Source organism: Mytilus californianus, unplaced genomic scaffold (genome assembly GCF_021869535.1).
Source record: "Mytilus californianus isolate M0D057914Y unplaced genomic scaffold, xbMytCali1.0.p SCAF_8, whole genome shotgun sequence".
In the NCBI taxonomy this organism is placed as follows: domain Eukaryota; kingdom Metazoa; phylum Mollusca; class Bivalvia; order Mytilida; family Mytilidae; genus Mytilus; species Mytilus californianus.
The window spans coordinates 49,380,687-49,524,865 of NW_026262734.1; the positions used below are offsets into that span (position 1 = coordinate 49,380,687).

At 32.8% G+C, this 144,179-nt stretch overlaps 3 protein-coding genes across 6 annotated transcripts; 2 read left to right on the forward strand and 1 right to left on the reverse strand.

The window, feature by feature from the left end:
• Positions 1 to 17,148: 17,148 nt before the first annotated feature.
• Positions 17,149 to 45,316, forward strand: LOC127711307 (collagen alpha-3(VI) chain-like). 2 transcript variants are annotated; one of them, XM_052217304.1, is made up of 2 exons: positions 17,149 to 17,862; positions 45,105 to 45,316. In XM_052217304.1, the coding sequence occupies exons 1-2, from the start codon at positions 17,211 to 17,213 to the stop codon at positions 45,152 to 45,154; spliced, it is 702 nt and encodes a 233-aa protein (XP_052073264.1). In that variant the 5' UTR covers positions 17,149 to 17,210; the 3' UTR covers positions 45,155 to 45,316. The 2 variants fall into 2 exon arrangements, with proteins under 2 accessions (XP_052073264.1, XP_052073263.1); XM_052217303.1 differs by lacking the exon at positions 45,105 to 45,316 and adding an exon at positions 20,464 to 21,738.
• LOC127711303 (anaphase-promoting complex subunit 7-like) lies at positions 33,672 to 106,377 on the reverse strand. 3 transcript variants are annotated; one of them, XM_052217298.1, is made up of 16 exons: positions 106,270 to 106,377; positions 104,150 to 104,278; positions 103,114 to 103,203; positions 102,183 to 102,266; positions 98,097 to 98,212; positions 96,917 to 97,030; positions 94,627 to 94,810; positions 93,051 to 93,139; positions 88,284 to 88,404; positions 87,009 to 87,150; positions 86,366 to 86,466; positions 85,650 to 85,694; positions 84,762 to 84,874; positions 83,384 to 83,500; positions 82,478 to 82,592; positions 33,672 to 33,848 (listed from the first exon to the last, which is right to left on the reverse strand). In XM_052217298.1, the coding sequence occupies exons 1-16, from the start codon at positions 106,333 to 106,335 to the stop codon at positions 33,792 to 33,794; spliced, it is 1,683 nt and encodes a 560-aa protein (XP_052073258.1). In that variant the 5' UTR covers positions 106,336 to 106,377; the 3' UTR covers positions 33,672 to 33,791. The 3 variants fall into 3 exon arrangements, 2 of the variants coding, with proteins under 2 accessions (XP_052073258.1, XP_052073257.1); XM_052217297.1 differs by lacking the exon at positions 33,672 to 33,848 and adding an exon at positions 79,149 to 79,656; XR_007986639.1 differs by lacking the exons at positions 33,672 to 33,848; positions 82,478 to 82,592; positions 83,384 to 83,500 and adding exons at positions 35,693 to 35,781; positions 36,572 to 36,688.
• Positions 106,378 to 114,242: 7,865 nt separating this feature from the next.
• On the forward strand, positions 114,243 to 126,163 carry LOC127711046 (peptidyl-tRNA hydrolase 2, mitochondrial-like). Its single transcript, XM_052217000.1, has 5 exons — positions 114,243 to 114,459; positions 123,113 to 123,202; positions 124,300 to 124,421; positions 125,685 to 125,797; positions 126,069 to 126,163. Exons 1-5 carry the CDS (start codon positions 114,322 to 114,324, stop codon positions 126,116 to 126,118), a joined length of 513 nt encoding a protein of 170 aa, XP_052072960.1. The 5' UTR covers positions 114,243 to 114,321; the 3' UTR covers positions 126,119 to 126,163.
• The last annotated feature ends 18,016 nt before the right edge of the window (positions 126,164 to 144,179 follow it).

Below are 144,179 nucleotides of genomic sequence, written 5' to 3' on the forward strand. Positions count from 1 at the left end.
TCTATCATGATGTAACTCGTTTGTTATACCTACAACATAAAGGTCTGCGTTTATGTGCATAATCCACTCGGCTCAAGCATGTTGTTTGTTGTGACATGCATCGACTACATTTTCATTGCAGACCAAATAAAATTCAACTGTGGAGGCAATTCGAAAGAAAATAATACGAAAACATTAAGAACACTTTAAACAAAAGTTTCACACCATAGCTTATAGATTAGTAAAATCAAAATTAGTAATGACCAATATTCAAAATTTTAATGCCCTGGCTATTTTACAAATCATAGATGAACATACCACTTGTAGCATTGTCAATACACGAGTACAATACTTTGAAATTATAAATTATTGATGGAATATAACTGGGTGGATGAAATGATGATCAAGGACTGATTTATTATTTTTCTATTCTTAATTCGGGATCGATGATGCCTGACTTATTTAACCGATCTGAAGGATGCATTTGTTTTTACATATAATAATGTTTCTCTATCGACATTTAACTTTTAAGAGGGTAATAGAGATATTTACTCGTTTTCAGCACGTCAGTAACATAATAACCCTTCTTTCGTATTAGGTAAAAAGAGTACACTGTTGCCTGTTACAAATTAAGGCAACAGTAGTTTGCCATATTCAAATTTCATAAATCGTTTAAAAAGATACAAATCAAGCTAACAAACAAAATTCTAAAGAGAAATGGAAGAACTCAAAAATGAGCAAGACTGGTTGCGTCGACACAAAACACATATCTTGTTTTGCTTGCATTATCCGCCCTGGCATGTCATGCTCAGTTAAAATGCTACAATCAGTAAAATTAATGATCGAAACGAGTGTACTTCAACAGTTTACAAACTTTGTTCTGAATGGTCTATTACAATAGATTTTTACTTTCTCATTTCGGGATATTTCGCAAAAATGATCTCTTACACTATAAATGAATGTGATTTATCATTTTCCCCTTGAACATAGAATTGCTATTTGACTGGATTAGTATAACCTTCAATTTCATCAAATCAAATCAACATTTCTTAAAAAAAAATCCATCATACTAATTACGTATACCAACACGATTTGTCTCTCAAGACCAATTTTGAATTCATTTGTGAATATAGTAATATAGATTATTGTATTGACATATAGAATGTGTAAAATGGAAATAAATCTAAATTTAAACACAAAATATGGTATAACACAATAAAAAGTAATAAAATACATCATTTTTGATGAACATGAGCGTGTGAAAGGTTATCCAAATAACGACCACAAAATAATATGGACATATGGAATGATTATACGTTATAGGAAATAATTCATAATACGACAGTTACTTTTCAACCCAAAGATCTGACGTAACATATCGTGGCAAGACTAGTTTATAGAGCAGGTACAGTTAATGAAATAATGGGTCCAGTACATTCCCGTATTCTATATTTGATTGACAGTAACAAATATTTACTAGACATGTTCACTGCTGGCTCTGTTATTGCTTATGTCTCTATGTTGTTAAACATTCTCGTATTTCTTTTACTGTGTCGCAAAGCTTTGCGTTCGCCCGCTACAGTACTCATGCAAGGACTAGCTGTAGCCGACTTTCTTACAGCATTTTCGTCTTATGGACTCCATCCATTGTTCCTGTTACAATATGATTGTGAATACAGCACGACACGTACACTTCACGAGTGTTTTTTACAATACCCATATTGTTCTTTGGCTACACATATGTCGATATCACTCTTCACATTCCATAATATATCCTTCATGATCACAACATGTCTTGGATTGCAGAAAGTTATAGCTATTCGGTTTCCGATCTGGACGAAAAATCAACTGACAATGAATAAAGCTGCCATATTATGCGTTTTTTTCTTTGTATTGTCAGTTGCTCTAGGTATGCCGCGACATTTTGCGATTAGGTTTGAAGCAGATATCTCAAAATCTAGAAAAACATGTATCGCTTCTGTAAACGACAAAGAAGTAATACAATATTCAACTGTTCATTATCTGATGTTTCAAACAACTCTTATGACCTGTTGTTGCTTCGTAATGGTAATATCTACATTTTTCATCATCTTCAAATTAATTACCAACAAGTTCAAAGGTCGGATGACAGAACAAAGAAGACAAGAAAGAAGGTCCGTTATAATGATAGTAATAGTTATGGTCGTATTCCTCATAACAGAAATTCCAAAAGTTATTTTGAACTTATGGTGGTGTTTCAAGCATACAGCTGGCGATTTTTTGGCTAACAATACATTCAGATCTCTTGTTCTTCTTCAAAACTATGAAGATCAGATGTCAAAAGTACTGATAGATCATACAGATATGATAAGTGGGTATTATTGGTACAGATATTCCGTCTTTAGATTCCTTCTTGAAATTATTAAAATGTTTACATTGCTTGGATGTCTGTCCAACTTCATCATATACATCATCATGTCCACGAAAATAAGAAATGAGATTATATCTCTCTTTAAGAAAACTCCAAATGGTCGTGCACTTGAGATGGAAATGAATAGGATGTGAAAACCGGACAAAAGTTTGCATATGAGAATGAGATGAAATCAAGAAAGCTCTTAACAAACAAGAAGAGAATTGATCAATTACAAGAAGCACAGATAAACTGAAAATTCAGAAAAGTCGAACTTATAAAAAAGCTCAAAAACTAACAAGTGTGTTGATAGTATACTTGAAATTGACTGTGGAGTTAAATTGGCTGCTTTATTATCAAAATTTACTGTGGATTGAAATTTACTGCTTTATATTAAAACTGACTGTGGAGTGAAATACACTGCTTTATATTGAAACTGACTGTAGAGTGAAATACACTGCTTTATATTTAAACTGTCTGTGGAGTGAAATACACTGCTTTATATTGAAACTGACTGTAGAGTGAAATACACTGCTTTATATTGAAACTGTCTGTGGAGTGAAATACACTGCTTTATATTGAAACTGACTGTGGAGTGAAATACACTGCTTTATATTTAAACTGTCTGTGGAGTGAAATACACTGCTTTATATTGAAACTGACTGTGGAGTGAAATACACTGCTTTTATTTTAAAAATTTCTGTGGAGTGAAATTGACTGCTTTTATTTTAAAATTTTCTGTGGAGTGAAATTGACTGCTTTTATATTAAAATTGTCTGTGGAGTGAAATAGACTGCTTTTATATTAAAATTGTTCGTGGAGTAAACTTGACTGCGTTTATATTGAAACTGACTGTGGAGTGAAATACACTGCTTTTATTTTAAAATTTTCTGTGGAGTGAAATTGACTGCTTTTATATTAAAATTGTCTGTGGAGTGAAATTGACTGCTTTTATATTGAAACTGACTGTGGAGTGAAATACACTGCTTTTATTTTAAAATTTTCTGTGGAGTGAAATTGACTGCTTTTATATTAAAATTGTCTGTGGAGTGAAATTGACTGCTTTTATATTAAAATTGTCTGTGGAGTGAAATTGACTGCTTTTATATTAAAATTGTTCGTGGAGTGAAATACACTGCTTTTATTTTAAAATTTTCTGTGGAGTGAAATACACTGCTTTTATTTTGAAATTTTTTGTGGAGTGAAATTGACTGCTTTTATATTAAAATTGATCGTGGAGTGAACTTGACTGCTTTTATATTGAAAATGACTATGTCTTATCTAAATCTTCCAAAAAATTAAATTATTTCATTACTTTTTTGTGTTAAATAAGTAGTTGTTACTCACCTGGCCCTTTGTACCTGATGGACAATAATTGCCGTCATATTTCGTCCTTCGTTGTCGACCGTCGGCTTACACTTAAACAAAATCTTCTTCTCTGAAACCACTGGCCCACTTACAACCAAACTTGTATCTTTTACAAAGTTTGTGTTTTATTCCTATAATTTTACCAACATGACCGCCATGGCTTCAAACAGAACATAGGGGTAAAATACATTAATGTTTTATATCTTAAAAACCATAACAGATATAGAAAATCTGACAGGGGCACAAAAACATTTCAAGATCTACCTTCTTCCATCAAAATTATCAGATATTTTTATACATGAATTATTGTCCCTAAAGACAACTTTTAACTAATTTTTAGTTTTTGCATTTTTTCTCGAAAAGTATATTGGATTGGCAGAAATTGTAAAACAGCAAAAACGACCAGTGTTACAAGATCAACAAAAATTCTAATATGACCATTATATGACTTCGTACAGGCAATATGAGCCTTAAAGAAGATTTTTGACTAATTTTTGTTCTTGACCTATTATCTCAAAACCTATATAAGAAACCACAAACAACAAAATTAATTGATTGATTGATTGTATGCTGCTTAACGTCCAAATATTTCATGCATTTTCAGGACGACATCAACATTGATAAGCAATACATGATTTAGAAAATAAAATTATGATTGAAACCTTTGGACGATAATATGAATGATTGCTCTTATATGAAAATTGTTTAATCCTTTTGAAGTATTTGCCTTTTATCTCGAAAACTAAATTAGATAGGAAGAAACTGTTATCAGCATCCAAATCAGTTAAAATACTGATTGACCGCAAACATTGAATGACTCCTTACGTGAGGTACACGTCTTAAATCACATTTTTTTTTACACTTTTTCAAGTGTTTTGCCTATCATCTGGAAAACAATAAAAGATAAGTAAAACATTTTTAAAACAGTCAGCAAAAACGATCAGTAATTCAAGATCTACAAAATTTCTAAATGACAGAAACTATCAGATGACTCCTCAAAGAAGCTATTGCTCTAAAATGACTATTTTTGTGCTTTTATCCAACATTGTTAAACCATGATATATTGGTAGAGACTGTAAACCACAACAATAATCATGACCAACATATTTACAAAGGCGACTTTACAATTTGATGGTTCCTTATAGGAGTTGTCACCCTCAGATGACAATTTTTGAAATATTTCCTGTTTTGCAAATTATCTTTAAAACTCATGTATAGGAAAAAACTGTAAATGGCCAAAAAAATCAGCAATAAAAAAAGATACGTTTATGACAGGTGAGAGCATCAGGGTCTTTAACATTTTTAATTTGCAGCAACTACTATTGAATGAAGAATGGTCTGCGATTTTGTTTTCTGATCCAAAAGATTGGAACAAAACTATTTTTTTGCCATTAGAAGGAACCATATGTAAAACACATTGCTTGAGATACTTATGTAAAATGATATTTTACGAAATAATATGAGACGTTATATACAAATATTTTGTTTATTTCTTTTTTCATTCAAACCTTAAACGTTCCTTTTATTCGCTCCTAATAAGATTTTCTGTAATTAAAATACAGTATTCTATAATTTGTTGTTTAAGTTAGAAAGAAGACGGTGATAAATATGAACAAACATAAACAAGAGGTACATTGTGTAAATTTAAGGTGCTGCTTATCAATTTAAATATCTATGGAAATCATTTTTTACTAAGCCTAATGCGCTTTCTCTTTGATCAGGAACGCTTATATATAGAGGTTAAAATATCAGACGCATATAGCGATTCACTAAATTTGTTTTTGAATTTCGCATTTATCTGTAAAATTCTGTAATTTGCATTCGTTTTTGCTTGATATCTAGTCGAAAATCAAGGGTGACAAAAAGAGTTAGAAGGCAAGAATATGTCCAAGCTAGTAAGAAATTTTAATAAGGGATATTTTTGTGTATTTTTATCCTATTAACTTTCTCATTATCTTCCTTAATGTCGGTCATTTTTCTAGAGTCAAGTTTTTTGGGAACTGATTTTTACATTTAATATGTACCTTTTTATTATTCCTTTAAGCGTAATATAATGAGGTTGGGTACTCCAAAAACTAGTTTAAATCATCAAATACTGTTCGCAATTACAAACCAATTAAGTAATTTTCTGTGTTTTCATCTAATAGTGTTAGTTCTACAATCAATGTGATGATAGCAGATGTTTCCTAATTTCATATATGTCTGGTGATATTCTAATATTGGTAAAATTTTGTAATTTGATAATTGATCGAAAAGTATTCAATGAATCATATTAATGCAACAACAGTTCACAGCGATGGTTGACTCCTTATCAATTTGCATTGGCGCGATGAAGCTTGCAGTATTGTCTATAGGGCAAAATATTGGTCAAAAGCCATTGTGTCAGCTTTGAGTTACTATGATTCTTGGTCAATAGTCATATGAAGTTGATAAAAATAGATATTTAACCCCTCCTCTTCTCCTCGATTGTGACATCACTAAACTTATTATCTAACTTGTACTTACCATGAGCAAGACGACGGGTGCTACATGTGGAGCACGATCTCTTCCAGAAAATGTCCCTAAATTGTTTTTGGTGGGGTTTGTTTTTCCACAGTTTTTATTTAGTTTTCTGTCATGCGGTGTTTTGTAGGTAGATTGTACTTTGTCTTGTTTTGTTGATTTCTGTTCAACCTTTGAAATTTGACTGCCCCATTGGTATCTTCCGCCGTATTTTATCGGATACAAATGCCAATAGCATCTAAGGGTGACTTTGTTTTAAAAGTTGTTACTAAAAGAAGTAGTTTAAAATGTCTAAATATATAAACAGAGGGATATAATGAATTTCTTATAAATATTTGGAATTCTATAATACAATGTAAAATGTCCTTGCAGCACTGCAGTTTTACCATCGGATTCGGCAATACAAATCCACAAGAAAATGAACATATCAATGATATTTCAATTAAACACAAAAGTGTTGACTTCTGTGCTGGTCTAGTTCGTGGACAAAACGTCTTCCAGCAGTGGCATAAACAAGTGGTTATTCAAACTCATTAAAGAAACCAGGTTTGTAATCTGGTACGACAGACGCGCGTTTTGTCTATATAAGACTCCAAAGTTGCAGGACCATATCAAATCCATAATTGAAGAGCAATTCAAACCAAAAATTCAAAACTTTATGCCGAATACGGCTAAGGCAATCTACATATACAGGTAGAAAAACTTTAGTGGTTTGAATAATCAATATGTTATAAACAGTACATTTACAGAAATTGAACATATCAATGATATTTCATGTCAACACAAAAGTGCTGACTACAGGGCTGGTTATACTTTCGACTCAGTGGTTACTTAAATTCATTAAAAAGTACCGGACTATAATTTGTACGCCAAAAGCGCGTTTCGTCTACATAAGACTCATTGTCAAAACAGGGCTCGTATTGACATCACATGTACGTGTTCTTATCCTAAAAATGAATACAATATTGGATCGCTAGACATTAAACAATTTAATAAGCTTACTGCTTTGTTTCATTTCATTGTATTAGTTGGGGCTTTACTCTCATTTAAAGTAGTAATCACTGCACAGGGAACAATGTAATTGTACGAAAGACGACTTGATAGTAAGACAACTAATTTCTGTATATTAATGTATCCTTTCTTAATTAATAACATGAGATGCTAAAGATACAAAAGCCTGTTATGGCCACATTGAAAAAAGTATTTATGTCATTATTACGACTTTCTATTAGAAAAAAAAATATGATGTCGTTATGACGACATAGTCTATTTTTCTACTTGCTATTAAAACTGTATTAGCAAGGTCATTGTTAATAGCTTTAGTGCAAAGAGGAAGGGTAGTTTATCGATGGTCAAATCTCATAAATCCATAGGAATATACAAATCAAAGTAAAATATAAATCTGAACAAATCGCATATACCTCAAAATGAATGACCCGTCCACGTTCACGCTGTGTTTCTGTTAGATGTATTTCTATTTATATCCATCTGATGAGTTAAGCCTTTTTCAACTGATTTTTGATAGTTTGATCTTATTTTGTACTGTTACAACACTGTCCCAGGTTAGGGGAGGGTTGGCGCCTTCAAACTAGTTTAACCTCGCCACATTCTGTAAGAGCCTGTCCCAAGTAAGGAGCCTGTAAATCAGTGGTTGTCGTTTGTTGCTGTGTTACATATTTGTTTTTCGTTCATTATTTTGTACATAAAATAGGCCGTTAGTTTTCTCGTTTGAATTGTATTGCATTTGTCATAACATTTTATAGCTGACTATGCGGTATGGGCTTTGCTCATTATTGAAGGCCGTACGGTGACCTATAGTTGTTAATTTCTTTGTCATTTGGTCTCTTGTGGAGAGTTGCTCATTGGCAATCATATCACATCTTCTTTTTATAGATACTGGGTATGTCGGAAGCGTTAGCGTTAACACTTAACCAAAAAGTCATAATCGGTAATTGGACAAAATTAGTGAATTACAGATCAGACGACTTTTCTGATATATAAAGATCTAAGACTGTAAGAACATGTCGCAAGTGAGTTGAGACACAGACGCATCGTATCGGTAACCAATTTTTGATGGTGACCGTTAAACTTGTTTAGTGTCGATTTTAGTCGTTTTAGCAGCTTTTGTGTCAGGAGTGCATTCCTGTTACTGAAATTGGTATAACGCAAACATGAACAAGCGTAACGTTTTAATGAAAATATCAAAACATCAATTCAACATAGCTTGTTGTTAATCAAAAGCCCGAAACAAGTATTTACTAGCCAATCGACAAGAGGAGAACATCAAATTTCTGGTGGATGCAATTGAGGACTATGCAAGAAAATCAGTCGGTACCAGAGGAATATAATTTGGACACTCTGTCTGAATATATCAAAGCTGTTAAGTCAGTCATTCAGAATTCCATTCAAAACAGTACGATGTACTACGAACACAACGTGTTTAACCATTTGAAGAAGACAACAGATGTAGATGCGTGATACTCTTTTCAAGACAAATATGTTCATACTACAGCCATTGAAACATAGCAAAACTGTTTTTATATCCCAAATCAATATTTGGATTGCGTTACAAATGACCTTGGAATTCAAACCAAGCTAGGATTCTCGCTTTTACTCCTACATCATTCATGAAGGAGGAGATTTAAGAAGATAGCAAATCTGAACTTCCATCTTTTCGTATGATAACAAAAAAAGATAATTAAAAAGTAAATGGAAAGTCCCTTATCAAATGGCAAAATTAAAAGCTCAAACGCATCAAACGAATGGAAAGCAACTCTCATATTCCTGACTTGGTACAGGCATTTCCTTATGTAGAAAATGGTGGATTAAACCTTTTTTTATAGCTAGCTAAACCTCTCACTTGTATAACAGTCGCATAAAATTCCATTATATTGACAACAAAGTGTGAACAAAACAAACAGACACAATAGGTAAAAATGTCAAAAATAGGGGTACAGCAGTCAACATTGTGTTATAATCTTAATCACTATAAAAACAAACAAATATGTCAACACAGAAAAACAAAATGGCATGTAGACAAAGCACATTGGCAAAAATGAAAGACAAGCACAACAACACATTGGCGGGATGCATGAGTACCGAGCCACGCCAAAAGGATATTACCAAAAATGGACTAAACAGCAAAGGTTAATAATTTACAAAGACAAATAAAAGAATACTATAACATGTAATTAAGAAGATAAACAGCATCAGTACCTAGAATCTATACGTCAAGACCATCATGCATTATTTGTGAAGTTAATACGAAATATTTATCAGCAAGGTCTTTGTATCTTCCGATGAACTTTTTTAGAAAAAGGACGAGACGTTCTTTGACATATCCCTGGTTCATCAAATTTCTGCTCAGACACTGGTGACGTTTTATAAAGTCTGGGTAGCAGCTGCAAACTCTTGAATACCGAATGAGTTGGGAAATGTATATCCCATATGCAGGTGAAGTTGGTATATTGCTACTAAGTTGGAGGAAATTGATAATTTCAAAATTAAAATCGTCTCGTTTGTAATAGATTCTGGTATAGTAAAAATGACCCATCATGTTTGATAACTAATCTCCTTATAATTAATATGGAGTCTTAAAATCTATAAAGATATACACCGCATTTTTGCGCCTGCCCCAAGTCAGGAACCTCTAGCCTTTGTTTGTTTTGTGTATTCTTTAAATTGTGATTCATTTATATGTTTTGGAGTTAAATGTGGCGTTCATTCGCTGAACTAGTATACATTATTCATGTTATTGTTTAGTGGCTAGCTGAAGCCCACTTCCGGGTACGGGATTTTCTTGCTGCGTTGAAGACCTATAGTTGGCATTGGGCTAATTTCTGCTTTTTAGTCGGGTTGTTGTCTCTTTGAAACATTCCCCGTTTCCATTCTCAAATCTATCCAAAATATCAAATCATAAGTCTTTACAATTTTGCCGAAATATCAAAACTTAAGATTTTTCCATACTTGAGTATCAATCCTCTAGAAAAGATCCGTTTGACGTTGATGCCAATTATGTAACTTCATTTTCTTGTTCAAAGGGTCAAACTGTATAGTGTTTTGTACATACTCGTTTAAAAACATTCTCATCCAAAGTGAACTTATTCCTGGTAGTGGATAGTGTTAATATATTTTAATATATTTGACTCCTTATCAAAATCAATACATTTTATAATCAAAAGGTACATAAATGTATCTTACCATATAAAGCAAAAAAGAAATGATCTGGTCTCCATTTCAATTCAATGAATAATTTTAAAAACTTCTTCGAATTCAATTTTATTTAACTTAACATTCGACAAATGTAACGTTATTTTAATTTTGTTATACACACACACACTTTGCCAATAATTTTTAGGGAAAATATAGTTTTAACGTATATGGTTATTTGCATGCTTTGGCCACAATAAAGTACAACAAAAGATAGAGTAGTATTGGATTTTATCTGGTTAATTAATACAAAACTTTCTGACTATTTTCAAATCTTTGTTACAACTAAAAGAATAAATGTTGTTTGTTTTGCAACAATCACCATCATTGGAGAGACTTGGTTCCCACAGTCCACATTTGGATTGTCCAGGTTTTGGTTACAGGACACATACACGGTATGTTGTATCCAATTTCTTCATTTTCTATATGAATGAATGGTTTATCATTGTGCAACCTGTACATATACAACAGATACATGCTACTACAATATTACAATATTACATTACATACAGCCAAATAGGCTTAATGTAAAAAAGAGGCGAAAGATACCGACAGGCCATTCACACTCATAAGCCGAAAACACAACATAGAAAACTAAAAACTGAGCAACACGAGCCCAACCAAAAACCGGGGGGTGATATCAGATTTTCCGGAAGGGTAGGCAGATTCTGTTCCACATGTTGCATCCGTCGTGTTGCTCATGTAAGTACAAACCCGGTGATAAGTTTAATTCGGTAGGTTACATTCGGGGGAAAGAGGACGGGATTGTAGTAACGACAATTGAAACATATCCGTCGTCATCTGTGAAACAGATATTCCATAACGGTCATCCAACTCGTGTAACATAAGAAATGATTGGAAAACATAAATGACTATTTATATTAATTAAGTATGTTAACCAAACCATCAATCCAGCAGATTTCTTTTTGTCTTTTTGATATAATTTTTACATGTGCAAACCAACCACGAGCTTGAACAAATATTATTTCATCATTATGAACTTTTTAGCATCATTAATTTATTAACTTTTCGGCCTTTTGGAACAACAGCAATTATGTGATTATATGTTTGTTATATATATTTGTTACCAACATAATGGATAATTTGATTTTTTATCACTAAATATCAAAATTTTTAACTGATTTTATGTTAATGCGAGGCAATCTTTTTTGCGGTAGAAGATATGATATGACACAAAAGAGGTGTTAAAGCGTAGAAGAAACCTTTCAAAGAATTCTGTTACGTATGGATGTTCGTTCGTTTGTTTTGCTGTCCTTTGTAAGTACATGTATATGATTTTTTTACAAGTCCCTGCACAAAGCAATTTTAAGTAATATATTTGTTTGACTAAAGAAATAGTTAATTTGGTTTTAATGGATGAATTACAAAATTAAACAATACGTAAATCGGAGAATACCGAAAAGTGGATAAATTCGAAATGCTTTCACTACAAACCAGTAAAAGTCTGAAATGGCCTATATCTGTACTCGACTGTACTGATTTTTACTCGACCAGTCTGAATTGGTCTGAATTTTAATTGACATTACTCGACCCCAGTCTTAACCATACTCGACCGTTCTGATTTGTACTTGACCCTTATCTTTGCCATTGAAAACAGTCTGAACTATTACTCGACCAGTCTGAAACAGTCTTAACCAATTCTCGACCTGTACTCGACCGATTTTTTCAGTCTAAACCATACTCGACCGAAGGTCTGAACAATACTCGACCAGTCTGAACCATACTTGACCAAATAACCTCTACTTTTTTTTAATTTTAGCTGTTAAAATTAATTTCTTTTTTTCTGACATGATAACAGCCGCAATAAAATAAAGATATATATAAAAACATATTTTTACATCCTTACATGATTCTCAGATTTATCAAATAGAGATAGTTAAACATGTTAAATTAAATTATCTTGTATAATAATTTAATTATATTAATTTTAAGTTTTAGAGTTTTGTTAAAAAAAAGATTCTTTTACCTAAAAACCACACCTTTTAACTGAGGGTAATAAAACCTTATTAAGGTGCTTCTTGGTTGGCAAGTGTTTTTTTTAAACTTAATTTTCCCAAATTCCTAAAGAAAAACTACATAGGTTTTATGGTTACATACAATAGTTATATAATTATCTTTTTAATGAGTTAACAACAGCCAAAAAATCACTGAAAGTGTTTAACCTTATATTAGAACTATATCTTTTCTTATTATAATTTGGGATATATTATAATATATATCAAAAAGGGATAAAAAAGTTAAATAAATAAATAAAAAAAAATTCCGAATAGTGGTAAAGTATAAAGTAATACCTCCTGCTTGGGGCAAACTCATTAAAAAGATCACACCTGGTCTGATAGAATTAATTTCTAATTAACATTCAGTAAAAATTGCAACATCCTGTAAAACCTAAATCGCAATGCCTTTTGAATTCACTAGATAAGTAATACACGAGTTTAAGAAAAATAGAGCTTTCTTTTTACCTGTAAAACACACATGTACTGAGGTAATTAAACCTTATTAAAGTTCTTCTTGTATGCCATGTCTTTAATTTTGACAAAAGTTATCTAAATTTAATTGAAATAAATTTTTTCTGCTACTTTGGAACACATTTCCTTTTTTAAATGGTTATCAAGGATTGTTACAGAAGTTCTCTTATCATGATTATATTAAATTCTTGGTTTTACAAAACAAAGATGTGATCTTTTAAATTTATTAAGTTGCTTTATATACTATTCTAAATATATTTTAATAAAAAAAATGTTCACTGCATTATTAACTAAACTCAACTGACACCATAAATCTATACAAGGCTTAAGTAAATGGTAAAAATTGTCCAGTAACCATAAAATATATCTGAAACATTCAAAAAATTTTGAATAACATTGAATATATTAGTCACAATTCAGTTTTGAGATTATTGGATCAGCTTGTTTTATTTTTATTTTAAAGGTGATATATATATATATATGTAAGTGTTGATGAATATGGTGTTGAATTTATATCATGTTTATTGTGAAATTTTGGTTTCAATGCCATATTGAATACATTTTAAATTTCAAATTGTTGTTCAAATTTCTAGCCAGGGGAAATAGCTGTTAAAAACAGTTCCTAAATTGATGAAATACAATAGATAGATACAAAAAATATGTCTAGGTTGGTTGAGACTTGGTCAAGTATGGTTCAGACTAGGTCGAGTATGGATCAGACTAGGTCGAGTATGGTTCAGACTAGGTCGAGTATGGTTCAGACTAGGTCAAGTATGGTTCAGACTAGGTCGAGTATGGTTCAGACTAGGTCGAGTATGGTTCAGACTAGGTCGAGCATGGCTCAGACGCAAATAAAATGGTTAAGTACTGGTCGAGTGTGGTCGAGTACAAGTTCAGACTGTTAAGTATGGTTCAGACTACAGTCAAGTATAATCAAGTAAATTTCAGACCAATTCAGACTGGTCGATTAAAAATCAGTACAGTCGAGTACAAATATAGGCCATTTCAGTCTTTCAATGGTTTGTAGTGTTTATTACTTCAAGAACCCAGTGAACTTTGTTTTATTATTTATTTTTTACTTAGTTTATTTTAACATTCTTTTATGCCCCGTGTACTTAAATGCCTGTTACTTAATTTTTCATCTATTTTTAACGTGTGGAGTATATTTCTTTTTTTTTAACTATTCCATTTACAACCAGTGTTGAGTTTTTTTTATCAAGGTTGATAACACTTTCTTCAGGTATGGTTTTGATATTGTCAATTACATCAATGCCTTTTTTAATCATTCATGTGAAACAGAATTTTGAAAATAATCTGTTTTACTTAGAAGCTTACAATACAGTTTTGAAAATGATGAGCACAAACATACAAGTATTTTAGTTAGTATTTTTCTTAACCTTGATCTACTTTCTTAATACACTCAAACCCCGAAAATACGGTGACGTTGCTTTGCAAAAATGTCAACGTAGCGTAACAAGGACGACTTTATCACTGTTTCGGAGTTTCTAATAAACCATTCCTTTTTTCTATTATGCCACTGTATTAAAATGACTTTATAAGTAAACATACAAAAATCTTTTTAATAGTCCTGTTTTTGAAATAAGAGAAATATTGAGAAATTGGTCCTATCGTTTTATTTTAACCACAATAATATATAGGCAGGTCTTTCATGTGAAGGAGGACGAAGCCTGTATTATTTCCATGAACATGTTTGATAATAGACAATTGTTTGGAATATCATATACTTATCTATTTGGCACAACTTTTTGGAACTTTTGTTTTATAATTTCTCTTCGGTTTCGTACTTGATTATGTTTTCCAACTTGTTTTATTTGAGTGCGACTAATGAGTTTTATGTACACGAAACATGCGTCTGACGTACAAAGTAATACGTCTAGTGAGTTTCTCTGATTTAAATTTCGGATATGAGTTTGTAAATGTATATATTTTTATTTAATTGATTTGTCTAATATAATGAGGACGAATTATATACCTATGTCATTATATATCAGATCTATAAAAAGACATATAAAGCAAGAAGTCCAACTAATGTTTTTTTTAAACTTAATTTGTTTTGTTTCTATCTAATGCAAAGTCATATTTTTTTCGTTTCATTTAAGATGGATCATTGGTATATATTTCCTCAGATAGAATTTTCTTATATTTTGCCGAAATGTAGAATTTTACATGTTTTTTTTCAAAAATATAATAAAAAGTATGAGTCACCGTGCTTTTTTCAAGCTACAAGATGTGCAAAATTGCCCAAATTTGCATAGATTGTTCATGAAAAAACAGTTTTTTTGTGAATAAAAGAAATCTATGAGATAGAATTTTGAAATAAAATATGATAAGATAAATATAAAAAAATGGTTTCACCGAACTTGTTTTCTTGCTACAAGTAAAAATTGAAAATTTCTCAATCATTCCTTTATAAAAATTTTATTGTCTTTTAGGTTTTCCTTGTTAGCGGTGAGTACAAACGTACAGTCATTGTAAATTTGTTTTTCTCTAATCCTTAGCCGATTAAGACTCTTTTTATTATCAACATGGGTTCACTTGCGTTCAGTTCATCGTAAGTAAAAATTATCGCTACCTCCTAGTATAGTGTTCTTGTCGTCATGGGAAAAGGCGACCATGCCTGATGACATCACATAAAACACATAAAAAGAAATAAATCTGAGCAATGAAAAAGAAATAGAGAGTTTGTCTACATATTGTCAAAAAAAAAATAGATAATTATATCCCACCATCGTAGTTCGTGCAGATGATATTTTCTCATCCTTGGCAGTTAAGTTTCAAAGTCTGACGTTTTACGTGTTTCAAAATAAAAAATTAACTCTCTAGAGTAGAGACGTATGATACCACACTCGGTGTAGTTGTAGAATCCGTTGTATTTATATATTTTTGTTATCGCTGTAATACTGATATGTTAAATAAAATAACATTTTAGAGAAAAATTCAGAATTCATTTATTGTCAGCTGTTATTGAAAATGTCAGATAAATTAGGTACTTGCGACACAGAAAGCTGGGTGCAAAAACAATCAATTGCTGGGTATTTAATTCTTTTAAACTTCTTTTATTTGGTCATTCAACTATTTTGATTTGAGCATCACTGATGAGTCTGAGACGAAACCTGCATCTGGCGTACACAATTATTAGTCTGGTATCTTTAACGAGTTTTGATAACATGCATTTAGTATTACAGCCGATTTCATTGAGTGTGTAGGAAAAGGTAATATCTTTGACTTTGGTTAGCATGCTTGCTAGCTGAACCGTGAAGTCATTATTAGGTTAGGTAAACTACCCTCCTTTATGAGTAGACTAGTCCCACAGACAGATAGAATTGGATATTTGTGGGACTAGTCTACTCATAAAGGAGGGTAGTTTACCTAACATAATAATGACTTCACGGTTCAGCTAGCAAGCAAGCTAACCAAATATATTACCTTTAACTACACACTCAATGAAATCGGCTGTAATTTTCCCAATAATAAATACTTTGTACTGGTTCTTTCTTTTTCCACACACAAACGATTAATTTCCTAATGACAATAGGAATGTGGCAAGTACATGTAAAAGAAAATACTCAAAATAAGTTGAGAGTATAACGATTTTTGCTTAAAAGAATGGTTTGAATAAAACGCATATTTAGAAATGGCTAGCTAAGTTGTCTTTACTTATGCTTTATGTCATCAGTTTGAAGTGTGACCTAATGTTATATATTACAGTTAAAAATATTTATTTTGTTTACTTCTCTCATTCTTAAATAGCATAATTGCTATATTTTGCTTTCAACCCGATCAAAAGCTAGTGCTTCTGTAAAAGCATAATTCAAATGATAAGTTCTCCTCGTAAATGAAAATATTACTTCATAAATTTGGAGAGGTCGGATGCGCTTTTCTGGATATACCTTCTCCAGGAACGCTCAAGCTCAAAACTCTGAAAGGCATAGATGTATACATATTATAATACTCGGAAAGCAAATGGAATAAAAGTACATTAAAAGAATAGCATCATCTACCATAGCCTTATTTTGATTTAGGGAGTTGGTTTATCGTGGCGTCATTATTAGTTCATAATCTCAGGCAAAATTGAACTAAGGTTTTTGCTGTTCTGTTAATGTCCTTGTATTTCGTATGACCTCATACGTTATATATATTTGGTCACGAGCGTATCTGATACAGGTTGTTTAAAAAAACACGTATTGTGCGCACGTTAATCATTTCATTTGTACGATGTTTATGTTTATATCTGTTAAATCTTTATTCTTTTCATGATTTTTAATGGAATGGCATCAGGCAGTTATAAACGAACACCATTGTGTAAGACCATGATCGATCTTGCTTTTGTAATTGACTCCTCCAACAGTTTATCGGCTCTCGACTTCAGAAACCAAATACAATTTGTAAAAGACTTCGTCGACTTTCTTGTTATTGGTTCAGACGCGACCCGAGTTGCTGCGTTATCTTTCAGTACTCATCTGGTCCCTCAATTTGGATTCAATGATTACACAACCAAGATAGATGTGCTTTCCGCTATTAATGATATTGAGCATCATAATGGCGACGCTACCAGGACATACCTTGCTTTAAAACACACGCATGAACACATTTTCGCTCTTGGTAATGGGGAAAGATCTGACGTGGTAGATGTTGTTATTGTCTTGACAGACGGAGGTACAAATCCTGGCATGTATGATATATTTACTGCAAGTCAGGGAAAACAACAGACCCAAAAGGAAGCAGCTTTAATTAAAGACAGAGGAGCTTATATATTTGCCATTGGGGTTGGAGGAGAGGTCGATGTCAAAGAGCTCAATGAAATATCCAGTGATCCAGATCAAAGGTTCACCATCCAAGTGTCAAATTTCTCACAGTTAAATTCAGATGAAGTTAAGGAAATGCTATTTAAACGTGCATGTGTCGGTAAGTAAATAAAACAAATCGGTAAAAGGAATTTGAAATTAACATGTATATTTTTATTGAAGTTTGAATTATTATCAATAAAATTGTTCAGAAAAAGTGTCAATACATCCTGTAGTTGGGCGAATATATGTTTTCCGACATGAAAAGCTAATGAAAAGACAATTCAATATTTAAAATGAAGTGATGGCATAGGTACGTAGTGTGCCAAATACAAATAATTTAAACTTGTCAATGAATCGATCTGCTGAGCGAAGTCAGTTTTTGGTTTACATTGTCAAAAATTTATTTATTCAGATTCTCTTTGTATATGGGCATCTTTAACTTATTCATAAGCAATGTTAAAACTTTAAAATTAAATGCCTTAATCTGCGAGGTCCACACAAGAACATTGGTTTTGAGGATATGGGGTGACAACATCCTCAATTCGTTTGCAGTTATGTCATCTAGATCAGGGTACTCAGACAAAAAATAGTCTCACAAACATTTTAAACCCCACCACATTCTTTATGTGCCTGCCCCAAGTCTGGAGCATGTAGTTCAGTGGTTGTCGTTGGTTCATGTCTGTCGTATTTGTTTTTCGTTAATTTTCTTGTTATAAGTTATGCCGTAAGTTTTCTCAATTGAATTGTTTTATAATTTACATGTCGTGGCCTTTTATAGCCGACTATACGGTATGGGTTTTTCTCATTGTTGAAGGCCGTACGGTTGCCTATACTTGCTTACATCCATTTTATTTGAACTTTGGTGTATAGTTGTCTCATTGGCAATCATACCTCATCTCCTTATTTTTAAATTGTGCTGAAAAGTATTTTTTTTACAACATTCGTCTGTAATTAAACAAAAGACCGCATATCATTTTATCTGTGTTCGATTAACCGTTTTTCTTAAGCTTTTTGGTGTTATTACCTTTCGTATATGCATGATCAAATGAATAAATATGTTTCATTTGACAGTTTACTTAAATAGTAAACCATCTTAATTGTGATCAAAAAGGTGCTCAAGCACGTAGCATTTAGATGAAAACGCAAAGTCGGATCGGATCAGCGACATGAATATCCGTCCAGACAGGGTGACATGAGTTTATGCGGACTGTTACCTTGTGAACTAGCATTTAAAAAACCCAGTAAACCTTGTTCAGTAAAACAGGTTTCATTTTCATCCATATTAACATGTTGTCGTCCTGATGTGCAAAAGAATGTTAAAAAAAATTGAATGTTCAAAACCTTTCAGACTATATTACTTTGTTAAAGGAGTTTTTGCGCACTTCAAAGTTTAATGAACACCAAAGCCTTAGTATTTACGAATACGTCAAGCGCTGAATTTTTTTCATATCGCGTTGGTTCATGTTATTTTTAAAAGTAAGAATCTCCTATTACAATTTCACGTATAACACTGTTTAATATCTGTGATGCAATAACATACTTGCAAGCCCTACATATGCACCAAAAAGAATTGAAAATGGAAACGGGGAATGTGTTAAAAAGACAACAACCCGACCAAAGAGCAGAAAACAGCACAAGGCCACCAAAGGGTCTTAAACGCAGCGAGAAAACCCCGCACCAACTATATACAAAATTTCAAACAGGGGTTATCTTCATATTTTCAAGCACACGTGATCATGTAACACCTGATATATATTAACCATAAACATCCCATGCGTGCATGGTTAGAGGCCCTGCTAGGACATATATTTCCATTTGCCAGGAAAAAATACGAACTGTAAAAATTTTACATTTTGAGATATTTAGAAATTACAATAAGTATAATTTTGTAATGTCTTTACGCTCACCAACGTAATTTTAAATTGGATTTAGATAAAAATAGATAAGAAAATTCAAAACTACTATTTGTTTTTCTCAAGAAAATGTTCGCAGATATGAATTGTGCCGTGCCAAATGGTCAATTAAAGAGTCAATGGGCTAGAGATGATGATAGCCATTTATAGTTATTTAAATTCATCGTATCGGTTGAATAACCAGCATTTTATGCCACACGTGCTTTATCAACTTGTGTAATGTTTATATTAAGTTGAAAATGTATAGGAGACTAATGGTGGTTAGTAAAATATCATTATTTCCTACTCAACTATGTATAGAACTATTCTGTTCATGTTTACAAATAACACAGTACATAATGTATTACCTAGCAGAATAAGTTTGTAATGTTTGTATAGACGACATCACTTTATTTACATTTTGCTACATGTAAGCAAAATCTTTATTTCTCGTTTTACCATAAAAACTTAATTCGATCTTCAAAATATCTTTCGTTAATATTTGACAACATTACTGGGTACGGACTTCTGTTGTATCGCATCATGTCATATGTTTTGACCTTGCTGACTTTAACAAAGTAACACTGTACACGATAATTTAATGTGGTCATTTCTCCAAGTATTACTTAATCATTTATTAAGTTAACTGATTATAATTTAAAATATAAGAGCAACAACAGATTTGGTTAGACCAGACATAGGATGCTAACAACTGTTACTGTACAATACATTAATGTGAAAACCTTATTAAATGGGGTAAATGTGACGTGTTCACTAACAATAAATGCTTAGTTTGTTTTGCTTATTATTTTCTTTCTATATTTCAGAAACAATGGAATGTCAGGGATCAAACTGTCTTTCCGGAAATGGAGCACAACACGTTCACATTTCGGTTTTAACATTCACCCTTACAGTCATCGTCAGTTCCGTGTTATTTTCTTTCTAAATAAACCTTCTGAATGCTTTGCTGTCAAACAGAATAGTACAAATGCATTTGACTTTTCATGTTTGATGTATATATAACAGGGGCTTTCGTCGTTCCTGTTATATTTAGAGTTCGGGGGGAAAGTCACTGTCTAAAGTCAACAAAACTAAGTTAAGCTTTACGATGGTTTTATATATAACTTCTTCAATAGTGCAATACATTAATTACAATAAAAGTTCAACGGTAATATTCCGAAAAGATAAAACAAATGGTAATTCCAATAAATGTTCTATACTAAACACAATGAATGTTACTGTAAATGCACGGCGTCCGTACAGCTTGACCGCTGGTATCCAACTGACCATTTACATAGAAACGATCTAATATGAATTACGTAATCTTACTTAATCATAACTACATGTAATAATGAAATTTGTCACTTAATGATTCAAACAAATAATACAATTAAAAAACATATATATGATAACAAGAAATGGACAATGTTAGGATTTAATGGATTAACTTCTCAACATGTAAGCTAACAATTTCGAGAACAATAGTCGCTTGCTTTTAGATAAAGTTTGAATTTCCACGAAATAAATCAAAGAGGAAAATATCGCTGTCACAAATAACATAAATCTTATATAAACACTAAGGATCACTTCTCCGATGTCTTGTTTTTGTTTACTAACAAAAATAAAACGAAAAAAAAAAACGAAATTGAAAATGTCCATCTTAATGTTAAAGGACAAGAATTCTCACACTGAATCACAATAGATTTCTGTAAATTACGAACTTTTAGATATCTTTTTTATGATAAGATTTCTATATATACTCAAATGACTAAGACACATCCTGTTTTATCTAGGGGTTGAACTTTGTATGCATAATATTATATGAAACTTAGAAACACGCTTTATTAGTTAAAATTTTAAAATTCTTCATTTCTGGTGTGAAATTTGTTTCTTTATTGTACATGTTATAAATATAGATACTGGCAGTATATCAACATTATACTTTTAATAATTTTAAGTGGTTTGTTTTTGTTGACATTTTAACATAATTGATTTTTATGAAATGTAGTTTTAAATATGTCATGATATTATCCATACGCTTAATGGAGGCGAATTGAATATTGTGGATAACGCTAACAATACAAATTCTAGATTCGCATTTCGACAATAGCAGTTGTGATTATTCACCTTTCTTATATAAAAAATGTTTCTCATCTGTCTGATTGTTTTTTTCTGATTTTTACTATAGTTGATTAAAAATAAATGTATGGCATGGAGTAGATTTTGAAAATGTTCTTGTGCTATATAAGGGAGGCGGAAGACGCCAAGTGGACGTTCATAGAGCATAAGTCGATAGAAGCTGACAACGCCATATATATAGCAAACAACGAAACACAAAAGTTCTCAAAACGCTACATAAAAGAACTTAAGTCTGAGCAACACGAACCTCACAAGAAAGTGGGACAATCTCAGGTGCTCCGAAAGGGTAAGCAGATCCTGTACCACTAGTGGCATCCGTCGTGTAATTCATCGGAAGTACAACTGTGGTGAAGAGTCTAATTCGGTGATGTCACAAACAAGTAAAGAATGACGGGGTTGTGGTTATGACAATTGGAACATATCCTTAGTAATCATTGACACTGATATTCCATAGCGGGCAACCAACTGATGGCTTCAACTTTAACACTTGAAATTCTAGGTCAAATAGATCCCTGTAAGCAACAACCCTCTATCAAGGAAATCATGATAGGAAACGCAAGCTCTGGAATCTCCCATCGACTGGGAGGTATATAATACTCCATATGCAGGCGCTTCTGGAATGTTGCTACATAGAAATGGAAAAAGTTCACATTTAGAAAGCTAAAAACATCCCCATTTGAACGTTTGCAGTTTTAAAATACTTAGGGGAGGTTTGAATCTTTGATGATGAAGTGATGCCATAGTAAACAGCTATGCAAAATCACCAAAATTAATCACTGCATCATTTTTGTGAATAGATTTGTATGTGAAAATATGATTTTTTTATTGTTGTTATATGCTACATGTATTATTCTTTTCATTTTCTTAATCATTGTATTAAGCAACGGCAACATAACAAACTTATTTCTTCAAAAATTGTTTATTATTTATTTGTCACGACTTCATTTACATTATATATACTGGAGAATTTTTTGGATGCATTCAGATTGATATCCATGTCCTGAGAACTATTTGTATGCAATTCAGGACTAAGTTTAAGCCACTGGTTAATTTTTATTGCTTAAAACCTATCCTTTAGTTAAATCCCATAATTCCCTAAAGATCAAGATAAATTTAATCAGCCGAAATTAACCGACTTACTTTTTATCCATTGGATAAATACAATGATTGCTGCAAGATTGATCTATAATGTTGGCTGACGACACGACAAGCAAAGAGTCTATCGCCATTTAGAATAAGAGTATGATGACAGGAAATTAAGGGATAGATCTAGGTTTACAAAATATATGTAAAAATTGACGAAGATTTGGCATAAAACCCAGATATACGATGCTGGAATTAAAGCTTATGTGCTTGTAACGTCCAAGGTAGCGCTATTTAACGCTGACTACTGAGACATATGAGGTGAAGCAAGCCCTATGTTGTGTAGAACAAGACTTTGTTCAAACGTATATATAATGAAAATAGCACATATTATATATTTGTTGAGTCCTAAGAGCTTTTGTGGATTAACCTTCATCAGGAACACTCATACCTCAAAATTTGAAAGCTAAGGAAGTATAAGATATTAAACAATTGAAGAGTTAAATGACGATATTGAACCTAAACAAAAGAGCCAAATCCATCTGAGGTCATCTTTGTCTAATCTCATTGAATCATTAGCTTCTTAAAATCTTTATATATCTATCAACGGAAATGTGATAGATCATAAGAGTACCGAATAACTGACGATGATGATACCCTCGTGGTTAACAGTCTACTAGCAGCGGTATCAACCCACTGTTAGAAATGATTTGATTTGATTTGATTTTTGGTGTTTTAACTCCACTTTTAAGCAACGCTTTTATGCTATTTCGTGGCGGCCAGTTTTTATTGGTGGAGGAAGCCGGAGTGCCCGGAGAAAACCACCGACCTTCGATAGGAAAACTGACAATCCTAGTCAATTAAGATTGGAGTCGAGTGCACCCGCACGAGCGGGGTTCGAACTCACAACCTCAGTGTTGATTGGCTAGTGATAACAGTAGTAACTCTTTAGACCACTCGGCCACCGAGGCCCCTGTTAGAAATGGAAATAACACTTTATAGATTTGTGTGTAAGGGTGGGATGAAATAATTGATTTAGCCTTTCAACTTTTTTGTTTCGAACGTCATTGATAAGTATCTTGTAGACGAAACGCGCGTCTGACGCACAATTATAACCCTGGCATCTTTTATGAGGTTTTTTATAAGAAAGATTAAACATGATATTCGACTCTTGTAAGACATTGGTTAACATTTATTAATAACTGTTATCCTTAAATATAGATATAAACCACTCTTCATTCTCCCAACACAGCACCTACGTCTCTTCCTGAAAACTTAGTTTTCCTATGCTTCTGCTCCCATGTAAGCTCAAATTATACTTTTTATGAAATAAACTTTGCCAATACATTATAAGGTTTTATAAATATTTTCGCCTCGAGCATCACTAAATAGGTATTTATTGTCGAAATGCGCATCTATTGCAGAAAAAAAATCCTTAGCTGTGATCTTTAGATTTATGTTTAAATCATCATACTTTAAAAACTAATTTGTCATCAAACTTTTAACTTAGACATGATTGATGAAACAGTTCGTAAATATATAAAATGTAAAAGAATACAAAGTAGTGACCTTAATACTGACTTTGAAAATATTATTACCAGCTCAGTAGTCATTGTCGGTTGTGACATGAATTATCATTGATACGGTCGTAATCATAAATTAACTGTTTACAAAACATTAAACTTTTAGAAATAATAAGGATTTTCTGACCATGATACATTAGCTGCATTTGGCACCCATCGAAATTATGCATTGTCAATGCTCTTCAACTTCTTACTTTTTTGGCACTTTTAACTTTCTCATTCCGTCGTCACTGATGAGCCTTTTGTAGACGAAACGCGAGTCTAGCGTACAAAGTTGATGCCTGGTATATCTATGATGAGTTTATTTTATCGATAGTCGTAACAATGGATCCCTTGTTTTATAAAACAGAGACGTTATCTATCATAACAAACTGTGCTTCTTTATTTGCTGACTTGTTCCTTATTTTATGTGAGACAGACTTTCAATAGGTGTTTCCCAAGAAGAAAAATACGAAGTAATATTTTTCGTTGACTTCAAATTCCTCTATATAGATTTTTTTCCCTGAATCACTACTAGCTTTGGTTTCTATATTGAACGCATTAACTCCATCGTACTTGAAATTAAAGAAAAATAACCACTGATACAGTTAAGTGATCATAATATCTTGGATTTCTTGTAGACGAAATGCGCGTCTGGTATACAAAATTATAAGCCTGGTATTTTTATGAGATTTGAAGCATTTATGACAGTGTTTATTTTTTCGCATCTGTGAAAAAAATCGACGTCTACTGGATTTCAGATACTTTTGATTTATTTAGTAACTTGTCCTTGTTTCTTATCGACCTTATCATATATATCATGAAGCTAGAAATAGTATTCTAATGACCTATTCCAGCGGCTCATACCTACCGCTCGTCATAGTAAGTTACCCCCTCCCCTACCCCCGAAGGCAGTATTCGTGATAATCCCAAAGTAATATAATTGTATATGCTCAAAATGTAGGTTGAAATTTAGCCTGAATGCCTATACTCTTTATATATAGAAATATTTCTTTTTCTTTCATTTTCGTATATCCCAATCTTACTAAAAACTAAGTGAATGATTTTCATACCTGTCAACCTATGACAATGAAAATGCAGGTGATGACCTGCATAGAAGAATGAAATCTCAGGTCATAACGCGTACGAACTTTTTCGAGCTGAATTTCAGTATTATGGGGACATTTTTCGTATAATTTATATCAAAGTTTCCAAAACATGTCCACATGGTTAAGTAATTTAAAATTGTACATTTTATTATTTCATTGCACTCGGAGCCCATTGATAGATTTGTGTTACATTGCCTTTATTCCTGTTCATATTCAGTCCATGGCATACAATGTGCCAATTTGTGTTTTCTTTGCATACATTTGTGCAACTTTTAAGCAGTGAAACATTTCAAAGATTGATATTAGAGTATAATAAAATAAAATTAAACAATTAAAGGAGGTATAGATGAAAAAAGTAATTTTCAAAATTTTTATTTTTTAATTGTTCTAAGGTAAAACAATAAGTAAAAGTATTATTCTGATATGTTTTTGCATTCAATTCATTTTAGATTTAATCTTTTTACAAAAAAAAACATAAGTCTAAGGAGTATATTGTGAATTGACAAAAAAGGGGAAGTAACTCAAGTTGTTTTTAAAACAACTTTGAAATACACAAATTATTTACGACCTAAAGCTAAGGTAATTGGTGTTAATGAACAGTGTGTTTGACACCAAAACTGTCAAGTGAAGCCATTAATTGAAATGGGTCACTTGAGCTGAGCTTACACAGCTAGTTGAACTTTTTGTCCAGGACGATTTACGAATTTGCCGGTATTTAAAAGAAATCAGTTTATATCTAATCAGTCTGAAGGCTTAGGAATCCGGGTGAAAACGGGTTATTTTCCGAATTTCCGGGTTATTTGGTCACCCGGCGGGTGTTCCGGGTGACCCCTCAGAATTGTGAAAATCTCGGGTCACACCCGCAAGATCCGGGTCAGTTGACAGGTATGGATTTTTGTCCTTATTTCAGAAACTATGAAATGTCAAGGACCAAATTGTCCCTCAACTGGAGAAACAGTCTAATTAAAATATAGAACTCTGATTTCGTTATACTCCATGAGTATAACGAAATCAGAGTTCTATATTTTAAGTAGACTGTTGGAGAAACTGGAACTCATGTAGTCGGATAACATGCTTTGGAAGAGTTAAAGTACATGAGCCTTTGAGCGATTGATAAAACATGCTTGCAATGAATTATTTGTGATTTTTATTTTAATGGAAACTTCGATTTTGACCATACCATGACCTTGTTTCAATTCTTTCAAGTTTTTTGTAACCTTGATCTGTCTTCTTACTATGTTAGTGAGATTTAAAATTACTGTTGTATTAATTTACATATGTTCAGAAAATTGTCTGCAAAAACATATTAATTTGAATTACAAATCTTTGGTAGAACAAAATATAATAAACTGCTTCGCTGAGCGCAGAGGTCCAACCCTGAACAGTTTGGGCAAAAATTGACACAATATTCAAGCTTGATACAGGTCTGAATTTGGATTGTATTAAATATTTGACATATTATAGGTTTCTGAATAAATGTAGTCAAAGAACTTGAAATTGGTTATATAAATTGAATTTAAAGATTTCTTGCTGTTGTGCAATACACTGTGCTGCTGCGCACTACTTAGTAAATCTGTTGTCAGACTATAAACAAATACAGTTCAATTAATTCTCAATGTCATATTAGAAATTTATGAAAATGTAAAGAGAGCTTACATCAATAGATATAAACAATTCACCAAAGTTTCATGAGAATTGCTGACAGCATTTTTGAGTTATTGTCTGAAAACTGGAAAATCCCCCCTTTTTTAATGAATAAAACCCCATAACTCAGAAATGTAAAATGCAAAATTTATAAAATTCTAAACGGAGCTTACATCAATAGATATAAACAATTCACCAAAGTTTCATACGAACTGCTGAAAGCATTTTTGAATTTTTGTTCGAAAACTGGAAAATCCCCCTTTTTTATGAATAAAACCCTGTAACTCGGAAACGTAAAATCTTAAATATATAAAAATCAAAAGGGAGCTCATGTCAATAGATATAATCAATTCACAACAACTTCTTGAAAGTTAGTGAAAGCATTCTTGAGTTATTGTCCGAAAACCGGAAAATCCCCCTTTTTTTAATGAATAAAACCCCACAACTCAGAAACGTAAAATCTAAAATTTATAAAAAACGAAAGGGAGCTCACGTCAATAAATATAAACAATTCACCAAAGTTTTATGCAAATTGGTTAATGTGTTTTTGAGTTAATGTCCGACATGTTGACGACGGACGGACGGACAGACGGACGGACAGACGGACAAAGGGAAAACGATATACCATAATACGTCCCGTAAACGGGCATATAAAAATGTGTCATAAAGTTGGAAAACACCAAGAATTATTCAGGTCAAGTTTGTTTTAAATTGGTTCAGTTTTTAAACAGTGAAGATCTATTAAAAATATATTCAAATAAAATGCTTCGCTGAGCGCAGCCTGATACGACCGCATAGGTAGAACCCTGAACAGTTGGGGCAAATTTGGATATAATATTCAAGCTTGATACTGTCTGAATTTTGATTGTGATCAAATTTTGACATAATATAGGTTTCTTACACAAAATAAATGTGGTAAAAGATCTTACAAATCTATTGCGCAATAGTGTGCAATTGAAGATTACTTCTTGAAACTTTTACAAAATTTGAAAAAAAAAATTTGGAACCCCCCCCCCCCCCCCCCCCCGCGACTTTTGGAATCCCCCCTTGGAGCAATTACCCCAAGACTCGATCAAATTCTTTCCTTTGTAGTATGGAACCTTGTAGTACAATTTCAGAGAGATCCATACACATCTAACACAAGTTTTTGTTTGGAAACTAGAATAATGCATGTTTTTGGCCTTTTTTTGGCCCCTCATTCCTACGTTCCAATTACCCCCAAACTCAATCCCAGCCTTCCCTTTGTGATATGGAACCATATGGTACAATATCAGAGAGATCCATACACTTACACACAAGTTATTGTCCGGAAACTACAAACATTGTTGTTTTTGGCTCCCTTTAGGCCCTAAATTCCTAAACTGTTTGCCCCATAACCCCTAATATGAATCCCAACCTTCTACTTGTGGTATTAAACATTGTTGTATAATTTCAGAGCAATCGAAATACTTATACACAAGTTATTATCCTGAAACTAGAAAAATGGGCCCCTAATTTCTAAACGGTTGGGACCACCATCCCCAAAATCAATCCCAACTTTCCTTTTTGTGGTATTGAACCTTCTTAAAAAAATGTCATAGAGATCCATTAACTTAAACTAAAGTTATTGTCCGGAAACCAATGTGTCTTCGGACGACGACGCAGACGCCGACGACATCATACCATTATACGATCCCAAAAAATTTTTTGCGGTCTTATAAAAATGTGTGATCATTTAGCTGCCAAAAACAATTGCCACTGAATTGATTTTCAAACTCTAATATCATAATATATTCTTATATCTTATATGACATGCTTCTTTCGCTTTGTAAACAACAGCGTGCAAAAATATTCTCGATAGATTTATACTTAGCGCAGACTCAGAGATGTACATATTAATGGCTGTTACTTTTACCTCCCTATTAAACCACATGTATCATAACCTATGTGCAAACACTATGTGGATTTCGTTGTGTTCAAGTTGAAATTGAAAAAGAAACTACAGAACCGTCATTCCTATTCTAATGCACAACAAAAAGAAATTAATGCACAAGATCTTAAATAAAATGCTTCGCCGAGCCAAGGATTTGTATAGTAAGACTATACAAATCCTTGGCCGAGCGCAGCCTGATACAACCGCAGAAGTTAAACCCTGAACAGTTGGGGCAAGTTTGGACACAACATTAAAGCTTGATACTGTCTGAATTTGGATTGTGATCAAATTTTTGACATAATATAGGTTTCTGACACAAAATAAATGAGGTCAAAGATCTTACAAATTTGAAATGGGATATTTAATTTACCTAGTAAAGACTATACAAATCCTTGGCCTAGCGCAGCCTGATACGACCGCAGAGGTCAAACCCTGAACAGTTGGGGAAGTTTGGACACAATATTCAAGCTTGATACTGTCTGAATTTTGATTGTGAATAAATTTTAATATAGGTTTCTGACACAAAATAAATGAGGTTAAAGATCTTAAAAATTTGAAATGGGATATCTAATTTACCTAGCATGGTCTGATATCTAACATAGTTAGATTCAGCATATAAAAAAAACACCAAACATTTAATTTTAGTTGAAATCAAACAAAGTTTTATTTTGGACCCTTCAAACCTTAATATGGACTTATTTGAAAACAGGGCCCAAAATAAAAAATCTAAATGCACAATAATATTCAGCACATCATAGACCCGCATTAATTCAGTTTTTGATGAAATCAAAAAAAGTTTAATTTTGGACCTTTTGGACCTCAATATAGACCAATTTAAAAAAGGGGCCCAATATCCAAAATAGTAATACAAGGCTAGAACCCCCCAAAAATTAAAGACTTTAAATTAAATCTTAATCCTAACCCATTGAAATTGGTAAAAAGATTTGTATTTATTTTCAATTGAAGATTTCTTGCTATTGCGCAATACTGTGCTGTTGCACAATACTTAGTCAATCTGTTATATATAATAATTTACACGCCCTGTTCGGGGTGTATCTCCTGCCATATCAGTATTTGTTGCTTTTTTTTTTATTCAAATCAGAAATAATCAATGCAAAATTGGAAAATTTTTAGGAAAAAAAAAAAAAAAAATTATGAGAAAAAAAATCCCCCCTCCAAATTTTTAAAAATCTTAAAGAAAAAAATATGGGGCAAAAAAGGGGCCAAAAACAAGCATTTTTCTAGGGGGAGTTCATATTTTTGCCCCAAACTCAATCCCAGCCTTCCTTTAGCAATATGGAACCTTGTGGCACAATTTCAGAGAGATCCATACACTTACACACAAGTTATTGTCCCGGAAACTACAAAAATGCATGTTTTTGGGCCCTTTTTGGCCCCTAATTCCTAAACTGTTTGTACCATAACCCCCAAAATCAATCCCAACCTTCCTTTTGTGGTATAGAACTTTCTGGTAAAATTTCATAGAGATCCATAAACTTAAAATAAAGTTATTGTCTGGAAACAAAATGTGTCTTTCGACGACAACGCCGACATAATAGCATTATACGAACGCAAATTTTTGCAGTCGTATAAAATGTTTTAATCAAAATAAAATAAAATTCCGGGTAATTTAATGAATGATCTTGGTGCATTAACGTCATGACACGAAGTCATACAAATAAAAACTCTCAAGCTGAAGACTATTCTGTTACATGGACGCTCTAAATTCGGATAATATCGAACTAAAATGGAGTTTTGAGGTAGGTGTTATTTCATTTTCTATTCTATTGCATCATTCGCCCATTAATGGATTTCAGCAAGTCAACATGGCGGCTCACTCCTTAGTTACGACATGTCAACTATGGATTTGACAGTAAATAGTAGCCAATGGGTTAAGAATTATAATTAGGATTGAACACATTTTTTCATTTTTTTTTAGCATTTTTTTCTAGTGCTTATTTGAGAAATAATTCATTTATTTGACATTTGTAGCTTTTATCTTACAAGGGTAAAATAGAACAGCCATACACACGACAATCTTACCGTCGCTTCAGTTTTTCAAAATACAGTATTTGTCCTATAAGAATCGAAATAAGTCATGCAAGCCATAGATTTGTTATCGTTTTCACATGGCCTGGGATGTTATATTCGTTAATTTTATCCTTCGCTAACTCTATATGATTGCATTTCGTGTGCCAGAAGATACGATAGCAGGACATCTGTGACGTCACATGCCAATATTGACGTCATTCCATATATAATATCACGCCCTTATAGTAGCCAATGGGTTAAGAATTATAATTAGGATTGAACACATTTTTTCATTTTTTTTTAGCATTTTTTTCTAGTGCTTATTTGAGAAATAATTCATTTATTTGAAATTTGTAGCTTTTATCTTACAAGCCGTTAGGGTAAAATAGAACAGCCATACACACGACAATCTTACCGTCGCTTCAGTTTTTCAAAATACCGTATTTGTCCTATAAGAATCGAAATAAGTCATGCAAGCCATAGATTTGTTATCGTTTTCACATGGCCTGGGGTGATATATTCGTTAATTTTATCCTTCGCTAACTCTATATGGTTGCATTTCGTGTGCCAGAAGATACGATAGCAGGACATCTGTGACGTCACATGCCAATAATGAGGTCATTCCATATATAATATCACACCCTTATGACATTACATTGGGGACCCATTGAAGAAAGATATTACACTGTTTAATCTTCGGTTTTTTATTTAAAAGAGATACAATCTGTCCTCTTTTCCTTGAACGTGACCTACTGAATTAGACTTATCACCAAATTTGTACTTACATAAGCAACACTACAAGTGCCACATGTGGAGCAGGATCTGTTTACCTTTCTGCAGCACCTGAGATCACCCAGTTTTTTTTCTAATTTGTGGCCCTTATTCATATTTGACCCATTGTTTTTTAAAGTTAAGGCAAACATAAGAGTTGATAACTTTTTTTCTAATTTGTGGCCCTTATTTATATTTGACACGTTTTTTTTAAAAGTTAAAGCAAAAATAAAAGAGAAATAAATACATTTTATAATTGCAATGATTACAATTTTTTTATTCATGTAGCTATTCAGACGACAACTTTAAAGGGCAATAACTCCTTAAGGGGTCAATTGACAATTTTGGTCATATTAACTTTTTTGTAGATCTTACTTTGCTGAACATTATTGCTGCTTACAGTTTATATATATCTATAATAATATTCAAAATAATAACAAAAAACTGCAAAATTTTGTTAAAACTACCAATTCGGTGGCAGCAACCCAACAATAGGTTGTTCGATTCGTCTGAAAATTTCAGGGCCAATAGATCTGGACCAATTAAACAATTTTACTCCGTAACATTTGCTCTAAAAGATTTAGTTTTTGAGATATAAGCCAAAAACTGCATTTGACCCTTATGTTCTATTTTTAGCCATGGCGGCCATGTTTGTCAATGGATACAAACTTTGGATACAATTTATAAACAAGATACCCTAAGGAACATTTAGTTAAAGTTTGAAGGTAATTGGCCCAGTAGTTTCAGAGGAGAAGATTATTCAATGTTAGCAAACTTGATGAACAAATTGTGTATAATTGTCTTTAAAGGGCAATAACTCCTTAAGGGGTCAATTGACAATTATGGTCATATTAACTTTTTTGTAGATCTTACTTTGCTGAACATTATTGATGCTTACAGTTTATATATATCTATGATAATATTCAAAATAATAACAAAAAACTGCAAAATTTTGTTTAAACTACCAGTTTGGTGGGAGCAGCCCAACAAAGGGTTGTTCGATTCGTCTGATAATTTCAGGGCCGATAGATCTTGACCAATTAAACAATTTTACCCCATGTCACATTTGCTCTAAAAGATTTAGTTTTTGAGATATAAGCCAAAAACTGCATTTGACCCTTATGTTCTATTTTTAGCCATGGCGGCCATGTTTGTCGATGGCTACAAACTTCGGATACAGTTTATAAACAAGATACCCTAAGAAAAATTTAGTTAAAGTTTGAAGGTAATTGGCCCAGTAGTTTCAGAGGAGAAGATTTTTAAATGTTAGCAAACTTGATGAACAAATTGTGTATAATTGTCTTTAAAGGGCAATAACTCCTTAAGGGGTCAATTGACAATTATGGTCATTTAACTTTTTTGTAGATCTTACTTTGCTGAACAATATTGCTGCTTACAGTTTATATATATCTATAATAATATTCAAAATAATAACAAAAAACTGCAAAAATTTGTTAAAACTACCAATTCGGTGGCAGCAACCCAACAATGGGTTGTTCGATTCGTCTGAAAATTTCAAGGCCAATAGATCTTCACCAATTAAACAATTTTTGAAATAGTTTACGACGACAGACGACGACGACAGACGACGATAGATGACGGACGCCAAGTGATGGCATAAGCTCACATGGGGCCCTTCGGGCCCTGGTGAGCTAAAAAGATAAAATAACATTCCAATAGAACTCCTTTCTGTACAATTCTTAATAATTTTTTTATAATTAATCATTTGGTAACTTTAGTCCAGTTCAAAATTGGACAAATCAACTAGTAATCTTATTTCTGTTGAATATTGCACATGACATCAATGTCAGTTTTCTTTCGGACACACAGAATTTGAAAGTTGTTCAACAAATCTGTTTCCATTTGGAGACAAATGTCCTTTTATCTATGATAATCATGAGTCATCAGCTGAACTCTGTTTCTGACCAGTTACTTTCCACATCACTACCATCAAAATCTCCCTGAAAAATTAAGTTAAGAAAACAATCTTTACATGGATAACTGAAATCAATTACGGTTTTAGTTTGTGGAAACCGTCATTTTAATTGGAAAAAGATCTGATAAAAAAACAGGGGCTAGCATGACGACAAGAAATAATATAAGTTATTTTAACAAGTACCCTTCATGAGACAAATGGTCCATATTTCAGATTTTTCTGATTATCTAACTCATCCATAGTTCTGATAAATGGAAACAATCATCTAAATTTGTAGAGGATCTGTCAAAAAAAGAGGCTGTACCATTACAACAACTAAGTGATAACACAAAGAATGACTGACAGGTCAAAAAAATTATACCCACAACAACTTCCTTAACTGTGGTACAAGTTTTTGCTTTTGATTAAATGTTGTCTATCTGCTTAGATCAATAAACTCATATCATATTTATCAGGCTTAAAATTTTGTACTCGTCTTCAAAAGACTCATCAGTGACGCTCAAATCAAAAAAGTTAAAAAGACCAAATAAATTACAAAGCTGAAGAGCATTAAGGACCTAAAATTCTGAAATGTTTATTCACCATGAAACACCAGACAGACTCATTTCTATACTTTAATATTCAAAGGGTGTAGATCTTTGATAAAAGAGCCAAGTCTTATAAACCAATAGTCAGTTTCATCATTTAAACATTTGTCTGAAACAGATCTAAAAATAATCTCTGTTCCTTAGAAGCTTGTAATATTTTTATAAAAAATAGTTGACACAAACATACAAGTGATTTGTAAGTTATTTCCCCTTACATGGATCTACCTCCCTAATGGAAAAAGTAAAATCACAAAAATGCTGAACTCAGAGGAAAATTCAAAAAGGAAAGTCCCTTATCAAATGGCAAAATCAAAAGCTCAAACACATCAAATGAATGGATAACAACTGTCATATTCCTGACTTGGTACAGGCATTTTCTTATGTAGAAAATGGTGGATTAAACCTGGTTTTAAAGCTAGCTAAACCTCTCACTTGTATGAGAATGTGTTCCAGTTTTTTCAAACTATGATTACCGTAATTTTCAAACAGTCATAGCTGTTGTTTCATACAGAAATAAAATATGATGTTGGAGTACATCACAGTCGTTGTCAACTAATCAAAATTATGGAATCCAATGAAACATACATGAAATGTAATTATACTAATAATATGATTGATTGTTGCTTGCTTAGTGTCTAGTGGCAAATATTTCATGCATAATCTGGACTAGAACAAATAAACAATAGGTATGTCCTGCAATAAGGGGTGGACAGGGATGATGGGCATGAAATTTGGAATGTAATTGGAAAATGAGGGTATTTTAGATAGTGACAGGAATTAAGCCTTGCAACAGGCCACCTACTGATCACTCAAAGAGTTGTTGCGAGGGTTTTTGACATGTAAACAGTGTGGCACTTCCTCTACATGTGGAATCAGGTTTAACATCCTGATTCTGACTAAACGTGGCTGCAAATTTTATACTTCCGGAACAGACAAACTGAGGATGAATTTTGTCAAGCATTTTACTGCTCGTCTGAAAAAGACAAAGAGATGACCATTCTTATATACCACATTCAACCGTTGGGGTTTCTTGATATGGATATAATGTGATCTCAAATATGTTGTTATGTAGTGACCTAATTTCAACCCTTCTTGCAATTAACTAAAATACATAACCCCTCTATTTCGCTTTGTTATTTAATTGAGATTTAGTCCAAGGAAAACTGTTAGATTTTCTATGGACAAACTTTCTATCTAATAAACAGATAAACACTGACTATTAGTTTCTCTTAGCTTAACCAATGAGAGTTACTCACATAATTATCACTGCCTTCCATATCCTCTAAATCATAGGTACTCTCTAAACCAACATCATTATGTTTTTCCACTCTTTCCTTGCCTTCCCTTGCTCTTGTATTTGTAGGGTCAAGGCTGAAAAGGATAACAAATATTGTTGATTCGAAGTGTGTTCCCTTTTATAATTGTACTAAAAAGAATGTGTATAAACTTTGCCTATTTCTCTTTTAATAATTTCTTAATTCAGACATGAAAGTGGAAATCTTTTAGAACAGTTTTCTATAACTTGTCATATATTCAAATTTGTTCTACATCATTCTGTATATTAAACGATTCATCTGTCAATGTCAAGACCACAATAAGAATGACCTATTTAATGTCTTTTTAATGCTCTGCATTTTTAGGCTGAAAAGTATAAACAAATTAAATTTGTTTAGAAGTGGCAGAAGTGCACATTTTTAAGAAAAATTTTTAGAAAAACATTGAGCATCTGGAAGAGCACTGTAAAATATTTAGAAAAGAAGTGTAATACATATGAGTGAATTTTCCTATTGACTGATCCATGATTTTTTTGTAATGTTTAGAAATTTTCAGTATATTTAAGGTGAGCTTTTCATCGTAAACAAATTTCAACCATTACTGTATATTTAAAATGCATTGCCATAACCATATAAATGTCAATTATTAACTCGGCTAACATTTCCCTATCTATTTTTCCTGTAATCAAAAATAAAAGCTGATGCCAAAATATCTCTATATGCAGTGTGTAGTGTTGTTTTAGAACAATTATAGACAAAGAATAGAAATTTTTTAATAAAATAAAGAAACTTTTTAAAAAGTAAATGTGTTATCCAGGGTCTCGCAATTTGAATAACAAAATGTGTCATCCAGGGTCCAGCAATAATAAATATTTTGTATGACTGACCTCAAAGCTATATTATATTCATCCAAAGCTTCAATAGGTTCACTGATCTGTGCCAGGAAATCCCCCAATTGTTAGTGCAGTCGACATGTGTTGTGTGTATGCAGCTGTTTTCTTAACCTGAAAAAATATAGTCAGGAAATATCAGCATTATGAAATGTTTTCTATTTTTACTACAGTTAAGTTACTTTTTAAAGATGATTTTAAAAATAGGAATTTCTATAGGAAATTTACTCCTGAAAACCTTGCATATATCGTGCATGACTTAAAAGCAAAAGTGGATAATGTTTAAACAAGTAATAGATTATAAAACCTCACAGCTTATCAATATATTATTTTTATCTTTAATAGACTTTAATTAAGACTAAATACATGGCTTATAAGTTCCCTTTGATAGGCTTTTTACAGTGACCAGGCTTTTTCTTCACAAATTTGGGGGATTAAAAGGTGCATGTTATACACATAAAGAGAATGGAAATGGGGAATGTATCAAAGAGACAACAACCCCACCAAAGATCAGATTATTGCCAAAGGCCACCAATGGGTCCAACACAGCGAGAAAATCCCACACCTTGAGGCACGCTTCAGCCAGTCCATAAACAATAATGTATACTACTTCAGCAAAATGGACACAACACTCTACTTCAAAACATACAAATGAACCAAAATTTAAAAAAACACAAGACTAAAAAAGGCTAGGGGTTCTTGATCTCATGACTTGGGACAGGTGCAAATATGGCAGGGATAAATATGTTTTGTGGGATCTCAACCCTCACCGATACATTTGACCAATGTGGAATAAACAGCAATATGCACAGTAAAACTCAGTTTAAAGAAGTCTTAGTCCACTTTTAACACATACACTGCTGACTTGCAGCTGTCTGCATGTAACAGTTGGTATTACACAAGTTGATCAGTTTAATTGAATGATATAAGATACAATTTGATAAATTCTTTATCTAACTCACTGCAACACTTATAGTAAGGTTACAGTTAATTGAGATATTGTCATCTACATCTACACCAAAATTTGCCATTTCAGAATATAATGCATTCTGGGTAATATTTCCTAAAGTGTACAACAAAATGTTGTGATTGGTTAATAATTTCCAGAACAATGACATTCAACCAATGTTGTGACTTTATTCTCATATTTGTGAACAAGCAAAGGAATCCTTTAGATTCTGAAACGGATACAATTTTTTTTTATGAATACTTAGACCTACATCTCAGCTGAAAGGGCAAATTTGCCGTTTCAGAATCAAATGAATTCTGGGTAATTGGCTTACAACGTCCTAAACAATGGGAATTCAACCAATGACATGACATCATTTTCATTTACCCACAATCCTCTAGATTCTGATATAGGGAATTGTATTTCTTTTTTTTTTTATGAATAATACTAACATCTCAGTGCCTTTATCATACTGGTGATCTCTAAGTAATATGTTTGCCATTACATAAACTGGTTCTAGGTAAGATGGATCTAACTTCATTGCTTTCTCTAAATAGGGTTTGGCCTGAAATCAGAAATTATTCAAAGACAGGTATATAATAATACTCGTTTTAGGTTGTAGCAATAGTTTTTTTAATTCACTTTTGCAGCAAATTCAAATATCATTTCATAGCAAATCTTTGTATTCAATGTTGTACAAACATATATAAAATAGAGTACGGTAACAAGAAATATTTTGTTTCAGTGGTTGGGTCTTTTCATGTCAACATTTTTATACGAGTTATCACACCCTACAATTTGGCCAGAAAATCAAAAGATAAACAGTTTCACTAAAATTTATTTACAAACACTAAAATGTCCAAAAGAGATGCTGGAAAGTAAGCCAGAAAAAAACATCATTAATTCATCAATCAAGCTATTAAAATGTGAACTAAAATGTGAGCCTTTCATTAAGATATGTGTCACTTCAAAATCATTTATTCTACCAATTTGAGATTATTTTACACTTAGGAAAAGATAAATCAACTTCTTATTTATGTTCTTTACTGCAACATTTTTACTAAATACCCCAAAAGAAAAATATTTTAGAAAAAGTTATTACTATAATATTGAATACACAAAAGAAGAAAAGAATGTTTCAGAGACAATTTAAATCAAATTAAATACCCCATTTATCCCAAGTCACTGCACGAGAATTGAATGTTTGTTTACATTTCTTACTACCATGTCAGAATTGCAAAATATTCAGCATGGGAAATTAACTATTGAATCATCTTTGGAATAAATTATCTGTACAGCTGAATACAAGAATAAACCTCACTTCATTCACAATTATGAGAAAATACAATGTAAATAGCTTTCCAGTTTTGCCCCAAAAAACAATATACAAAGGAGAAGGTCCGGTAAGGGCTTATTTTGGCCTAAAATTTGAAGTACATCTGATGAAAGATTTTTGACAAGTTTTAAACACTTAAGGTGGATCCCTACAGATATAGCAATTTATCTTAAAATTTGCATATATATACTATGCAATGGCCTCTATCAAAATTTGAGTTAAAAATAACATGTCACCAGGTTCGTTTCCATGGTAACGGTCACCAAAGTTGGCACATCACATGTAAGAATAAATACATACCTGAAGTAAGAATCCTGGATTTTTTTCAAGCCTTTGAAAGTATTTTTGAAAGGTTTGTTCTTCATTTATTACAGAAATAATGTTGAAAATGTAAATAAAACACAAATAATAGCAGTTTTATACATATTTATTAAATCCCGCCCCAATTTCGTCAACAATGATGCAAATGAAAAACAAAGATTTTGTTAAAATTTTCTATTTTTCTTAAATTTCCAAAAAATTGGTCCAATGAATTTTTTTTTAAGTTTGACATAACATGGTCCAAACAATGAGCTTTGAAAAAAAAATATAGGTCACCAGACTATTTTTTTTATCTAAAAACATTTTTGTTACCCATGCCGACACAGTTATCAACAGCAATTCTTTGTATTCTTTCAAAATTTGTGTAAACAAAGTGTGGCACATGTTTCAATATCTTTTGTTAAACCTACACATATCAATAAAGTTTCAAAATAGAATCAAAAGAAAGACATTTTTTGTTTCTATGAACAATGGTTACCATGGCAACCGGGCAAGAAGTAGTAAAATTCTTATTTTATGTGTACAAAGTGTGGCACATGTTGTCATATCTTTTGTAAAACCTAAACACATTAATATAGTTTCACATGAGAATCAAATTAAAGCTTTTGTTTTGTTTCTATGAACAATGGTTACCATGGCAACCAGGCAAGAAGAGGGAAAATTCAGATCATGTACAAAAAAATCACCATATATTTTTTTTTCAAATATTGATTCATAAGTACGAGTCGAGCAAGTAAACGGATTAAAAAATTTCAAGACTTTTTTCCTCCTTTCATAAATTATCAATTTGTGTTTGATGAAGCATACATATTACTTGCCACGGTAACATTTATACCAAAACTGTATATCGTCTGACGACTTCAGAAACCAAATACTATTTGTAAACGACTTCGTCGACTTCCTTGATGTTGGTTCAGACGCGACACGCGTTGCTGTGGTATCTTTTAGTAATCATCTGTTCCCTGAATTTGGATTCAATGATTACACAACCAAGATAGATGTGCTTTCCGCTATTAATGATATTGAGCATCATCATGGTATCACCAGAACAGACCTTGCTTTAAAACACACGCATGAACACATTTTCGCTCCTGGTAATGGGGAAAGATCTGACGTGGTAGATGTTGTTATTGTCTTGACAGACGGGATTTCCAGTTTCATAAGGCAAACCCAAATGGAAGTAGCTACAATCAAAGACAGAGGAGCTTATATATTTGCCATTTGGGTTGGAGGAAGGGTCGATGTCGACGAGCTCAATGGAATATCCAGTGATCCAGATCAAAGGTTCACCATCCAAGTGTCAGCTTTCTCACAGTTAAGTTCAGATGAAGTTACGGAAATGCTAGTCAAACGTGCATGTGTCGGTAAGTAAATATAAGAAATCGGTAAAAAGACTTTGAAATTAACATGTATAATTTTATTGCAGTTTGAATTATTATGAATAAAAATATTCAGAAAAATTGTCAATACATCCTGTGGTTGGGCGAATATATGTTTTACGACATGAAAAGGAAATGAAAAGACAATTCAATAGTGGTTGTCGTTGGTTCATGTCTGTCGTATTTGTTTTTCGTTAATTGTTTTGTTATAAATTAGGCCGTTAGTTTTCTCAATTGAATTGTTTCACATTTTTCATGTCGGGGACTTTTATAGCCGACTATACGTTATGGATTTTTCTCATTGTTGAAGGCCGTACGTTTGCCTATAATTGCTTTCATCCATTCTATTTGAACTTTAGTGGATAGTTGTTTCATTGGCAATCATACCTCATCTCCTTATTTTTATATTGTACTGAAAAGTACTTTCTTACAACATTCGTCTGTAATTAAACAAGAGACCGCATATCATTTTATCTGTGTTCGATTCACCGTTTTTCTTAAGCTTTTTGATTTTATTACCTTTCGTATATACATGATCAAATGAATAAATATGTTTCATTTGACAGTTTACTTAAATAGTAAACCATCTTAATTGTGATCAAAAGGGTGCTCAAGCAGGTGGAATTTAGATGAAAACGCGAAGTCTGATCGGATCAGCGACATGAATATATGTCCAGACAGGGTGACAAGAGTTTATGCGGACTGTTACCTTGTGAACTAGCATTAAAAAACCCCAGTAAACCTTGTTCAGTAAAAGCAGGTTTTATTTTCATATCACATTAACTTGTTCTCGTCCTGATGTGCATGCTATACGTGTCCACTGGTCGTTGAACATCAATCCTTTGACATCCTCCCCAAAAAGATATATAAAGACTAGAATTACAAGGTAAACTCTATTTAACTTAAGTTATATATTCAAATCAATTCATTTTGATTGAAAATCGCCTTCATTACAAAATTGTTCAAAGGCGTCATATCATCTGCAATAATGTCAGTCTAGAGCATGTAGAGTGGGTTGAGTCATTATTTGTCTCGGAATCTTTCGGCAATTTTTTTTGACATTATTTCATGACATATTCTATTTCGATTCTACAAAACCCTTCATCTTATGTATTGTAAGTCATACTATATGCATGTACATGTAGAATAAATATGCATGTCTTCAAAATCAAACCCGATAATCAGCCGTTAATTTATTTATTTGTAGTATTTAAGACACCATTATTACTTCTAACCTTAACAAGCTTGGCAATGAAATATGTGTCATATACTATGTTAAAGGCTGCATGGGCGCATCACTTTTTAAACGATTCAAACTAATAATTGATATTGTTGAACACTATTCTTGAAATGTGAAAAGAGAATGTTTAAAACCTTTCAGACTATATGACTTCGTTAAAGGAGTTTTTGCGCACTTGAAAGTTCAATGAACACCAAAGCCTTAGTACTTACGAAGACGTCAAGTGCTTATATTTTGTCATATCCCGTTGGTCCACGTTATTTTTCAAAATAAGAATCTCCTATAACAATATCACGTATAACAATGTTTAATATCTGTGATGCAATAACATACTTGAAAGTCCTACATATGCACCAAATAGAATTGAAAATGGAAACGGGGAATGTGTTAAAGAGACAACAAGCCGAGCATAGAACAGAAAACAGCCCAAGACCACCAACGGGTCTTTAACGCAGCGAAAAAACCTCGCAAAGACTATATTCAAAATCTCAAACAGAGTTTATCTTTATTTTTTCAAGCACACGTGATTGTGTAACACCTGATATATATTAACCCCGAAACATTCCATGCGTGCATGGTTAGAGGACCCTGCTAGGACATTAATTTTCATTTGCCATGAAAAATATGAACGGTAAAAATTTTACATTTTGAGATATTTGAAATTACAATAAGTATAATTTTTTAAATGTCTTTATGCTCAACAATGTAATTTAAAATTGAATTTAGATAAAGATAGATAGGAAAATTCAAAAACTATTTGTTTTTCTCAAGAATATTTTCGCAGATATTAATTGTGCCGTGCCAAATGGTCAATTAAAGAGCCAATGGGCTAAAGATGATTATAGCCATTTATAGTTATTTAAATTCATCGTACCGGTTGAATAACCAGCATTGTATGCCACACGTGATTTATCAACTTGTGTATTGTTTATATTAAGTTGAAAATGTATAGGAGACGAATTATAGTTATTTCGTACCCTAACCATTTCGTACCCCCATTTCGTACCCTGGCAAAAACCATTTCGTACCCTGACCATTTCGTACCTTGACCATTTCGTACCTCATGGAATATTAGCATGTATACCATTTCGTACCTCATGGAAGATTTTTTCGTACCTAATAGAGGATTTGTATGTATACCATTTCGTACCTCATGGAAGATTTACATGTATGCCATTTCGTACCTCACGGAAGATTTACATGTATTTCATTTCGTACCTCATTGAAGATTTATATGTGTTTCATTGATGTGCGATTTCGTACCTCATGGAAGATTTATATGTATGCCATTTCGTACCTCATGGAAGGTTTGTATGTTTACCATTTCGTACCTCATGGAAGATTTATAAGTATACAATTTCGTACCTCATGGAAGGTTTGTATGTTTACCATTTCGTACCTCATGGAAGGTGTGTATGTATATTATTTCGTAACGATAATACAATTGAAGATGAGAAACATGTAATTTTGAAATGTGTGCTATATATGCAGAATCATGCTATATTGTTTAGTCATGATCTTAATAGTATCAGAGACATATAATACTTTTGTCTGATAGTATGTCATAGATGGTATAAACTTGTAACCAAAGACACGCGCCGTGCTGGGGTATTGTTTTATAAAGGTACCATTCTATTTAATTTGATTAGAATTGTTGATTGAACACACGTGTAATTTGAAAAAGGTAGCATTCTATTTAAATGGATTAGAAATGTTGATTGAACACACGTGTAATTTGAAAAAGGTAGCATTCTATTTAAATGGATTAGAAATGTTGATTGAACACACGTGTCATTTGAAATTGAGACGTGTGCCTAAATATTGAGATATTTTAAATTGATTATCGCAAGGTGTATTTGAACCTATAAATCATTAAATAATAACTATAGAAAAATTGCTATTCACACTTTTTTATTTATTCCTTTTTTTTTTTTTTTTCTCAACACTCAGATTGGTGTGAACTGGCCAATACCTTATCTTTTTGAAAAATCAATTTTATCTTAATACAATATACAACCGTAGTGGTTGAGAATGTAAGTGCTGAAAGTGTGCTTACATAAAAAGAAAGAATAATTGCTATACACACTAAAAAAGATATTTACCACACGTTTTTGCCGATTTCGCTTGTAATTTTTATGGAAGACCATCTTCAGACAGAGTATTCTATTGGCTATCTGTAATTTCTCAAATTGAAAAGCCATAGCAAGTTCTTTGATTGGTCACATAAGGTACAAATAATTATGCAAACACTTTGACTCATGGCTTCCTTTTTGAGTAAAAATCAGCTTGTGTCCCTTTTCATTGCATTTCCTGACAAAAACAACTGTTAATAACTATAAAAACAGTTGCAGATAATTATTTCTTTGTTGGTTAATTAACCTCATATTTTTAGAGTTTAACAATTAATCTGCAATCAAACAAAGTGTAATCATAACTATTAAAGTTTCCAAGTGCTGCTTAATCAAACCAATCATCGGTCTTTATAAAAATTGTTACGTCTAGATGCATAATTTTATTTATGTTATATTTTAAAAAAACATTAAAATCATAAAAAAATATGATACGAAATAGTTAACATGTATTAAGCTTAAGTCCATGAGGTACGAAATGGTAGATGCATTTTGCCCATAGGGTACGAAATGGATATTATCGTGGGTACGAAATGGTAAATGTTGGGTACGAAATGGCAAATTTGGGTACGAAATGGCATAGGTAAGAAATGGTCAAGGTACGAAATGACTTGCTTCCTAGGAGACTAATGGTGATTAGTAAAATATCATTATTTCCTATGCAACTATGTATAGAACTAGTCCATGTTTACCAATAACACAATACATAATGTATTACCTAGCAGAATAAATTTGTAATGTTTGTATAGACGACATCACTTTATTTACAATTTACTACATGTAAGCAAAATCTTTATTTCTCGTTTTACCATACAAACTTAATTCGATCTTCAAAGTATCTTTCGTTAATATTTGACAACATTACTGTACGGAGTTTTGTTGTATCGCATCATGTCATATGTTTTGACCTTGACCACTTTAACAAAGTAACACTGTACTCGATAATTTGATGTGGTCAATTCTCCAATTATAACTAAATCATTTATTAAGTTAACTGATTATAATTCAAAATATAAGAGCAACAGCAGATTTGGTTAGACCAGACATAGGATGCTAACAACTGTTACTGTACAATACATTAATGTGAAAACCTTATTAAGTGGGGTAAATGTGACGTTTTCATCATCAATAAATGCTTAGTTTGTTTTTGCTTATTATTTTCTTTCTATATTTCAGAAACAATGGAATGTCAGGGATCAAACTGTCTGTCCGGAAATGGAGTATAAAACGTTCACATTTCGGTTTTAACATTCACCCTTACAATCATCGTCAGTTCCGTGTTATTTTATTTCTAAATACACCATCTGAATGCTTTGTTGTCAAACAGAATAGTACAATTGCATGTAACTTTTCATGTTTGATGTATAACATAAATCTTATATAAACACTAAGGATCACTTCTCCGATGTCTTGTTTTTCTTTTACTAACAAAAATAAAACGAAAAAAAAAACGAAATTGAAAATGTCCATCTTAATGTTAAAGGACAAGAAAGTCAATAACAATTCTCACACTGAATCACAATAGATCTCTGTAGATTACGAACTTTAAGATATCTTTTTTATGATAAGATTTCTATATATACTCAAATGACTAAGACACATCCTTTTTTATCTAGGGGGTCGAACTTTGTATGCATAATATTATATGATACTTAGAAACACGCTTTATTAATGAAATTTTAAAATTCTTCATTTCTGGTGTGAAATTTGTTTCTTTATTGTACATGTTATAAATATAGCTAGTGGCAGTATATCAAACATTACACTTTTAATAATTTTAAGTGGTTTGTGTTTGTTGACATTTTAACATAATTGATTTTTATGAAATATAGTTTTAATATATCAACATGATATTATCCATACACTAAATGGAGGCTAATTGAATATTGTGGATAACGCTAACGATACATATTTTAAATGCGCATTTCGACAATTAATGTATCTTCAGTGATGCTCGAAGCCAGAAAATTTGAAAGTCCAAAACCTAAATACAAACGTTGAAAGAAATTACCAAACCAGGACATTATATTAAATCGTTAAAAATATTCAAATTGATCTTTATCATTATGAATTTAAACAAGATGTAGATAATATGACAGGACATAAAATAAAGAATTGAAACATACCTAAATATTTACAACTGTATTTGAATTTGATAATACTAATTCACATTCAATGTAGAATGTATTAATTTTTTAGGTACTAGTATTTCTTTGGTACGTGTGAGCAAGATCATACCTTTTACAGGAATGAGTACCAAATTTGTTACACGCTTAAAATCGTTCGAAGAAAAAATCTCAATAAGGAACAAAAATAAGCATGTAAATTGTGTGAAAGCACTATGAGTTTGAGATAAAATAATGTTCTTTGAATATGATCACACCCTGCCGTAATCGTACGGCGAGAGAGCAACATTGTATTCAAGAAAAGATAACCGATGAGTCATTATAAATTACCAAAAAAAGAGAAATATTCGGTTTATAAATATGTTATAAAAATAGCAGTTGTGATAATTCATCTTTCTTATATATAAAATTTTTCTGTCTGATTGTTTTCTGATTTTTGTCGAGCCTTCAACTTTTGTCGAAAAAGCGAGACATAGCGATCCTACATTCCGTCGGCGTCGTCATCGGCGTCGTCATCGGCGGCGGCGTCCACAAATATTCACTCTGTGGTTAAAGTTTTTGAAATTTTAATAACTTTCTTAAACTATCCTGGATTTCTACCAAACTTGGAAAGAAGCTTGTTTATGATCATAAGATAGTATCCAGAAGTAAATTTTGTAAAAAAAAAATTCCATTTTTTCCGTATTTTACATATAAATGGACTTAGTTTTTCTGCCAGTTAACATTACATTCACTCTGTGGTTAAAGTTTTTAAAATTTTAACAACTTTCTTAAACTATCCTGGATTTGTACCAAACTTGGACAGAAGCTTGTTTATGATTAAAAGCTAGTATCTAGAAGGAAATTTTGTTAAAATTTTGTTCCATTTTTTCCGTATTTTACTTATAAATGGACTTAGTTTTTCTTCCAGTTAACATTACATACAGTCTGCAGTTTAAGTTTTTAAAACTTTTATTAGATTCATAAACTATCCTGGATTTTTACCAAACTTGGACAGAAGCTACTTACAATCAAAAGATAGTATAGAGAGGAATATTTTTATTAATTTTTTTCCTCATTTTTGTTGAGCTTGCCATTAACGGCAAAAGTAGGCGAGACTCTGGGTTCCGCGGAACCCTTACGAATTTTTACTATAGTTGATTAAAAATAAATGTTTGGCATGGACTAGATTTTCAAAATGTTCTTGTGCTATAAAAGGGAGGCGGAAGATTCCAAGTGGACATTCATAGAGCATAAGTCGATAGAAGCTGACAAAGCCCTATATAGCAATCAACGAAACACAAAAGTTCTCAAAACGCTACATAAAAGAACTTAAGTCTGAGCAACACGAACCTCACAATGAAGTGGGACAATCTCAGGTGCTCCGAAAGGGTGAGCAGATCCTGTACCACTAGTGGCACCCGTCGTGTTATTCATCAGATGTACAATTGTGGTGAAGAGTCTAATTCGGTGATGTCACAACCAAGTAAAGAATGACGGGGTTGTGGTTATGACAATTGGAACATATCCGTAGTAATCTTTGACACTGATATTCCATAGCGGGCAATCAACTGATGGCTTCAACTTTAACACTTGAAATTTTAGGTCAAATAACTTCCCTGTAAGCAACAACCCTCTATCAAGGAAATCATGATAGGAAACGCAAGCTCTGGAATATCCCATCAACTTGGGGGTACATTATACTCTATATGCAGGCGCTTCTGGAATGTTGCTACATAGAAATGGAAAGTTCACATTTAGAAAGCTATAAATAGAACATCCCCATTTGGACGTTTGGAGTTTTAAAATACTTAGGGGAGATTTGAATCTTTGATGATGAAGTGATGCCATAGAAGTCAGTTATGCAAAATTATCAAAATTAATCACTGCATCATTTTTGTGAATAGATTTGTATGTGAAAATATGAATTTGAAATTGTTGTTTTATATTAGAAGTTATACGCTACATGTATTATTCTTATCATTTTCTTAATCATTGTATTAAGCAACAGCAACATAACAAACTTACATCTTCAAAAATTGTTTATTATTCATTTGTCACAACTTCATTTACATAAGATATCCTGGAGAATTTTTTGTATGCATTCAGACGGATATCCATGTCCGGAGAACAATTTGTATGCATTCAGGACTGAGGTGCTCAAAACATTGGATAAAGTTGTCCGATGGATAAACAGGTTATCCAGTGGTTAAGTTTAAGCCACTGGTTAATTCTTATTGCTCAAAGCTTATCCGTTTGTCGAATCCCATTATTCCCTTAGATATATTTCACCGATCAAAATCAACAGACTTACTTTTTATCCATTGGATAAATACAATGATTACTGCAAGATTGATCTATAATGTTGGCTGACGACACAACAAGCAAAGAGTCTATCGCAATTTAGAATAAGAGTATAATGACAGGGAATTTAGGGATAGATTTAGGTTTTCAAAATAAAGTATGGAATGTTAAACAAATATCATTGAACTAGACGTGTGCAGACCAACGCTAAGGTCGTATGCTATACCTGCAGAAATCAAAGTTCAATTGGCTTTGATGTATTTTGCAACTGATAGCCCTATGAAAGGTGATACAATGGATTTCCATATATCTAATGTGTCTAGGGCAGTCAGAAATGCCTTCAGTTCCCTTTGCAAAATTGCTTTCAATTCCATAAAATGGCCTTCTACTGGTCAAGGGGAAAAAACAGTACTAAAGAGATTTTTTTAGAGGTTTCCCATTTTCCTGGTGTTTTTAGAGCAACTGATGGCACACATTTCAAGTTTCAAGTACCACACGTCGGAAATGAATATGCTAATATCAATAGAAAAGGGGTACATTCCATTAACAGTTTTTAATTGTTTTCACTAGGAATGGCTTTTGCGATATATACCTGTCGACTGATATATAAATAAGCTCAAAGTGTTATCTGACAGAAAATACATTTCCAGTAAAAACAATTTGAAAATATTTTTTTAAAGTTACTATTTTAGGAGGGTTATATCATATACCTTTTATTTTTTTAAACCAAAAACATGTAAAAGGATTGTAAAATGCTTCTTTTGTCATCATATTCATTGAAACAATGAAATAGATAAAATATTTGCAGCTTTTATCTCAGTTTTAACAATGTCTTGCTTCAAATAAAATGTGTAAACTTTTAATGTTTATAAATAGTCTACATATCCAACTAAGATATTGCCGGGACAGATTCAGATAAAATTCTTGTTTTTAAATATTCACTGCGCGTCGCTCACCGACATTATTCCAGTAGTTCCCCTTTTTGCCTCAATTCTTGGATCCAAAACATTTTGCTTCTGAAATACAGACTTTCTCGAAATCCGGTTATTTACCACATTTTTGTATAGATAAACATCTTATTGCAAAAAAGTAATCTCACCTGAATAATTCCTACATTTCTATGGACACAAACAAGTTAAGATAACAACTCAAATTGATAATAAGTTGTTTGTGTATATTTCTATTCAGTTGTAATATTTCTATATGGGTAGAAATGAATAACATGAAACTGTTTATATATTTCGCTTTCTTTTCATCGATTTTTTCATCAGGTAAGATTGTTAGGTTTACTTACTAAATTGAACATTAGATGATGAACTAAGAAATTATTAAGAAACTTTAGTTACAACTCCCTCTTGCCATAAATGGTTTTGGCTTTTTATGTCCATTTTGATCACAAAGCTCCTCAAGAATTCATATATCAGATTCTATTTTTTTGGTTTTGACCGTTCCTGGTGAAGGTAAACCAAGAAACGCAATAACCTAAGTTTTTCATCATTACGATGTCAAGCTATAAGTTTCATACGCTATACACGCCAACTTGAAATTATCATTTAAAGAAGACATGACACCGTTTTTTTTATTATTCTTTTTTGATAAATAAATAGATATTAGTCTTAAAACATGTTTTACATCCACTTTATTTGAACTTCGGTGGATAGTTGTCTCATTGGCGATCATACCACATCTCCTATTTTTATATTTATTTTGTATAATTTTACCGGTCAAACCTGACCAATCGGCATTATTTAGATCCAAGAATCCAGAGCTTGTCATAATCAATGATTTTTAATTAGATAACCGTCACGTGATCGTGCTCACGTCATTGGTGAGAAGCTTGGAAAATGTCTCAAACTGGACGATGTTGATCACTTTTCTGCATAATTAAACGATGGACAGTGTTGACAGCAGTTTTCCAGATAACTCCCAAATTTAAAACATTTGACTTTATCAATTTGATCCATTGAGTGTGGAAAATAACCATGAAAAAGACATTAATTCTTCATTAGAAGATTCGACCATTGACGATTTTTAAGCGAGTACCGATCGGCTTGTAACCACACAGATATGTTCGTCTGATAAATAAGTTTTATAAAGCTCTTTCTGCAGGTTTTGTTTTCAAATAAAACTACTAATAGTATAGAAAGTATAAATTTCGAATTATTGATGATCAAATATTCCATAGAAAAACAGTCGTTTACCGTAATGTTGTAGTTGTGCAACAGAAAACAGAAAAAAAACTCAAGTAAAAGCAAAACTTAAACAAGGCGTTCGATAGTGATACGTTTTGAAATTTTACTTAGTTTTTGTTTGTAAAGGAGGTCCGTTTTACAGGTATCAATTATCATCCAAATTAATGCCTCAATATATATTTTTTTGCTGGAAACTATACATCACACTGAGACATATCAGACTACCTGTTTTCTGCATTTGGAAGATCACACCTTTTTACCGAATGTGACCAACCGAATTAGACTTATCACTGGGTTTGAACTTACATGAGCAACACGACGGGTGCCACATGTGGAACAGGATCTGCTTACCCTTCTATCTTTTATTTTCTGTTGTTTGTCTGTTTGTCTTTTTCCTATTTAACTATGGCGTTATCAGTTTATTTTCGACTTGTGAGTTTGAATGTTTATTGCGGACTATTGGTTTTGTTAATGTAATTTTCACACCTTGCATACTTGTCCATGTCAAAGGTAATAAGGCACCTGTAAAGTATTTTAGTCTCATGTAATGTCATTTCCCTGTGAAAATCATACATTATAAGGAAAAAATATCTTATGTTAAAATAATGAATATAGTCATTCTACATATCTTTAAAGAATACAATACCATCTAGACCCTTAAAATCTGACTCGTGATTATAGACAAAGTAAAATTAAATTTTCATACTCCCCACCTATCACTAAATATTTTTTAGTATTTTATTTGTGTATTGATACCAGCAAAATGCTGTCCAGGAAAATATATGCAACGCTTGCAATGCTTCTCTTTCATTATAAATTATAACGAAGAACGAAATTAAAACCAAAATAAAAGTATCCAAAAATATTTTTTAAAAAATAGGATAAACACTGTGTAAGCTTTTCTAAAAATCACAAAACACAAAAACAAAAGCTGCCGTAAATGTATGATATTACGAAGAAGTCCATACCGTTTTGGAAAGGTTAAATAAAGGCAACAGTAGTATACCGCTGTTCGAAAACTCATAAATCGATAGCGATAAAAACAAATCCGGGTTACAAACTAAAACTGAGGGAAACGCATCAAATATAAGAGGAGAACAACGACACAACAAAAACACAACATTAAAATGTAACACACACAGAAACGAACTATAATATAACAATGGCCATTTTCCTGACTTGGTACAGGACATTTTAAGAAAAAAATGGTGGGTTGAACTTATAAAGTATTATTTTCATTTTCAACCATTTCCGCCGTGTCTCCATTAAGGAATGAACCATGTCCCAAAAATGTAACAGGTAAAAGAAATAGTATATATACTGGAAACTATTCACTACCAATTCAACCAATTGGCATCGAAAATAAGTAATCCTAATCTTTCAAAAATAGTGGCGAACAAATAAATGTGCATAAATGTAATGTTTGCTGAATGAGAAATGTATTGTGATAATTTTGAGCACAAATAGGTACGTTCCCTTGTATGTTGAAAAAGCACACATATCAAGGTGAGCGACACAGGCTCTTTAGACCCTCTGGTTTAGTATGCATATATATGTGAATTCTGGAATGTCATATGTCACTTCAAGATTTTATACGTTGGGTGAAAATTGAGAAAAAAGAAAGGTGGTTTATGTAACCTTTAGGATATATGTAGTTCTCATGAACTTTAAATTAAAGCTATACGTATTTAGCGGTATTTCAGATTTCTATAAAATTTTGTATGCATTTAGAACTCGTTAAACTGCGTCTGATAAGCATTTAAAATTCAAAGATACAATGAATTGAAAATTTATGAGAAATACCTAAAAATGAATGTAAAAAGTGGTGAAAGAATGAATTTTAGTAACTAAACATTATGAATTTCTCGAAATTCTGTCTCCAGTTTAAAAAAATCATATGTTATTATGTGGACCGAGTTTCGAGGAATCGCAATTTAAAGTTAATAAATTGCAATGTTCGGTCCTTTTTACGTATATTCTTTACATTTTTAAATCTTTTTAAACTTAAATTAATTATATCTCTGGAAGTCTTGATGCTCGATATTCAGATGCAGTTCACCGAGTTCTAAAAGTATACAAAAAATACGAAAATCCGCCAAATTACGTATACTTTGCATTAAGGTAAAACATGAAGACAGATTTAAAAGTTGAAATAAAAATGATTTTGAATTGGTGGTTGGACACTTTAAAACAACGGTACTATCAGAAATACATTTGTCTTTTAAAATAAGTCGTATCACGTTGTGAAGCTTTGAAAATAACCATGTTTACAATATAAATACAACACTAAAAGAAGACCCTTAACACACCATGATTAATGAATTGATTCGATTAAAAGTAAAAAAAGATGATAACGTAATATGACAACACCTCAAAAAAACAAGGTTACCAAAATATACGAATATTTAAAGGTCAAAATAGGACATTCCACAACGAACCGTTCCGTTGATAACGCACTTTACAAATGCATAAACCTCTAAATTTCACAGAGCTTTGATATTCAACAAACAATAATAGAAATTCAACATCACTAGACCAATATTTCTCTGACCCTGATGGACTGTTTTCTTGACTTGCTGTGGTCAGCAGGTTATCACAATAGGCCGTCAGACGCCAGAACAATCTCGAACGATTAAGCATAAGTAAAACAAAATAAATTATGAGTTCGAACAAATACTCATTTTCACAGAGAACTCAAGTTCTATTTGTAGAACATAAAATAAAATATTTATAATCTATTGACCGCTCCCTTTATGTATTTTGTTGCACCGCTCCCAGACCAGCAATTGTTGATGACATTTTACCAGAGGTGAAGCAACAAGGTCAGGTTGGGTATCTCAACTGCTCGGTAATAAACTTGAATCCACCATCAGCGGTAGTAAGTATATTTTTATTTATTTATTTATTTATTTATTTATTTATTTATTTATTTATTTATTTATTTATTTATTTATTTATTTATTTATTTATTTATTCTATTATTTTTTTTTATTGATAAAGGTCTATTAAGACTTGTATTACTTATTGAGTAAATCGATTAACTGTTGTGCAGACTCACAAAATATGGCAAACATGTTATAATTGTATATAAACTTCTCAATAAAATTATCTTATTATAATTATCGTACAAAACAGTTGGTGAAAATGCAACTACAAAATATGTCTCTCTGTATTGCAGCTACAATGGGTTAAACAAACAACACCGTCAGGAACACCATTACTTATATCATCGAATGAAAATATCCATGTTAATGATGTAGTTGAAGGTCATCCGAAATATTAAATTACTTACTCTGGACAGTTAGAAGACCAAGCTTTTTCGGCCATTGTAAAAAGTTCTGATTGGATAGTCTGATCATACACGAATAGTGTAACGATAACGCACTTTACAAATGCATAAACCTCTAAATTTCACAGAGCTTTGATATTCAACAAACAATAATAGAAATTCAACATCACTAGACCAATATTTCTCTGACGCCTGATGGACTGTTTTCTCGACTTGCTGTGGTCAGCAGGTTATCACAATAGGCCGTCAGACGCCAGAACAAGCTTTTTCGGCCATTGTATTATATCAGAAAATCTGCTTATAATAATAGGGAACTGTACCAACTTATCATACGGGCATTAACTGAAACTGATGCCGGCTACTATTCGTGTATGATCAGACTATCCAATCAGAACTTTTTACAATGGCCGAAAACGCTTGGTCTTCTAACTGTCCAGAGTAAGTAAATACAACAATACTTGCACATACTGCTATTTCTGAGCAATTCTTTCTTGTAAAACTAATCAAATTTTCCGCACGTTTTTTGTTTGGTTGTTTGTTTGGCCTTATAGTTGTTGTAGTTGTTCATTTTTGGGGGAATTGAGGTATCCATAATGTCTTTTAAAAATATCGTATAGTTTGACCGGTCTTTATAAATGCTAATATTCCAATTCTAGAGTATGTTATATTTAGTGATTGTTATCCTACATGTATCAGCTGTATGCCTGCATACCTACCTGTTGTATCCTCAACTCAACTAATGCATTCGTTATTGCAATTGTCAGGTTTTTAAGCCTGCATACTAATCTGGTGTATGCTGAAAGCTTAATTTTCAACGAAGTACATGCATTTTCCAAGTAAACAAACACGATGAATGTCATTATGTTTTAACATATTCCAGGTATGAAGAGGTGAAAAAAAATCAAGATTATTGATAGATAACTCTTCAAATTAGGAAAAAAATGACGAATTCCATTTGCTAAAATATTGTAGTCCTAAATTTGTAACAACGATAGACAGGACAAATTAATTTTAGATAATGTCCTAAAAACATAAGTTGTAGACCAAGACTTTTGCAGACGAGTACTTGCAAAAAAAAGAACTACTAAAGGTGCAGAAATTCGAACAAGAATGAACAAAGAAATTTATAATTTTAAACTTTAACTTAGTTGTAACAGTTGTACATAATGAATAAAAATAAACAGCAACACGGGAAAAGCAGTGATCAAAATAAAATAAATAAACAAAAAGGTATAACGTACCCAAATTGCACCTATTTTGACAGTTTTTTAACCTACGCATTTTTATGAACCAGACAAAAGTTTCCATCTTAGGTTTGTTTTGTAGATGTATCCTTATTTACTTTATAGTCCCACCAACTTAATTTTGAATCCATATTGAAGCATAGAAAAATGGGTTTGAACCGACCTCCAAACGATCCATGATTCTGTAATGAGGAGTACCCAAATTGCATCCATGCTTTAATTCACGTCCGTAAAAATCGTATAACTGATGTTTTGTTTTATTTATTCAAACATTAAGAACAATTTGACAATAGTCGATGCTTACTATTATTTTTTTAAGAAATGGATGCCTGCAACATATTGTATTTGCTCATTTTTAAAAGATGACTTTTTGTGTACGTCGCATGGCGACGTTTTCGTACATTTTACTTTTTCTAGTAAACACTTTATCTGTTGATATATACTGTGAACTTTTTGTGAATATTTAAATATATCTACCTATTTGAAAGACGTGCATAATGTCAAATGATAACAAAATACAAATTGTTTAGTCCCTAAGAAAACTTGTAAGATTTTCGCTGCTATTTTTGCTAAATAGGTGCAATTTGGGTACTCGGTGCAATTTGGGTACTATGACGTTATGCATAAATAAATATGTTCAAATATGTTTCAGTACCACCAACATTAAAATCTAATAGTGCTCCACATATAGTTGTTTATGAAGGATCTAACATAACACTGAAATGTGAAGCAAACGGTATTCCTACTCCAAATATAACATGGAAACGAGGCGACGGTCTACCATTACCAGGCGGAGAATTTCAACATTGGGTAAGGCGTGGCTTAATACTTTTTTATAACATAACAGATGCTCAAATACAGCTTATATTTTTTGGACAATATGACGGGTGTCACTATTGAAGCAGATACTGCTTGCACTTCCAGAACTCACAAGTTCACATTTAAAAAGAATAAGGAGATGTGGTATAATTGCCAATGAGACAATTATCCAACACAGCCCAAAATGACGTGGATTTAAGCATTTATAGGTCACCATACGGCATTCTACCATGAGCAAGACCCATACTGTAAAGTCTGCTATAAAAGGCCTATACATGACAAAATGTGGAATAAAGAAAAAACCAACGGCCTATTTTATGACAAAATGGTAAACGAAAAACAAATATAACAGACAGCAATCAACAATTACCACATCCTCCTGACTTAGTACAGGCACATATAGTATGTGGTGGGGTTAAACATGTTTGTGAGCACTCATCCCTCCACCTAACTGAGACAGTGGTATAACAGGATAACAAAGAAAGAACAAACTATAAAAAGATAAATAAAAGCACAGTAACTGAAAGTTAGTTCAAATCCAATAATAACTTATAAATGTTTCGTGTTCTTCGAGACTAAATTATCAATCAGTACAAATCCAACAAATTTAGTGTACAGACGTAATAAAAAGTCTAAGAAAAACCTCGCGGCCTTGTGCAAGTCACAATATAAGTACAGTACAGTAGTATTTAAAAGGTGTTTATCTTTAGTTTTCTGCATGTGTTGCAGGAGAGAGAGAGAGAGAGAGAGAGATATTCTTAAGAACTTGATTATTAAAAGACCTGTCATGTTAAGAGTCTACTTTTCTCCTAACAAAGGGCAACGTTTATCAAATCTACAATATAAATGCAGTAAACCGTGGACAGTTTTTATGCATTGCTGACAATAATGTGAAGCCACCAGCAGATTACGCTGTTAAAATAGAGGTCATGTTTTCACCACATTATGTTGCTCGGTTGGATTCTGTAGGCCAAATTCAGAATAGGAGATTTAGTGCCAAATTAGACTGCATTGTAGCAGGTAAGGATATGATTTTAAATTGGTTTGCTATTATATGAAGGTATGGATAGTGGTTTACAGAATGGTGAATATCGGGCAAAAAAATATAAGCAATAAAGAAAAATGGACCAAAAAAATAACGAATAGAGAATAATATGAAGAATAGAGAATAATGGGCAAAAAATATAAAAAATAGAGAAAAATGGACCAAAAAAACAAAGAATAGAGAATAGTGAGGTGCTAAAATATAAAGAATAGAGAATAATGGGCAAAAATATAAAGAATAGAAAAATATGGCCTAAAAATTAAAGACTATAGAAATGAAGGACCCCCAATCCAGAATCTCTTAGATAAGCACAGATCCCATTCCCCAGGTTTGTTTATTTTACGTTGAAAAGTTATTATTATGTACAAGTATTTGAGGAAAAAAGCCAATCCTTATTTTTTATTTAAAAATATTACAGTATTTGGAGAAATTTAAGATTTTCATTGGTATTAGATGACCAAATGTACCAGGCAGTTGTCAAACATTGACCTTACCGATTATTTAATTTTACCTTGTAACGGCAGTGATAGAGAGGTGTGGTTGGGATTCGAGACTTTTTTATAACTAGCATTAGTAAGACGCGCATGTGTTTCATTTATGTGATTCGGTTCGTTATTGAGGCAATACTCGGTCGTTTGGAATGGGGTTGACTTCGATATTTGATGGCTTAAGACCGGTGGTGTAACTCAGAAACTCCATTTATCGTACTGACAATCTGGCCTTTATTTAAAGTTCAAAGTACTGTTTACCCTAACAAACCAAAACAAAAATAACCAGATTCCTTTCTTATAAGGATACCTGCTATGGCAACGCTGTGTAAGTGTTAGTACATTTTGTTCAAAACACCTCCAGAAATACATTTGCTTGAATGAGCTTTAATAAAAGGAAGGCAAACAATAAACGACGCTTGTCGAGCTTTTCTATTTTGTTTCGATACTAAGACAAAGCATTTCAATTTTTCCGACATTGAAATAAATTGTTTTAACCAGTAGTTAGCTTAGATATATTTTTGATGTCTTCTCTGTTTCTTTTATGTTATTGGATTGTTGTCTTAATGACGTATTTCCTATCTCTCTTCTTATTTATATCACTCTGTCATATAACCGCTATTTTTCAACTGACATTACTAGCTTTGCCATGTTCCTATCCCATGATGCATCAACATATGATTTTTGAATCACATACGATAGTGCTTATAAAATAAGATGTGGTTTGATTGCCAATTAGACAACTATCTACCAGAGTCCTTATGCCGTTGATTTAGGTAAAGCTGCGTTTGAGAGGTATTAGCACCCGATCTCATAACATGCGATTATGATAATTAAACATTCCTGTGTTTATCTGTTTAAACGGACATTTGTATAATTCCCTTGTATTGTGCATTCTAAAATTGATATACTGATTTTATTTTGAAAGAAAACTCTCCGACTCTGACGCAAAATTGTGAAAAAGCATACGGACATTTTGTAGCTCTTTAACTTTATTCAATTATATAATATTAAATATAAATTGCATGTGATTATTTGTAAATGTTTTATATGGAACAGTTCGATGTAATTAAAGAGTAGTTTTAAAAGATTGTACCACCGTGTAGGACGTCACATGCGGGTGTTGGTTATGTTTGACACGGGGTGGCGGTTTTGAAGCAGAGACAAAGCGATCAAGGTAAGTAAAAGTATCAAAATTTCTTTTCTGAGCATTATTAGCTCCAAATAATGCATTGCTAGGAAAGAACCGAACCATAATCTTTTTCTAGCAAACAGAAGCAGACGTTTTCAATGGTACTCTCCCCAGTTTTCCGTGTTGCAGATTATGAGACTTCATATGCATAGCAAGTTTCAGGATAAAAAACTAATTTTGGTGATCTTTTCCCGTATGATTTATATAGAAATGAATTCCTATCATAGATTTTAGATAAAATGCCAGCTTCTTATTAAAAATTTATTGGTTTTAAAGTTAATTTTTCATCGAAATGTAATGTGTCCCTCGGGATGTCTAATTTTGCGTTTTAAGGGGGTGAGGCATTTTCTAAAATAAGGATAGATTTGTCTATTATTCGGTCTTTATCTGGTAGTTTGTAATTCAAACAAACCTACTCTTTTATGATGACTCATTACAAATTTGAGATATTTCATTTGGCCCATATTTTAGTTTATTAAGTAATGTGCGTTTTTAATATTAGAAAATGAGAAAAAGCCTCATAGTATTTTGTTTTATACCTGAACATGATTTATTGTCCTTTTTAGTTACTATAATGGTCAGGAAGAAGTCACGTTCATAGCTTAATGTACCAAAACATGGAGCAAAACCACAGAGCAGACCTCCGTATAAGATTTGCCCGAAGCCACCAACACCTAAACTTCATCAAATTTCTTCACCAGTTTCTTCTACAAAGCACACGTGCACGCCGCAAAAAAGGACTTACTCCGAAATGAACTTGCTTACTTACTCCACAGAAATACTCTTCGGCATCTATATAAACAAATGACAGTAAAGCTTCGAGAAGACCTGAATAAGATAAAACATCTATTTCAAATGATCGATTTAAGCTCTGTGATTTTGTTCCATGTTTTGATGCATTAAGCAATAAACGTTACTTTTTCCTGACCGCGATAGTAACGGAAAAGGACAATAAATCATGTTCGTTTATTAAACAATATATTTTGAGGCTATTTCTCTATTTCTAACAATAAAAATGCACATTTTTGAAAAGAATAAAATATGGGCTAAATGAAATATCTTTAGTTTGTTACGAGTTATCATAACAAAGTAGGTGTATTTGAATTACAAGCTATCAAATACAGACCGAATAATAGACAAATCTATCCTTGTTTTAACAAATACCTCACCCCCATGAGACGCAAAATCAGACACTTCGAGCGACATATTACATTTCGATGAAATTTTAACTTTAAAAACAAAAACTGTGAACTAAGAAGTTGGCATTTGGGTAAATTCTATGATAGGAATTCATTGCTATGCTAATCATACGAATAAAAAAATCGCACAAACTAGTTTTGTATCCTGAAACTTGCATATGAAGTCTCATAATCTGCAACACCGAAAAATGGGGAGAGGTGTTTGAGAAAACGGAGCACTGGAAACGTCTGCTTCTGTTTGCTGGAAATGGATTATGGTTTCGATTTCTTCCGTACAATGCATTTTTTGGTGCTAACAATTCTAAAAAAAAAAATTAAAAAATTTGATACTTGAACATACCTTGATAGCTTCTCCTCTTCAAACCCGCTACCCCATGTCAAACATAGCCAACACCTCGCATGTGGCGTTCTTCACGGTGTATAAGCTCCGGAAAATTATACTTTCCCTAAAGATATCGTTGTTCATTTTATCTAATAAAATACTTTACGAATTTGCTTCAATTTGTACATTTTAGTAAACGAAATAATTTCATTTCATATTAAAGTGGCATTTGATTTTTACTTTACTCTATACCATCCGATGATCCAGGTTAATTAAGCTCGAATTACGTTTATATACACAATTCTTAAATGGTAATTATCCCAGATGCTTGTTGAAACCCAACAACAAATTGGCAGTATTTGGCCACAGCCTTTCATATTATTTAAATTTATACATATTGTATATAAGTAATCTCAATATATATGTATGTATGTGCCGCAGATCGCTGGCAATTTAACTGTCACTTGTATATCTGAAAATATGAGGTTACCGGCATATCGCTGAATAATGGCAACCGTACTGTCAAATATATATATAAATGACTACCACAGATTGTGGTAACTGAATATAAGATTAGAACAATTTGGATCACCGTGGGAACACAGGTGAGGGATCAAGACCCTTACATTGTTCATCTGTAGTGAATGATACTATTTATAAAACGAAGTGTTTTTTGATGCAGCGAATTATGCAATCCGAGTACATTTGTAAGTCATTCTTTGACGACAGTTCTTTTTACATCAAGCGGAATTCTTCATTTGTCCATTTCGCAAAATACACGTAGGCTTCCAGAAATGTCAACTCATGCATCACCTGAAAAGATAACATAAACCAAAGCAGTTTCTAATTCTTAATATATTTACAAGAATTGCATGTTCAATATCAGTAACAAATATGTTTACTGAAATTCTCAAGTGTTTCTTCTGAGAGATGTCCTTCATTGTTATTGTATTTTAACTTCTCCAAGTATCTGTTTCTATTTCGATGTAAAACAGTGTCCACATTTGCAAACCAAACACAACATAACGTTTAATTTAAATGTCATGTGCACATATCGGACATTCTGCATAATTAACCGCTGCACAAGTCATTACAAAAATTGGCCGATCAAATAACACAAATCTTGTTTATATTTACAAAATAATCAATTACCTGGGAGGGATGGCGGGTTTTTGGTTTTATATTGGAGTTCAATTGTCCCCTGCCTATCTCCTTGGATCCAAATTGAAAAGGGCTCGTTACGTCAGATTTAAAGGTTCAGTAACCACCAATGGGATTATGGTATAAATGTATACGTGAACTCACTAATAACCAAACAAAACAAATAGGGTAAAGCGCACCGTGATAACTTAATTTAAGTGCCAGTCTTTGAAAGAATCAGGCAATTTAGAAAATTTTCAAAACATGACCGAAAAAAACCCACCGACCTAACCATTCCATTCTGAAGTTACCCTCATCCTGAGTTAGAAATGGCAGGTCTTTCGTTTCTGCTTGTCTGGTAATTCAAGAAATCTCTTGATAACTTTTGGTTAGAATGATAGCAAATTGCGGAAATAGCTCCCCTTAATTGTTAATTTCTAGAGCATTTCAACCAAAGTATATCTTGAATTACCAGAAGAGGAAAAGGAAACGAATGTTATATTCATGCACCATTATACAATTTGAACATAAATTAATGTCAACTTGACTGGGTTTTTGTTTGTCCTGTTTTCACCACTGCCTGATTCTCAGGCAGATTGGCACTTAAGTACAAGACTTAAATTATAATTTTGAAATGAAACAATAGTTATTTTGTTGTCATTAAAATCATTTGAAGATGAAACAATTCAGTTGGAAAACAAATTAAATGAAATTTCAGAGTTTTAATCCAAATTTTTGTCAAAAACAGGCACGGTAAATATTTTGTGATTTTCACAGATCTCATCTCTCCTTAGGTCATATATTTGTATAACAAAACATGCTTGCACATAATTAAAATGTTTGTAATATGAAAAGTTCTTATTCAATTAACCGCCTCAGTGATCCAGCGGAAGCGAGCTCGCCCTTGAGTTCGGGTGGCAGTATGTATAATTCCTGGCCGGACCAAACCAAAGTCCTTACAATTAGTATGTGTTGATTCTCAAATAATCTTGATGCATTTAGAAGACAGAACGTCGGTGGTTTTCCAACGTACTGTGACCTTGTTAGCGAGTACCTGCAAGTCCCTACCAATTCTCTTTTGTGTTTGGATTTAACTTAAATTGATTATTAAAAACAATCTCAATTATATGAATGTCCCAACAAAACACATGGCCACAATTACATGAATTGTGCAAAAATACATGAGGTTATAAGAGACCAGCTCAAAAGAAATATATTCTGTGTGTTACAGAAGATAAAAATGAATGAAACTGTTTAACGTTTGTTACAGCCAACCCTAGAGCAAAAGTAATTTGGTACAAGGTAAATCCAGCTACAGGTTCTCTCGACCAAATTGAAGATAATGATAGATATGATCTGAATCAACAAGATGACCAGAGATTAATAGCAGACGAGATGTGGTACTCACTTACTATAAATACTGTCCAGAGTAGTGACTATGGAAAGTTTTATTGTCATGCTGAGAACCGGTTTGGTATAGGGAACGCTTCATTTGTATTATTCAGTAAGTAGATAATATACTGATGAGCACAATTGTCTAAATTTGATTATATATTTTATAAATAACCAAGGGGTTTAATATTTTTCCGCTCAAATCAGATTCTTGAAACGCAACTATTCTGTAAAACGTGACTTTCTTTCGTAACATGGTAATTAGATAGACCTCGTAGCTTGTGTCGTATGTGTAAAAATTGACGAAGATTTGGCATAAAACCCAGATATACGATGCTGGCAAGCTTATGTGCTTAAATATAACGTCCAAGGTGTCGCTATTTAACGCTGACTACTAAGACATATGAGGTGAAGCGAGCCCTATGTTGTGTAGAACAAGACTTTGTTTAATCGTATAAATAAAGAAAAAAGCACATTATATATTTATTGAGTTCTTAGAGCTGTTGTGGATTAACCTTCATCAGGAACGCTCATACTCCAAAAGTTAAAAGCTAAGGAAGTATAATATATCAAACAATTGGAGAGTTATATGACGATATTGAACCTAAACAAAAGAGCCAAATCCATGTGAGCCTTTTTTTTTGCCTAATTTTATTGCAACATTAGCTTCAGAAAATTTTTCAACGGAAAATTCAAGAAAGGTATGTGATAGATCATGAGAGTACCGAATCACTGACGATGATGATAGCCTCGTGGTTAACAGTCCACTAGCAGCAGTATCAACCCACTGTTGAAAATGAAAATAACACTTTACAGATTTGTTGCGTAAGGGTTGGATGAAATAATTATGTCACCCGATCGACAATGTCGGGTTACATATTGCTTTTTCTCTGCTTCTTTTTCTGTATTATTATGTCACCCGATCGACAATATCGGGTGACATATTTCTTTTCCTCTGTTTCTTTTTCCCTATTAATATTATTTTTCTTCCACCTAATTTTGTCCGGCAGTTTTCTCGGAGGTAATGGAACCAATCTTCATGATTGTTGAGCATAAGGACCAACATCAGTGGAGTTGCACTGAAACTTTGGAACTTTAAAATGGCCGCCGTTTCCATGGAAACAGCAAAAATGTGAAAAATATATTTTTTTATGGCTTATTTGAGAATGCCTGAACTAAAAATCATCAAATTTTTATACAACATAGGTATCCACTATATACAGGTTTTGGGTGATTTTGAGAATCATCGGAACTACTGTATTGCCATGGAAACTAAGGAAATGTTTCCCATTATAACCCTATGGGAAAAACCTTAAAGTTGCATTTTCTCTCTTAAAATGGTAGGTCAAATCCATTGAAACTTTGATGGTATGTTCCCTCCCATGCACCAATGTGGCATCTGTCATTACAATTTTGGGAATGGTCTTTATTACCATGGAAACCAGCAAAAATTTCAAAATGCACCAAACTTAATATAACTTTATATTAATGCTAACTGGCATGTATAGATAAGACTTTTGACTTTGGAATTTCCAAAATGGTCGCCGTTGCCATGGAAACAGCAAAAATGTGAAAATTTCAAAATGCTCCAAATGTTCTGAAAATTTACAGAAAGATGTATTGCCATGCATATATGTGCATTCACTGTTTAATTTTTTTTAAATGGCTTCCACTTAGTGGCAATTGGGGCAAGGGTGACATTCGCTATTTCTTGCAATGGCAAATCTAGTTACTATGTCACCCGATCGACAATGTCGGGTGACATATTGCTTTTCCTCCGTTTCTTTATTATGTCACCCCGAACGATTGTCGGGTGACATATTGCTTTTCCTCCGTTTCTTTATTATGTCACCCATACGACAATGTCGGGTGACATATTGCTCTTCCTCCGTTTCTTTATTATGTCACCCGATCGACAATGTCGGGTGACATATTGCTTTTCCTCTGTTTCTTTTTCCCTATTATTATTATTATGGCACCCTCAACGGAGTTGGGTTGACATATTGTTATTCTACGTTTCTTTTTTTCTTATTATTTTTCTTCCACTTTTTTGTCCAGCTTATATCTTGGAATTGTATGAACCAATTGCTATGGAACTATACCATAATTTTAACCAGCATGTGCAGATTTGCGATCGGGGTATGGAATTTTCAAGATGGCCACCGTTACCATGGAAACTGAACAAATATGAAAAATAAAAATTTTTGTTTTTAGTGATTTATTTGAGTATGCCTGAACTTAAAATCATCAAATTTTTATACATTGTTGGTGTCCACTGTATACAGGTTTTAGATGATTTTGAGAATCTTTGGAAGTACTATATTGCCATAGAAACTGGATATGTTTAGCATTAAACCCTATGGGAAAATCTTAAAGTAGCATTTACTCCCTTAACATGGTAGGTCAAACCTAATTAAACTTGAATAGTAATGTCCCTGTCTTGTGCCAATGTTGCAGGTGTCATAGGAATTTTGAAAATGGTCACCGTTACCATGGAAACAGCAGAAATGTCCAAAAATTTCAAAATGCTCCAAACTTTATGAAACTTCACAGAAATGTTACCTGGCATGTGCAGAATTGTTATTTGACATTGGAATTTTCAAAATGGCCGCTATAACCATGGAAACAGCAAAAAATTCTAAATTTTCAAAATGCTCCAAACTTAATGAAACTTCACAAAAATGTTATTGGCCATGTGCAGATGCACTGTTTGACTTTGGAATGTTCAAAATGGCTGCCGTTACCCTGGCAATGGGGGGGGGGGGGGGGGGGACGAGGGTGCCATCCGTTACAAATCTAGTTTTTCTTCCACCTAAATTTGTCCGGCAGTTTTCTCGGAGGCAATGGAACCAATCTTCATAATTGTTGAGCATAATGAGGACCACCATCAGTGGAGTTGCAGTGAAACTTTGGATCTTTAAAATGGCCGCCGTTTCCATGGAAACAGCAATGTTGTATAAACATTTGATGATTTTTAGTTCAGGCATTAGCTCAAATTAGTCATCAAATATTTTTTTTGTTTTTGATGACTAATTTGAGAATGCCTGAACTAAAAATCATCAAATTTTTATACAACATAGATATCCACTATATACAGGTTTTGGATGATTTTGAGAATCATCGGAACTACTGTATTGCCATGGAAACTGGGGAAAGGTTTCCCATTATAACCCTATGGGAAAAACCTTAAAGTAGCATTTTCTCTCTTAAAATGGTAGGTCAAATCCATTGATCTTTGATGGTATGTTCCCTCCCATGTACCAATGTGGCATCTGTCATTACAATTTTGGGAATGGTCTTTGTTACCATGGAAACCAGCAAAAATGTCAAAAATTTCAAAATGCACCAAACTTAATAAAACTTTATATTAATGCTAACTGGCATGTATAGATAAGACTTTTCACTTTGGAATTTCCAAAATGGTAAAATGTGAAAATTTCAAAATGCTCCAAATAATCTGAAGATATACAGAAAGATGTATTACCATGCATATATGTGCACTCACTGTTTAAAATTTTTGAAATGGCTGCCACTAAGTGGCAATGGGGGGAGGGTGACATCCGCTATTGCTTGCAATGGCAAATCTAGTTATTATTATTCTTCCACCTAATTTTGTCCGGGAGTTTTCTCAGAGCCAAAGGAATCAATCTTAATGGTTGTTTACTATAACGAGGAACCTGACTTTCGGGTTGCAGTGCAACTTTGGAACTAAAAAAATGGCTGCCATCAGCATGGAAACCGAAATAAGGTGAAAAAATTAAATTTTAGGGTTTGGTGAATTATTTGGGTATGCTTAAACTTAAAATCATTCAATTTTGATACAATGTAGTTGTCCACTATACACAGGTTTTGGATGATTTTGACAATGATTGATACTACTATGTACATGATGTAGTCATGGAAACTGCAGCAAAAATTTCAAAAATTTCAAAATGCTTCAAACTTTATGAAACCTCACAGTAATGATGAGCAACATTTGTAGACGTTGCGTTTGGCGTTGAAATTTCCAAAATGGCTGCCGTTACCATGGAAACAATGCAAAAAAGGTCAGAAAGTGAAATTTTTGAAAATGCTTTAAATTTTCTGAAAATTTACAGAAAGATGTATTGCCATGCATATGTGTGCATTCTCTGTTTAAAATTTTTGAAATAGGTGCCACTTAGTGACAATGGGGTGAAGGGTGACATCCGCTATTGCTTGCAATGGCAAATCTAGTTATTATTATTCTTCCAATGATTTTTGTCCGGCAGTTTTTTTGGAGCCAATGGAACCAATCTTAATGATTGTTTACTATAATGAGGAACACAAAATTTCGAGATGCAGTAGGTCTTTGGAACATAAAAAATGGCTGCCGTTACCATGGAAAGGGAACAAATGTGAAAAAATCAAGTTTTTGGTTTTGGTGAATTATTTGGATATGCTTAAACTTAACATCATTAGATTTTAATACAATGTAGGTGTCCACTATATACTGGTTTTGGATGATTTTGATGAAACTTCACAGTAACGATGAGCAACATTGGTTGGTGTGGAATTTGGCGTTGGAATTTCTAAAATGGCTACAGTTACCATGGAAACATGCAGACAAGATCAAAATGCTCCAAAAACCTTAAAGTAGCATTTCCTCTCTTAAAATGGTATGTCAAATCCATTAAAACTTTGATGGTATGTTCCCTCCATTGTACCAATGTGGCATCTGTCATTACATTTTTGGAATGGTCTCTGTTACCATGGAAACCAGCAAAGATGTCAAAAATTTCAAAATGCTCCAAACTTTATGAAACTTAATGTGATTGTTACTTGGCAGGTAAAGATGAGACGTTTGACTTTGAAATTTCCAAAACGGCCACCGTTGCCATGGAAACTGCAAAAATGAAAAAAAATTAAAATGCTCCAAACTTAATGAAACTTGATAATAATGTTATCTGGCAAGTGTTGAGGAAACTTTTGACTTTCAAATTTCCAAAATGGCCGCCGTTGTCATGGAAACAGCAAATATGTGAAAATTTCATATGGCTCCAAATGTTCTGAAAATTTACAGAAATATGTATTGCCATGCATATCATTTTTAATTTTAGTTTCTTGTGTATAATTTGGAGTTTAGTATGACGTCCATTATCACTGAACTAGTATACATATTTGTTTAGGGGCCAGCTGAAGGACGCCTCCGGGTGCGGGAGTTTCTCGCTGCATTGAAGACCCATTGGTGGCCTTCGGCTGTTGTCTGCTCTATGGTTGGGTTGTTGTCTCTTTGACACATTCCCCATTTCCATTCTCAATTTTATTCACTGTTTAAAATTTTCGAGATGGCTGCCGCTTAGTGTCAATTGGGGAAGGGTGACATCCGCTATTGCTTGCAATGGCAAATCTAGTTATTATTATTATACTTCCACCTATTTTGTCTGCCAGTTATCTCGGAGCCAATGGAACCAATCTAAATGATTGTTCACTATAATGAGGAACACCAACTTTTGTGTTGCAGTGGAACTTTGGAACTAAAAAATGGCTGCCGTTACCATGGCATGCCATTTTAAACAGCAGAAATGTCCAAAAATTTCAAAATGCTCCAAACTTTATGAAACTTCACAGAAATGTTACCTGGCATGTGCAGAATTGTTATTTGACATTGGAATTTTCAAAATGGCCGCTATAACCATGGAAACAGCAAAAAATTCTAAATTTTCAAAATGCTCCAAACTTAATGAAACTTCACAAAAATGTTATTGGCCATGTGCAGATGCACTGTTTGACTTTGGAATGTTCAAAATGGCTGCCGTTACCCTGGCAATGGGGGGGGGACGAGGGTGCCATCCGTTATTGCTCGCAATTACAAATCTAGTTTTTCTTCCACCTAAATTTGTCCGGCAGTTTTCTCGGAGGCAATGGAACCAATCTTCATAATTGTTGAGCATAATGAGGACCACCATCAGTGGAGTTGCAGTGAAACTTTGGAACTTTAAAATGGCCGCCGTTTCCATGGAAACAGCAAAAATGTGAAAAATATTTTTTTTGTTTTTGATGACTAATTTGAGAATGCCTGAACTAAAAATCATCAAATTTTTATACAACATAGATATCCACTATATACAGGTTTTGGATGATTTTGAGAATCATCGGAACTACTGTATTGCCATGGAAACTGGGGAAAGGTTTCCCATTATAACCCTATGGGAAAAACCTTAAAGTAGCATTTTCTCTCTTAAAATGGTAGGTCAAATCCATTGATCTTTGATGGTATGTTCCCTCCCATGTACCAATGTGGCATCTGTCATTACAATTTTGGGAATGGTCTTTGTTACCATGGAAACCAGCAAAAATGTCAAAAATTTCAAAATGCACCAAACTTAATAAAACTTTATATTAATGCTAACTGGCATGTATAGATAAGACTTTTCACTTTGGAATTTCCAAAATGGTAAAATGTGAAAATTTCAAAATGCTCCAAATAATCTGAAGATACACAGAAAGATGTATTACCATGCATATATGTGCACTCACTGTTTAAAATTTTTGAAATGGCTGCCACTAAGTGGCAATGGGGGGAGGGTGACATCCGCTATTGCTTGCAATGGCAAATCTAGTTATTATTATTCTTCCACCTAATTTTGTCCGGGAGTTTTCTCAGAGCCAAAGGAATCAATCTTAATGGTTGTTTACTATAACGAGGAACCTGACTTTCGGGTTGCAGTGCAACTTTGGAACTAAAAAAATGGCTGCCATCAGCATGGAAACCGAAATAAGGTGAAAAAATTAAATTTTAGGGTTTGGTGAATTATTTGGGTATGCTTAAACTTAAAATCATTCAATTTTGATACAATGTAGTTGTCCACTATACACAGGTTTTGGATGATTTTGACAATGATTGATACTACTATGTAGTCATGGAAACTGCAGCAAAAATTTCAAAAATTTCAAAATGCTTCAAACTTTATGAAACCTCACAGTAATGATGAGCAACATTTGTAGACGTGGCGTTTGGCGTTGAAATTTCCAAAATGGCTGCCGTTACCATGGAAACAATGCAAAAAAGGTCAGAAAGTGAAATTTTTGAAAATGCTTTAAATTTTCTGAAAATTTACAGAAAGATGTATTGCCATGCATATGTGTGCATTCTCTGTTTAAAATTTTTGAAATAGGTGCCACTTAGTGACAATGGGGTGAAGGGTGACATCCGCTATTGCTTGCAATGGCAAATCTAGTTATTATTATTTTTCCAATGATTTTTGTCCGGCAGTTTTTTTGGAGCCAATGGAACCAATCTTAATGATTGTTTACTATAATGAGGAACACAAAATTTCGAGTTGCAGTAGGTCTTTGGAACATAAAAAATGGCTGCCGTTACCATGGAAAGGGAACAAATGTGAAAAAATCAAGTTTTTGGTTTTGGTGAATTATTTGGATATGCTTAAACTTAACATCATTAGATTTTAATACAATGTAGGTGTCCACTATATACTGGTTTTGGATGATTTTGATGAAACTTCACAGTAACGATGAGCAACATTGGTTGGTGTGGAATTTGGCGTTGGAATTTCTAAAATGGCTACAGTTACCATGGAAACATGCAGACAAGATCAAAATGCTCCAAAAACCTTAAAGTAGCATTTCCTCTCTTAAAATGGTATGTCAAATCCATTAAAACTTTGATGGTATGTTCCCTCCATTGTACCAATGTGGCATCTGTCATTACATTTTTGGAATGGTCTCTGTTACCATGGAAACCAGCAAAGATGTCAAAAATTTCAAAATGCTCCAAACTTTATGAAACTTAATGTGATTGTTACTTGGCAGGTAAAGATGAGATGTTTGACTTTGAAATTTCCAAAACGGCCACCGTTGCCATGGAAACTGCAAAAATGAAAAAAAAATTAAAATGCTCCAAACTTAATGAAACTTGATAATAATGTTATCTGGCAAGTGTTGAGGAAACTTTTGACTTTCAAATTTCCAAAATGGCCGCCGTTGTCATGGAAACAGCAAATATGTGAAAATTTCATATGGCTCCAAATGTTCTGAAAATTTACAGAAATATGTATTGCCATGCATATCATTTTTAATTTTAGTTTCTTGTGTATAATTTGGAGTTTAGTATGACGTCCATTATCACTGAACTAGTATACATATTTGTTTAGGGGCCAGCTGAAGGACGCCTCCGGGTGCGGGAGTTTCTCGCTGCATTGAAGACCCATTGGTGGCCTTCGGCTGTTGTCTGCTCTATGGTTGGGTTGTTGTCTCTTTGACACATTCCCCATTTCCATTCTCAATTTTATTCACTGTTTAAAATTTTCGAGATGGCTGCCGCTTAGTGTCAATTGGGGAAGGGTGACATCCGCTATTGCTTGCAATGGCAAATCTAGTTATTATTATTATACTTCCACCTATTTTGTCTGCCAGTTATCTCGGAGCCAATGGAACCAATCTAAATGATTGTTCACTATAATGAGGAACACCAACTTTTGTGTTGCAGTGGAACTTTGTAACTAAAAAATGGCTGCCGTTACCATGGAAACCGAAAAAAGGCGAAAAAATATAATTTTGGAGTTTGGAGAAGAATTTGTGAATGCTTAAACTTAAAATCATCAGATTTTAATACAATGTAGGTGTCCACTATATACAGGTTTGGGATGATTTTTAACAAACATTGGAACTACTATGTTGCCATGGAAACTACACCAAAAATTTCAAAAATATCAAAATGCTTCAAATTTAATGAAACTTCACAGTAACGATGAGCAACATTTGTAGATGTGGAATTTGGCTTTAGAATTTCCAAAATATCTGCCGTTACTATGGAAACAATGCAAAAAAGGTCAAAATGCTCTAAAAACCCTTCTGAAAACCTTTAAGTAGCATTTCCTCTCTTAATATGGTAGGTCAAACCCAGTGAAACTTTAATGGTATGTTCCCTCTCATGTCCCAATGGGGTACCTGTCACTAAAATTTTGGAATTAATCGTGGTTACCATGTAAACAGCAAAAATGTCAAAATTTTCAAAATGTTCCAAAGTTACTGAAACTTATTATGTGTGTTAACTGCCAAGTGTAGATGAGACTTTTGACTTTGGAATTTCCAAAATGGCCGCGGTTGTCATGGAAACAGCAAACACGTGTAAAATTTCAAAATGCTCCAAATGTTCTGAAAATAAAGAGAAAGATGTATAGCCAAGCATATATGTGCATTCACAATTTGAAATTTTTGAAATGGCTGCCGCTTAGTGGCAATGGGGGAAGGGTGACATCCGCTATTGCTTGCAATATCAATTCTACTTATTATTATTATTCTTCCAATGATTTTTTCCGGCTGTTTTTTTACAGCCAATGGAACCAATCTTTATGATTATTTACTATAATGAGGAACCCTGACTTTCGAGTTGCAGTGCAACTTTGGAACTAAAAAATGGCTGCCATCACCATGGAAACTGAAAAAAGGTGAAAAAATAAAAATTTGGATTTTGGTGAATATGTTTAAACTTTAAATCATTAAATTTTAATACAATGTAGTTGCCCACTATATACAGGTTTTGACTGATTTTGACAATCGTTGAAATTACTATGTTGCCATGGAAACTACACCAAAAATTTCAACAATTTCAAAATGCTCCAAACTTAATGAAACTTCACAGTAACGATGAGCGGCATTTGGCTTTGAAATTTCCAAAATGGCTGCCGTTACTATGGAAACAATGCAAAAAATTGACATTTCTGTGAAGTTTTATCAAGTTTGGAGCATTTTGAAAATTTTGGACATTTTTGAATTTGCGCTGTATTCATGGTAACAGTGACCGATTCTAAAATTTTAAAGACAGATGCCACTTTGGCAGATAACCAGGAATATACCATGAAAGAATCATGGAATTTGACCTTCCATTATAACTTATAAGTGAGTAAATGCTACTTTTAAGAATTTCCCATAGGGCTAATGGTAAATGTTTCTCCAGTTTCCATGGTAATGGCAGCCATTTTAGAATTTCTAAATATGGTCAACACATCTTGGCATGCCAGGCTACATTCCGCTAAAGTTTCATCAAGTTGGGTCTCATAATGAAAGATTTAATGGATTTGCAATTTTTATTTTTTTTCACATTTTTTCTGTTTCCATGGTAACGGCAGCCATTTTTTAGTTCCAAAGTTGCACTGCAACTCGAAAGTCAGGGTTCCGTGTTATAGTGCCCCATCATTTAGATAGGTTCCTGTGGCTCTGAGAAATCTGGCGGACAAAATTAGGTGGAAGAAAAATAATAATAACTAGATTTGCCATTGCAAGCAATAGCGGATGTCACCCTTCCCCCCATTGCCACTAAGTGGCAGCCATTTCAAAATTTTAAACAGTGAATGCACGAATTTGCATGGCAATACATCTTTCTGTAAATTTTCAGAACATTTTGAGCATTTTGAAATTTTCATATTTTTGCTGTTTCCATGGCAACGGCAACCATTTTGGAAATTCCAAAGTCAAAAGTCTTATCTATACATGCCAGTTAGCATTAATATAAAGTTTTATTAAGTTTAGTGCATTTTGAAATTTTTGACATTTTTGCTGGTTTCCATGGTAACAAAGACCATTCCCAAAATTGTAATGACAGATGCCACATTGGTACATGGGAGGGAACATACCATCAAAGTTTAAATGGATTTGACCTACCTTTTTAAGAGAGAAAATGCTACTTTAAGGTTTTTCCCATAGGGTTATAATGTGAAACCTTTCCCCAGTTTCCATGGCAATACAGTTGTTCCGATGATTCTCAAAATCATCCAAAACCTGTATATAGTGGATACCTATGTTGTATTAAAATTTGATGATATTTAGTTAAGGCATTCTCAAATTAGTCATCAAAAACAAAAAAAAATATTTTTTACATTTTTGCTGTTTCCATGGAAACGGCGGCCATTTTAAAGTTCTAAAGTTTCACTGCAACTCCACTGATGGTGGTCCTCTTTATGCTCAACAATCATGAAGATTGGTTTCATTACCTCCGAGAAAACTGCCGGACAAAATTATGTGGAAGAAAAATAATAATAATACGAAAAAAGAAACAGAGGAAAAGCAATATGTCACCCGACATTGTCGATCGGTTGACATAATAATAGGGAAAAAGAAACAGAGGAAAAGCAATATGTCACCCGACATTGTCGATCGGGTGACATGATAACAAAGAAACAGAGGAAAAGCAATACGTCACCCGACATTGTCGATCGGGTGACATAATTAATTTTCGAAATACTAATGATTTTCTGACCACGGTATAGATTACCTAAGCTGTATTTGGCAAAACCTTTCAAAATTTTGGGTCCTCAATGCTCTTGAACTCTTTACTTTATTTGGCCTTTTTAACTTTTTTATGCGAGCGTCACTGGTGAGTCTTTTGTAGACGAATCGGGTGTCTGGCGTACAAAATTTTAAGCCTGGTATCTATGATGATATCCAACTGTGCTTCTCCATCTGCCGACTTGTTCCTTATTCTATGTGAGAGAGACTTTCTACGGGTGCTTCCCGAGAAGAAAAAAAAACCAAAGTAGCATTTTTCATTGGCTTCACATTCCTCTATATAGATGATTTATTTTCATTAAATCACTACTAAGTTTGGTTTCCGTGTTGAACGCATTCGTTCCATCGAACTTTAAATAAAAAGAAAAACGACAGATACAGTTAAGTGATCCTTAATATCTTGACTTTCATGTAGACGAAACGCGCGTCTGGCATACAAAACTATAAGCCATGTAACTTTGATGAGATTTTTTTTATTTCTTGAATTGATAATCAGGGTCGATTGAGTTATAAAAAATAAATGAGATATCGACATTGATTTCAAAAACTCCGTTATATCATTGCTAAAACTATCAATAATAAATATATGTATATATCTACATACTTTGAAACAAGAAACAAGTGTTAACCTCTAATATTTGAGCATTACAATTAAACATATAAGATATAAATAGATATTCTTCAACATATATTTTGTCGCTTTAAGTACAAAATTCAAATATATAATGCATATATACGTTTGTTAATACTTGTATCTAACACTATACATCGGCACAAAGTTTGTCAAAATAACCAGATAAAAGCAATAACATAACATAACATACATAAATGAACAGCTGTAAGGCATAATAACCTGTTTTCTTCAATAACCTTTGGAAATAACTTCAAACATTTGTAGCAATATCTTCAACTAAACATTGCATTATTAACTTTAAATAAGCATGAATACCTACAGTTTTCATCGAAGTCTTAAAAGATCGTTTACGAAGTGCATGCCTACTAGCATCCAAGCCATAATATTCTGCTTTAAAACCTTAAAAATCATTCCCCGTTCTTATTTCGTGCAGATATATACGACAAAAGAGACGATTTCAGCTTCCCAATTGTAAACTTTCCATTCCTATGTAGCAACATTCCAGCAGCGCCTGCATACGGTGTATATATCTCCCAGTTGAAACGATATTCCAGGGCTTGTATTTACTATCATGATTTCCTTGATGGAGAGTTGCTGCTCACAAAGAAGCTATTAAACCAAGAGTTCCAAGTGGTGAAGTTGAAATTATCCCTTCGTAAATTTTACGGACGCCATCACGAGTTGGTTGACCAATACGGAATATCCGTTTCATAGATGATAGCGGATGTTCCAAATGTCAAGTACAATCCCGTTCCCTTTTTCCCGAATGTGACTTACCGAATTAGACTTATTACCAGGTTTGTATTAACATGAACAACACGACGGGTGCCACATGTGGAGCAGGATCTGCTTACCCTTCAGGAGCACCTTAGATCACCCAAGTTTTTGGTTGGGTTTGTGTTGCTCAGTCTTTAGTTTTCTATGTTGAGTTTTGTGTACTATTGTTTGTCTGTTGGTCTTTTTTAGCCATGGCGTTGTCAGTTTATTTTCAACTTATGAGTTTGAATGTCCCCTTTGATATCTTTTGCCTCTCTTTATCATTAAGCTATGTCCAAAATGATGCTACATAAGCAATTATTAAAGTGTTACTTTTCCTTGTCTACTAGTGCACTATCATTGACCTCTGGTATGTGCTAAATTGGCTTGGGGAACGAATTATTCGTTTTTCTTTTCTATCCCTGCTAGGCATCTTATGTTTCAAATCTATGGCTCTGTGCCTTCTTGTTCGTTCAGTTGGAAGAGAGAGAGAGATGCTGGGAACGCATCCATTACGCTTGTGCAAAGCATCTTCCTGAGTTTTCTCTGTACATTGCACCAGTCCAATTGATGTATCTGGGGTACCCTCTAGTTCAAAAGGCAGTTATACATAATACTTTGATTCTTCTTCCCAGTCCGAATCAAGGCTGCTTGTGGATGGGAGGAAAAGACTGACATTTTATCAAAAAACTAATCCTAGAATTATAAGTAATGTACGCTCAACAGTTGGATATTGTGTTAACCTTTTTTATTACATTAAATTTAATGTAAACTATGTAGAACATATCAGGGCCTTTTATAGCTTGGTATTTGGTATGCGGTATGGGTTTTGCTCATTGTTGAAGGTAGACTATACTCTGAAATCAGTTATATAATATAATTTGCACCCCACATGGGATCTGAGGCTGGAAGGGGGAGGGGGGTTCCTTCGATCCTTTTGTGGTAGAGTTAGCAGCTGAGACATCCAGTATCCACCATTTTCTAAATGTTTGAATGATAAAAATACATACAAAGAATATACCTATAGCTTTCGCTATCAGGGTCCCGCTGTTTCATGGAGAAATAAATTGTTTTAACTGACATCTGAAGCATTTACGACTGATTGTTTTCGCACCTCAGAAAAGCTGACGTCTGCTAAGTTTCAGATACTTTTGATTAAATTAGCAACTTGTCATATATTTCTTAAATTTTCGACCTTATCATATATCATGAAGCTGGAAATATTGACCTATTCCAGCAGCTCATCCCTACCACTCGTCACATAGTAAGTTATCCCATGCCCATTCCTCCAAAGGCAGTAGTTATGATAATCCCAAAATGAAATAGTTGAATTTGCTCAAAATGTAGGTTGAAATCTAGCTTGAATGTCTATACTCTTTATATATAGTAATATTTCTTTTTCTTTCATTTTCGTATATCCCAATCTTACCAAAAACTAACTAAATGTTGTTTTTTTTTAATTTATTTCAGAAACTAAGGAATGTCAAGGACCAAATTGTCCCTCAATTGTGGAAACCGGAACTAATGTAATCGGATAACATGTTTTGGAAGAGTTAAAGTGTATGAGCTTTTGAGCCATTTGATAAAACATGCTTGCAATTAATTACTTGTGCTTTTATTTTAATGGAAACATAGATTTTGACATCGAAACAAATAGCGAGGCCATGACCTTGTTTTGGTTCAATCCCCTCAAATTTTGTTTGGTACCTTGATTTGTCTTCTTATTCTATTTATGAGATTTAAACATCGGTAAACTACTGTTGTCTTAAGGTTCAGGTGGACCCTTTGGTTAAAATGGCTGCGTTTTCACCTCAAAATTTACTCATAGTACAGACAAACCTGTGGATCTGGAAAAGTTTTAAGGCATAGCATGCCCTAGATAAATAAAATTCAAATGCATTTTATGTTTAAATTTAACACCTAACTGGATTTTGCAGTGCACTTTTTTTCGTCCCTGCAGAAGATGATAAAATTAACAAACAGTTGAGTTTACTTGATATGGTCCACTAAGGTACACAGTATTGTCCCTCTTTTGTCCATGTCAATCAATACAGTTCACTTCAATTATTACCTGGTTGGAAGTTCTCAAACCTCTTTCACAACTTTGTTTATTTTGGCACCTTCTGGAGGAATGAAAAAAAGTGCACTGCAAAATCCAGTTAAGTTTTTAATTTTCTAAAACATAAAAAACATTTGAATCTTATTGATCTAGAGCATGCTATGCCTTAAAATTTTTCCAGATACACAGGTTTGTCTGTACTCAGAATAAATTTTGAGGTGAAAATGCCCCTTAATTTACATATGTTCAGACTCATGAAACAATTGATACCACAGATACAGATACAGTTAAGTCTTAGTTTCAGTTTTAAACTACATCTAAAAATTAACAATGATGGTCAGTTGAGAATTAAACTTAGCAATGATTTCAGCTTTATAAGTATGAACTTGCCATTTTTCTAATTGTAGCAACCAAAATTCTGTCCTCTTTTCTTTGATTTTGACATCACCGAATGAGACTCTTCACCGAATTTGTACTTTAAAAAGCAACACGAAGGGTGCTACATGTGGAGCCGGAAATTCTTATTCTTCTGGAGCACCTGAGTTCACCCCCAGTTTTCGATGTGGTTGGTGTTGCTCAATCTTTAGTTTTCTATGTAGCGTTTTGTGGACTTATTCGTCTTTTGTCTTTTCCCCGTTTTTTTGTTTTGTTTTTTTCCCCTGGCATAGTCAAATTTTCTTCAACATATGGGTTTTGAATGTCCTACTGAATCTTCAGCCTCTTTTTTTCTGCATGTATATAGCAACATCCCAGCAGCACATGCATATGGAATATATTTCTCCTAGTTGATACAATTTTTCAAAGCTTGCATTTCCTATCATGATTTCCTTGATAGAAGGATGCTGCTTACAATGAAACTTTTTAGCCCAGGTTAATAGTGGAAAACTTGCAGTCATCCCTTCCAAATTTCACACCATCATGTGAGTTGGTTGATCGCTATGGATTATATGTGTCACTCACAGACGCTCATGGATATGTTCCATTTGTCCTAGTCAATCTCCCTTCCTCTTGTCCTCGTTTGAAAAGAAGCTAGCATAATACTTTAAATTCATGTAATGCTATATAACTGATATCCAATCATTAAATATTTTGGGTGACTTTGTTGAACTGACACATCCCATCAATCTTTAAATAAAGTATACCACAGATACAGTGAAGTTTACACTTTATTATATACCTCAATTAAATGTTTTTTTCACATTAAAGACGTAATATAAATAAGTGGTTTGATATCAATGATGTGTTGTCATACAGATAAGAGGTTTGATAAAACCTTACCAATTGATACTGATATCTGTATCCTCACGGATGCCTGAAACAGCAAGATTGCCTTTGATTGTATTACATAAAGGGATGAATATCTTAGTTGAGATTTCCCTTCGCAAAGTTTACGGATGCCTTCACGTGTTTGTTGACTGTTATGGAATATCTGTTTCACTGATGACGACGGATATGTTCTAGTTGTTGTTATCACAATCTGTCTTCTTTTCCTCGATTGTGACCTACTGAATTTGACTCATCACCGGGTTTGTACTAACATGAGCAACACTCCAAGTGCCACATGTGGAGCAGGATCTGCTTACCTTTCTGCAGCACCTGAGATCACCCAGTTTTTTTTTCTAATTTGTAGCCCTTATTCATATTTGACTGATTGTTTTTTTAAAGTTAAGGCAAACATATTAGAGTTGGCAACTTTTTTGTAATTTGTGGCCCTTATTTATATTTGACACTTTTTTTTTTAAAGTTTAAGCAAACATAAAAGAGAAATAAATACATTTTTTAATTGTAATGATTACAATTTATTTATTCTTGTAGCTATTCAGACCACAACTTGTGATGTAATACTTATAAAAATGTAATTCCGAAGTTAAAAGTCGAAATAAATACAAAGCAAATAAGTTATGTATGCAAACTTTACCAGTAATATTAGTATATCCGATGTAATATACCTACTATGGCATAGTAAAAACATTGCTAAAAAAGACAAAATAACATCCCCATAGAACTCTTTTCTGTACAATTCTTAATAAATTTTTCTAATTAATCATTTAGTAACTTTAGTCCAGTTCAAAATTGGACAAATCAACTAGTATTCTTATTTCTGTTGAATATTGCACATGACATCAATGTCAGTTTTCTTTGGGACACACAGAATTTGAAAGTTGTTCAACAAATCTGTTTCCATTTCGAGACAAATGTCCTTTTAACTATGATTATCATGAGTCATCAGCTGAACTCTGTTTCTGACCAGTTACTTTCCACATCACTACCATCAAAATCTCCCTGAAAAATTAAGTTAAGAAAAAAATCTTTACATGGATAACTGAAATCAATTACGGTTTTAGTTTGTGGAAACCGTCATTTAAATTGGAAAAAGATCTGATAAAAAAAACAGGGGCTAGCATGACGACAAGAAATAATATAAGTAATTTTAACAAGTACCCCTCATGAGACAAATGGTCCATATTTCAGATTTTTCTGATTATCGAACTCATCCATAGTTCTGATAAATGGAAACAATCATCTAAATTTGTAGAGGATCTGTCAAAAAATGAAGCTGTACCATTACAACAACTAAGTATAACATAAAAAATGACTGACAGGTCAAAAACATTATACCCACAACTTCCTTAACTGTAGTACAAGTTTTTGTCTTTGATTAAATGTTGTCTATCTGCTTAGATCAATAAACTCATATCATATTTATCAGGCTTAAATTTTGTACTTGTCTACAAAAGACTCATCAGTGACGCTCAAATCAAAAGAGTTAAAAAGACCAAATAAATTACAAAGCTGAAGAGCATTTAGGACTTAAAATTCTGAAATGTTTATTCACCATGAAACACCAGACAGACTCATTTCTATATTTTAATATTCAAAGGGTGTAGATCTTTGATAAAAGAGCCAAGTCTTATAAACCAATAGTCAGTTTCATCATTTAAACATTTGTCTGAAACAGATCTAAAAACAATCTCTGTTCCTTAGAAGCTTGTAATATTTTTATAAAAAATAGTTGACACAAACATACAAGTGATTTGTAAGTTATTTCCCTTTACATAGATCTATCTAATGGAAAGAGTGTGTTCCAGTTTTTTCGAACTATGATTACCGTAATTTTCAAACAGTCCTAGCTGTTGTTTCATACAGAAATAAAATATGATGTTGGAGTACATCACAGTCGTTGTCAACTAATCAAAATTATGGAATCCAATGAAACATACATGAAATGTAATTATATTGATAATATGATTGATTGTTGTTTGCTTAGTGTCTAGTGGCAAATATTTCATGCATAATCTGGACTAGAACAAATAAACAATAGGTATGTCCTGCAATAAGGGGTGGACAGGGATGATGGGCATGAAATTTGGAATGCAATTGGAAAATGAGGGTATTTGGGATAGTGACAGGAATTAAGCCTAGTAACAGGCCACCTACTGATCACTCAAAGAGTTGTTGTGAGGGTTCTTAACATGTAAACAGTGTGGCACTCTCTCTACATGTGGAATCAGATTTAACATCCTGATTCTGACTTAACACGGCTGCAAATTCTATACTTCCGGAACAGACAAACAGATAATGAATTTTGGCAAGCATTTTATTGCTGGTCTGAAGAAGACAAAGGGATGACCATACTTATATACCCCAGTCAACACTTGGGGTTTCTTGATAATATGGATATAATGTGCAGTGTTCCTGCCTGCCCTAAATAGAAGGGTGGCCCACCCTTGGTGCCCTTACCCCCGCCCTTCTGCCCTCAAAAGTAAAAGAATGCACCCCTCTGCCTTTTCAAAAAAATAAAATTTCAAAATTTTATGCCTACCGGCGTTTCCGGTAAAATTGTTACCTGATTGTGTAACACTAATTAACTGACAATGGGATTAAGTTAAATACCTAATGCTTTGGCAGTTTTATCACCTTTGTTAATGATTGTTTACTGCTAATTAGTGGATTTAAGATAATTGAACAAATACTAGATATTTAATACAGAATGAAATGTCCACATGTTATCCATTTGTAATGTTTATGTACAGCATGTACACCTGAAAAAATTTATTTCAGAAGGCATAACATAAAAAATAAAATCTTAAACAATTTTAAATGCATACATAGTTTTGACTTAATTGGTAAAAAATGTTTTGTTTCATAACCATGAGTATGAAATTTAAAGAGGAATCAAAGAAATTTGTACTTTGAACATAACAAGATTCACTTCCTGTTTTTAATACTTCTTGTATTTTATAATCCTCCTGACATTGAGCACTCAACAAATTTATTTTTAACAATGATGGAGAAAAAAGTAACTGTTTATACTTTCTGCAATATATTATTGCATCAATATAAATATGATCATCTCCTGTCTCACCTGTTATATTTATAAAACTCCTTACTGAGGAGCACTTTGGTGTGCACTTAAAAATACTTTTTTGTAACAATTTAAAAGATAATAAATAACTCTCAATAACATATATACTATATGTTTGAACAAGTAATTTAAATGTAGATAATTTAATTACATTCAACATTCAATTTTGCATATATAACTCCATCTTTCAAAACTACTTGTTTATTTTGGTATAAGTTATAAAACATTGAAATTTCTGATGATTATTTTCCATACCAAATGTACAAGTTTGTTTAGATTAACATCAGAATGAAATGCTTTGCTTCATGGTATGATAATTTGATGAAAAAAAATTCTTACCAACATCAAGAACACATTAATTTCTGAATATGGTTTAAATACAACTAATGTTCTCCAGCTGAGCCTAGCAATATTCAAGGTAATTTATACACTTTCCAACACTGCCCTTAAAATCTGGGTTATAACGCTAAAGTGCCCTTTCAGACAACTAGCACCCTTCTGCCCTGAGATTCAAGCTGGAACACTGATGTGATATCAAAAATGTTGTAATGTAGTGACCTAATTTTAACCTTTCTTGCAATTAACTAAAATACATAACCCCTCTGTTTCGCTTGTTATCTAATTTAGATCTAGTCCAAGGAAAACTGTTAGATTTTCTATTGATGAGCTTTCTATCTAATAAACAGATAAAAAACTGACTATTAGTTTCTCTTAGCTTAACCAATGAGAATTACTCACATCATTATCACTGCCTTCCATATCCTCTAAATCATAGGTACTCTCTAAACCAACATCATTATGTTTTTCCACTCTTTCCTTGCCTTCCCTTGCTCTTGTATTTGTAGGGTCAAGGCTGAAAAGGATAACAAATATTGCTGATTCAATGTTTGTTCCTTTTTAAAATTGTATGTCATAACAAGAATGTGCATAAACTTTGCATATATATTTCTCTTCAAAAATGTCACTAATTCATAAACATGAAAGTTGAAATTTTGAAACAGTATTCTTTTATTTGTCATATATTCAAATTTGTACTGCCTCATTCTGTATATTTAACCATTCATCTATCAATATCAAGACCAAAACATGATTGGCCTTTTGAAAGTCTTTTTATTGCTTTGAATTTTTAGGCTGAAAAGTATAAACAAATTAAATTTTTTTAAGAAGTTGCAAAAGTGCATATTTTTAAGAAGGAATTGGAGAAAAACAAGAAAGAGCACTGTAAAATATTTAGAAAAGAAGTGTAATTCATATGAGTGAATTTTCCTATTGACAGATCCAATGGTATGCATGATTTTTTTGTAATGTTTAGAAATTTTCAGTATATTTAAGGTGAGCTTTTCATCGTAAACAAATATCAAATATTACTGTATATTTAAAATGCATTGCCATGACCATAAAATGCCAATTATGAACTCGGCTAACATTTCCCTATCTTTTTTTCCTGTAATCAAAAATAAAAGCTGATGCCAAAATAACTCTATATGCAGTATGTAGTGTTGTTTTAGAATAATTACAAAGAATAGAAAATTTTTAATAAAATAAACTTTTTGATAAGTAAATGTGTTATCCAGGGTCCAGCAATTTGTATAACAAAATGTGTCATCCAGGGTCCAGCAATAATAAATATTTTGTATGACTGACCTCAAAGCTATATTATATTCGTCCAAAGCTTCAAGTGGTTCACTGATCTGTGCCAGGAAATCGCCCAATTGTTGGTGCAGTCGACATGTGTTGTGTGTATGCAGCTGTTTTCTTAACCTGAAAAAAATATACAGTTAGGAAATATGAGCATTATGAAATGTTTTATATTTTTAATAGTTAAGTAACTTATTAAAGATGATTTTAAAAATAGGAATTTCTATAGAAAATTTATTTCTGAAAATCCTTATATATATCTTGCAACTTAAAAACAAACAAACTAATATATTATTTTTATCTTTAATAGACTTTAATAAAGACTAAATACATGGCTTATAAGTTCCCTTTGAATGGCTTTTTTATAGTGAACAGGCTTTTTCTTCACGATTTTGGGGGATTAAAGGGTGCATGTTATACACATATAGATAATTTAAACAGGGAATGTATCAAAGAGACAACAACACAACTAAAGATCAGATAACTGCCCAAGGCCACCAATGGGTCTTCAACACAGCAAGAAAATCCCACACCCTGAGGCGGGCTTCAGCCAGTCCATAAACAATAATGTATACTAGTTCATCAAAATGGACACCACACTCTTATTCAAAACATACAAATGAAACAAAATTTAAAAAACACACAAGACTAAAAAAGGCTAGAGGTTCCTGATCTCATGACTTGGGACAGGCACAAATATGGCAGGGATAAATATGTCTTTTGGGATCTCAACCCTCCCCGATACATTTGGCCAATGTGGAATAAACAGCAATATGCACAGTAAAACTCAGTTTAAAGAAGTCTTAGTCCACTTTTAACACATACACTGCTGACTTGCAGCTGTCTTCATGTAACAGTTGGTATTACACAAGTTGATCAGTTTGGTTGAATGATACAAGATACAATTTGATAAATTCTTTATCTAACTCACTGCAACACTTATAGTAAGGTTACAGTTAATTGAGATATTGTCATCTACATCTACACCAAAATTTGCCATTTTAGAATATAATGCATTCTGGGTAATATTTCCTAAAGTGTACAACAAAATGTTGTGATTGGTTAATAATGTCCAGAACAATGAAATTCAACCAATGGTGTGACTTTATTCTCATATTTGTGAACAAGCAATGGAATTACCCATAATCCTTTAGATTCTGAAACGGATACAATTTTTTTTTATGAATACTTAGACCTACATCTCAGCTGAAAGGGCAAATTTGCCGTTTCAGAATCAAATAAATTCTGGGTAATTGGCTTACAACGTCCTAAACAATGGGAATTCAACCAATGACATGACATAATTTTCATTTACCCACAATCCTCTAGATTCTGATATAGGGAATTGTATTTCTTTTTTTTTTTTTTAATGAATAATACTAACATCTCAGTGCCTTTATCATACTGGTGATCTCTAAGTAATATTTCTGCCATTACATAAACTGGTTCTAGGTAAGATGGATCTAACTTCATTGCTTTCTCTAAATAGGGTTTGGCCTGAAATCAGAAATTATTTAAAGACAGGTATATAATAATACTCGTTTTAGGTTGTAGCAATAGTTTTTTTAAATCACTTTTGCAGCAAATTCAAATATCATTTCATAGCAAAGCTTTGTATTCAATGTTGTACAAACATATATAAAATAAAGTACGGTAACAAGAAAAATTTTGTTTCAGTGGTTGGGTCTTTTTTTCAACATTTTTGTAACAGTTATCACACCCTACAATTTGGCCAGAAAATCAAAAGATAAACAGTGTATTTCACTAAAATTTATTTACAACCACTATCATGCCTTAAAGAAATGCTGGAAAGGTAAACCAGAAAAAAAAAACATTAATTCTTCAATCAAGCTATCATAATGTGAACTAAAATATCATTAAGATATGTGTCACTTCAAAATCATTTATTCTAACAGTTTGAGATTATTTCACACTTAGGAAAAGATAAATCAACTTCTTATTTATGTTCCTTACTGCAACATTTTTACTAAATACCCCAAAAGAAAAATATTTCAGAAAAAGATATTACTATTTTATTGAATACACAAAAGCAGAAGAAAAAGTTTCAGGGACAATTTTAATCAAATTAATTTCCCCATGTATCCCAAGTCACAGCACAGGAATTGAATGTTTTTTTCACATTTCTTACTACCATGTTAGAATTGCAAAATATTCAGCATGGGAAATTAACTCACAATTCTGAGAAAATACAATGCAGATATCTTCCCAGTTCTGCCAAAAAAAAAAAAAATATAAAATTGAAAATATTTACCTTTGCAGACATGTTTGGTTCATTTGTCAATACTGATGCATAAATCTGAAGAAAAAAATGTAGAAACCAAAATACAATATATGGAATAAATTAGAATAATGTACAAGAGAGAGCCAATTAGAGCTCTAAAATGGATGCATCATACACCTTGCACCTATGTATAGTATGGAGTTAACTTCTTGGGTGAAAGGTCACATCATCAAATATAACCTCTAAATAACACAACTTTGTGAGAGAAAAACATTTTAGTTAATTAAAAAGCTTCAGTCCAAGTTTCATAAAATTCCATGAAGGTTTGACAAAGCGACCTGTGGAAAGTTTGATTTCTGAATTATAAGTAGAACAAGTTTACCTTGAAACCACATTTTAGTTCTTTGAATATCAAGGAAACTCAATTTCTTCTAAAATGATAAAAATTAAGATATTTTGTCTCCAAATAGCAATCAAGTTTTTATTTATTCAAAATTTTTCTTAAAATTTATTGTAGTTAAATCCCAAATATCACAATTGATACCAGTTTTCATGGATATCATCATAAGAGAAAATTCTCAAAATTAAATTCTCAACAAAAAATCATTTTTTAGTCACTTTGAAAGCAGTATGTGAAGACAGAACAATACAAAATACCCTCAAAATAGCAATTTTCTCAAACTATGAAAATTTGTACAGGTACCAAAGAAAATTAAATCAATCTACAAAACATTGCCTATACTTACAGTTAAAGTTCTAGGATTAGATCCGATTGTTTTTATTGCTTTCCCTGCACAGGCTAAAGCTTCTCTTGTTCTATGTAATGACAGGTAACATGAAATCAAACCTAAAAAAGAACAAACAGTGAAACCTGTATTAACTGAATTCCTGTTATGACAGAGGTATTCATTGAGATTAGGCAGTTGTTTCAAGTACCAAGACAAAATAAAGAATGGTCCATTGTAATTGATCAGATTAAACTGGGTTCCAGTTTACACAAAATATGAATTAGACAGGTTTCACTATATACATATATGTTATACGGTTTTGTAAATAACTACCATTCATCAAATTTCAATAGAAGTACCTTCTGATCCCTCTCCCCAAACAATAAAGATAGAAGTGTTGTACCTGATGAGCCAGTTTTGTTTGCATATTTTGTTTTGGTATTTGATGTTACAAGTTAACCTGAGTTTACATTATCAATTGAATGAGATTTCTCTTAATTTCTGTAGTAACCAGAAGAATTCTATGTTTGCTTTTAAGAAATATTTGCATCATATTAAGTATCTCATTCATAATTCTGTTCAGTAGCCACAGATGAATGCTTCCTCATACGCCCCAAAATTTAGGTATATAATTTTAAAATAACATCAAAGCTGAGCATACCATGGTAAGCTTCATATCTGTGTGGTGCATGACGTAAAGCTTCCTGAAAGTGTAGTGATGCATCTTGGGATTTCTTTAATTCAAATAATGCTGTGCCTTTCAGTAAATATGCCTCTACATTGAATGGATCAATAATGCTAGCCTGAAAAAAAATAAATCTACATAACAAAGAGGTCAAGCCATTCAGTAGATATTCTTCTATCATTCTGGTGCAATAAATAGCCTGAAAATGAATTAATCCACATAACAAAGAGGTCAGGCCAATCAGTAGATATTCTTCTCATATTCTGGTGCAATAAAACTGGTACCATTAAGACTTCCACTGGGTCAATTACTCTGCGAGTCGACTGTTAGTCACTGAGTGTTTCACAAACATAGTAGTCAGTTCTTTAGTACATGAATGCATATACAGAATTTTTTTTATTGAAATTTGCTGTTAAAAAATTTGGAAACCATATTAAATACAGGAATGTATCTCCCTCATGTAAAGCCCTGATTCCTTGTCTGTATTTAAGACATATACTTTTGTCCTTTTTGGTTTTGTACGAATTATATTGAATGTACTCATTTTTGATTTCCAAATATTTTGGCCTAGAGCATGACTTAAAAGTCATTAATTGATGAAAGGCGCATTTAGACCAGTGAAATTGGCACTGTTAATGATATTTTACAATGAAGTTATCAGCTAGTCTGCTCTTATAGTGATCACTGTATTACTAAACAGTCAACAATATGATTGGGTTTAACACCACTTTTCACACAACTGCACAATGTATAAGATGTTAATAACTGATTAATTATCAACAACAAAATTTCTTCGTTTAACATTTTTTGTTTAATCAACAATCACCACTTCACTTTTCATAGACTCCGTATTTCTTCTAAAATTCATAATCAAGCATATTGGAAATTTACTATCTTGTTTGCAAAAATGAAAAAAATTAAAGAAGATCACACTAAACAATGATAATCATACCATTAAGTGAAACATTTTAGCGAGGGTTTTTTTCCCTCCTAATTTCATAATTATGATAAAATCACAAAAATATGGGCTGGCCTTAATTCAATCTTTAAAGAAGATCAGAATTAAAGACAAGAAAACACGAAAAAGTTAACTTCGCCAAAAGGTTAGGCCTCTGAAATCGTGAAATTTAAACTATTAAAATAATAAACCGCTTTAGAGTATCATGATCCAAGTTATTAAGAAAAGTTGTTAAAAATTTGAAATATTGAATTTGGTAAGCTAAAGCAAATAATAATTGCTATGCAACAAACCTTTTGAGCAAAGTAAACTGTCCTTGTTCTAGCAACTTTTCTTGATATGAGAGAGTAATAACCAAAAGAAATCCATGGCTCTGGAGCCTTGTCTGTGACCTTCATCAACTGTTCTGATAGTCTGTAACAAAGAAATTGATTGGTGGATTATATCAAACAGAAATCCAATGGTCTGATGTCTAGTATGTGACCTTCAACAACTGTTCTGATAATCTGTAACAAAGAAATTGATTGATGGATTATATCCAATAGAAATCCATGGGTCTGATGTCTTGTCTGTTACCTTCATCAACTGTTCTGATAATCTGTAACAAAGAAATTGATTGGATGATTTTATCCAATAGAAATCCATGGGTCTGATGTCTTGTCTGCTACCTTCATCATCTGTTCTGATAATCTGTAACAAAGAAATTGATCAGAGGATTTTATCCAATAGAAATCCATGGCTTTGGTGCCTTGTCTGTAACCTTCATCAACTGTTCTGATAATTTGTAACAAATAAATTGATTGGCGATTATATCCAATAAAAATCCATGCTTCTGATGTCTTGTCTGTCACCATCATCAACTGTTCTGATAGCTAACATGTTACAAAGAAATTATTTGATGGATTATATTCAATAGAAATCCATGGCAAGAGAGCCCTGTCTATAACTTTCATAAACTGTTCTGATAATCTGCAACAAAGAAATTGATTGGTGGATCAGTGTCCCAGGCAGAAGGAAATAAGAGTGTCGCTGTGCCCTGCCCCTGTGCCCTTTTTATGCACCCCTGTGTCTTTTTGGAGAATAGGTAAAAAAAAACTATCTTTTCTTCCTTCATTGTTGCCTTTCACCTGAGTTCTTTATTAAATATGACACTTGTTACCTGCTTATAATCACCAATTAATTAGTCAATTACTTGCTCAGATGAAATTTACGTCCCTCTCTAAAGATCTCTAATCACTGAGCCCTGAAGCAACAATCTTCAATTAAAGAACCTTAGTGAGCGCGCTCACATACCCCACGTCCCCACATTGTCATTGGAGAAATAAAATAAGTGTAAGAAAAAAAAATTGTATCAGAAAAAAAAATTGAATCATAATTTCCTGTCAATATGCACATCTACATAGTATGTCCTTATTATCTACACAGTTTCATGAAATTCTGTTGTGTGGTTTGAGAGGAGTTGCGATGACAAAAGGTTGCAGTAGTATATTGGGCAAATAAGTTCAAAGGGGCGTAACTCCTGGAAAAAAAATTGAATCGTAATTTCCTGTCGATATGCACATCTACGTAGTATGTCCTTATTATCTGAAAAGGTTTCATGAAATTCTGTTGTGTGGTTTGAGAGGAGTTGCCATGACAAAAGGTTGCAGTAGTATATTGGGCAAATAAGTTCAAAGGGGCGTAACTCCTGGAAAAAAAATTGAATCGTAATTTCCTGTCGATATGCACATCTACGTAGTATGTCCTTATTATTTGAAAAGGTTTCATAAAATTCTACTGTGTGGTTTGAGAGGAGTTGCGATGACAAAAAAGTTGCAGTAGTATATTTGGCAAATAAGTTCAAAGGGGCGTAACTCCTGGAAAAAAAATTGAATCGTAATTTCCTGTCGATATGCACATCTACGTTGTATGTCCTTATTATCTGAAAAGGTATAATGAAATTCTGTTGTGTGGTTTGAGAGGAGTTGCGATGACAAAAGGTTGCAGTAGTACATTAAAGTAAATAAGTTCAAAGGGGCGTAACTCCTAGAAAAAAAATTGAATCGTAATTTCCTGTCGATATGCACAACTACATAGTATGTCCTTATTATCTAAAAAGGTTTTGTGAAATTCAGTGTGGTTTGAGAGGAGTTGCGATGACAAGAAATAGGACTGACGGACTGACGGACGGACAGACAGACGGACGGACAGACGGGTCAAAAACATTATACCCTCCGCAACTCGTTGCGTGGGGTATAATAAAGTCAGAATATTGATTTCAAATGATCTTCTGACATGGTATAATCCAGGATTATATCAAATAGAAATCCATGGCTATATAGTGCCTTGTGAGTATCCTTTATAAATCTGTTCAAATAAACTATAACAAATAAAAGGAGTGATAGATATTATCAAATTTCAGCTGTGGATGATTTTCTGTCATGTTCATCAACTGTTCAAACACTAAGGGTGCCACATATGGAGCTGAAACTGCTTATCCTTCCAGAGCACCTGAGTTTATGCCGTTTTTTGATGGAGTTGATATTGCTCAGTTGATAGTTTTCTATGTAATGTTGTGTTATTGTTGTTTGTTTTTCATTGTTTTTATTTGACTTAGGAATTTTGATTGCCCCCTTGGTATCTTTCACCCCCTCACAAAAAAAAAAGGGAAAATTAAAGAACCTTAGTGAGCGCGCTCACATACCCTACGTCCTCACATTGTCATTGGAGAAATAAAATATGTGTAAGAAAAAAAAATTGAATCATAATTTCCTGTCAATATGCACATCTACATAGTATGTCCTTATTATCTACAAAGTTTCATGAAATAATGTTGTGTGGTTTCAGAGGAGTTGCGATGAAAAACTGTTGCAGAAGACATTGAAGCAAATAAGTTCAAAGGGGCGTAACTCCTAGAAAAATATTGAATCATAATTTCCTGTCGATATGCACATCTACATAGTATGACCTTATTATCTACAAAGTTTCATGAAATTCTGTTGTGTGGTTTCAGAGGAGTTGTGATGACAAACTGTTGCAGTAGTACATTGAAGCAAATAAGTTCAAAGGGGTGTAACTCCTAGAAAAAAAATTGAACCGTAATTTCCTGTCGATATGCACATCTACATAGTATGTCCTTATTATCTAAAAAGGTTTCATGAAATTCTGTTGTGTGGTATCAGAGGAGTTGCGATGACAAACTGTTGCATAGTACATTGAAGCAAAAAAGTTCAAAGGGGTGTAACTCCTAGAAAAAAAATTGAACCGTAATTTCCTGTCGATATGCACATCTACATAGTATGTCCTTATTATCTAAAAAGGTTTCATGAAATTCTGTTGTGTGGTATCAAAGGAGTTGCGATGACAAACTGTTGCAGTAGTACATTAAAGGAAATAAGTTCAAAGGGGTGTAACTCCTAGAAAAAAAATTGAATCGCAATTTCCTGTCGATATGCCCAACTACATAGTATGTCCTTATTATCTAAAAAGGTATAATGAAATTCTGTTGTGTGGTTTGAGAGGAGTTGCGATGACAAGAAACAGGACTGACGGACTGACGGACGGACAGACGGACAGACGGATGGACGGGTCAAAAACATTATACCCTCCACAACTCGTTGCGTGGGGTATAATAAGAACCAACAAGTCTAAGGACTGTAAATTTAGAAATTATTGCGAGCATTTATTGTGATTGTAGGAAAATCTGCAATCAGATATCATTATGCGAAACTCACCCAGTCTCATTAATCACGTTAATAAAAACCTCACAATTATTTCTAAACTTACAGTAAACTCAATCAAATAAAAGAACAGAGTTTCAATTTCCCCTGTGGTGCACATATTTTATATTTCCAAGGGGCATAACTCTTTTAAAAAAAGTCGATAGTCCACCATTATAGGACTTGTCCAAGATATTGCTGATATTAACCTATAGAATAAGTTTTATAAAAATCTGGCAAGAATTGTACCTGTGAGAGTGCTAACGAGGCCATTTTCCATAAATTTAATATTTCCAAGGGGCATAACTCTTTTAAAAAATGTCGATCGGCCACCATAATAGAACTTGTCTGAGATATTGCTGATATTAACATATAGTATAAGTTTTATAAAAATCTAGCAAGAATTGTGCCCCCGAGAGCGCTAACGAGGCCATTTTCCATAAGTTTAATATTTTCAAGGGGCATAACTCTTTGAAAAAAAGTTGATCGGCCACCATTATAGAACTTGTCCGAGATATTGCTGATATTAACCTTAAGAATAAGCTTTATGAAAATCTGGCAATAATTGTACCCATGAGAGAGCTAACAAGGCCATTTTCCATAAATTTAATATTTCCAAGGGGCATAACTCCTTTTAAAAAAGTCGATCAGCCACCATTATAGAACTTGTCCGAGATATTGCTGATATTACCTATAGTATAAGTTTCTTAAAAATCTGGCAAGAATTGTACCTGTGAGAGCGCTAACGAGGCCTTTTTCCTGAAGTTCAATATTTCCAAGGGCATAATTCTTTTTAAAGAAGTCGATAGACCACCATTATAGAACTTGTCCGAGATATTGCTCATATTAACCTATAGTATAAGTTTTATAAAAATCTGGCAAGAATTGTACCTGTGAGAGCGCTAACGCCCCGTATTTCCATGTCCCCAGCAACGAGTTACGCGGGGGACAATAAATCCCAGATACTGAAATACTACATATATACATATAAATACAAGGAGGAATCTTATATAATAGGAGACTTCCGGGATAGTTGTTGTTTCAATGTGGAGATTGAAAAAGTCGTATCACATGACATTTTTCTATGCACATACCTAGATTTTTACACAGACGAATAAGGAAATGTTATGATTTGATTAGATTTCCACTTAAAAAGTTGACCACACTGTTCTGGTTCGACTTCCTCACACTGATGAAAACCTACCTTAAGGTGACATCATCCATATGTTGATGTTTTCATGCAGACAATGTTAATCTAATCTCAACCTGCAAAGATATCTGACATTATCATGCGACGTTTGTGTATAAAATTAAACCTGACACGGTAAAACAGACTGAAGTATTCTATGAAAGAGATCTTACCTTTGTAATTCCATTGTTTTCTTTTCTTTGGCAAGTAAGTAGGAAAATAAATCCATATTCTTCAGAAACAAAGGATCTAGCTGATGTGACTGAAAAAAAATGTAAAACAAATTTTGTTATTAGTTTAAATATACATGTAATGAAATTACTGCAAATACAGAAATTTATTGCATGCATTTGTTATTGCAATTTTAAAGAATGGATAAAAATGTGAGATTATTTTTTGTGATTTCAGGAAAATCTGCATACAGAGATATGTGCAAATTCAGAATGCGTGTTCTTAGAATTGCAGTTTTATATTAATGGGGGTTCCAGAAACAAATACAAAATAGAGATTGAAAGCATCAAACAAGACTTTTATTTTATTTTCTTACTATACATGAAACTTTAATAAATTATTGGTCGAATGAGTAGGATACTTGAAAGAAAAAGAGGCAATTCATAAAACTTTATTTACACCAAGATGTTGTTAAATGAAATTGGATACCCTGCATTTATCATGCTTTTCAACAACTGGTTAAATCGCTAAAAGACCCCCTCCCAAATTATTGAGAACTATCATTGACATTCTGCATTAATAATATCTTGATGTCAATTAGATATACCCATTCTGGCGAATGCCCTCAAGGTGCATCTAATACTTGTTGCCTTTGTTTTATTTCAAACATAAGTTTTCTATTATGACATCTTGTTTCAATACAAACACTTCTTATTTCTTAATGCATACTCAAATACTAACATTGCTAAGTAACAAATAATAATCTTGTCAAAATTCAATGATAGTTCAGTTTCCATTGTAAACATGCCTCTGTAATACTAATATAACTTGTGACATTGTCCCACACCAAACAGAAATCTTGTTAATTCTATGCTTTTATCTCCACTTAAATTTGACTTGCATTGACTATTCACTGATTCTGTTATGTTAGCTGACTATCTAGTATGGGTTTTGGCTCATTGTTGAAGGTTGTATTATGACTGATTGTAGTTGCTAACATCATAGTCATTTGGAATCTGGTTGAAAGATGTCTGATTGGGCATCAAACCACATTTCCTTATTTTTATATTGTTTTTTTTATAAACAATTTTTTTCCAAAGTTCGTTCATTTAGCAAGTTTCATAGAGTTTCATAGAATCAATTGAAATAAGAATTTAAGATTGGTTGAAATCAAATCACTTTAATATTTTACCATGATTACTGTAAATTCAGAAATTATTGCGAGGTTTTTATTAATGCGAATAATGCGAGTGGATGAAGATTGCAATAATAAGAACTCGCATACTGATATCTGATACTTATAATTGTATGCAGATTTTCCTGAAATCGCAATAATTAATCTCGCATTTTAGTCCATTCTTCAAAAATCGCAATAATAAATGCACGCAATAATTTCTGAATTTACAGTACGAATTTATGCCTTTTATTTTTAAAACAAGTACATAAACTGACTAATGTCCCCTGTTGAATGAATTATGGTCTCATTTTTCTACTTTAGGTATCTTCAATACAAATGCCTTATTCATAGTTTTAACGGCCATCATACAACATCTTGCCAAATAAATAGTCTTGTCTTACCCTTTGGAACCCTGTTAAAGCTGCAGTATCATTCCCTTCATAAAATCTTGCTTCTGCTATACTATTCACTATATATACATTGTCTTTTAAACACATTTTCTGGTCCATTTGTTTAAATGTTATAATTGCATTGCCATATTCTCTTGTAGCTAAAAATGCTTGACCTTTGATCCATGAAGATAACCTGAAATAAAATTAACTGATGGTATACAAATCATTTTTTTATTTTCAACGAAAAGGTATTCATAGTGTGTTTGCTGAGATCAAGCATTAAAATTTTGTAAGATAAATTTCAATAAACATTCAATATTAATAACCATGATAGCTATCTCATTATTTTAATATAATCAGATTAATAAACTCTTCTTAAACGTTAATGGTCACTGTCTAAAACTGTTAATGAAAATGATCATGTATGGGTAACTTTCACTTATTATTTCTCAAAAGAAATTCACAATACTTTATAAGACAAATTAGCAACTTGCATGAATAGCTAGTCATGCTAGTTCATGTAACTGTGGATTAATTTTTTTTCGTGGGTATCAATTTTCGTGGATTGAGGAAAACTTTCATTTTTCATGGATATTTGATTTCGTGGTTTTGTCATTCTCTGCATACAAAGCCTATAGAAATTTGTTATCCTTTGAACATTTGAATTCGTGGTTCACCTGTACCCACGAAATCAACGAAAATTGGTATCCAACGAATAAAAATGAATCCACAGTAAATGTTCGCTTCATTGTTATTTGTCATGTTTGTGGGACAGCATTTTCTTTATTTCGTGCGTAAAGGTAAACCAAAAATACAAATGTTCAACATGGTCCAAATTTTCTAAAGGCTTCTATGCAGACTTTGGCAAAACTCTAAAATCAAATATCCACGAATATACAAATATTCCTCAATGCACGAAAAATTAGAACCCATGAAAAAAAATTAATCTGCAGTATTTCTTTAAATTTGTAAGCTCTTTGGAGTTTTCCTAGGCTGTGCCAATAAAAGGTTTCTAACAAACACTTACATTTTTCAATATTTTCATTTAGTATAAGTACTGGTATACTTCTTGTATGATATTTAAAAATTCTTGTTATTTCTACTTTATTTTTCATACAGTTAAACATTCATTTCTTTAAATACATTTTATATAAAATATCCAGAGACATCTTTTTCCACCATAAATTCAATTTTTGTTGAAGCATTTTAAAGATTCATTGATTAATTATTGTAAAGATTTCCTTCAACAATAAAAGTTCAGTTACTTTTTTATATATGTATTTTAAACCATGGTGTTGTCCTGTTTTTATTGAACATATGCTTTTATATTGCCCTGTAGTATCTTCTCGCTCTTTTATATTGCCCTGTAGTATCTTCTCACTCTTTTATATTGCCCTGTAGTATCTTCTCGCTATTTTATATTGCCCTGTAGTATCTTCTCGCTCTTTTATATTGCCCTGTAGTATCTTCTCGCTCTTTTATATTGCCCTGTAGTATCTTCTCGCTCTTTTATATTGCCCTGTAGTATCTTCTCACTCTTTTATATTGCCCTGTAGTATCTTCTCGCTCTTTTATATTGCCCTGTAGTATCTTCTCACTCTTTTATATTGCCCTGTAGTATCTTCTCGCTATTTTATATTGCCCTGTAGTATCTTCTCGCTCTTTTATATTGCCCTGTAGTATCTTCTCGCTCTTTTATATTGCCCTGTAGTATGTTCTCGCTCTTTTATATTGCCCTGTAGTATCTTCTCGCTCTTTTATATTGCCCTGTAGTATCTTCTCGCTCTTTTACATTGCCCTGTAGTATCTTCTCGCTCTTTTATATTGCCCTGTAGTATCTTCTCGCTCTTTTATATTTCCCTGTAGTATCTTCTCGCTCTTTTATATTGCCCTGTAGTATCTTCTCGCTCTTTTATATTGCCCTGTAGTATCTTCTCGCTCTTTATATATATTGCCCTGTAGTATCTTCTCGCTCTTTTATATTGCCCTGTAGTATCCTCTCACTCTTTTATATTGCCCTGTAGTATCTTCTCGCTCTTTTAATTGTGAATTCATTGTTAGTTCAATATAATGTAAAGTTATGAAAGTTAAATTCAGAAATTATTGCAAGGTTTTTATTAATGCTAATAATGCAACTGAGTGAGTATCTTAATAACAAGAAATCACATTCTGAAATCGGATTCATATATCTATAGTCCTTTTTTTTCTGAAAATTGCAATAATTAAAGTTCATGAGAAAATTGCAATAATAAATGCTCGCCATAATTTCAGAATTTACATTTACTGACAATATACCAACCAGTCACATGATGCACCATGTGGTAGTCCATTCATTACTAAAGCAGCAACATCAGCACCTTTTACTCCCAAGGAAAGTAAGCCTTGAATTGATTCTAAAGAAAATGGACATTCCCTGAAATTGGATATTAAATATAAATGATTTAGAATTATTTTTACAAATTTGACCTGTTCATGCATGATGTTAAGAGTTTTGAAAATTGAAAGATGTTTTGTTATAGGTAAAACTTTGTTTCAAATCAACTTGTATAACTGTCATATTTGTTTTTCCTTTATCGTTTTAAACATAAATCAAGCTTTTGGTTTTCTTGAAGTGTATAACATTTTGTCATGCCCTGCGGCTCTTTTCACAAAAAGAGTGAAAATACTCATAAGTCATACACATTTCAGTATAACTTACGATCAATTTTAATCGTAAGATTTTTTGTGAAAAGAGTCGCTGGTCTTTTACAGCTTAATTTTTAGTATGTGTTTTGCTTATTATTGAAGGCCTTTCATTGCCCTAAAGTTGTTATCATCCTCATACTTTGGTCTCCAGTGATAGTTATCTCATTAACAATCATACCACATCTCCTTATCTATATTGTATGTTATTTCAAAATAAATGAAGGTAGAAAATATTTGTTCATGTTACAAATGAAAAGAATGTCTTAATAATAAAGACACCAGATAAAATGAATAAAGTAATAAAATTATAAAACCCAATCAGGAGAAATTCATTAAGTAATAAGCATGATGTAAGTAGGAGAAGACTTGTGAACGAACCATTTGTCATAGTTTTGGACAATAAAATTATGTTTAAACTAAGATCGATGTAAATTTTCCTCTATCAGTGGTTACCCCATTTTGAAAGAGCCTTCCCCTGGAACCATGTATGTTTAAATGTAACAGCCCTTAGATGGGGTATGTCGCCCTCATACACTTTTTACTGGAAAATCTACGCTGGAAATACTGTAAACCAACTAATTTTCGCGACATTCGCGAGTAAAAAAATAACGTGAATATGTAAAAATAGGATCTTTCTTATATAACTACATCAAGTAGTTTGAAAATCATGAAATTAAATAGTCGCGTAGTGGACTAGAATTGAATAAACCCGAATCAAAGTATCCGCGAAAATAAGTTGGTTTACAGTAGATCTGATGTTTTTTTATAACATTATAGGTTTAGTGTACATGTACCTTATAACTTCTTTATAACTAGTGATAGCAGATCTGTCCATTCCAGCCATGACATAAAGTTTAGCTAAAGCTACATTCACCTTCGCTGTTCTCTGTTTAGAACTGATTCCTTCTAACTAAAATTTCAAGGCAGATTTAATGAATATTTCACCTATTTACAAGATCTACAATTAGCCATATCTTAAAAATTTATGTACAAATCATATCATAAAATGTTATCTTCTCTTTTCTCATTCAGCACTGGGTTTTTCAAGGCAGGGATTTTATGAAATTGATATATTTAAAACATAAGATGACATAGAGTCGATCCGGGTAATTTCGTACAGGCGGGTAATTACCGTACATATTACATTTCGCTTGTTTTTCTGATAAAATTGAGAAATAAAGTGTGTTTTAATATTATTTACTGATGATAAGAAATGTATAACCTTGTATGTTCACGTTTTTACCATTTTCTATCATAGAATATGTACACATTTGCCGTTTGTCGGAAAGTTTTGTTCGCGGGCGTTTTGAGAAGATGATCTCATCCAAAAAGTCACCAGATTTGTGTAAATTTTAAGTTTGGTTAATTTAATGTAAAAACTTTCTATTTTAATCGAAATTTAGAAAACTGATGGAAACTGAATGCCAGAAATAGTTTTGAATTGACAGATACTTTTCCGTGTAGTATAAGTGCAACAATTTCCAATAAAACGGACTGGAAGTGGGTGTACGGTATTACCCTACAGGATATTTTAAATACAAATGGACGGAGTCTAATATCGTACACGTCAGCTCTTAAATATGTTAATGTTCATTAAGTGATATAAATTTTGACTTAGCTTTGCTTATATCAATAATTTTTGTTAAATAATCAAATTAATTGCAAAATAAAATAAACAGAAAAAAATACATAAAACAACATCAATTCGATATGAGAAGAAAGAGGTCAAAATATATTAATTTTTATTCTATGAACCACGATTCCGCTGCCAATTGATTGATAGAGATAGATGTTGACGTGTTTGCAAACTATTCCTCCTTAATTACGAGGGTCCTCTGTGCCCCAGTGGTCTAAGTAGTCAGTCATCTCATATATCGCTAGCCAGTCAACACTAAAGTTGTGACTTCAAACCCCGCATATGATTGGTAGGTGTGTTCGAATATTAGTTGACTAGGATTGTCAGTTTTCCTCCCGAACAATAAAACATAAAAAACTCTACCACAAAAAGTTGGCAAACAGCTATGAAATATGTTAAATATAGACGTTATTAAGAAAATGTTCCACGAAAAGCTACTGGAACAGTTGAAGATGATGCTTTAATTCAAGAAGACCAACTGACTTAGAATTAGTAAAAACTGCTGCAGCCTCTCAGCTTACAATGCGGGACTTGATTGTAAAGACTGGTTTGCTCAGAATTAGAATTCTTTTCTGAATAGATTGACATGTCTTTCTTCAGACTGAGCTAGAACGATAAAAACCGGATGAAGGTATCTGTCTATATAATACAAAGTATGTAAATATCGCGAAAATTTTTTTGGACCTTTTTTTGGCTAAAAAACATAAAATAAGTGTAAAATGCACTTTTTTAACAGTTCCTGACGTGGGGCATGTATATTTTATAGTTAAAGTGTAAGGGTTGGACATTTTTGATGCCGTACTCTCCCCATTAATTGTCTATTATAAAATGATTGGATGGATCCGTAGCTATGTACTAATATATTTGATGTGGGACTTGTCAGTAAAAAAATTGACATGGAAAATTCTCGTTTGTTGTATGTTTAGTTAGCATAACGTCACGGATTTCTTGTTGTAAACAAGATATACGCCGGGCTATTCAATGAAATTTACAATACGACCAACACGAGTTAAGAAAGACAAACAAGCAATTTTTATCCAAATGTTTGGTTGAAATGTTTCACCCAACAAGGGAAGTGAGGGGTTCCAAATCAACCAAAGGCTACAAATGAGTCTGAAATGACAAGGAATTTATGAATGATGGTCGACAAATGGAGACATAAAGACCACACCCAACAGGCAGGTTGCAGTCAGGCCTTGAAAAAAATATTCATTTTATCAGTTCGACGAAACAGACATTCCGGTCAGATATGGGATTTACATGCAAACCGCCGGCCCCAAAAAAATTACGCCCGTTTTTTTATTCATCATGTTCATTTAATGCTAAATAATTCTGTTAGAAATTTTTGTTTCTAATAGCAAAAAAAGTGGACAAGATTATTGTTTTCAATCCAGATACGGCCAGAATTTTTGTTTAAGGCAAAAATCAGGGTCAGAATTTTTTCTCTCAAACATCTCAGACTGCCCCCTCAAATCAAATGGTCCGTACCTTAGACTTTAAATCTATCTAGAGCTTATTGACTGGGGACCATTATTCAGCTATGTTATTAATAGGCTGGGGCGTGTGGGGTTAAACATGTTTTCATAGGTAAATAATATTGCTGTGGAACTTTTTTTCATGAGAGTGTAATAGAGTATTACTTTCTGTTGGGTGAAATTGTGAAATAGAAGTCAATAAATACGTTCTTGCTCAATCCTTTGTCGCTTTGAAGGTGCCATGCTTGTCATCCTCAGTCTAAGCAATGTGTTACTGTAACTTGAATTTCAAAATGACTGAGTGACGTTTTTTTGACGCACTGGTCAACTCCACCGTAGCGAATCACATGATTTTGACATAATAATATATTACAGTAAATACGAGCGAAACATATCTTTATAAGTAAAGAATTGTCGCATAAAAATTAAATACGCAGTAATGGCAAAGTTCACGAAGTCTAGTCTGATTAATCATTTTACAAAATTTTTTTTTAAAAAAGTGCAAGCAAAGAGGGGGGGAGTACGCCCTCTACGCTCCCTCTGGATCCGCCACTGGTATTTGGCACAACTTTTTGGAATTTTGGGTCATCAATGCTCTTTATCTTTAGGCCTGGCACCTTTGATAACTATTAGATTGTCATAATGTTATATTGTATTGTTTATTTGTGTGTTTTTCTGTCCTGTATGTTCTTCCATTTATGTGTGTGTGTGTGTGTGTGTGTGTGTGTGTGTGTGTAACGTTACTGTCTGAAACACAAGTCTGTCATAATCATATCTAAATTCGTACTAATAATTTATTGAAGCTTTAATACAAACACAAATCTTAGGACACTTGCTTTTTGGTCCTTCTTTTGCAATTTTTGCATCTGTACTCAATTTTGCCAATATATAATCAAAATAGCAGTTAATTGAGATATCTTTTGACTGTTTATTATGTTGTATTCTGTGATCAAATATACTACCAGAATCTACATCACGACATGAAGCTGTGATACTGTGAATTTAAGTAAAGATTGAAAGAGTTGAAGATGATCCTGTAATAAATTTACTAGTCCAAGTAATTTCCAAATAGCAATCCTATTTTGAATTTAATCAATGTACGGAATTACACATCAAGGTGTACGGAAATACACGACATCCGTACGATATTAGCCACAGTGACTTTTCTGCTCGATATGCTCATTCTCTGTATTTTACTTTGAATGGCAAGGAAAAAGTCAAACATTAATACTATCTACGATAGATCTAGTAACCGGTTTCCTTCTAAAATATTGAAGTATCAAACAGGGAACCAAATGACATTCATTTCGGACCAAAAGTGTACGGAATTACCGGACCGACTCTATCTAGAAAACTTGTGTTGCTGGATTGTTACGGATCATTAATGTTAATCCCTTTCTATGCATAAGTATGAAGTTGTGTAGTTATCTAATGCTAAGTAAATTAATTACCTTTACTGATATGTTTTATTCTTTCAATTTTCAAGTTTTTGAAAGTGTTTAGCAATTTTGAAATGAGACTTATTTGACTTAGAAGGTATATAATCTTAATGCTATTTCTGATCTTGCCAATGGATGAAATTGATTGTTATTCCTTAAAGTAGTTGAAGCTCATAATGGTAAGATTATCACAAGCCCATTAAATCCGTTGAATTTTTTTACACTGAAAAAGGAGTATTTTTTTACAGTCTACTAATTTTTGCTATTATTTCAGTGGTTTTATATTTTGACAAATGTGTTTAAAGGGAGATAACTCAAGAAAAAACTTACTATAGACATTGCTTCTCTGAACTGTTTCATTTGCGATAAACACTGGTATAACTTGTACTTCACATCTACTTCTGATGTCACATCCTATAAATTTATATAATATAATTAACAAGAAAAGCTAAAATCGTGAAAATTGAACTTGAACTTCATTTAGTCACAGGAAACAACATATCTAAATTTTTGAAAAAATTTCGTCAAAGCGTTTTCATATTAATGAACAGACACTGTTTGGCAGCCGCCCGCCATACATTCCCCAATCAATAACTGATTTTTCCTTCGAAAATCCGGTTAAAAATTACTTAAGCACCAAAGTTGAAACAACTGTCAATTCAAAAATTTTGTATTTTTACAATACTTGAACAATATACCAAATGAGAAATTTAATTATTGCGATTTCATGAAATGCTGCATATAAATATTTCAATCAAATTTAAAATGCAATTTTTTTTGTTAAACCTATTTCATTGCAATTTTTGCATTACTAAAAACATCGAAAAAATTTGCTTTCTTGGATTTATACCATAATCTCTATTAATTAGAAATTACTAGAGTTTGAAAAATGAACTGTTGACTTTAGCATTTTTTTTTGTAAAATATTGAAAGACCGACTATGCACTGTCTTTTTACTGAAATTTTGGTGAATGTGAAAAAGAAGGGCTTTATGTACAAAAATGAATAATCTGAAAAAAAATCAGAAGGTTAAGAGTTCACATAAAATGATAAATAACCACTGATTAATTCTGCAAGAACTGCCAAAAAAGGTAGACACTGTTGTACTTAGTGGCAGTTATCAAAATTGGTTTTAAGTTGTAACTAAAATTTAAACTCTTTGTTTTAAAGATATATATAAAATATGTCAATTTGTGTAATTGTTTCAGAATGAGTACTGACATCCTTATACTCTTATTAGTAGAAGGTGTATAAAATTTACTTGAGAAGGTTGGACAGGTGTGGTGGCAGTTATCTTCCCTTTACTCTTATTAAGTGCCTTCTTCAATAACAGAGCCTTTTTATAAATATTCTGAAAATGAAAAAAGAGCATCAAGTTATATAAATTATATAAAGGTATGCATAAATCTAATAAACTCATATAGAATTTTTCAATCATTATTCACATGGACCAAACAAGATTGTCAATGTATGCTATATATACAGACCATAAATTTGTAATATCATATATGTGCTAAAAATAAAACACACAAGAAAAGATTAAGCCAAATTAAAAATAGTCATATATATTTCAATTCCACTAAAACACACCTACATTAATTATATAAAGAAAATTTTGCATGTATTGTATGGGGTCAACAAATAAAATTATGTTGTCACAACAACTAATGAATTTTATCATGCCAAAAGTAAAATATTTTATTGAGTGAAAGAGTTAAAACTTTACATATATAATGTATAATATATAATTTTGCTTTCTCTACCAAAACACTGGACAGCCAATCTTTATCAACGTAAGTTACACACATTGTTGATGGCCTTACAGTGATCTGCACTGGTATACATCCATGTCCTTCTGTCTTTGGTGGATAGTTGTCTCATTGGCAATCATGCCACATCGCCTTATCTTTATATATAATGTGTTGCTAACATACATGTACATGTACATTCAGGGAGCTAAATAATTGATTTACATGTATTTGTTACACTAATTCATACACTTGAACACATATTTTTTCATCAACAGAACTGTCAAAGTTCATGATGTCTGCTTCAAGGAATGTACATTATCTGAGTTTTGAGAGAGATCTGTACAATTATACAAATATATGCTGTGTTTATGCCTTCTGCACCAAAATCTTTTCCAACTACTAGTCCGAAGACCAATATTCAGACATTTTTCTTATGTGTCTGAACCAAGTTTTGCAAATACTTACTAGTCCTAAAAATATTTTACTAGTCTGGGGCATCGGACTAATGGCTAATTGTGCAGACTGTTTACATTAACAATGACTCACCTCTGCCTTCAAAAATTCTCCAAGGTGATACAGAGAGTTTCCATAGTAAACCATACACTGGTACCTCTGAGATAAGGAGAGAACTTCTGTGTTTGAGTTGTTATCACACAGCGATATCACAATGCATGACTACAAAATAAATATTTACAAAACGCCTAATTTATTAATATCACAATCGGAAATAAATAAATAAGTCCTTTACATACATGACATAACATAGCTTGGTATCAAAATTATTCGAGTACTGGTATATATGGTTACCAAATAAAAAAAAAGTTAATTTGTATTTGCATTAGCAACATGATGGGAGCATGTGCACTGTTCCAGAAGGCTAAGCAGTTCGGGGCTGCACCTGACACCACCCTAGTTTTGTGTAAAAAGGATTGTGTTGCTCTTTCTTTAGTTTGAAGTTTTGTTATTTGTGCTTTTTATTTTTTTTATGCCTGTGTTGTTTATACTGCAGGTACAAGTCTTGTGTATCTTTTGTCAAGAAAACAGAACTTCAAACAGTCAAACAGTAGACGAAGACTCCTGTGCTGTTTTTATAGTGTATACATCGATGCAGGATGTTTCGGCCACAGCCGTTTGGGCCATACTGCCAGTTCATCCGTACTTTGTCAAGTTGTTTCAGCCAAGGTCTTTATTAGTATAAAATATAATTTCAGAAAAACAAAGGTTAACATTTTGTTTTTGTTTGATATAATTATTACTTTTTGTTTGGTCATATATTTTCTATATTATCAATTTTACCAGTTTTATTTGTTTTTATGGACTATACCTTTTTTACCTTTTTGTTAAGTAAAATTCCCATTCAAAACAAGCTTCTGTCAAACCAAATAATGCCCAAGACCAACAAAAATAAAAAGTATGGCCAAACTGGTAGTGTGGCCGAAACGACCAGTGGACGAACTGGTAGCCTGGCATCCTGAGCCAATCTGAAACTTCGCCATTAGGGCCAGGCATAATACAATCCATGTGACCAACTATCAGCGCTGAACAGGACTGAATTACTGCGCATGTGCATGTGTTATAAGCAAAGAATATAGCTATCGGATCGTTAATTAACAGTTGATTCCCGATGTTAAACATAATGTTTGAATTATATATGCTAAATCTTTCGAAATTTGCATTTCATATGAAATGAAAAATAATTTTCAATGAATTTGTGACAATATAAATATTTCCTGCCATGTGTCAAGAAATTACGCTATCCCACGATGCATCATTCTAACATACAATTGATGAAACCATGTTGTTGTATTCTGCCTGGCTCTACTGTCAAGCAGTGAGCCAGGATCCCATGCTAACACACTGGTAGTGTGACCAAAAGGTCTCCATAGCGTATACATGTACGTAGTGTTATTGTGGAATTGTTCGTATTTTCAGTTTTTAGGTATTTTTTGCCATGTAGTAGTCAGATTTTCTTCGACTTAGTTTGTAACACAGGCACTTATTTTTTATCGATGGGAAGGTAGACTTTCAAGGGAGCGTCTTTTTACCACAGAACACCACAGAATACCACAGAACACCAAAAATATACCACAGAACTTCGAAATATAAATACTTCAGACATTATATTATTGTTATTGTTAATTCTTTTTGTAATTTGACATTTATTATTCAAATAAATTTAATTTTTCTATTTAGGGTCGACTCACTATCGCTAAATTGTTTTTAAAAGATTTTTATGAAATATAGTTTAGTATCTCAAAGGTCATGAAGGTCTCCAAATATAAAAAAATCTACCTAATAACAAAAAAAGTTATGATCATTAAAGAAATGTATATCTCATCCGGTCAATCATCCTGTCATTTGTGTAGCCCGAATTATAAAAATAATATAATTCTGAATTATTAGTTTTGCATTTTGTAAAGTAATTCAATGTTCTGTGGTATATTTTAGTAGTTTTCTTGTATTTTGTGTAGTTCTGTGGTATATTTTGGGTGTTCTGTGGTATTCTGTGGTGTTCTGTGGTAAAAAGACGCTCCGGATTTCAATATTTAATCCAATTTACATTGATAGATATTCCCATTGATAGAAACAAGTGTCCGTGTTTTAAGGAATGCATTGGCCTTGTTTAGTGTAATGCATTTTTATCCTAGTATCCTCAATATACATACAAGCTGTTTAAGATCATAAAATAGCTCAGATTCGTGCAAAAACCGCACATGATCAAAAAGATTCATTTTCCTCTACTATTTATTGTTACGACTTCCTTCTCTCGGGTTTCTCTAATTTATTATCGATTAGGCTCGAAAAAATCTGCATTCTCCGAGGGAAAGACGATCTCTATGGTACTCGGTAAAAGTGGTAACCCGAACCCGAACCCGAACCGGAATTTGCCGGAAATTTGCCGAACCGGAAATTTATTTTACATATATTATGCCCTTTATGTTTCGTTTTTTTCTACAAACGTTTATATATTTGATGTATAATTAAATTTTATCTCATGTATGAAAAGGTTTTTTTCCAAACATCACTAGCAATGATAAATTTAAGGTTTATTAATTTCCACCTCGGTAAAAGTGGTAACCCGAACCTAAAAGTTTTTCTTAAACCAAACCTTAATCTGCCTAAGTGATTAAATTCGCTTTCTTATTTTATGTCCCAAATGTAATAATCTTTCATATTTGACTTGAAATTGTTCTTACAACTTTGCCAAAAACTTTTTATCGTGGAAATTACCAAAAAATTGGTCGCCCGAACCTGAAAGGGAGAGAACTCCATTTTGTATTTGTATTTTTGGGTCGATTATGACGCTACTGGTTAACTCGGCCTATACCAAATTCGGACCATTACTTCGGCCTATGATTGATGATTGTGTTTTCTGAATTATTATTTCTTTTTTTTCTATATAGTTTTTGTTTTGTCAAAGGAAGCAGGACAAATCGCCCCACTGGCAAATCGCCCCACACCAAATCGCCCCACTTTTTCACTAACTCGCCCCACTTTTAAAAAAATCGCCCTAAACTGGTTTACCAACTCGCCCCACTTTTTAAAAAATCGCCCCACTTGTGAAAAGGGTTAAATCCCGTTATTTTTTCTCCTGCCAACTCGCCCCACTTAATGAAAAAAAGGTAAAATCTAGATGAATATATAATTTTCAGGTCTGCCAACTCGCCCCACTTAAATGAAAACTTATCTACAAATAATACATAAAAACGCAAATTTATTAGATTATTATTATTGAAATTAAATGATGTTTCACTTTCTCAAAATATAGTTGTAAATACATTATTCATTATCATATAATTTTCGTATTATTAGAGAATAACTTTATTCTTGTAAGCTTAGTTATTTACATAACAATTGAAAAGAAACCTGTTAATTGTATCATAATCCGATATTTTATCATAAAAATTGAAGGATTTCAATTTGTTTTTATAGCACTAAACGGATTGGTTACTTTTGTCTTTGAATTAAGAATAATTAAACACTAACGAGCAATCAGTGAAAGGCAAATGTTACTTTCAAGTAAATATCAAAGAGAATGTCCATTCATGCATTCTAGTCAAAGCAGGTTTTGTTGTTGTTGAAAAATTGATTGGTAAGTTTTGTTTATGGTTTGAAAACAATAAAAATTGAGAAATGTATTGCTTGGTTTCAAAATTATAAAAAGTAAAGTAGCCTTTGTCATGCATTTACAATGTCTACTGTGTATCCTTGTGCTGTATTGAAGGCAGCATATCTACAACCAGACTCTTACGCCAGTGTTGTCGTGTCAACGGTCCAGTCGTGGAAGCAGACAGCTACTGAACTATCTAATGACAATCTATTGTATGCCATATATGAGTATTCATGTTCATAGTTTCTAGTGCTGACATTTTATCTAGTACTTCGTTTTATGTTATCATGCCAGTCCTTGTCATAATTGATTTAATCAGAGACATATAATACATTATATGTCTCTGATTTAATGTATGTTTGTTTGTTTGTTTAAAATGTTATTGTTATGCATACTCATGTTTATCTAAGGTTTTTATAGGTACTGATTTTATTTATAAGTGGGGCAGGAACATAGATATACAACGGGATTGCATCTTTTTTCATAAGTGGGGCGAGTTGGCATTACTGAATTCATCGTGGTTTATCTATTTGTCATGAGTGGGGCGAGTTGGCATACCTTATTTCAGCGGGATTTTAACCCTTTTCATAAGTTGGGCAAGTTATCCAACCTATTTTCAATGGGATTTTACCCTTTTTCATAAGTGGGGCGAGTTGGTCAACAAGAGTGGGGCGATTTTTTAGAAAGTGGGGCGAGTTGGTGAAAAAGTGGGGCGATTAGGTGTGGGGCGATTTGCCAGTGGGGCGATTTGTCATGGATTCTTGTCAAATAGATAGAAGTATTAATTGTTTTAGATTATTGACTGTAATGTGGGTTTTTTCTGGGTTTTTTTTCTTCGATTAATGAAAAAATAAAACATCCAGTATTTTATGGTTATGATACTTGGTTAAACCTAATACAAAATAATTAAAAGATTTTTTCCCCCAGAAACCGTAACTATCTACTTGTTTTATGTCATAAATGGATTCAATTTTTTGTGTGTGTTTATTTTGAGATTTAAATGTGATACTCGATTTTTTATGTTTAATTTATTTTAAAACTTCTATAAGAATGAATTGCTTAATATATGCCGGTGATATTATTCTGTTATCGTCCACTGCAAAGGCCTAACTTATGACAGAGATAGTAATGCCTGGTATCTGACCTTTTGTGGTAGAGAAATCTGGTCACTGTTAATGCAAATACAGCAAGATACTCAGTATCACCATACAATTTATATTCACATCTAATAAGCGAAAAACTGCATGTAAAGTTTTGAAAATAATTTTTAGGTGACATAAAAATAGTATAAAATTGTTTTATAAAAAGACAATAAACCCACTTATTCATGGTATGGTATCAATATTTCTGACCTGACACTACGTACTTTTTATTGCTTAATTCTTTAGAATTTAATATGCAATGTTTCGGGTTCTTTCGGGAGTATTCCCAGGTAAACCCTCATCAGAGGCCGACCTTTAGCTATTTATTTCGTATCTAGTATCATAGATAGATGTGTGTCTGTTTCATAACAGTTTTTTTTTTTTTTTTTTTTTATTTAATTTATTAACTACACGTGCATATAGGTCTACGTTGTAGCTAGTCTTTTTACAGACTAAAGAAACTGACCAAGTAGATCAGCACCTTTGGTTAATTATTCATATATATAACGAAAAGACTTATTGTCTTTATTCTCGTAATCTAATCTATCATAAATCTACACGAGATCTAATAGTTAGTAGTTATCAGTGCTATACTGTTGAATTCACACTAGACTGCCGTGTATGTTTTAACACCTATTTGATAATATACCAATGTCTCCATGTTTAACAATTGAAGAGGTTTGTGTAGATACCATGTCGGGTCTATGCATGAATATAACAGGAACCATTCTGTTTTCCCTTGTACGTGATCTCTTGAAATAAATCGGCATCACGTCTTTTTACATCTGTTTCACAGTATAATGATTGTATTCTAAAGCCTCCCGTGGTGGGGTATTGTGAATCAATGTCTTCGGCTTAATGATTAATTATCATGTTGCCAATATTCTTATTGTTTTTTAAACCAATATCTGGTTTGGATTTAGATAGTTTTTTTTTTTTTTTTTGGCAATTCATCACTGTTTCATGTCAAACCTTAGACGGAAACATGAAAATTAGCTACAAACTAATATGATTGTCAATGAACTATGGAAGTTATACTATTATACTAGCAAACAACCTTATGTCATCACTATATCATAGTCCTAAACATACATGAAATATTTGCCACTGGATGCTAAGCAACCAACAATCTTTAATCTATCGCTGTATCATGCCAAACCTTATAAGGTAGCATGGAAACTTACTACAAACTAATATGATTGTCAATGAACTAAGGAAGTTGTAATATTATACTAGCAAACAACCTTATGTCATCACTATATCATAGTCCTAAACATACATGAAATATTTGCCACTGGATGCTAAGCAACCAACAATCGTTAATGTATCGCTATATCATGTCAAACCTTAGAAGGTAGCATGGAAACTAACTACAAACGAATATGATTGTCAATGAACTATGGAAGTTATACTATTATACTAGCAAGCAACCTTATGTCATCACTATATTATAGTCCTAAACATACATGGAATATTTGCCACTGGATGCTGTATCATGTCAAACCTTAGAAGGTATCATGAAAACTAACTACAAACTAATATGATTGTCAATGAACTATGGAAGTTATACTATTATACTAGCAAACAACCTTATGTCATCACTATATCAGTCTTAAACATACATGAAATATTTGCCACTGGATGCTTAGCAACCAACAATCTTAAATTTATCGCTGTATCATGTCAAACCTTAGAAGGTAGCATGTCAACTAACTACAAACTAATATGATTGTCAATGAACTATGGAAGTTATTCTATTATACTAGCAAACAACCTTATGTCATCACTATATCATAGTCCTAAACATACATGGAATATTTGCCACTGGATGCTAAGCAACCCACAATCTTTAATCTATCGCTGTATCATGCCAAACCTTAGAAGGTAGCATGGAAACCTACTACAAACTAATATGATTGTCAATGAACTATGGAAGTTGTACTATTATACTAGCAAACAACCTTATGTCATCACTATATCATTGTCCTAAACATACATGAAATATTTGCCACTGGATGCTAAGCAACCAAAAATCGTTAATTTATCGCTGTATCATGTCAAACCTTAGATGGTAGCATGGAAACTAACTACAACTTATATGATTGTCAACGAACTATGGAAGTTATACTATTATACTAGTAAACAACCTTATGTCATCACTATATCACAGTCCTAAACATACATGAAATATTGGCAACAGGACGTTAAGCAACTAATATCGATAATAATTATTATGTCAAGCCGTTGAAGGTTACATGGAAACTAATAACAAATAAATATGATTGTCAATGAACAACGAAAGTTATACTGTTGTACTAGCAACAGATCGTTGGCGTTTCAATGGGCAGAGTTGCCTCCCTGGAAATATCTGATATTGCTATATTTAACCATAATTATAGACATAAAACAGAGAAATATCCTACGAAAATAATATTAAATTCCACTAAAGAATGAGAATTGATGAATTTAATATATTTAATGAAGAAGGTGAACAAAGTGAACAATTATTTGAAATAGTACATTGTTTTCATTCCTTCTGAAGGTACGAGAATTCTTAGAAACAATAGCAACATGTACTTATAAGATAATCGTTTAAATACGGTCTAAAGTGTAAATGTCTTGCAGATGTCTCCCTAACAAAACAGTTAGGCTGAGTTAACATAGATGCAGACAGCAACTTCGAAAGAAACCAAATAATAGAAAACAAGTGGCAGAAATATCTTGAATATCTTAACACGATAATAACAAAATTTGGTATATAATTCGGAAAGATCCGATTGCCAAAATAATAAATAAAAAATCTATCTAAATCCAAACCTGATATTGGTTTAAAAAACAATAAGAATATTGGCAACATGATAATTAATCATTAAGCCGATGACATTGATTCACAATACCCCACCACGGGAGGCTTTAGTATACAATCATTATACTGTGAAACAGATGTAAAAAGACGTGATGCCGATTTATTTCAAGAGATCACGTACAAGGGAAAACTGAATGGTTCCTGTTATATTCATGCATAGAACCGACATGGTATCTACACAAACCTCTTCAATTGTTAAACATGGAGACATTTGTATATTATCAAATAGGTGTTAAAACATACACGACAGTCTAGTGTGAATTCAACAGTATAGCACTGATAACTACTATCTCTATTAGATCTCGTGTAGATTTATGATAGATTAGATTACGAGAATAAAGACAATAAGTCTTTTCATTATATATATGAATAATTAACCAAAGGTGCTGATCTACTTGGTCAGTTTCTTTAGTCTGTAAAAAGACTAGCTACAACGTAGACCTATATGCACGTGTAGTAAATTTGAAAAAACTGTTATGAAACACACACACATCTATCTACAATACTAGATATAAAATAAATATATAAAGGTCGGCCTCTGATGAGGGTTTACCTGGGATTATTCCCGAAAGAACCCGAAACATTGCATATTAAATTTTAAAGAATTAAGCAATAAAAAGTACGTAGTGTCAGGTCAGAAATATTGATACCATACCATGAATAAGTGGGTTTATGGTCTTTTTATAAAACAAAAAAAAGTTTAGCATCATCTGTAAATCCTGCAAGTTTCTGACATAAACATTGTATCATCAGCAAACAGCAAAATAAACCATTATTCATTTTCTGTATCTCTTTAATACAGTTTCTAGCCCTTTAGATTTTGTAGTTTCTAGAAAGTCTTGCAAGTCAATCAAGAATAAAGAAAACGAGATAGATTAGAGATTCCCCCTTGACTTGCTCCTATATCAAATACAAAAAGTAAGGCAGACTTTTCATTATTATAAACTATGCAAGATTTCGTATCTGATACATATCTTTACAACTCTAAAAAAAAAAATCCGGTTCATGGGTTTTGTAGAAGTTTGAAATACAAAGAGTTTCTAAGTACAAAGTCAACAGCTTTATTTCAAAATCAACAAACGCACAATAGTTGAAGTACTCCGTATTTCTATGAAATATGCACGAAATTTGTCTTTTAACTTTGAAGTATGAAACCGTGACACTTCGAATTCAACCTCACTTGTTTTTAATGATTACACATTTAGCTATAACTATTTTCGATAAGCTTATATAAAACGAAGTTATAATTTTTGTATTATTTTTTGTTTCATACATTTATAATGTACAATTATTATACACCAATTATTTATTACCTTTAATTTAAAACTAATATTTTTTTCTTATTTAGAATTACAAATGTATGGCTTGGTTTGATACAATATTTTCATTTTCGTTCATTTAAATTAACCATTTACTATAAGGCCATTCATTATACGCCAATACTTAATACAGCGGTTAGGACATCCCAGCTTATATAATCATAAGATAGCTTCGATGTGCATGCTAACCCTTTCTGTCAGTCAGTCCTAACTTTATCCAAATCTCTGTCCTAAGAAATCCTTAGGACCTATCTTAGGACAGTTTCGATATTATGTTGATAAAATGTCATAAGTTATGTTCATTTATATTCCGCAATATACCATCTTCATTATATTTGACATTTATCATTCAGAATCAATTGCACGACGACAATTTACTTTTATTTTCCGTTCCACAATAACTTACCAGTAATGATTGGACTGTAAATAGAGAAAAAAAACGATACGGTGATGTGTTATGGAACTATGTTGGCTTTCTATGAAATTCTTTAAACTTTTTTTTATTATATTGTTATTTCCAGTAATTCCATTTATTAATCAATTTATTTATTTATTTATTTATTTATTATTTTTTTTTTATTTATTTGTCCTCTTGTTATTTTTACTGTTTTTTCCTGACAATAATCTTAAAAGTATTGACGTGGTTAAAATCTTTGCAGAGCCCGGGTTCATACCAAAGTCCATTCGGAATCCGGTACGGGTTTATTGCGTTCATTTACCTGTGCAACTATTTCAAAACGAGTTGTCTCCCTTTCGGGTTCGGTTTCCTACTTATTCACTTAGAAATGAAATAAATGGTTGTGTTTTATACAGTTTGAAAAAAATCTTTGTGTTTATGAAATGAAAGATGATATTCATCACACGAAGTCAGAGTGTTCACTCAAGAAATCAGATAATACAGAGAAATAAAGAAAAATAGGTTCCCGAGTTTGGGTTACCACTTTTACCAAGGCGGAAACATAGAAAACTTTTTTTTCAGTCTTTTGCCAATTAAGAAAAAAAGCGTACTCATACATAACATAAAACTTTACATTTTACACCATATCCATTAATTTTTGTAACAAAAATCTCTAAAGAATGATAACAAATCATATTTAAAGATTTCCGGTTCGGCAAATTTCCGGCAAATTCCGGTTCGGGTTCGGGTTCGGGTTACCACTTTTACCGACCACCGATCTCTATCACTTTAGTGTTTATTACTAGTCATATTTTTTAATGGAACTAGAGTAAAAAAGTAACATTGAGCAAAAGAAATGTGTTGAAAAGAAAAATAGAAAAAAATGACATCAATTTTCAGTAAAGAGCAATCAGGATATGTTGTTGTTGGAATAGGAGTCGGTCTTGTCATTGGATGGTTTCTTAGAGGACGTTTTCGTCCTAAATTAGCTGTTTTATCTTCAAAAAATGGTTCAAATGAAGTAATTTAAAGTTACTCTGTAGTCTGTAGACACTTTGAGCTGTTTAAACATCACACTACAAGTGCAGTCTGGGAATATTACACTAACGAAAATGTTAATGAATTGGTGATTCACTGTGCTTAAATGGCTGTGGGTAACTTAAGTTACCCACAGCCCAAGATGGAGCCGTCTGGCTTCAGTAAGAAACTTCTCTCCTATATAATAACAATACAATGAAAACAACACAAATTTTCAGTAATTAAAAAGTTGTATCAATCTTTTAGGGAAACACCGAAACATAAAAGATGATTAAGTACTGCAAAATAAACGATCACATTACGATTTTCGAATACTCTTAGGTCAGATGTCCGTAACTTGAAAACAACTTGTCCGTAACTTTTTCATTATACCAATAGGGATGTCCGTAACTTTAACGGGATGTTCGTAACTTTAACATGATGTCCGTAACCTGGGACATAATATATTATAGTATAATAGTCCCAGCTGTAACTTTCAAAGAATCGATATTCGTAATGTAATAATTAAACATATTATAGAAATTGCATCGAATATAATTATAATCAGAAATAAAGTAGATTTCTAGTATGGTATAATTCTTTTGTGAATACCATGATTTCTTGTATTGTACCCAGCTAATAAACTCGAAATTTTTTTTTAAATTACATGTGTTAGTTTATCTAGTGACATATATAGATACCATGTTTATCACTCAATCAGCCAACACAATGGAACTTCAAAATTTAGCATAAGGAAACGAGTTTTGGACAAAAATCATGACATGCAGCTTATAAATCTCACCACTTCCCACTGCAGATATCACAAAATTCAGATCAAATTACTCAAGGCTTTAAACCATACATTAAAAGTGAACATACGAAAATCACCTTTAAGAGAACAAGTTCAGATGTCAATCCTGAGCGGAAATACATTGACGGAGCTGTCCAGACCCCTGAAAAAGATATTTACGCTTTGATACCAAGTGTTATTGAATCCCTGAGGTCAATGAAACGTTTAGAAGATTTTAAATCTACCTTAATTGCTGTTATAACGGACACCTGTTCAATAATATAGCCTTCCATTTACTTTAAGATGTTGGCATTTTTTTTTCATAACACTAGGTATAGTGGAGACCATACTTTTTTGGCTAACAATTCGGAAATTATTTAAAGGAAACGGTTACAATTTTGCCCGCGGCTACAAAGGCCAAGGACTCAACAGTGAACAATCTAAAGCCAGAAGAATGTAAGATAAATTTCACCGTACCATCATATCTTGTTTTATGTAAACACTCTGCAAAGTATACTTTGGATGCTGCTAACCAGGTTTACTGGATTAATCTATCAACATATTATCTGAAAATCGGGAATAAATTGAAAAAAACAACGGTAAATCCGTAAAACTCAGGTCTGATTTTTTACAGCTATGTTCTCTTTTCTCTTGGTTATTTTGACGCATATCGTAATAGTATAAAACTAGGTAATAAATACGAGATTTGATAGTGTTTATTGTCCTTTAATTGTTGAAATTATCAATCTTACAATTTTGAAAACAAAAGTTACCCACATTCGAAAATAAAGTGACGGACACTCTGATTAGTTTTGACCATTGGACATCTTATGCATTTTTTAAAGTTGGCCTTGTGCTAAAATGAACTCAAAATTAACAAATTTATGGTAATGGTAAGTGATTATTTTATTCAAGAATCCTATGAATATTTACATAGTGCATGAAAAACGTCGCAAAAAGTAGATTTTGTATCAATTATATATCAACGAGTTTAGAGACCGCTATCTTGGGCTGTGGGTAACTTAAGTTACCCACAGCCGTTTAAGCACAGTGTGATTGGTCAAGTTATGACAACATTTAACAATCTTACTAAGATAATGAATTGATAACTTTTGATAATACAATTATTTAAAGGATCACTAATTTTAAGACACTGGCTACCATTATGTTGAAGTGTAACAATAACAAAAAAGTTATCGTTATGTTGGACACTAATTGCCAAAATGCTATGTTGGGTTAGGAACCGATTAATTACAAACGTAACAATAATAATTGTGCCACAGCTACGTTGGTTATTGTTATGTTAGGGAGCTACCATTTGATTTTTAGGGGGGGGGGCTAGGAATAAAAATTTTGTCCTGCATTTTTTTTTTTAGTTGTAATCTCTGTCCTGCCTATTTATTTTTCACTCTATTCGGTCCTGCCTTTTTTTTATTAGTTTATCCTGACTTTTTTTACATAAATTGTCATCCTGCCTTTTTTTTTTTTGCAAAGTTGCTCATCCTGCCTTTTTGTTTACTCAAAACTCCTGTCCTGCCTTTTTTTTTTATATTTCATCCTAGCCCCCCCATTTAAATCAAATGGTAGCTCCCTTAGATTTTTTAGAATTTTAACCGACATATTTTTTGTTTTATTATTTTTCCATTACAGCCATTCTAAGCTATATATATATAAATATTTATTCAAGATAAAAGGCATGAATTTGACACACAAATGAAATAAAATGACATATAGATATATCACTAGACATGAATTGTTACAAACACTAAAATGATTTACATGTGTACTAAAAATTATGATTTAAAAATGAAATTATGGAAATTGTCATGATATTTTGATAATAGACTAGATTATAATGAGTGAATTATATGGACTAGATTATCACTGCAGGCTTATACTTTAGAATGGCCCACAATGGTTATTGAAACTTTATTTCCAGTGGGGTCCTTTTAAGAAGAGACTTCCAGTTCACACCAAAGGTTGACACATAAAAAATAACAAAAATCATTAAAAATTATCACAGATAAATGGTCAAAGCCTCAGTAAAATTAATATAAAACAAATTCACTATTAAAGATGGATTTAAATTTATCCATCAAAAATGTTTTACCTTGTACATGTTGTACTTAAAAATTATATTTCTTTGAGCAACTTTTAACTATTTCTGTTAATGAGTTCCAGTCTTTTATTCCATTATAAAAGAAAGTGGTAGATCATGATGCACACCCTTTAATTCCTGGTATTATAAAAATTCTTATTACTAGATCTTGTATTGAAAGATGTTTCATTTCTAACAAAATTAGTATGCAAATAATTTGTGCATATATTTCTTATATATGAGTCTTAGTTCATGTAGTTGTTTGACTCTATAACTAATATTTAAAAAACCCAATTTCTCAAATTCAATATATGTCACACACTTTCTAGGATGTAATTGCAGAATAAATCATACACCCTTATTTTGTGCCACTTGAAGTTTATTCTTCATTTGTTTTGATAAACCTTCATACCAGCATGCATATGCATAATCAAAATGACATTGAATCAGAGAAGAGCACAATGTTTTCCTAGATTGAAAATAAAGACACTCTTTTGTTTTTATGTAAAAACTTAAGCCTTTCATCAGTCAGAGCTCTGACATACAAGTCAGAATAAAATGACTTCTTCAAGTCAGAAAGTGTTTTGAAATTCTGACCTGTACGTGTCAATTTTTGTTTTGCGTAGTTTTCACTCGTCCCCCCCCCCCTTTTTCCCTTTATCTGAATCTGCTACTGTTGAGTTAATTAATCATGTTAATTGATAAGTTTTTTTAGAAACAATTCAGTCAAATGGTCTTTAAAATAATATTTTTTACAACCAAAAGTTCCATGTGTTAACTTAACAGAAAAGAAAAAGTCATGAAAATACAGAAATAGAATAAAATTTTAAGATAATTTGATGAAACTTGTAAACAAAATACATTTGAATATTACATATACCAAACAAACTTTTTTATAGTCCTCATTATTGTGACTTTATTATTGGGTGTCTTTTATCTGTTTTTCCCATACATTCTTAAATGCATATGACAATGCCAGACTTAGAAGTTGCAATAATTAGTTAAAGTATAGTTTTTGACTAACTCTTTGAAGTCAGAACATAATTTGACCTGTTTAAAACAAAATACATTTAAATATTGAATATACCAAATAAACTTTTTTATATAATCCTCATTATTGTGACTTTAGGGGACCTTATTTCCTCTGTTTTTTATCTGGCTCTCCCATACATTTTTAAATCAATATGACAATACTAGACTTAAAAGTTGTAATAAGTTTAGTTTTGACTGACTCTTTGAGGTCAGAACATGATTTGACCTGTTAAAGTCAGTTTACAGAACAAAATTTCCAATCAAAGCTAGGTGTACTTCCTTTAATCCAAGAAAGTCCTTGCTTTCAGACTGCTTCTGAATCTGCCATTTTCGAGTTTATTATTTGATAACTTTTTAGAAACAATTAAGTCAAATGGTTATTTATTTTAGGGGATCTTACATATATTTCCTGTGTCTTTTATCTGACGTTCCCATACATTCATTTAATATCATATGGCAATGCCCGGCTTAAATATTTCAATAAATTTATTTTAGTTTTGGACTGACTCTTTTAAGTCAGAACATGATTTGACCTGTTTAAAACAAAATACATTTAATATTGAATATACCAAATAAACTTTTTTATAGTCCTCATTATTGTGACTTATGGGGACCTAATTTCCTCAGTCTTTTATCTGGCTTACCTATACATTTTTAAATCAATATGACAATACTAGACTTAAAAGTTGTAATACGTTTAGTAAGTCAGAACATAATGTGACTTGTTTGAGTCAGTTTGCACAACAGTATTTACCTCAATGAAATATTAAAATAATAAATGTTTTGCTCTTAATACATTTAACTTAAAGTGGATGAGAATATATCTTTTATTAACATAGTCTTATCATGAATAAGTGTCTTGTTTTTCCTTGGAAGATTTGAAGTATTGTCATGGTACTAGTAAATGTATCCAATATTGTATTTTGTAAATCTTTTGATATTCAGAAAATTGTATGATCCATTTTTTCTCACCTGGTTGTCGAGCCTTCGACTTTTGTCGAAAAAGCGAGACATAGCGATCCTACATTCCGTCGTCGGCGGCGGCGGCGTCCACAAATATTCACTCTGTGGTTAAAGTTTTTGAAATTTTAATAACTTTCTTAAACTATCCTGGATTTCTACCAAACTTGGACAGAAGCTTGTTTATGATCATAAGATAATATTCAAAAGTAAATTTTGTAAAAAAAAAATTCCAATTTTTCCGTATTTTACTTATAAATGGACTTAGTTTTTCTGCCAAGAAACATAACATTCACTCTGTGGTTAAAGTTTTTGAAATTTTAATAACTTTCTTAAACTATCCTGGATTTCTACCAAACTTGGACAGAAGCTTGTTTATGATCATAAGATAATATTCAAAAGTAAATTTTGTAAAAAAAAAAATTCCATTTTTTCCGTATTTTACTTATAAATGGACTTAGTTTTTCTGCCAAGAAACATTACATTCACTCTGTGGTTAAAGTTTTTGAAATTTTAATAACTTTCTTAAACTATCCTGGATTTCTACCAAACTTGGAAAGAAGCTTGTTTATGATCAAAAGATAGTATCAAGAAGTAAATTTTGTAAAAAAAAAATTCCATTTTTTCTGTATTTTACTTATAAATGGACTTAGTTTTTCTGCCATGAAACATTACATTCACTCTGTGGTTAAAGTTTTTGAAATTTTAATAACTTTCTTAAACTATCCTGGATTTCTACCAAACTTGGAAAGAACCTTGTTTATGATCAAAAGATAGTATCCAGAAGTAAATTTTGTAAAAAAGTAAAAAATAAATTCCATTTTTTCCGTATTTTACTTGTAAATGGACTTAGTTTTTCTTCCAGTTAACATTACATACAGTCTGCACTTTAAGTTTTTAAAACATTTATTAGATTGATAAACTATCCTGGATTTTTACCAAACTTGGACAGAAGCTACTTACAATCAAAAGATAGTATAGAGAGGAATATTTTTATTAATTTTTTTCCTCATTTTTGTTGAGCCTGCGATTAACAGCAAAAGTAGGCGAGACACTGGGTTCCGCGGAACCCTTACGAATTTTTTTTCTTTGTATTTTGAAATAATTGAAAGTGATGAGATAAATATATTATGTTTAGATTCTGGAAAGGAGAAGGTATGATGTCAGATGAGCCCCACTTTTTAAAACTCTTTAATTCGAAACTAGTAATCACCATATTTTTATGGAGATTGATAACAAAGTGGTAGTAGTGACTGCTTCAAATCAGAACAAAAATGACCTCTCGAAGTCAAAATGCATTAAAAAGGGGCATAAATCTTATTAGAATATGAAGATATTAAGTCACAATATTTTGTGCAAAAGCTGACCTGTGGAAGTCATTTTATGATAAATTAAAGTCTGACATAAACTGACCTGTACAAGTCATATTCTGTTGAGTGCAAGAAGGAAGACAACACTTACATCAAATTATATCTGACCTATGGAAGTCATTTTATTCTGACTTGTTTATTGTCAGTTAACCAATCATGGCATGACTCCAGCATTCTGGATAATTTATGCGAGATGACCCCAGGGTCTATGTGGGAAAATAAAATTGCAGTATCATCTGCATATATATAAAAACTTTACAATCTCAGTCAATGCTAGTTTGAACATCATTGACATAGATCAAAAATAGTAGTGGACCCAGTAGGCTGCCTTGATGGACACCACATGTAATATTACACACTTCTGAGTTACCCCATTTACACTTACAACCTGTTTTCTGTTTGTCAAATAGGACTCAAACCAAGGTATAGATCTAACACCAATAACTTTTAATTTGTCTTGTGATCTACTGTGTCAAACGCCTTCTGTAGGTCTTATAGGACCATGCCTGTAAAAAGACCTTTAGCGCTGCTGTTTTAATGCGATCTATTAAGTGAAAGAGACAAGAATCAGTTGAATAAGAACTTCTAAATCCTGACTGAAACTCAAATAATAAATTATTTGAAATCAAGAATTTTTCAAGTTGCTTATCACAATGCTTATAGGCAGCATTTTTCTAGAATTTTAGAAACAATACTTCAAATTTATTTGTTCAGTGTATGTTCACTGGTGTTAATATGTCTTTTGATTGAGTTAAGCCATTTCAATTGATATTTTACAGTGTGTCTTCCTATGTTGTGATGTTACACTATTGTTTCAGATAAGGGTGAAGGTTTGGTACCATTAAAACGTTTAAACCCGCTGCAATTGTTTGCACCTGTCCTAAGTCAGGAATCTGATGTTCAGTAGTTGTCGTTTGTTGATGTGGTTCATAAGTGTTTCTCATTTCTTATATAGATTAGATCGTTGGTTTTCCCGTTTGAATGGTTTTACACCAGTAATTTTTGGGGCCCTTTATAGCTTGCTGTTCGATGTGAGCCAAGGCTCCGTGTTGAAGACTGTATTTTGACCTATAATGGTTTACTTTTATAAATTTTGACTTGGATGGAGAGTTGTCTCATTGGCACTCATACCACATCTTCTTATATCTTTTAAAATGCTAATCGGCCTGTAATTTTCAAGCTGGATATTAAAAGCCAAGTTGATAATAACAGCAGTAATGGATGGAAATGAAATGATATTAAAAGACAACATAAAACAACATCACATGTTTCTTACAAAAATTTGGATGAAAATATAAATATTTCAATAATCAAAAAAGACTTTTCACCTGAAGCATGGCAGACATTGAATGCTGGTATAACTTCAAAAAGGGAAATTGCGGAGTAGAACTGTTCAGTCTGCAAAACTGATGTTCACATTGCAGCATCACTCGTTTGTGATGGCTGCCTAGAGTGGTTCCAACAAAAATATGTCAGACTTAAACATGCACCCAGAAGCACATACTGGATGTGCAGAAGCTGTCATTGTAAATAAAATAAAATCTGTATGCAATATATTGTATCATTGAATTGTTTAAGAATAAAAGTTTTCAAGTGTATTTTAATATATTACATACATATGGGACGTACATATATTACTATTTCCAGCATACATTGAAATTAATAAACGTAACAATAACACAACTTAACTGTTGACACAAATATTATTGTTATGTTGGTATTTAATCAGTTCCTAACATACCATTGCCAACCTTTGATTCAGGCAATTAGTGTCCAACTTAACTAAAAAAAAAATTTCAACGTAATCGAAGTGAGTGCCTAAGTTTAAATGGATCATATCTAAATTAGTATTCAAAATTTTTTGAAGCAATTACATCAACTGGTAGATTAGTTCAATTGTTTAATATGAGGCAGTTGTTACCTGTGAAAGAAGGTGGAGTCCATATAACTAACTTTTAAATTGAAAGTAAAGTTGCAGTGGTCAGTTCAACAGTTGAGGTTCATAGTTATGGAATATCAGTGTCACTCATGACCATAGATATGTTCCAGTTGTTGAAGTCATTCTCATATTCTCTTTTCCAAGCTTAAGTCTGAATGAGACTTGACACAGAGTTGTTTACTTTCCATGAGCAATACAGCAGGTGACATATACATGATGTGGAGCAAGATGTGCTTATTCTTCTGCAGCACCTAGCTGATATCACTCCCAGTTTTTTTGTTCATGTTGCTTATTCTTGAGTTTTTATTGTAGTGTTTTGTAGTAATATAGTTTAGTTTAGTCAAGTGGAGATAATTTCTGAAGTTTAAAATTTTGACTCTAGAAGTTGTGACTTTCTGATTTTTCAAAATTTTGTTTTTACACACTCAAAATATTCTGAATTATGTTTATGTACATTGTTTTTTTCAGGCAGTATTTTCTTCAGATAGTGGAGAGTACAAATTGGTGTTTGTTGTAAGGAATGATTTGAAAATGGGGAAAGGAAAAGCAGCTGCTCAGGTGAATTAAAGTTTCTTGATTTATAGATGATTGGTATATATATGGAGAAAAATCTGTTGTCAATAAACATGATAAACTGAAATGAAGCTAAAACATATAAACATATAAAAATAAGGTGTATAAATGTTCACAATATACTAATTATACAAAAGTAGCCAAAACAATCATTACTCATCTGAAAGTTAACACATGCATATTAGAAAATTGATTTTATGACTGGACATGTTAAGTCTATTCCAAATCTCTTATCTCTCCTACTTTTTATTTGAAGAATAGTCTTTATCCAAAGAACTAGTAATTTTATTGATGTACTTGACTTTCATTCACATCATTTGTACTCTGGTGGATAGTTGTCATAAGTAATTATACCACATCTCTTTATTTTTATTTATGTTCATTGTTCTGTTAATTACCTGCAAAAATGCATGTATTTACTTTAGGAGCTTACTTTACACACATACAATTGATGTTAGAGGATACAGGGAGAACAATACATTCTGTATGATTTAAGAGGGGCCTGATGGGGGGGGTCTCATCACGATTCACGAGTTGATATTTTTGTCAATCACGATTCACAGAAAATAAATTTCCATGATCACATGAAAATATAAAAAAAAAAAAATCTGTAGAAAAACGGATCACGATAGCGAAAATGCGCCAATCACGAAGAACGAAAATAACCCATCAGGCCCCTCATTTAAGTCAACACAATTTTCACATGCAATAGAAACAATAATAATATTTATACCTGCATTTAATTACCTCTATATGACACTAATGTTGTAGTGGTTCTTTTTTTTTTTTACCTTATATAGCGGTGACAAAAAAGCAAAAACATATCCCTAAAAAATTATATGAAGAGACAATCAGCAGTTCATAAAAACATTACATAGAAAACTATTTTAGATCAGATGAAAGGACAAGGTAGGAGGGGACCACTTTTTTAGTTCTTAGAATTTAAAATGATTTCTTCATATTTTGACCTGTTCTGTAATTTTAGTATTCACTATAAAACACTGTACTGCAGTGCTGTTATAAATGCTGCAATAATGTCATAAGGCTGTCAGAAAGACTCTGTATTTTTGTCTGTATTGTAGTGCTGTCATGCTGCAGTCATGTCATATGAAGCTGTCAGTAAAACAGACCCAGAAATGTTCAGGAAATGGAGAATGTATGGTCAGCCAAAAGTTGTTGTCAAAACAGAAACAGAGAAATCTTTGTATGTGCTTAAGAATTGTACATGGGAATACAGTACTGTAAATTTAGAAATTATTGCGAGGTTTTTATTAATGCGAATAATGCGACAGGGTAGGTATTGCAAAAATAAGAACTCGCATTCTGATAACTGAAACATAGACCTTTATAAAGATTTTTTCGAAATCACAAAAATCGCAATAATTAAACTCGCATTTTTGTCCATTCTTGAATAATCGCAATAATAAGTGAACGCAATAATTTCTGAATTTACAGTATGTGCTTTAGACAATCAGAGCTCAGACATAAGTCTTTTTTTTTGTTTCTGACTAATAGAAGTCGCATCATGTATTTTGATAAAAATGTGTTTACAATTTTGGACTTGTCTAAGTCAGAAAATGACAGACTTGTCTAAGTCAGAAAATGACAGACTTGTTTAAGTCAGAAAATGACAGACTTGTTTAAGTCAATTTATGCTTCATAAAACAGGATGAAAACACATTATTTGACTTTGGGGTTAAAGTATGTACATCACCTATAACAATAAAATCTTTTCTGAGAATTTACAAGGACCTGAGCTATCTACAAGTAATGATCTGATAGAACAGTTTTTCATTAGATCTATGTTGTTTCTAGCTGTACATCCCATATGTGTTTAGAATGTAACATGTGGTAGAGAACAAAGTTGAAATTACATGATGTTACTCATCACAAACTCATTTCTCATTGAGTGTTTAAAATTGTACTTGCTGTATATTTTAAATACAATGGTGAATAAAAATACAGCTTGTTTTCTGTTCATAGAGTTAAAACCGCAAAACTGTAATCTTCAGTGGCTTTTCCGAGAAAAGCTTTTATGTTGAGTGTGAAATTCTGTTTACCGGGTTTATTGGTTTTGCGTAAATTCTTAGACTAGTACATAATATGTTTGTCCAAGGTAAATTGTATTGTTAAACATGTTAAATATAAGGTATTTTCTTTTCTTTTTTGAATTGTTTTATATTTTGTCATATCAGGGCCTTTTATAGCGGACTTTATGGTATGGTATTGCTTTTGCACATTTTTGAAGGAGGTTCAGTGACATATAATTGGGTACTTCCACATCATTCCAACTGTGGTGAAAAGTTGTCACATTAGCAATCATACCACATCTCCTTATTTTTATGTTCATGAACACGTCTTATTTTTATAAAATATTTGTCATAAAAATAAAATCCTACATGAAAAACATCTTGATATAAAGAACTTTAACATGAATGTTTTTTTTGAGAATTTGTTTGTCTTTTAGATTACAAATAGCAAGAGATGCTAGATCTTTAGGACTTAATGCTAGCTTAGTAAAAGATGCTGGTCGTACTCAGATAGCACCAGGATCTATAACAGTCACGGGTATAGGACCAGGTAAGTGTTTATCAGTGGTAGAAACAAATAAGTATTAATAAATGCTGAAGATGGACTTAAAGAAGGACAAGCAATGAACCAAAAAACTATCAAAGAAACAAAAACTGCTTCCACAAGCTTCAACATGCATGATTTTTAGATAAAAAAGGTATTCCGGTAATAGTTTTAAAAAAAGACTTCAAGCAAAAAAAGAATAATTCATTTGTAGGTTTTCTAAGAAACCTCTAGTAGCATTGCCTGTATGACTAATTTGTGCACTTTTATTTTGTAGGACCAGAAGAATTAGTGAATCAAGTGACAGGACATTTAAAACTGTTTTGAAATTTTTTATTAATTTTTTTGTTATATTAAAAGTTTTTATTTTGATTTTGGTATTATTTCCCTCACCTGTTCAGACAATGGTATTGCTATTTTGGTGTTGATATTGGACTATTTGAATTGTCCAAATATTCAGATTTTGGAATAGGTAAATTTTTATATGACCGCAAAATTTTAGTGGTCGTATATTGGTATCACGTCATCGTCGACGTCGTCGTCCGAAGACACATTGGTTTCCAGACAATAACTTTTGTTTAAGTGTATGGATTTCTATGAAATTTTACCATAAGGTTTTATGACCACAAAAGGAAGGTTGGGATTGATTTTTGGGGTTATGGTTCTAACAGTTCAGGAATAAGTTGGCCAAAATGGGGCCCAAATAAGCATTTTTCTAGTTTCCAGACAATAACTTGTGAAATGGTGGATGGATCTCTTTGAAATTATACCACAAGATACCATATCACAAAAGGAATGGTAAGAATTTGCTTTAGGGGTTATGGCTCAAACTGTTTAGGAATTAGGGGCAAAAAAGGGGGGAAAACAAGAGTTTCCAGGTTAATGGACAATTACTTAAGTACAAAACATAATTTTAAAGCAGTGTAAGGGAGGTAATTCAAACACATATTGTCAAATTACCTCCCTGACACTGCTTGTAAATTATTTATAAAGAAATGTATTGTCTTTAGGTGATTAGCTGTCAATTTATTTTTAGAAGTTACTATTTTAAAAATGTTTAATAAAGGTAATTTAATTATAGCCATGATTATGTATGTGAAGGAATTTTATTTTTAGATATTACTATATAATGTTGCTGATGGAGGCTTTTTAATTTTAGGCATGATTATGATGTCATTTTCTATTTTAAAAAATATTTAATTTTAGCCATGAGTATGTATGTGAAGGAATTTTATTTTTATATATTACTATTTAATGTTGCTGATGAAAGTGCTTTAATTTTGGGCATGATTATGATGTTGTTTTCTATTTGAAGACTTTTATGATGTATTTAAATGGGTTTTTATGGTTGCAAAGTCCTAGCTGTCAATTTATTTTTAGAAGTTACTTTTAAATGCTGATGAAAGAATTTTATTTTTAGATATTACTATTAAAAGTTGCTGATGAAGGTTTTTTAATTTAACCATGACTGTGATGTCATTTTCTATTTTAATACTTTTATGATGTATTTAAATGGGCTTTTATGGTTAAAAAAAAAGCATTTTTCTAATTTCCAGACAGTAACTTGTGATTAAGTGTATGGATCTCTCTAAAATTGTACTACAAAATTGCATACTACAAAGGAAAGACTGCAATTGAGTTTGATGGTTAATACTAAAAGGGGGATTCAAAAAGTTTGGGGGAAAGGGGGGGTGTTCCATTTTTTTTTAAAAGGGTTCATATTTTTTTTTCAAAATTTCAAATTTTTCAAAAGTTTCAAGAAGAAATCTCCAATTGCACAGTATTGTGCATTAGATTTGTAAGATCTTTGACCACATTTATTTTGTGTCAAAAACCTATATTATGTCTGAAATTTGATCACAATCCAAATTGAGATAGTAATATCAAACTTGAATATTGTGTCCAAGTTTGCCCCAACTGTTCAGAGTTTGACCACTGCGGTTGTATGAGGCTGCGCTCAGCGAAGCATTTTATTGTTAGATGTATTTCTATTTGTATCCATCTGATGAGTTAAGTCTTTTTCAATTGAGTTTGTTCTTATGTTGAACTGTTACACCACTGTCCCAGGTTAGGGGGAGGGTTGAGTGCTCACAAACATATTTAACCCCGTCACATTCTTTATGTGCCTGTCCCAAGTCAGGAGGCCGTAGTTCAGTGGTTGTCTTTGGTTCATGTCTGTCATATTTGTTTTTTTCGTAAATTGGTTTGTTATAAATTAGGCCGTTAGTTTTCTCAATTGAATTGTTTCATATTTCTCATGTCGGGTGCTTTTATAGTCGACCATACGGTATGGGTTTTTCTCATGGTTGAAGGCTGTACGGTTGCCAATAATTGCTTACATCAACTTCATTTGAACTTTGGTGGATAGTTGTCTTATGGGCAATCATACCACATCTCCTTATTTGTATATAGTATACAATTTAGGATATTTAGTAACACTGCCAATGAGACAACCTTCAATCAGAGTCCACATGATTTAGATGTTATCAACTATAAGACACTGTATCATGCTGTATGGCCTTCAAGAATGAGCAAAACCCATAGTGTATAATCAACTGTTAAAGGCCTCAACATGACAAATGTTAAACAATTAAAACAAGAAAACTGTCAGCCTGATTTATGCTAAAACAGTAAACACAAAGCAAATATAACAGACAGCAACCAACGACAATCACTGAAGTACAGACTCTTGACTTAAGACAGACACATAAAGAAATCACAAAAATTAGTATTATAACCTTATTTTAAAGAGAAAGTTGGGCACCCCTTTTACATTCAGGTGTGTTTGTTTTTACAGCCTAGTACGAAAAATGTGCCCAAAAAAATGATATGTGTCATCTTGCTTCAGACTCTAATATTTCAATATTTTATTGTTAAAATTATGAAAAATATATATTACTAAAAAATCAAAATTACCAATTCAGGGGCAGCAACCCAACAACGTGTTGCCTGATTAGTCTGAAAATTTCAGGGCAGATAGATTTGACCTAATGAACAATTTTATCCTTGTCAGATTTGCTCTAAATGCTTTGGTTTCAGAGATATGAGCCAAAAACTGCATTTTACCCTATGTACTATTTTTTAGCCATGTCGGCCATCTTGGTTCGCGGGCGGGGTCATCGGACACATTTTTTAAACTAGATACCCTAATGATGATTGTGGACAAGTTTGGTTAAATTTGTCTTAGTAGTTTCAGAGAAGATCTTTGTAAAAGATTACAAAAATTTACGAAAAATGGTTAAAAATTGACTATAAAGGGCAATTACTCCTTCAGGGGTCAACTGACCATTTTGGTCAAGTTGACTTATTTGTAGATCTTACTTTGCTGATCATTATTCCTGTTTACAGTTTATCTCTATGTCACACATTATTTTGGTACTTAATTTTCTATTTCAAACTGTCTTATTATATCGATTTCTATTGTGTACATTTCGTATGCAGCATGCATATTTTATTTATTCAATTGTAACGATCTCGAAATTCGCTATGACTTTAAATGTCCGAAATATTTGTTAACATCTGAAACATGTAAGATTATAAATTTAAATTTGTCAATAACCTTTTAAACTCTAAGCTTATGCAAACATCTTACAAGTTCGTTATGCAACTTTTATTCGGTCATATCAAATACACACATAATTCAATTGATTGATGGATTGATCACCTATCGTAATTCTCTTTGATGAATTAAATCACTTAATTATATAATTTCTGTTTACAACATGACCCCAACAAACTGTGTTGTTATAGCAACTTTATTTGGTATTTAAAGAAAGATAAATTTATATTCAAGGACTCCGTTTGGATATGCCAACGAGAGCACATGAACTGCGTTCGGATTTTCCATCGCAATCATATATATTGTTTTTCGTTTAAAATAACTAATTTGTAACACTGATATCTTATATTTGGACTTTATTAAATGAATTTGGACTTTACCAATTTGTTTATGTTTATTGTGATGAACTGCCGACTTGTGTGTGAATAAAGAGCTAGTACCCCGCATTGTGAATCGTTCCCATAGACGGGATCCTACTCAAAGCCATTCCGGCAATATTTATTATAGAAAGTGATAAATACTTTTTCATATCTATCTATAATAATATTCAAGATAATAACCAAAAACGGCAAAATTTCCTTAAAATTACCAATTCAGGGACAGCAACCCAACAACGGGTTGTCAGATTCATCTGAAAATTTCAGGGCAAATAGATCTTGACCTGATAAACAATTTTACCTCGTGTCAGATTTGCTCTAAATGCTTTGGTTTCAGAGATATAAGCCAAAATCTACATTTTACCCCTATGTTCTATTTTTAGCCATGGCGGCCATCTTGGTTGGTTGGCCGGGTCATTGGACACAGTTTTTAAACTAGATACCCCAATAATGATTGTGGCCAAGTTTGGTCAAATTTGGCCCAGTAGTTTCAGAGGAGAAGATTTTTGTAAAAGTTTACGGACGCAGGACGACGGATGACGGACGCCAAGTGATGAGAAAAGCTCACTTGGCCCTTTGGGCCAGGTGAGCTAAAAAAAGGATACACCATGCTGGATGTTAATAGTCTTTTTTTTTCTTTCTTTCTTATGACTGCTTCAGCGCGGGACTTGGTAGGGCGTAGCCGATGGCGCTGCTCAATAATGATCAATAATGCGATTTAGAGTTGGCTCTCACTGTTTTGTAGTGAACGATTGGCGATCGACGTGATGATGATGACGTAGACGACTATCAGTTGACAGAAATAGACGATTTTCGACAAGAATTCTGTTGCCCATCACCTCCCATTGCTGCGCTTTGCGTGCTTCTTTCGCGTTCCATTGTCCTCTTCCTTCTTTGTCACGTCTTCCTCTGATGAATGTTTTCACTTTGCGGTCGAGATGAACAGTGCTGAATACCTTCAATTCAAGATGTCACTGAGAGATCGTCAAGCATAACGTTCTCTTACGAATTGAACGCAGTAAACTTCTCATGTATCTTCCGGCTGAATCCTGTCTGACATGAAGAGATATTGGGGACCTTAGTTTTCCAGGACGAATTCGAATCGACGACCGAATGTACTCGGACGGTTTCCTGTCTAATCGAAAAATTCAGGTGGTTCTTTTCTCTGGAAATGAAATACAGTCCAGTGCATACTTGATTTCGAACATGGATCGGTGTTGACGACGTTTGCCTTATGTCTTCTTCCGATATAGGCAGGCAATTCGTCGGAACATCTCACTCTGACGGGATAGTCTTTCCAATAGAGGTCGGTCATTTTAAAACGTATCCACTCATATTAGATACGTTGACGTAAATGTATCTGGAGATACAACAAAACACAATATTTGATCCCAACTTTAAGTCTATGTTGCGTACAAAAACTCTATTCGAGCTTCATTTCATGGAAACATGTAGCTATAACAATTATACAGTTTTACTAGATTGGCAATTGATGGTATTTTGCGAAAACGGGGGCTCTATCATTAGCTAACGTAGGCTTGTGAAAAAACAACAGATATGGGGCAATGGCACGAAGAAAGTAAAAATTACCAAAATGCAACACAGAAGAAAAGAAATACTATGCATGCCTTCAATAGCAAAGTTCTACAAATCGTTCTATTTTACTTTCTCACACTTTTATTCATTAACTTGCAGAACTTTTCGTTTTGACATAATGGACTTTCATTATTTCATGTCTATTTTATCGTTTTATCGTTTCCGGTAAGGAGTTGAGTTTGCTTCATTTCTTAATCTTGCATTACTTTATATTTAGAAACTTACCATTTGTAATGACTTAAACTTCTTCTATATTCTGTGTGACTAAAAATATAAAGGTGCACTCGATTCGGTTATTTTCCAAACGCGAGATAATTAAACTTGGACATTTATATGTGTTACACACAGTCACACATCGTGCCACGTACCTCGTAAGCGCAGTTCCTACACATATTCAACGATATTTCATTCAAGGATAGTACGACAAATTATTTAAGTATGTCCCAAGATACGTATACGTCAACGCACATGATACGATTGGATACGTTTTAAATTGACCGACCTCTTGTTGTAGGTTGTTCATTGAAGCAGGACGTTACATGACTGGTCAACGTGCATGATCTGCGGAAATTTGCCGTATATGAGTACCGTCACGCTTTTGGGTAAGGCTGTGCCGAATCTAAGTTCCAATCGGTAATCACCCCTTCGTTTAGCGATGAAATCGACCTTATCGTCCACGTTTAGGACGAAGAATGCGCATCCAACCCCGTAGACCGAATACGTTACGTCGACGTCGCTTCTGAAAAACGTCCGTGTTCTGTAGGCTTCTACGTAGTTTTCGCCGATACAGTTTCATTGGATTTGTTTAGTCGGATACGATTGCCGGTCGACGTACATAGACGCAAAATTACAATCGAATACTGTTAACTCAGAAATTATTGCGTGCATTATTATTGCGATTTTTTTAAGAATGGCCAAAAATGCGAGTTTAATTATTGCGATTTCAAAACAATCTGCATTCAGATCTATGTTTCATTTATCAGAATGTGAGTTCTTATTATTGCGATACTCATCCAATCGCATATTTCGCATTAGTAAGAACCTCGCAATAATTTCTGAATTTACAGTAGCTGGAAATTGAACGGCGGTCTCTTATACTCTGTTGAAGACGGCAGTGGTAACAAATCCCACCACCAATCGTGATAAGATGTCGCCCTGAAACAGATTGTTCTGGTTGTAGCTGTACTCTCCTTGTGAGATGGAAGCGATCTTGTAGAGACTGTCGACGAATGGGTACATCGCTGTTGCGTCTCCCAATTACTTGGCATGGGCCACCAACACTCCTGCATTCGGTTTCTGTACGCACAACTTGAACGAGACATCGATGGTAAGTATTTTGTAAGCCGCTCTGTCTTCGCTGGACATTAGAAGGAAGGCAATGTTACTGGGCCAAAATTTTAAGGGTAAGCGTGACTGCGCTCAACACAAGATGATTTTGCTGAAAAATATCCGGGTAGATGGGAACTTCCAGTTCCAAGATGTGTCCTTTATACGTCCGTGTACAACTAACGAATGAACAGTCCCGTGACATTTTTGACGTCGTGTCCTTCACGAACAACTGAGAGTCCGACTGCACCCGTTCGTTTTTTCCAGTGTAGAGCAGGGTATTGTTGTAAGCTTTATATGGATAATTGGTTCCAGTCCAAGTAACGGCTGTTTGTTGGAGAGAAAATTCTACTTGCGAAAAGACGGAGTGTAGTGGAAGGTTGACCAAACCCACATTTTCACTTTTATGCGATCGGGGATCCGTTGGCGTCGAGGATCCGAGGCTTGACCCTCGGAGTTCTTCTTCCCAGATCCATGTATCTTACAGACAGGGGTGGAATCAGGAAATCCAAGGATATTTCTCCGTTGAATTGGCTTTTGGGACGATATTCTATCCATTCTCGTCTCTGTATTGCCGTATTGGTCGGTGGAGGTGTAAACAGTGACAATTGGTCTTCTTCCAGGTGTTTCATGGCTCGTCCAACTGGTTGAAAGATCGTCGGCGTTTCTTCCTTCTTATGATTTTCTGTCTATCAACTTCAGACTTGGTTCATCTCGAGAGAGAGTCTGATCCACAGGGGTTACCAGATCGAATTTAGGTGTATCGGGACGCCAGGGAGCACCGCTTCCGACGATGAATCGGCCCTTGTGATCTGGTCTAACCTGCCTTCCGACACATCTGTAAAATTTTGCTCCATTTCATGTAGTCGGGCACGTACGGAACCCAACTTTTGATCTTGTGATCTTAGACTGCTATCGATCCCATCTTTGTCTTCGGACGTGCAGCATACGATACAGTCGGTCGATTTTGATAGGCAATCGTCTCTTATGAATAATTGCACTCTATCCAAGACGTTCTGACGAACACTGATATAGTAGGGTCTACCAAACGCTACGTCCAATGTGGTTTCGTCTTTCGACGGGATTCCAAGCAACACTGGTAGACACGTTTCTCTCACGTAAGATTCTTCCACGAGGTCGCTACACAAGTACGGGCGATTGGTTGGGTGCTCCGTTTGTGGATGCAGAGTGAGTTCTGTAAAGGCGCATTCCCATCGACCTTCTAAGAGATAAGTTTTGGATAAATAGATCACAATGTCATCGGCGTGGTTATTGACATTGTTCGACAAGGATTTTTCGCAATACAGATTCAAATAAAACTCCTCCATGACGCGATCATCGATTCTGAGCTCGTTCTCTTATGGTGTAAGCACACCTTGTCATGACGATCCAGTACAATTCTTGCCAATACTCTGTCGAATGCTCTGGATCTCCGTCTGTAACGATTTTCGTAAACAACATAAGAACCAATATGCGTCCGAGATTCACGATTCCTTCGTCGAAAGCGGAGGGTGTTATTTTCCTGTAGGCGTCCATACGTATGCATCTTTGTCAATGAGTGTCCTTCTTATTACTGTTCGCCGACACGTTTATCGGTAATACGACGGCACGCATGAGCTAGGTAATATGGTCTCATTAATCGAGAAATCATCTCGTGGTAACAGCCTTCTTTTTTCGCTACAGGGAGTTGATTAGCCTACGCAAGACCAGCGAACGTTCCTTTAAGCGAGCAAAGTCTTGAGGGAGGATGCGGATGGACCCGCAAACGACGAAACGGACGACTTCGCTCACAGCCTTCATCTTTTCTCTCGTGATGTACCGTACCATCAGTAGTCTCGTCGCCTTCTTGCCTTGACTAACTCGCGGAGAACATGGATGCATCCGTATATCCATGATTTCACAGAGTCAGTATTCCGGTCTCTTATAGTCCCAGCGATGATGCAGGAATCCAACTATTGAATTTCGAGAGCCATCCAATCCACTCGACCAACGCTTCGTTTCATTTTCGTCTTAAGACTTGTTCGATTCGGTACACGGTAGTCCCCGTCACCCACACCTTACTGAGTTCAAATTGGTATAAGATCCCCTGAACGGATTCTCCCATTGTTTCTTTTAGGACGTAGAACGGGAGACCTCTCTTGATACTTCGGTCGCTCACCACAAAGTATTCCATCGAAAGGCTGTCTCAGATGACAGATAAGAAGGGTTATCCCTTTTTGAAAGCATAGCGTTGCATGCAGGTAGTGGCTTTGCGGACGCCGTACTGCAGTTTCCATAATCGTGCTTCGTGTTTCTTCGACACCGCTCGGGTGCCATCTTTATGGAACGATGGACACTTCTTTTGTAACTCTCCGTTAAGGGAACAAAGACGTCGATCCAGCGATGTGTCTGATTACGAGACATATACCGACTGATTTTTTATTTAATCGTCTCGATGGCTCCTTCTGCATATGAACTTTTTGTGTGAAAAATAGTTCACTTTTTCTCGTTTCAGCAGATGATAAACCTCTTTATTCCGAAATTATGTACCTTTGTCGGTTCTCAGTTTAATTGGTAAGTTTCTTTCCGATGCGGAAAAACGTTTCCAGGGCTGATGGCTTTCATTGTTCACGCATCGGAAACGTATGCACAAAACGAGGGAAAACTTCGATAGCCAGTAAGAAATCATGTGCAAGAATATGTCACATTTCAAGCGAGATAACCCAATCTGTTTAAATTGGACAGTAGATAATTAACGATAACTCTTAACTCCTTCCAATAGACGTCGTTGCATGTACTAATCTTGTTAAATACAACAGAGACATGTCTCTGATAAAAACTAATTGGCGTCTTCACGGGAGTTATAAATTACGATACTTGAGTTAGTGGTCTTTAAAAGGGCTATGATATTGAGATCAAAACCGCGTCGAGATTATAAATCAATGTACGAAGGGGAAAATATTTTGAAAAATTTGTGAAAAAATCTATAATTTTTGTTAATTGATCTTGCATGATATTTTTTAACAAACACTCATAAAACGTATCTCATGAGTTTTGATGTTCATATATCTTTAAAAATACCATCTAGGAGGTTATATGACAAGAAATTTAATATTTTCATTAGCACTGACGACGAAATTGGTACCGAACCGTAGATTACGCATTTTAATCACTATTAGTAATGAAATTATATGGCATAATACCAGCTGTGTTTTATAAACATATAAACACCAGCAAGCAGAAGTTTGTCCAGCTTTCTAACAATAGGCTATATATATTCATTCATTTCAGTACAATCATTCATTTATGCCTTGGACAAATAAGTTTGCCTTAAAATGATGCTATATATGTTTTTGAAGAAATAACTAACAAGATAGATGTTTTTAATTTTTTAAATGATTTATGTAAAAACGGATAAACATATCTCAATCATCTTTAGTTAGGTAAGGCGTAAGCAGACAAAAAGGTTCAATAAATCAAATTTAGACAATTGGTGAAAATTAAAGATATAAATTCTAAGACTAAATAATTGAAGAATAAGTCATTCAACAGTTAAAATATATTTTTATTGATATTGATAAGTAGAGCTCTCTCTCTGATTGATAAGTGAAGATTTATCAATTGCAATAACTAAAGACATCATCATGAAGCAAGTTATATCTTTATTTCTCATAAACCAAAATCCATGGTACAGAGGTATTATAAACATTAATAATATAACATATAGTCAGAATTAATACAAATGTATGATCTACAACTAGAAAAAAGAAATTCCAGCTTATATAAAAACACATTATGTATGTATACAATATGATATAAAAGTTATTAAACAATGTTTCCCCTAATAGTCCAGCTGTTTATTAATCAGTCTGATAAATTTGCACAAATGGTTCAGCATACTGATGTTTCTAGTATTCATTAAATCATGAAATTTCAATATGTTTGGTCTATTTAGATAATAAGGTTTCAAAAATTTGTCTCTTTCATAATTAAATTTCGAACATTTAAAAATATAGTGGAATTCATCCCCAATATCTCCTGAATTGCATAGTTTACAATATCGATTTTCTCTTGGTACATTTTTCTACCTTCTAGTTTCGATAGGAAGTTTATGACTGAGGATCCTGAATCTACAAAAAGTTATAATATTTTTATCATCTAGGATCTTAAAATAATTTTCCCTTTCAGCATTGTCTTTGAATAGACGATAATTAATAGCTTTTGGTGATTCTATTAAGATTGAGTGCCAATTTTGATTAAATTGGTCTACAACACTAACTTTAACTTTATGATATAACGATGTATTACTAACAAAGTACTGTGCATTCCAAACATATGACAATCCACAACTATCTAGAATAGATTTGATATTATAAAGCCATGGAATATTTATCCCATACTTTTTATATGCATAATTATACAAAATAACAGGAAGTTTTTCTTGCTTTCCTAACATAAGTTTCGACCAGTAATTTAAAACCCGCAATTTGATATTAATTTCCAAAGGATATCTTCCAAGTTCTCCATAGATCATGAAATCTGGCGTTGACTTCTTTACATTTAACAAAATTTTACAGAATTTAAGGTGGACCCTTTCAATAACAGAATTATTGCCGACTCCCCAAACTTCACATCCGTACAAAAGAATAGGCTTGACAATTTTATCAAAAAGATCGAGTTGGCATTCTAAAGATAAATTATGTTTTCGACCTTTGCGGATAACATCGTACATGGCGTGGATGGCTTTTTCTGTTTGCGCCTTTTTTGCTTTCGAAAAACTTCCTGTTCTAGAAAAAATAACACCAAGGTACGTAAACTCATTTACAATTTCTAAAGCAGTATTATTATATTTGAATTCTATATTTGATAACGGTCTACCTTTTGAGAAAATTACAATTTTGCTTTTATTTACATTAACCTTCAATTTCCAAAGTTCACAATAGTTATACAAAGAGTCAAGCTGCTTTTGTAAGTCATTTTTTGACTCTGCCAGTAGAGCTGTGTCATCTGCGTACAGAATCAGAAACAACTTTAAATAATAGTCTAGATCAGTTTCTATATCATCGGATACTGTTTTTAACCCTTCTACATCTTGGTCTTGTAAAAAATGTTCAAGATCGTTTATATACAGAGAAAATAATAAAGGTGAGAGACTTTCACCTTGGCGTACACCTACGTTACAAGGAAAATACTCTGAAAATACACTACCATTAAAAATTCTAGATTTAATGTTACTATACATATTTACAATGGTATCATACATTTTTCCACTGATAAAGTTCTCCAGAAGTTTTTGCCATAAACCAGATCGCCAGACTGTGTCAAAGGCTTTTGCGAAGTCTATAAAAGCACAAAAAAGTTTTTTCTTTCGGTTAGGTCGCAAGCGCTTTTATAGCGGGTCTCCCTTTTTATGTGTGTTTAGGAGTTATACTTATTTGAAAGTTTTCTTTCATATTTCAACTTATTTTCACTTATCTAAAATTTTGTAACTGCTACCAGTGCGATTTAATACTAACAGTATTTATATCTGATGTCCCTCTGTCCTTATTTTCAACAGTGCAAAAAAGGCAAAATGTTTGCCTGAATTAAGTCATGGATAAAAATTCATAGGACAATAAGGGACGACACCAAAAGTTCAATGTAGGATAAACAAACTTAATTCACATAGTTTTTTCACTGACCCCAACCCCCTCTTAACTTAATTTGGGAAAAATCAAGTTGATTGACCAATACAGATATATGTAAAATCGATGTCAAATAAACAAAACTTGCAGCACTTTTTACCCCACCCCCAAATATTTGAATTAAGTTTTTTTTTTATCTTACATTGATCTTTTGATGTCGTCCCTAAATCAAAGCTCATTTATACGATTCATAGTTTGTCTTTGATAAATAAATCGCCTTAAAAAAAAGCATTTTACATTGTTTATGAACAATAGATTATAAAAACTTTGGAACAATTTTTCTTGTTTGAGATTTTTTTTCCACACAGCAAGAAAGAACGAAAACTTACGCCGGAAGATGGACAGACGGACGCCGGACATTTGTATACCATAATACGTCCCGTCAAAATTTTGACGGGCGTATAAAAAGAAGATGTGGTATGATTGCCAATGAGACAACTCTCCACAAGAGATGACACAGAAATTAACAGCTATATGTCACCGTACGGCCTTCAACAATGAGCAAAGCCCATACCGCATAGTCAGCTATGAAAGGTCCCGAAATGACAAATGTTAAAACAATTCAAACGAGAAAACTAAAGGCCTAATTTATGTACAAAAAAAAATGAACGAAACACAAATCTGTAACACACCAACAAGCGACAACCACTGAATTACAGGCCCTGACTTTGGATAGGCACATACATACAGAATGTGGCGGGGTTAAACATGTCAATGAGATCCCAACCCTCCCCTAACCTGGAACAGTGGCGTAACAGTACAACATAAGAACGAACTATAATCAAAGTACTGAAGTACTGAACATCGGATGACCACAAGTTCTTGAGGATGGTCAAAAGCACTTGTCTCAGAAAAAAACAACATATCTCTTTACCTAAAACTGAGGTTAATGTACAGAGATATATTTTTTTCTGAGACAAGTTCGTGCGTGGATGATGAATAAATGACAGGAAATTCAACTTCACCGTAATAACTATTATATTGTAGTGATACAAATCAGTATACACTGATTTGTTGTTATATATTATATTAAAATAACAGTTACACATATATATATGATTTGCATCCATTTGATTATCATTCTATTCTACTATTCTAATAATAGTGCAATGCAAGTGCATGGTGGACACTTTTCTGTAAAAATTCGATTTTTCTAAGATTGGATACGAGTAGGCATTCATATTTTCCCGCAAAAACAATTACAGAGTTACCGGTCCTTGCAAAACGTTCTTTGAGATATTCTTCCGCATGCTTTAACACAATTTTTCCGTACGTGTGCATTGATATTATCAATGATTTTTTACTTATATATATATATATATATATATATCTAACTACAAAACATTTTCATGTTATTAATTTATGTTGTAAACAAAAATATTTTTATCAGTATTCATTGAAGAGATGTATTTATATCAAACGATAAGGAATGTTATTTTGCACTCGTTTATGTGCGCATATTTATCATGTTTATAGATCGGTTACAAACCCAAAACTAATTTACATAATGGAAATCTAGGCGACAGCAATACATCGGATTGACCTCAAGGTCATCGCGATGTAAAAATCAGTTGAAAAAGGTTTAGCTCATCAGATGGATACAAATAAAAATAAATCTAACAAAAACACAGGGTGGAAGTGGCCGTACTTGTATATTCCAATAACATAAGGAAACTAAGTACAGATCTTAAGAGTACTTGCAGTTACTGACAGGTAGTTAAAAGCCACTAACAACCTATTAAAACAAGTGTGCACACGCTGAAATGTCTCGCCTTCTTTACTAATCATTGATATTATGTTGATAGTCCTAAATATAAAGCTTTATTACAACTGTCACATAAACTTAACATTAACTCAGAAAACTAAAAATTGACCAATGAACCATGAAAATGAGGTCAAGGTCAGATGACACCTGCCAGTTGGACATGTACACCTTACAGTCCTCCCATACACCAAATATACTAGACCTATTGCTTATAGTATCTGAGATATGGACTTGACCACCAAAACTTAACCTTTTTCACTGATCCATGAAATGAGGTCGAGGTCAAGTGAAAACTGTCTGACGGGTATAAGGACCTTGCAACGTACGCACATACCAAATATAGTTATCCTATTACTTATAATAAGAGAGAATTTAACATTACAAAAAATCTTAACTTTTTTTTCAAGTAGTCACTGAACCATGAAAATGAGGTCAAGGACATTGGACATGTGACTGACGAAAACTTCCTAACATAAGGCATCTATATACAAAGTATGAAGCATCCAGGTCTTCCACCTTCTAAAATATAAAGCTTTTAAGAAGTTAGTTAACGCCGCCGGATCACTATCCCTATGTCGAGCTTTCTGCGACAAAAGTCGCAGGCTCGACAATAAAATTAAGAAGATATGGTTTGTATAGGTATAACATGCCAAGAAATTGCCTCCGTTGAAATTTTGCAAACATCCCATAGAGCAAATTACACGGATGATTAATATTGACCATTTGGTATATGGCTGTGTTCTAAGCGACACGTATATGCAGGTCATAAATTAATTTGTTGAATGAAATCAAAGATTTAACTACTAATGATCACTAATGGGTGCCGTAGGAGGTAGACCGGAATTTTTAGCGAGGATTTCTTGGAATGTAACAGATAGAAAAACTCAGGGTTAGAATTCATAGAACAGACAAGGGGCAGTGGCAAATATTTCATATATAGTTTGAACACAGAGAGGATTACCCAGGCACCCTTTGCAAAAAAAAACCGAACTTTTTCTTCTTCGTGCCTTCGGACTTTATGTTTTGAATTGTAGTTTCACTTTCCATATTCCGTATTTATTCTAATGTAAGCTCCACGTGGTAAAAATCACGTGATGCAGGAATATATTATCTTGGAGTTAGGCTATTTCCTTTTTTTAGGCGGGGACTCCAAGTAGACAACATTTATGTGTATAGGTAGCACGGTAGTATTTGCATTCCAGAATTTAGGTTGCTCTTTTGTGTACTTAAGTCAATGTATCTGAACATTATGATTGGACAAAAAATACAGTATCAACTGAACATACTTTCCCAAACTGAGGGATGAATCAGGTGTAGAAAAATATGAAATAATTTTACATACAGATAAAAATGAATTTTTGAGAATTTTTTTAAATTTTGTATTCACTGCACGATAAAAGACCTAAAAGCACTAGTGGCCTTAGGTTCTTAAAGATAGCAAAAAAAGTAAACGGTCATGATACATATTCAAATTCATTTCTGAATAGTAAAATGAAAGTACTTCAGTTAACTGTGAATGTAGAATTTTTAGCAGTGTTAGAAAGTGGTGAAAATTCTAAAAAGGCTATCATTATCCCTTATGGGCCAGGAAATACTACCGTGCCACCTATAACGAACGAATATAACAACAACTTACTAGTACCATATAACTATTTTATTTACAATTAACTTTTTCCATATTTCAGAACTTAACATTATTGAACGAGAATACAGAAGTGTTGGATGATTCAGACGTAAGCCCGTCACCCAAAAAAGCCAAACAAACAATTTCCGATGGGAAAAAGATTAAAGCTTGAAGACCAATTGATGTTCAAAGCCATTGAAAGCTTAAGGGCATACATGTACGTTACAGTTACAGGGGAGGTTTTCCCTTCTCAATATTTTTTTCCATGTTAATAATAAATACATCTTCTGTTTGACAAGATTTTTCATTCGTGGTATCTGAATTTTTTTAATTTATAGTCTAAGGCTGCTCAATTGGTATCTTCAAAGTTCGGGACATCATTATGTGTACAATTTTCTTTGTTTGAAATATTTATTTTTCCATTTGAATATTCATTACTATCATGTGTAATTGGTAACCGTATTGAATTGGATTGTTTGAATGAATGTTTTGTTCTTCTTTTAAGTAATGATATTTTTTTGTCTTTTTCGATATTATTAACCATGTGAATAGGCTATAGCAGTGTGACCTATATATTAGAATCTAATAGGTCGGTAGACTATTTACAGTACTAGCCGCATTTAAATTCCGCCATTGCATGATCAATTCAAATAGAATTAGTCGGTAAAACCATATGATCGAAAACAATGGACTAAACTGGTTTTTACACTGTCAACTATCAATAGGGTCAAGCAACATTTTCGAAATGATTAATTCGTGTAAGCTTTAATTTTGTTACAGGTACTAAATTTTAGTGATATTGGGCCTCAAACATTAAACCGGTCATGAACTTTGTTTGTGAATTATGTCTGCGTTTTTTTGACATGCATTGTGACGTGTTATCGTATTCATTTTATATGAGAAAACTATCGCAGTTATATGAGAATAACATTGCATTCATAAATTTTTGATATTAAAATGACAACGCTATTATATAAGACATATATCGCATTGATATAATAAAATATAGCAGTATCTTTGACTTATAGGTGATTTTGGCTTAGCAAACAATTGAATTCATCTTAATTACATTCCACTGGATTTGCTACATGATATTTATTGAATGTGTACATCTACAAATGATAAATCGTGCATTTATGTTTCATTTAATCAACAATTCAATTTTCTCGTATTAATACACCTTGCTTGTTATTATATTACACAATTCATGGAAATTATACAGCAGACGTATGTCGTGTTAATTTAAAATGTCGACCTGTTTTAAGAAAATATTCATAACTTTATACCGAGAAATCTTCCGTTTTTCATACAAATGTTAACATTCGTCTGAAATTCCCCACAATGCAACTGCAACTCGTTGCTATAAGACAATATCGCTATTCATTATAAGAAACGTTTTTATCGATTCGCTTCTTCCATAGACTGAAATCTGTATGTTGGCCTTTATATATATACACATATTTTTCATTTAGGTTGTATGGGCATTTTGCCGTTAATAAATTCCTGTTGAATTTAATATAAACTTTTATTATACTATTAACAGTAATAGTCAATCTTCCATTGGAAATAATTCCTATTTAGGCTTATAAACTTCTTTTTCGGATATTTTTGTCGTCGGGTTGTTGTCTTGTAAAGTATACGGCCATATCTCCTTTTATTCATTATATTTCAAAGCTTTAGTCATAGTGTTATTTGATAAGTTAGAAGAGACATCAGTGCGAGTGACGTGGCATATTTTGTAAGAGATCGTAAGACGAAAGCATTAATTTTTTTTATAGCCACTGGCTACAGTTACATGGAAATGTAACAATAATATAAAAATTATTGTTACATTGGAGACTAATTGCCGGAATGCAGGGTTGAGTAAGGAACCGATTAATTACGAAATCCAATGTAACAATAATATTTGAGTCTACGGTTACATTGCGTTATTGTTACATTAATTAACGCACTGCAATGTACGATTGTTATAGTAATAAATATGTATTTAAATAAAACTTGAAAACTTTTATTTGATATTTACAATATTGCATACAATATTTTGATTTTTTATTTACAATGACAGTTCAAAAGTTCTACAAATCCAGTATGTTGTATTTGGAGCATGTTTTAGTCCGACGCATTTTCGGTGAAACCACTCTAAGCAGCTATCACAAACCAGTGATACGGCAATGTGCACGCTCTATATTGCATACCTTTCAATTCCATTCTGCATTTTCCTTTTATGAAGTTTAAGAAACTTTCAATGTCTGAATGCCACTGTGCTTCAGGTGAAAAATATTTTGTTACTCTTGCGATGTTTACATTTTCGCCCAATATTTTTTTTGGAAGCATGTTAGGGTGTTTAAATACAAGTCAATTGTGAAAGCAATTAATGTTGACATTTGCCGACAGATTGAAATTGGTGGAAACAGTGTTTTCATTTTCAGAGTCGATATTTTGTGATCTTATCAGTCGTGACAGTACATGCTCTATTGA

Coding starts and splice junctions, on each gene's coding strand:
- LOC127711307 (XM_052217303.1), top strand. CDS start 17,211: ATGATTTTTAATGGAATGGCATCAGGCAGTTATAAACGAACACCATTG. Junction 17,863..20,463: donor ATTTAAACGTGCATGTGTCG/GTAAGTAAATAA, acceptor TCTATATTTCAG/AAACAATGGAATGTCAGGGA.
- LOC127711303 (XM_052217298.1), bottom strand. CDS start 106,335: ATGAATCTTTTTGATCATGTGCGGTTTTTGCACGAATCTGAGCTATTT. Junction 88,405..93,050: donor AAAACAATGGAATTACAAAG/GTAAGATCTCTT, acceptor TCTTTGTTACAG/ACTATCAGAACAGTTGATGA. Junction 87,151..88,283: donor CAGTTTACTTTGCTCAAAAG/GTTTGTTGCATA, acceptor ATTTTTTTTCAG/GCTAGCATTATTGATCCATT.
- LOC127711046 (XM_052217000.1), top strand. CDS start 114,322: ATGACATCAATTTTCAGTAAAGAGCAATCAGGATATGTTGTTGTTGGA. Junction 114,460..123,112: donor CAAAAAATGGTTCAAATGAA/GTAATTTAAAGT, acceptor TGTTTTTTTCAG/GCAGTATTTTCTTCAGATAG. Junction 125,798..126,068: donor AGTCACGGGTATAGGACCAG/GTAAGTGTTTAT, acceptor TTTATTTTGTAG/GACCAGAAGAATTAGTGAAT.